Raw genomic sequence first — 141515 nt, 5'->3', positions numbered from 1 at the left:
TGCAAGCCCAACTCAGCTCAGAGGGGTGCAGGACAATGTGGCAGAGGATGTGCCTAAAATATGAGGGTGAACTTTGCATTTCTGGTTTGAGGGGTGCTGTTTCTTCCATATTTTTCATATAGAAAAAATTACATTCTGCATGCAAGCAGCTGTGAGAGCTGGGCAGGCAAGCCCCAGGTTCTTTAAGGGGTTTAAAGAAATATTCTGTGGAGGATATTTCACCTTCCTGGCAGGTGGAAGTCTTCTAACAGAGGTTCACATCTGTCACATTAAGGAGAATAAATATTTGCTAGGAAGAAGGAAGCTTTGAAGACCAGCCTGGTGACCAGGAGCCATTATTTCTCTTCTTATTTATACCTATTAAAGAAAAATTTCCTCCCATGATTGGTCATTTAAGGTCATGAATATTTGAAAAGATCTGTGTTTCATCTCCTTTGGGGGGAAGGGTGGGGGTTTGAGCAGCACAAGAAATTGTTTAAATGCAGGACAAATTAAGCAGAACCAGTCCATGTGCACTTAATCCACATTTCACAGCCCAGAGGTGAATTTTGAGTTGTTTTTTAGACTGGACCATCCCAGACAGCTCAGGGAAGGAGGAGAAAAATATCCTTGCACAGAGCAGCGAGGTGACAGCACTGACAACAGCAGCTCCAGCACACCCAGAGCCTGAGCTTATCTCCCAACTGCTTCCTCCCAGCTTATCAGAGGCTGCACGACCTCCCTGCACTGCCAAACAAGAGCCTGGCTAACAGAAAATATGAGAGTGTTGGTGAGAAAGGCCCCAGAGCTGCTGGAATATCCAGCTCTGTGCAGGATCCATCCTTGTTTCCCATGAGCTGCACAGAGAAGGGTGTGCACACTTCACTGTCCACCTCACCACACACCTCCAGGAGCCTCCTGCTCCAGCCTGGGCTCACAGAATTCCAGAAAATCCTGAGCTGGATCCCACAGGGATCATCAGTGCAGCTCCTGGACCTGCACAGGATTCATCACTTCATCCTCATGCTTCCAAATGAGTGGGGCACTTCCAAAAGAAAGAGCCCAAACCTCACCCTGACACCCCTGAGAGCTCTGTCAGTGAGGGGCTGGGAGCACAAACCCTGTGAGGAACAGCTGAGGGAGCTGGGGGTGCTCAGCCTGGAGAAAAGGAGACTCAGGGGTGCCCCCATCACTCTGCAGCTCCTGAAAGGTGCCTGTGCTCAGCTGGGGCTGGGCTCTGTCTGCAGGAACTGACAGAACCAGAGCACACAGCCTCGAGCTGTGCCAAGGGAAATACAGGTTGGATATCAGGGAAAAAATGTAGTTTGGGTATTAGGAAGTTGGTGAGATCCTATCCTATAGGCAGGACATTAGGAAAAACCTAATTAGCATATTAGGAAAAAATCAGCTCAGCTCAGGATCAGATCTTGGAGAAAATCAAGAAGGGAACAGAAAAAGAATCCCAGAATGGTTTGGGTTGGAAAGGACCTTAAAGCTCCTCCTGTTCTGCCTCCTGCCACCTTCTCACCACCCATCCAGGAACACTTCCAGGAAGCCTCAGCTTCTCTGGGCAATCTGTGCCACAACCTCATCACCAACAAAGGGAAAATTCCTTCCTGACATTTCATCTAAACCTGCCCTCCCTTCAGTTTAAGCCATGTCCTTTCACATGAGTTGATGCTCTAATCCAACAGCACCTAAAACATGAGAAACCCTGTGTGCAAAAGCATCATCAGATGCTCAGGTGCTCCAGAAGTCAATCATCCATCATAAATAACCTTCACAAATCAGGGGAACACAATAACTTCCACCAGCACTTCACTGAGGCCATCACTATTGCTGTGTAGCACTGCTGGATGTCTCTATATGATAATAAAAATAAAAATAAAAATTCAGTGCAAAAGGGCAAGGGCAGCTGCTTTATCTAAAACCTCCAGGACTCTCAGACACCAGAGGTCAGAAGAACAAGAATAACTGATATCATTCCCTGGGCAGGCTGAATGTTTAATCAGCTGTGTGTTAAGCCAGAAATTCTCCAGAACAGTTCCAGGGTTGTCATGGTGGCAATGGGATCTTAAGCTGATACAAGGAACAGTCTGACAATGACTAACCAGGTGGTTGTTAAGGAAATTGCTAATTCTGCTGAGGTTGTTTGCCTATAATCATTCCACCCCCACTTTTCCCCCTTCTCTCCTCTTTCCCCTGATGTTTCTTGTCATTCTTAACTAGTGACACCTCCAGAAGAGGCATCCTTAATTAAAGGCTCCATTCAGCAGGACCCTTTGCCTCGTGTTAACCTCAAAGAACCACCAGCCACGTAATCCCAGCCAAATTCCTGAATTCCTGGTGTTTCACCCCAAACATCACTTCATCCTCGTGCTTCCAAATGAATGAGGCACTTCCCAAACTCAGCCATGGAGACAGAAACATCTCTCTTCACACCTGGATTTGCTCCTGATGTGTGGAGCCCACAAGGACTCCCTCATCCCCAGCATGGCTGCAAAAGGGATGTTTGTGAGTTTGGAGAAGGGTTTGGTTCCTGATTGTAAAGGGAAAATTTGCACTCCAAAGATCATTGGGAGAGAAGTGAATCCAGCCAGAATACTTTTCTCTAGAAGAGATGGAGGAAATTTAATTTTATGTGCCAAAGAGCAATATCAACCCTAAATTTCCTCTTTTTCAGTTTCAACCCATTCACCCTTGTCCTGCCACTCCTGATTCAGACATGCTGAACACAAACAGCAATTGCTGGGATTTGAACTGCTCTGAAAGGCCTGGAAGGTGAGCCCTGGATTTGACAGGGAGCCAGGAAATCTCACAGAATCATGGAATTATTTGGGTTGGAAAGGTCCTTAAAGCTCAGCCCATCCCACCCCTGCCATGGCAGGGACACCTTCCACCATCCCAGGTGCTCCAAGCCCTGTCCAGCCTGGCCTTGGGCACTGCCAGGGATGAGGCAGGCACATCTCTGGAAAACCTTTGGCTCACCCTCCTGTCAGTGAAGAATGTCTTTGGTTTTCAACCCTAAATTTCCTCTCTTTCAGTTTCAACCCATCCCCCTTGTCCTGCCAGTGCTGATTCAGAGATGCTGAACACGGAGCCATCCCCTGGAGCTCTGCTTTGTTCTTGCTCATGTTCCACCTTTACTTTGCCAGGATGAGACTTTGTAAAGATCAGAGATGCCCTGAAGAAGTCAGAGCATGGAGTCATCCTGATGCCTCAGGTTTGAGCTTTTCTATTTTTCAGATTCTGTGCTGCTTTAGTGGGTGGGTCTGGGCTTCACATCAGGGGATGGTGAGCTCTGTGCACAGAGCAGGGAGACAAAACAATTCCTGCTCCAGCTGGGCACCAAGGACAAATGACCCAAATCTCAGCCCAAGAGCACAAACAACGTGGGCTGGAGAGAGAAAAACAAGAAGGATCGGACTGAATGGGCTAATTGGATAATTAACTCCAATATGCAAATGGAGCAGAATTGATAAAAATGAGAGATCCTGAGACCTGTTGTGCATTTTGTGACCATTTTGGTTCACCTTGGGTGCAGCCCTGGCTGGGCTCTTGTGCTGCCCAAGGTGGATCCATTGAGGCCTCTTAATAAATCCTGCTTTATTCTTTAGCTCTGTGTAATCTCTGTTCTAGGTCAGCCTTCACAAGGATGGAATGGTTTGGGTGGGGAGGAACCTTGGAGAACATCTGGCCATGGCAGGGACACCTCCCACTGTCCAGCCTGGCCTTGGGCACTGCCAGGGATCCAGGGGCAGCCACAGCTGCTCTGCAAATTCCATCCCAGCTCCTCCCTACCCTGCCAGGGAACAATTCCTTCCAAATACCCCACAAAAATCTCCCCTTTTCCAGTGGGAGCCATTCCCTGTGTCCTGTCCCTCCAGGCCTTGTCCCCAGTCCTCTCTTGGAGCTCCTTCAGGCCCTACCAGGGACTCTGAGCTCTCCCTGGAGCCTTCTCTTGTCCAGGTGAGCACCCCCAGCTCTGCCATGGAACAATTCTTTCCCAATATTCCACCTAAATGGGATTTTTTTTCCATCTAAATCTCAGTGGGAAGCCATTCCCTGTTTTAGGTCAGCCTTCACAAGGCACCAGCCCTGCCAGGGGATTCAGGGACGTGTCTCAAGCTCCTCAGAGCCTGCATGAGGTACCTGCTGCTGTTTGTCCTCACACACATCCACACATCCTGCACATGAAGCCAAAGAAAAACTACCTCACACAGGAGAAAAAAATAAAAAACTGTGGAACCTGGATGGTGGGAATATGCACCAGTGAGCTCATCAGGGAGGAATAGCTCTACAGTCAATATAATTATTATTTCTGTCAGCTTCTTGCTGAGGATTTCTTTCAGATTTGGGACAAGAAAACAAAGCATTTGATTTTTGTTTGCATATTCTTTACATGAAAGTCATTATTGGTGCAGCATTGTGTGACCTGTTCCTTTCACTGCAATGTTCTGTCATTAACCTCTTGCAAAGTTTCCTCCCACGACACATTTGTACAACTCTGAGACTTCTCTGCCATTTATTAAACTCAGAAAAAGAAATTTCTAATAGAAATCTAACTCAGGAATAAACCAAACTTATGAATTGTCTTTAAATGAGTTTTTAAATGCCTTCATTTGGGATTTCTACAGCTCTTCACTCCTGAGGACATCAGGAAATAGCCATGAAATTGTGGCTGGGTGTTGGGATGGATCTCAGGGAAAGGTTCTGTGATTTTATGACCAGATCAAGGAACCAAAACAGTTTCTAAAGCTCTGTTTGGGAAACTTCTTGCTCCTGTTGCAATTTAAAATACACCTTTTAACTTTATTGCAGGGCAGACACTGCCTAACCCCTGCAGTGACATAAGTGAGCAGGGGAAGAGGACTGTGGGAAGAGGAAAAGTTTCTCATTCACTGGCATGAAATCACATGTCTAGACATAACCACCTATTGTTTTAAGAACTCAGCTGAATTAACAACATCTAAACTTCTCTAGAAATCACCATCTTTCATAAAACATCACCCAAAGCTGAAAGTAAGTTTGTTTTTTTCTCTTTCCCCCCAATCTGTAAATAATTTGTGTATTAACATGTCCTGAAATAATTTCTGAAATACGAACATTGCCATCCCTTATAAAACATCACCAAAAGCTGAAAGTGGGTTTGTTTTTTTCTGCTTTCCCCCCAAATAAAAATAATTTGTGTATTAATATGACCATTAAATAATTTCCTCTCTGTGCTTTGTGTGCTAAGAAAAGGGACTGTAGGAAGTGCCCTGTACAAATGGATTCCTCTTTGCTCAGGGATTACAGGTTTGTGAAGGAAGGTTTTATGAATTTATGGATGATTATTCCATGAACTGCTTGGATTCCTCTGTTTAGAGGTTCACAGTTTGTGCTGAAAGAAGATTTTGTCACCTATTTATGAATTTATGGATAATTATTCCATAAACTGCTTGGATTCTTGTGTTAAGAGGTCCGTGGTTTGTGCTGAAGAAAGGTTTTACCATCTATTTATGAATTTATTGATAGTTAATCCATAAACTGCTTGGATTCCTTCCTCTTTGCTCAGTAGGTAAAGGGGTCCATGGTTTGTGCTGAAGGAAGGTTTTGTCATCTATTTATGAATTTATGGATAATTATTCCATGAACTGCTTGGAGTCCTCTGTTTAGAGGTCCATGGTTTGTGCTGAAGGAAGATTTCATCATCTGTTTATGAATTTATGGATAATTATTCCATAAACTGCTTGGATTCCTCTGTTTAGGGTTCCACAGCTTGTGCTGAAGGAAGGTTTTGTCACCTATTTATCAATTCATGGATAATTATTCCATGAGCATCTTGGATTCTTGTGTTAACGGGTCCAGGGTTTGTGCTGAAGGAAGATTTTGTCACCTATTTATGAATTTATTGATAATTATTCCATGAACTGCTTGGATTCCTGTGTTAAGGGGTCCATAGCTTGTGCTGAAGGAAGGTTTTATCATCTATTTATGAATTTTTGGAGAATTATCCCTAAGCTGCTGGACAGACGAGGAAAGGCCAGCACGTTCCCAGACAATCAGCTGGATTTGTGTGTTTGAACAAAGGAATAAAGACTCGCCAGCCCAAATAAGACAAAACAACGAGTCTGAAAGGGCAGATTGCAGACAGAAACCTCCCCTTTGGGCGTGTCCAATATCGGCACCGCAGGCCTGGATCCAAATGGATCCCAAACCAGGTCCCAATGGATCCCAGCCCAGATCCCAATGGATCCCAGCCCGGATCTTGAGGGATCCCAGACTGGGTCCTGATGGATCCAGGCCAAGATCCTGATGGATGCCAGCCTGGGTCCTGATGGATCCCAGCCCTGATCCCAGTCTGGATCCCAATGGATCCTAACCCCAATCCCAATGGATCCCAGTGCAGACCCTGATGGATCCCAACCCGGGTCCCAATGGATCCTGATGGATCCCAATGGATCCCAGCCTGGACCCTGATGGATCCTAGCCCCAATCCTGATGGATCCCAATGGATCCCAGCCTGGATCCTGATGGATCCCAATGGATCCCAGCCTGGATCCTGATGGATCCCAGCCCCAGTCCCGGTGGATCTTGATGGATCCCAATGGATCCCAGCCTGGATCCTGATGGATCCCAGCCCCAATCCCGATGGATCCTGATGGATCCCAGCCTGGATCCTGATGGATCCCAATGGATTCCCAACTTGGATCCCGATTGATCCCAATGGATTCCCAACCCTGATCCCGATGGATCCCAGCCCTAATCCTGATGGAACCCAGCCCCGATCCCACTGGATCCTAACCCAGCTCCCAATGGATCCCAGCCCTGATCCCAATGAATCCCAGCCCAGATCCCAATAGATCCCAGCCCCAATTCCGATGGATCCCAGCCCTGATCCTGATGGATCCCAACCCCGATCCCGATGGATCCCAACCCCGATCCCGATGGATCCTGATGGATCCCAGCCTGGATCCTGATGGATCCCAGCCCCAGTCCCGATGGATCCCAGCTCAGATCCCAATGAATCCCAGCCCCAATGCCGATGGATCCCAGCCCCGATCCTGATGGATCCCAACCCGGGTCCCAATGGATCCCAACCCCGATCCCGATGGATCCCAACCCCGATCCTGATGGATCCCAACCCCGATCCCGATGGATCCCAACCCCGATCCCGATGGATCCCAGCCTGGAACCCGATGGATCCCAATCCCCGGGGCCGGGCGGGCACGCTGTGCTCCCGCTGGCCCGCACCCAGCCCTGCACAGCTCTGGCATTTGTTCCGAGGGAGGCAGCCGGGGAGGGAGATGTGGGGTTAAAAATAACTCGGCACTTCCAGCAGAGACTGCCGAGAGCGGGCGGGCCCCGCCTGTTGAATCAGCACCGAGCCCGGGCTCCGCTTTTAGCTCGGCTCGAGCGGGGGAAATGGGCTGGGATCCGCCAAAGCCGCTCTGTGTACGGCCCTCCATGGGCAGGGAAAAGATGTTGTGATGAAACGTGGCAGCTGTCGGTGCTCCGAGGTGTTACAAGCACGGGGTTATTTAAAGACAATGAGTGGCGCCGGCTGTTCTGCAGCACTGAAGTTATTTTGGGGCAGAAAGTGGCTTTTAGTGGCAGGGAATACTCTCAGCTGGAGGATTTCCCCCAAAAGGCAGGAGAAATGATGTCATCTCGATAGTTACAGAATTCCAGGATAGTTTGGGATGGAAGGGAGCCTAAATCCCACCTTGCTCCACCCTGTCCCATGGGCAGGGACACCTTCTATAAGCCCAGGGTGCTCCAAGCTCCATCCAGCCTGGCCTTGGCCACGGCCAGGGATGGGTCTGATGGTGTTTACACACACAAAATGACACAGAAAGTGTATTTCTGATGTACCTTCCCATACCTGACACACAATTTAACACCAACTCTCTCTAGACCACACTCAGCCTTAAATCCTGGGATGGGTGACCCCATCCCTCCCTTCCCAGCCCGGCTGCAGGGGCTCAGTGTGGACCCAAGTCCCTTGATGCAGGAGATGCCTCCATTTATGGGCCAAATCTACAAGTTTATATGGCAATCCTACAGATTTATATGGTACTCCTACAAATTTATATGGCAATCCTACAAATTTATATGGTGGTCCTACAAGTCTATATGGCAAACCTACAAATTTATATGGTGGTCCTACAAGTTTATAAGGCAATCCTACAAATTTATACGGTAATCCTACAAGTTTATAAGGCAATCCTACAAATTTATATGGTAATCCTACAAGTTTATAAGGCAATCCTACAAATTTATATGGTAATCCTACAAGTTTATAAGGCAATCCTACAAATTTATATGGTGGTCCTACAAGTTTATAAGGCAATCCTACAAATTTATAAGGTGGTCCTACAAGTTTATAAGGCAATCCTAGAAATTTATATGGTGGTCCTACAAGTTTATAAGGCAATCCTACAAATTTATATGGTGGTCCTACAAGTTTATAAGGCAATCCTACAAATTTATACGGTAATCCTACAAATTTATATGGCAATCCTACAAATTTATAAGGTGGTCCTACAAATTTATATGGCAATCCTACAAATTTATAAGGTGGTCCTACAACTTTATAAGGCAAACCTACAAATTTATATGGTGGTCCTACAAGTTTATAAGGCAATCCTACAAATTTATACAATAATCCTACAAATTTATATGGCAATCCTACAAATTTATAAGGTGGTCCTACAAGTCTATATGGCAATCCTACAAATTTATAAGGTGGTCCTACAAGTTTATAAGGCAATCCTACAAATTTATAAGGTGGTCCTACAAGTTTATAAGGCAATCCTACAAATTTATACAGTAATCCTACAAGTTTATAAGGCAATCCTACAAATTTATATGGTGGTCCTACAAGTTTATAAGGCAATCCTACAAATTTATACAGTAATCCTACAAGTTTATAAGGCAATCCTACAAATTTATATGGTGGTCCTACAAGTTTATAAGGCAATCCTACAAATTTATATGGTGGTCCTACAAGTTTATAAGGCAATCCTACAAATTTATAAGGTGGTCCTACAAGTTTATAAGGCAATCCTACAAATTTATATGGTGGTCCTACAAGTTTATAAGGCAATCCTACAAATTTATACAGTAATCCTACAAGTTTATAAGGCAATCCTACAAATTTATATGGTGGTCCTACAAGTTTATAAGGCAATCCTACAAATTTATATGGTGGTCCTACAAGTTTATAAGGCAATCCTACAAATTTATAAGGTGGTCCTACAAGTTTATAAGGCAATCCTACAAATTTATATGGTGGTCCTACAAGTTTATAAGGCAATCCTACAAATTTATATGGCAATCCTACAAATTTATATGGCGGTCCTACAAGTCTATATGGCAATCCTACAAATTTATATGGTGGTCCTACAAGTTTATAAGGCAAACCTACAAATTTATATGGTGGTCCTACAAATTTATAAGGCGGTCCTACAAGTTTATAAGGCAATCCTACAAATTTTTATGGTAATCCTACAAATTTATATGGCAATCCTACAAAACACTCTTTGAGAGGGCTAAAGGAAAGACCCCAGGGCGCTGCCTGCAGTGTCAGCCCCTCTCCAGGTGCTGCAGATTTCTCACAGGAGCAGAGCTGGCTCTTGGGGGCTTTGCTCCTGAGAGAGGAATTCATGAGATGCAAATGGCTCAGCAGGGAGATGCAAAGCAGGGGCGGCCGTGAGGGACCTGATTCTGCCTTTCCTCTGTGGCACTGGATGCTCCCATCCCCATCCCCACTGGGATCATTCCTGTTCTGCAAGAAGCACGCAGGGACAAAGAAATTCCAGCTGTCAACCCCTTCTGTCTGCACTTCCAGCCTTCAGGCCAAGATCCTGTTGTTACCTGAGAACTCAGATTCTGATTAAAAAGATGAGCAGTTCCAAAGCTCGTGGTTATGGGAACAGCTCTGACAACACCAACTCCAAACAACAAACCCCTGGAGCCTGCCCACAGCTGTGTAACCTCAAGGCAAATGAAACACATCTCACAGAATTCCAATCCATCTCCCCTCCTTTGGGACAGCAACACTGAGAGGTAAAGACACAGCTGGATGTGTTGGGTTTAACAAAAAAAAATTAAAAATGAGATTTTCATGTATCCAACACCTCTGTAGTCCTACAAGGCCCTGCTTTGGGGGTTTGCCTCAGCAGCCACCCAGAAATCAAACTGTTCATCCCAAACTCTCTCAGCAGACACAGTCAGACGTTGATTCAGCCCATTTTGAACGAGGTAACCACGACAGAGCCTCCCAAAATGCCTCTCCTTTTACTAAATGTGCCACTTTAAAATAAAACCTGAGACTGAACTGATCCTGCACTGGCTGAGGCAAACTCAGACTGAAAAGTGAAACAGCAGAGGCGAAGAGGGAAGCCCAGGAGCTTAAGATTGGTATTTAGAGACTGATTTTTTTCTTCTCTCTAAGCCAGGCGTTACTTTCTGTTCTCAAATAATTTGTAAGCAAGATAAACTTGAAAAGTTTGGGCCGAAGCAGATGAAAAAAGCCTCGAGTAAATGATTCCAAAGCTGAGCTCTCAGTTTAATCTACCAGTTAAAGCCTCAGTTTAAGGACATTCCAAATGCAAAAAGGTAAAGTAGATTTAACAATATTTAATAAAATTATTATTAATTCTGCTTTTTAGTTAGTAAGTCTCGCCTCTTTCAACTGCAAAGCCAAAATAAAGTCTCGGAGCGCTATCTAAGCAAAAAGAATGGAAACATTTAATCAGGGAGCGGGAACTCACGCTTGAAACAGGCACGTCCACAAAATCCCACTCTAACAGGAGATGAATCTTGTTTCACAACACACTTTATTCAAAACCAACAGCAGAAACCACATCAAGAACAGACGGCGGATGCTTGCAAACAGCTCTCGCTGCGATTTCCCCTCGTTTCTAAGCCCGGCTCGAGAAAGCGAGCGCCGAGATCTCCCGGCTCTGGCAAACTCCAGGGACGAGCTGGAGTTGAAATCACCTCCCTCCACCCCCAAAGAGGAGGAGGAGGAGCGCAAGGGGGCGACGGGGACAGCGCGGAGAGGGGGACGGGACAGGGGGACAGCATGGAGAGGGGGACAGCGGGAAAAAAGGACAGGGACAGCATGGAGAGAGGGACGGGGACAACATGGAGAGGGGGACAGAAGGAAGAGAAGGACGGGGACAGAAGGAGAGGCACGGGGACAGCATGGAGAGGGGGAGAGAAGGAAGAGAGGCACGGGGACAGCGGGAAGAGAGAGATGGGGACAGAAGGAAGAGAAGGACGGGGAGAGCAGGAAGAGAGAGACGGGGACAGAGGGAAGAGAAGGACCGGAACAGCATGGAGAGAGGGACGGGGACAGCATGGGGAGAGGGACAGAAGGAAGAGAAGGACGGGGAGAGCAGGAAGAGAGGGACTGGAACAGCGGGAAGAGAAGGACGGGGACAGCACGGAGAGGGGGACAGAAGGAAGAGAAGGACTTGGACAGAATGGAGAGAGGGAGAGCACGGGTACAGTGCTGAGCGGTACCGACTACAACCCCATCGGGCCCCCTCCCGACCCTGAGCGGACACTTTGGGGCTCGCGGACCGGCTGGGACCCCCCGGCAGCGCCGCGTCCCCGCCGGGGCCGGGATTGCGGAGTTCCGAGCAGCCCCACGGGGGAACCGGGAGCGCGGAGTTCGGGCAGCCCCGCGGAGCCGGGAGCGGCGGATCGCGGGCCCGCGGCCCCCCCGCCGGCCGGGCGGTGTCGGTTCCCGTGGCCGGGCGGGGCCGCGCTGCGGGCGGTGCCCCGGGGCAGCGGCCCCGGCCCGGGGAGGGGGAGCCCGGGGCGGTTCAGCGGCGCCGCCTCCGCCGCTCCCCCGCTCCCAACTTTCCGAGGGCGGCGCGACCGGCGCCCCCCGCCCCGGCGCGCAGCGGGACCGCGCATCCCGCGCCGGGACAAGCCCGCTCCGCGCCGCCGGCCCCGCGCCGCGCCGGCCCCGCGGAGGACGCGGAGACCGCGCACATCCCTGCACCCCCCCCCCCCCCCCCCCGGCCGCGGTCCCACTTCCAGCCCGTCACGGGGCAGCCCCGCTCACCTGCCGTCGCCGCCGGGTGCCGCGGGCTGCGCTGGGCTCCGGCCGCCGGGGCCGCGCGTTGCCGCCGTTGGCAAGTAACAGTCTCCAGGGCTACGGTCACTATGGCGCCGGGCGCCGGGTCTCGAGGCAACTGTTGCTACCCCGGCCCCGCGCGTCACCGCCCGGCCCCGCCCTGAAGAGGCGTGCCCGGCGTTTCTCCGCTTCCTATTGGTGTAGCGCCTGCCTGTCACGCAAAGAGGCGAGACTCGAGGAGGGAAAACCAATGGCGTGGCGGAGGGGGCGTGGCCGGCCGTTGGCGCGCGGTTTGGCGCCTCGGCGCGGGGCGGGGCCGGGCGCATGACGCGCGCGCGCGCGGACGCGGGGAAGCTGTAAGGGGGGAGAGGGGGCGGGGCCTGCGCGATGATTTCACCTCAATAAATCACCCAAAAAAAAAAGAAAAAAATTTTTAAAAAGTTTCTTTTCCCGCTGTTAAACATTCCAAAGGGGCGGGTTGCCCATAGGGTTGTTGTTGGGTATTTTTTCTCACCAACTCCACGTGACATCAAGCCGTCGTCATGGCGACGGGGCGTGACGTCACCGACAACAACGGGTGGGAGCGGGCGGGGTTTGGGGCGAATTGGGGGAATTTCGGTGAAATGCTGCTGCCCCCCGAATTGGGGGAATATCCGGGAAATGCTGCTCCCTCCGGGGCTCGGGGGGATGCGGGGGGGGGTGCGAGGAGAAGCCTTGGGACAGAAAATCGTCCTGCACGGACAGACGGACAGACGGACAGAGCCCCGCGCCGGGACTGCGGCACCAGGACCTGGAACTGCCGGAAAACTCCAGAGAGAGCCACGGGGGTGCTCCGGGCTGGGGGTGCTCACATGGGGGCTCCAGAGAGAGCTCAAAGCCCCTTGAGGGGCCTAAAGGGGCTCCAAGAGAGGGACTGGGGACAAGGCATGGAGGGACAGGACACAGGGAATGGCTTTAAACTGAAAAAGTGAAATTTAGATGGGAAAAATCCCATTTAGATGGGATATTGGGCAGGAATTTTTCAGTGTCAGGACAGGAGAAGGCTCCAGGGCGAGCCCAGAGCCCCCTGAGGGCCTTGAAGGGGCTCCAGGAGAGGGCCTGGGGACAGGGCACAAAGAATGGCTTCCCCCTGAAATAGTGACATTTAGTTTGGAAAAAATCACGTTTAGATGGCGAAAAATCGTATTTAGATGGGATATGGGACAGGAATTGTTCCCTGGCAGGAGAGGAGAAGGCTCCAGGGACACCTCAGAACTCTTGCAGGGCCCTAAAGGGGCTCCAGGAGAGGGACTGGGGACAAGGCCTGGAGGGACAGGACACAGGGAATGACTTCCACTGAAATTTAGATGGAAAAAAATCCCATTTAGATGGGAACAAAATCCCATTTAGATGAGATATTGGGCAGGAATTATTTCCTCTTGGAGAGGAGAAAGCTTCAGGGCCACCTCAGAACCCCATTGTGGGGCCCAAAGCAGCTCCAGGAGACCTGGAGAGGGACTGGGAACAGGGCCTGGAGGGACAGGACACAGGGAATGGCTCCCACTGAAATTTGGATGGGAAAAAATCCCATTTAGATGGGAAAAAAATCCCATTTAGATGAGATATTGGCCAGGAATTGTTCCCTGGATCCCTGGCAGTGCCCAAGGCCAGGCTGGGTGGTTCCTCACTCCCCACATCCCATCCTGTTTTATTTTGTCACTGAAACCCAGCCCAGGCTCTAAGTCACTCTCATATTTTTTGAATGCAGGTGCTGCCAAGTAAAGCAGCGTTTTTAATAAAGCTTTACGAAATATCTCTGTTTGTGGGGTTTTTTTGGGGTTTTCCCCTACAGTTAAATTCAGCAGAATCCCCAGCACTTGCTCTGAAAAATCCCCATCAGGTATTTCACCATTTCCAGGATTGCTTTCCTGACATGCAATAAAAAAAAAAAAAAGCTTTTATGATGTATTTTTTCTGCAACGTTTTCTGAAAAGTATGTCCCAGCCTCAGCCAAGGAAGTGTGTGGAATTTGTACCCATGGAGACTCCAATAACACAGTCTGCTCCAAACACCACAGGATTATTATTTTTCTTACCTAACCCTTCTGGAAAGGAGTTACTGGAAAAGGAAGTGACTGAGTGAGGCAATTTAAATTTTAGACACTGGTTAGAGAGCAGATTTGGGGTTGCTGTTCCCGCTTTTGGGAGATTACCACCAGAATTACGCTGGAAAAATTCATGGAGTTGTGTGTCTGACCACTGTGGACACACTGAGTGAGCTTTGGAGAAGCTCCTCTGAAAAATAATTTTTATTCTGAGTAAGCTTTGGAGAAGCTCCTGAGAAAAATAATTTTTATTCTATTTTATTATTTTTATTCTATTTTATTATTTTTATTTTATTTTATTTCTATTTTATTTTAAAAATATTTTATTTTTAAAATATTTTATTTTTATTCTGTTTCATACATAATTTTATTCTTAATTGGTTGTAAATGCTTAAGCCATGGATATTTTAAAAGAACAACTTTTAGGTGAGTGACGCATCCAGTAAAAGATAAAATTGATATGGAGTAGTTTTTAAAAATCACCTAGAACAAATAAACATCCACCTGTACTCCTGGAAACTGAGACCAGATTAATAGATTTGCCTTAAACACTCCTGATATGTTTGAAGGTTGTTCTCATTCCTTCCCTCAATCTCTTGTTTTACAAATGAAGAAATGAAGAAATCCTCTGGTTTTTGGGGTTTTTTTTCCTAAAAACCACTCAATAAACAGCTATTTTTTAATCCTGTGGTCACCTTTTCCTGCTTGAGCAGGAATAAATGCATTTGGTTTGGCCACACTGAGTTGCACCACACTGATTTTGAATTATCACTCAAATTTCCCAGGAGCTGAATGAAATTCCTCAGCCCCACGTGTTGTTGCAGCTCTGTTACTTTTATTTTTTTAGGGCACAATTCCCCACTGAACAACAAAAATAAACATAAAACACATTTAGGTGTGCTCCTGTTCTTCCTCCTGAGTGAAACCCAAAGCACAGGTGCCAAAACCATCCTGAAATTCACAGAATCACACTGGGGCTGGAAAAACCCTCTGAGATCTTCAAACCCACCTCAGCATTGCCCCAACCCTGTCCCCAGGTGCCACAGACAATTTTGAACACTTGATAATGCCTGAAATTTTTGATAATGCCTGAAATTTTTGATAATGCTCAGCACAACACCTTTGGGACACCCTGCAGCCCACGGGGGTCAGGCAGAATCACCACAGCATTTTTATTTTTAATTATTTTTCATTTCTTTTCAATTTTCTTGTGCCAAGCTGATCACTGGGATGAATTTTTCTTTGTTTTTTCCAGCCTGTTCATGAGCCAGATCTCACTCCTCTCACACAATACCAGGGGTTGGGGAAGGAGATTAATTTCAAAAAGTTGTAAAGAAAGAGAAGTTTGGTTTTTCTGTTCCTTCTCTTTTCTCCCAGCTTGCTGCAGCTGTCTCTGCTACCCACAGGAGGGCATGTTCCTCAAAGCAAAACTGGAATTCAGCTCAAACCCAAAGGATCTCATTGATTCACTTGATTTCACTAAAGGGAGATTTTAACAGAAAAACAGTTTTCTGTGAAAGCAAATTCCTTGTAAAGGCAGCAGCATCCTTTGAAATATTGTGTTTATCCATGAAAAATGTTGTTGTTTTAGGTGCTGGAAATGAAACCTGAAATGAAACTATTCCTTTAAATTGTTTCCTATGTGAAAAAAAAAAATCCCAGAGGGTTAAAAATAAAAGAAATTTAAAAAATGCTTTTGGGATTTTTGCTTAAATAAAAAATTTTAAATGGGAGAGAATCCCCATTCCAAACAGGGACCAAACAGCACGTGGGAGATTTCTGTGTCAGCTTCCTCCCATGCTTGGAGGTGTTTTCCAACCCTAATGATTCTATATTCCAACCCTAATAATAACCCTAATAATTATTATTCTCTCTGTGCTGTGTTTTGCTGCAGAGTGAGCTCAGTGCAGAGCATTTGGGGGCTGAGCTGGTGCCTCTCTGTGTCCCCTGTCCCACAGCAGTTTCCCCTGCAGGCTGTGAGGATCATCTCATGTGTCATCGTGGATTTCCCCTTTAAAATACCGGCCATAAAATGAAATTTCAATATAATTTCATTCCCAATTTGTGGTGCACATAAACAGGTCCTGCTTTTGCAGGCAGGGAGTCACTCCAGAGCTGCACTTAGGGATTAAATCTCCATTTAATCTCCATCCCACCTATTTCCAAAGAAATACCAATGGTAACTGCAGCTTTTTCCTGCCACACTCCTTGGGCACAGCCCTGGCTGAGCTCCTGCTCCAAGCACACCCCAGGGTTTTGTTTTCTGCACCACAAACTCCACCACAGCAACATCCTGCAGTGCTTTGGGCTGGCCTTGGGAGGAGAAAGCTGTGGAGTGTGGCTGTGCCAAGGAAATTCCAGGCTGGAATTTCCCTGTCCTGCTCTGCCCAGCCTCTCTCCAGAAGGACAGGGAATCCCAGGCTGTTATGGGATCCTTTTCCAGCAGGAAAGGGAATTTCAGGCTGTTATGGGATGTCCCTTCAGCAGGACAGTGAATCCCAGGCTGTTATAGGATCTTTTTCCATCAGGAAAGGGAATTTCGGGCTGTTTTGGGATGTCCCTTCAGCAGGACAGGGAATCCCAGGCTGTTATGGGATATTTTTCCAGCAGGACAGGGAATTCCAGGTTGTTATGGGATCTCTCTGCAACAGGACAACAAATCCCAGGCTGTTATGGGATGTCCCTTCAGCAGGACAGGGAATCCCAGGCTGTTAGGGGATCTTTTTCCAGCAGGACAATGAATTCCAGGCTGTCATGGGATCTTTTTCCAGCAGGACAGGGAATTTCAGGCTGTTATGGGATCTCTCTGCAGCAGGATAATGAATCCCAGGCTGTTATGGGATCTTTTTCCAGCAGGATAATGAATCCCAGGCTGTTTTGGGATGTTCTGTCCTGTCCTGGCAGAGGCCCAGAGCATTTTTTCCCTCAGCCTGGAAGCAAACAGGTGAGTGTTGAAGGTGGCAGAAAGAAGAGAGGATGTTCAGCCCTTCCTGTGCTCTTTTTTCCTGTCTCCCTTGGGTTTCATCCCAACAATCCCTGGCAAAGCTTCCCTGCACAATGTGGGATTTGGGAAAATCACTCTTCCCAACCTCACATCTCCCCCCTAACACATTTTTTAGCCCACCTAAAACCCCAAATGCTCTCTTTCCCCCCACCCTGGAAATTTCCTTTTGTGAGATTTAAAGGACCAAGCATTTATCTGCAGTTTTATCTGTTTGGTTTGGCTGTAGCTGCCTGGGAATTGCACAAAAAACCAATGGATAAAGTCATGGAAAAAAACCAAAAACATAGTGCCTATGGGATTTTTGTGTGCCACTCCCTGCAGCTCCCGAGCCCACAGGAGGAGGATGTGTCCACAACTGGGATGAAATCAAGAGCAGTCAGATTGATATCACTGAATCCATGAGGAATTCTGTGGAATTAAACCCTCAGAGGCTGAACAGGCACTGTGCAGGGTTTAAATGGAATTTCTGCCCAAAGCACAGGTTGGCTGGGGATTGAGACAGAGACAATACAAAAAAACACATTCCATTTTCAGAAGGCTTCTATAGTAAAATCAGGAAGAAATTCTTGGCATCTGATTCCATTGATTCAGAATGCTGAACAATTGCTTTATTAAACTATACTACATTACTTTAATACTATATTATAACTATACTATAGAGATACTGTCACTGTCATATTTTCTGAAAAATCCCTTCACCAGGATTTATTCTCCTTGGAAGCTAAGAAGCCTCAGGGAAAAATAAAAACAATAATTATGTCATTTGCTTCTCCTGTGTTTTGCTGCTTTGGAATGTGATTTGGACATTGTTTATCCAACAGGTGATTGTGTGATTGGTTTCATGTGAATTGTTTTTACTTAATGAGCAATCACCATCAGCTGTGTTGGGACTCTGAGGAGTCAGTCACGAATTAGTATCTAATAATTAGTATCTTATAATATATAAGTATATATTATAAGTATATATATAGTATCTTATAATATATAAGTAATATATAATACTATAATAATTAGTATCTTGATAAGTCTTCTGTAAATATCCTCTCTCTATTCTTTAGTATAGTTTAGTATACAATATAATTAATATAATATAATTAATATAACATAACATAATACATAAAATAATAAATTATCCTTCTAAGAACATGGAGTCAGAGTCTCAATTCCTCCTTTGTGCTGGGGACCCTGAAAATACCACAAGATACTCTAATATACTGTACAAAGAATACTAAAGAAAACTCATCACTGTCTCCAGTCAGTTCTCAGCTTTGACTCAATTGGTCAAGGAATCAAAACAATCTTCAATAGAATGTAATTGGCAAATTATTTTAGGCAAACAATCTTCCTAAGACATTCCACACATATAAAAACAACAGGAGCAGCAAATGGAGATGGGAATTGTTTTCTCTTCTTCTCTCTGTGCTTCTCCAGGAAAAAACCTGAGAGAGAATTATCTCTCTCTTTGTTCAGAGAATGTGAATACCACAGCTTCAAACTTGTTTCTTGTTTTTATTATGGCATGCATGCTTTTATACATTCTTACAAAGGTCATAAGTTTACACTTTACTCATTGATTACAAGAGACAAACAAAGTGTTTATTGGAATAGTTGCAGGTTTCTCTTATTTATCCTTCTTTCTTTCTTGGTTTCTCTGTCAATGACCTTGGTAGGAAAATCTTTCAGGGGCAAACATGGATTCTCTGATCAAAATTCTCTCTGGCTCACAGAAGGGGCTGTAAAACCTCTCATTTCCACAGCTCTCATTTCCCCAGGTGCTGGAGCAGAGTGCCCAGGAGCCCTGAGGGAGTGCTGGGCAGGATCAGAGTGAAGGCCTGGGAGATGTGGTGGGAAGGGGGCACAAAATCAACCAAACTCACGGTGATGGCACCTTCAGCACCTGCATGGCAGCAAGGAAGAGCCCCTGGGGCACCTGGAGAGAGCCTTCCTCACCACACTGGTGCTCCAGAGCCTTTCCCAGCTCCTTTCCCTTCCCTGCACATGCTCCAGCCCCTCGAATCATGAGGGGCTCAAAACATCCCTGGATTTGAGGTGTGACCCCAGGATCTGAGGTGTGACCCCAGCACTGGGGACTGGCACGAGCCACGTCTGCTTCTTGGCCCCCTGGGCACACTGCTGGAAGCTTGGAATGTGAATATTGAGCAAAAAAGGTTTGGTTTGTTGACATGGGGAAGCTCAATATCCTGGTGGCTGTGAGCTTCTTGAAGCTCTGTAACTGTTTCACTCCGGTGAGTTTATGTTTAAAAACCACAGCAAGCGGTGATTAAGTGGCCCTGTGGATTATTAACATTTCAGGCTGAATTGAGGTGCAGAGGTCCTGCATGTCACTCCAGCTCAGTTAACTGTTGGAACCCTGGCTGCTGAGAATTTCAGACTTTCCGTGCTGACCCCCAGGAGAACACTGCATTGACCTGAGGCCGTGGAGAAGCTTCCAAAAGGGAATGACAGAACTGGGATTGTGGGTGTGGAGTTTGAATAGAAGTGTGTGATACCACAGGGTGGGAAACTTAGAGTTGAAGGTTTTAGAATGGGCTTGGGGGGAGCAGCCCATTGCTCCAGCAGCAAGGGGAAAGACAGAATTCCATTTTTACTGGAGATCTGGAGGTGCAATGGGATTTTTTTCTCCATGCACTTCTGTATCCATCCCATTTTAGAGCAAATGGCTTTCCAGCAAATTCTTTTCCAAAACTGGGATTACCTGCAGGCATAGATAGTGTTGCATTTTTGGGTTTAAGTTTAATATTCAGAGGATATAGGCATGGCCTCTGAAGTGAGGTGATATCTAACATCAAACTAAGTAATTATACAGCCAAGAAATCCTAATCCTCTGCTTTTCAGGTTTTATAAATATGTGTTTCACACACTACACTTTGCATATTGCATTAACAGCCTTTGCCTGCTCTGTGTTGTCTCAAAACCCATGAGTGTGCAGTTTTTAATGAGTTTAAAAAAAAAATAAAAAGGAATTTATGCCCATGACAGGCCAGGGTAAACAGCTTTTGTCCTGTTTTATTGATGAGAATTGCAGAAGAGTCATTTAATCATAGAGGCAGATAAAGGTCACTTATCAGCTGCTGTGTCCTGGTGATGAGCCCTTGGCTTTGTTGATTTATGACAGTTGGGAGTTGGATATTAATCTAAAGCATAATTTGGTGGGGATGTTACTGTGTGTGTCTTTTTGTTGTGTTTGGGTGCTTTTGGGCTGTGTTTTTTTGGGTTTTCCAGTATTTGCCACCCCTATTTGCTGTAGACCATTTCACATGACCAGAAAAGATGTTGCAAGTCCTTGATGGGAAAGACACCACGAGCAGTTTAAGCGTGGAAATGACTCAGGTACAAAGAGACTCTTATGTCTGTGGTTTCCAGCCTGTTTCCTCATCACATCCATCTTCTCCTGTCCAGCCTCAAGTGGAAATTGCTGAAATATTTTATTGCCCTCCATGCCCTGTTATCTTCCAAGTCAACGTCCTGAGGTGCAACAGCTTGGGTTGAGTCACTTTGCCACTCTAGAGCTGGAATTTGGGAGTGTGATCAGAGCAGTCCTAGCCCAGAATAGCTCCCAGACCCAGTGCCAGTGATAAAAGTGAGAATTATGTAACCTGTGTTGGGTAATTCAGATGGGCAGACAGGGCTGGCTCTGTTCAGCTGAAGAAGAAATTTCCACTCTCTGTGTCCACAGCTGCACAAAGAGATGATGGTAGGAAAGGAAAGAACAAATGGAGATTTCACTGGGTGATGTTCTGTAGGGCACAGGAAATCTGTGGCTGAGGTAAAGAACAAGCAGCAGCCAGCCCATGTCTCACCAAACCTGTGCACCAGAGTTCCTACCCTCAGTGGTGTGGTTTGACATGCACAAATCTGGAATATCACAGCCCCAGATAAATCTGAATTTATCCTGGGCCTCTGATCCTGATGTTCTTCTTTGTGGGAAATGAATTTGTAGAGAATTTTTAAAGTTTAATAGAAGGTGTGTGTTTGTATGTAAATTTTGAGATAAGAAATGTTAACTTAGAGATGTTAGAGAATAAGACAGGCATTGTTGAGAGAGAAATAGAATTAGAAAATCTGAATTAAAATATAGACATGAATATATATATGATATAGGACGATACATATACATACACACACACACACACACACACACATATATATATATATATACATATATATAGGGTGACTTATAATATCTATATTGTCTCACCCTTCACATAGGAATGAAAATGGAATAAAATTTTTTAAAACACCTCTCAGTTACCCCATCTCTAAGTCAGAAAAGGGCAAAATCCAACACTTCTCTTGTAGGGATAGCTCTGTCCCTGCTGGCATCTCCCCCTGCCTTAGTCATGTGAAATACCTGAAAATGTCAAGATGAGGCAGAAACATGAAAACATAATGGAAATTATTTAAGTTAGAAAAGACCCTTAAAATCACCAAAACCAATAATCTAACACTGCCAGCCCTCACTAAACCTTGTCCATAAGTGTCACATCTCCACATCTTTTAAACCCCTTCAGAAAAATTGACTTTAATCACAGAGATAAAAATCTGTAACTTCCCAGCCCAGCCAGGCCAGCCACTGCTGTAACTCACCCAGGACCATCAGCTGGAGGCTCTTTGTGTGTTCTCACTGCAGATTTCCCAACAGGAACAAAATGTTGGAGGTTTTGGTGCTCCCCTCGAGGTCCAGGCTGTGTTAGCAGCAGAGCTCGAGGCTGCTGAACCTGCAGCCACCTCCTGTCCCCTGATCTTGTGGCACAAGGAGTGACAACCCAGCTCACCTGGGAAAGTGTGACATTGGACTTCTAATTAAGTGATTTTATGTAATAAATTCAGATTCAAACTCATATAAAGTAATAATGAAAGAAGTTCATTTCTGTAATGTCTTATTTAGGTACATGGAGATAATGAAATATTCCAGTCTATTGCCATAGTTTAAGTTTTGCATTGCATGAGGGATACATGACATAGGATTTAATGAGATAGTATTATTTTATTATTTTGCATTATTATTATTATTATTATTTTGCAGCATTTTTTCACCAAAGCAGGAGAAGAAAATAATACAGATAGGCAAGAGACAGAGATAACTGCAACTCTAGGTCTAGACAATAAACTGTCTCCTATTTTATCTCTGCCCTGTTGCACTCCTTACATTTCAATCTACTTTTTCTACACATTTTTATTCCAGTTAACATTACTTTCTGGAGACAAAACCATGTCATATAAATACCACAATACCCCAAATGACCTGGAGGTGACACAGGGACATATCCAGGTGGGTTTGGGATGTCTCCAGACAGGGAGACTCCATTCCCCAACCTCGATGGGCAGCTTGGTCACCCTCAATGTAAAGTTTTTCTTCATGTTGAGGGGTTTGTCTTGTGTTTTAGTTTGTGCCCATCACAAACTAAATTATTATTTATATATTTATATAGAATTTATGGGATCCTTTCAAGCTGCATCAAGGGAAATATAGGTTGGATATTAAGAAGAAAGTTTTTTTACACAAAGGGTGATAAAGTTCTGGAATTATCTGCCCAGGGAGGTGGTGCAGTCCCCATCCCTGGGTGTGTTTAACAAAGCCTGGATGTGGCACTGGGTGCCAGGGTTCAGTTGAGGGGTTGGGGCTGGGTTGGACTCGATGAGCTTGGAGGTCTCTTCCAACCCAGTGATTCTGTGATTCTGTCATTCTGTGAATTCTGTGAATTCTGTGAATTCTGTGAATTCTCTCCCAGTCCTCTCTTCTCTGGGCTAACCAGGCCCAGCTCCCACATTCTCTCCTCGTCACAGAGATGCTCCAGACTCCTCATCCTCTCTGCGGTTTCACTGGATCCTCTCCAGTTGCTCTTTGTCTTTCTTGAACCATGGAGCCAGGACTGGACACTGCTCCAGATGTTCCTCACCAGGACCAAGGGCAGGATCACTCCTGCCCTGCTGGCCACACTCTTCCCAACGCCCCCAGGGTCCCACTGTCCCTCCAGGGCTGTAATTCCCTCCCTGGAGCTTCTCTGCAGAGTTTCTCTCCCCAGCCTCTCCTGCTCCTGGTTCCTTCCCTTTCCTGGAGCTGCTGGGGCCACCCAGCCCCTGTTCCTCAGGAACCAAGAGCCCTGTGGCTCCACAGGGGTTAATCCTGGCAAGCACAGAGCCAGCACAGGAGCTGTTTGAGCAGAGGCCACCCTGGTGCATTTGCTATTCCAAGCTCAGCAGCTCCCTGCTTGTTTATAAAGGGCTGTGCTGTGTTATCAGCAATCAATAACAACTCTGAGCTATCAGCCCCTCTCCTGCCTGGGCCAGGGGTGTCTGGGGATCACCTGTGCCCATCTCTGCTCTTCACCATCAGCCTGGAACCCTTTGAACCAGCAGGGGCTCAGCAAACAGCACAGGATTTACCTCGGGGGTGATGCAACCTCGGTTTGATGGACAAGGACATAAACCCCAGCTCACCCCAGGTAATCTGTTGGCTCAGGGAATGGCCAAAAATAGATCTGGTGACTCCTGCCTCTCGAGTTAACCTTTGGGCTGTGCCCCTGGAGCTCTCCATGCTTCACTGGGAATGACATCCCCCTTGTCAGCACAGCAGGGCCTGGCTGAGGACCAGGGCAGGCTGGGGTATGGGGGTCAGGAATCTGAATTTTACAGATCACACCAGCTTCCAGCTCTGTTCTGTCTTGCTTTTCAAAATAAATTCACCATCTGAGTGAGGATGGAGCCAGGACCTGACTGAGGACCAGGGCAGGCTGGACTATGAGAGTCAGGAATCTGAATTTTACACATCTCACCAAGTTCCAGCTGCTGTTTGTTTTGCTCTCCAGAATAAATTCACCATTTGAGTGAGGATGGAGCCAGGACCTGGCTGGGGACCAGGGCAGGCTGGACTGTGAGGGTCAGGAATCTCAATTTTACAGATCTCACCATCTTCCAGGCTGCTCTATTCAAAATAAATTCACCATCTGAGTGAGAATTGAGCCAGGGTCTGGTTGAGGACCAGGGCAGGCTGGAGAATGAGGGTCAGGAATCTGAATTTCACAGATCTCACCAACTTCCAGGCTGTTGTTCTGTCTTGCTTTTCAAAATAAATTCACCATCTTAGTGAGGATGGAGCCAGGACATGACTGAGGACCAGGGCAGGCTGGACTATGAGAGTCAGGAATCTGAATTTCACAGATCTCACCATCTTCCAGACTATTGTTTTGTCTTGCTCTCCAGAATAAATTCACCATCTGAATAAGAATGGAGCCAGGTCTTGACTGAGGACCAGGGCAGGCTGGAGAATGAGGGTCAGAAATCTGAATTTTACACATCTCACCACCTTCCAGGCTGCTCTGTTCAACATAAATTCATCATCTGAGTGAGAATGAAGCCAGGTCTTGACTGAGGATCAGAGAAGGCTGGAGAATGAGGGTCAGAAATCTGAATTTTACAGATCTCACCAACTTCCAGCTGCTGTTTTGTCTTGCTCTCCAGAATAAATTCACCATCTGAGTGAGGATGGAGCCACCTTGGAGGGGCTACAGGGGAAGGCTCAGAGTGCAGGGAACAGCAGGAACTGGAGATGCTGGGCTGGAGGACAGCTCAGGGCTCCTGAGGCTGCCCTGGCCCTGCTGTCCTGCTCTGCTGGAGCTGTTTTACAGCTGCAATATCCTCCAGCTGCAGCCTGACCTTCTGGCAGGAGCTGCCCCAATTCCATATTCCTTAGGTTTGCTCATCAGCTGTGAACCAAACCCTGCCCTCCCCGGGTGAGTGGGAGGAGGCAGAGAAGAATTCACAGGGAAAAAAACAAAAAAAAAAAACCAAAAAACCCCCAAACAATGGCTTGGAATTCTTGGTCTGCAGCAGGAAAATAGCAGGAATAATTCATTTCACAGCTACAGCTGTTTTCCTAACAGGATAAACAAAATCTTGGCTTTTCTGCAGCTTTATCAGCCAGGAATGACTGAGAACAGTTGCATGGATCCACCTGATCATAACTCTGAAAAATACAGTAATAAATAAATCAATATATAGTGTTGGAGACCAGCTAAAACAAGGAAGAGCCACAGATGGCAGGAGATGGTGAAGCTGCCACCAGATCACAGATTCTGATAAGGAAGGGGGGCCTGGAGATCATGGCCAGAACTTGTGCTGGATGGAAAAAAAAATCTTTTTGGAACACAAACCCTGTGAGGAGCCCCTGAGGGAGCTGGGGGTGCTCAGCCTGGAGAAAAGGAGACTCAGGGGTGCCCCCATCGCTCTCTGCAGCTCCTGAAAGGTGCCTGTGCTCAGCTGGGGCTGGGCTCTGTCTGCAGGAACTGACAGAACCAGAGCACACAGCCTCGAGCTGTGCCAAGGGAAATACAGGTTGGATATTAGGAACTTGGTGAGATCCTCTTCTACAAGTAGGATATTAGGAAAAACCTAATTAAGATATTAGGAAAAAACATATGTTGGATATTAGGGAAAATTCATCATTCTTTCAGTTTTTCATGGAAAGGGTGATAAAGTTCCAATGATTTACAACCTTTTCCAGGAAGAATTTTTTCCTGTTGTCCAACAAAAACCTCCCCTGGTGCAACTTGAGGCCGTTTCCTCTTGTCCTATTGAATCTTGCCCTTAACCTTACCTTATTTTATTTTAACCTTCCTTAACCTTAACCTTACTTTATTTTAGGGGAAAAACAGCTTTCAGAAGGATTCAGATTATTTTGTCAGAATATTTTCAGACTATTTTCATCCTTTCCCTAAAAACGTCTGTTGGGTTGTCCCACACCACCACAGGTGCTCCAGGTGTCCAGCACAGCTCATTCCTGGTGTTGGGAACAGCCCAATCCTGGTGTTGGGAACAGCTCATTCCTGGTGTTGGGTACAGCCCATTGCTGGTGTTGGGAACAGCCCAATCCTGGTGTTGGGAACAGCCCATTGCTGGTGTTGGACACAGCCCATTGCTGGTGTTGGACACAGCCCATTGCTGGTGTTGGGAACAGCCCATTGCTGGTGTTGGGAACAGCCCAATCCTGGTGTTGGGTACAGCCCATTGCTGGTGTTGGGTACAGCCATATCTCGGTGTAGGGCACAGCCCAATGCTGGTGTTGGGCACAGCCGATTACTGGTGTCCAAATCCCGGTGGAACAGCCCATTCCCGGTGTCGGGAAAAGCCCAATCCCGGTGTCAGGAACAGCCCATTCCCGGTGTTGGGAACAGCCCAATCCCGGTGTTGGGAACAGCCCATCCCCCGTGTCCAGCACAGCCCAATCCCGGTGTCAGGAACAGCCCATTCCCGGTGTTGGGAACAGCCCAATCCCGGTGTCGGGCCCAGCCCATCCCCGGTGTCCAGCCCAGTCCCGGTGTCGGGCACAGCCCAGTCCCGGTGTCGGGCACAGCCCATCCCCGGTGTCGAGCCCAGCCCAATCCCGTTGTTGGGAACAGCCCATCCCTGGTGTCCAGCCCAGTCCCGGTGTCGGGCCCAGCCCATCCCCGGTGTCCCGGCACTGCTCCGGGCATCGACCGCGGGTAACCCGCGCCAGGGAGGGGGCGTGGCCTAGCTCTTATTGACAGCCTCCTCCTCCAATCGCGCGGCGATGCGTCTCTCCCTAGCGCCGGTAGGCGTGGCTTCCTCTCTGCCCACACCATATTGCCCAATAGGATGTTTCAAACTGACTGAGTGGGCGGAGCAATCGCTGTTTGGCCACGCCCCCAGCGCGAGGGGTGTTTAAGGCGCCGCCCGGCGGCGCGCGGGAGCCACTGAGGGGCCGCGTGCGCTCCCGCCGGGCCCGCAGGTAACGCGCGGTCCTAAAGCCCGACCCGGCCGGGGCTGAGGGGGGGACGGGGGTCCCGGCTCCGCACAGCCCCCCTGGGTGTCCCCAGCGGCTCCTGCTGTGTGGGAAATGCCCGCGGGATCCCGCACTGTGGGGATCACAGCCCGGCAGGTGCTTCTGGTGGTGTCCCGTTTGTGCGTGGGTGTGTGGGCGGACAGCGAGGGGGGAAATTGTTGGTGGTTTTGGTTAAATGAACGTGTGGTGCGTTGGACTTTCCCCCGGGAGGTGGTGTGAGGAGAAGGGGTGTCCCTTCCCCTGTGCTGTGCGGGAACCCATCGTGAGGGACCGTGAGGGGTCCTGAGAACTTGGGGTTCTCTGAGGTGACCTGAGAGTTTGGGGTGCTCTGAGATGTCCTGAGAGGTGGGCATGCCCTGTGAAGTGACCTGAGAGATCAGAGATGCTCCAAGAGGTGGTCTGAGAGTTTGGGATGCACCATGAGGTGACCTGAGAGGTGGGAATGCTCCATGAGGTGACTCTGGCATGCTCTACGAGGCGATCTGAAAGTCTGGGATGCTCTGAGGTGTCCTGAGAAGTGGGAAATGCTCTATGAAGTGACCTGAGAGGTGGGAATGCTGCAAGAGGTGACTTTGGGATGCTCCGTGAGGTGATCTTAGATTTTGGGGTGCTCCACGAGGTGACCTGAGCGATTCGGGGTACTCTGAGGTGTCCTGAGAGTTTGGGAATTGCTCTATGAGGTGATCTAAAAGTTTGGGATGCTTTGAGAGGTCCTGAGAGTTTGGGATGCTCTGAGATGTCCTGAGAAGTGGGAATGCTCCAAGAGGTGTCTTTGGGATGCTCCACGAGGTGATCTGAAAGTTTGGGGTGCTCTGGGTGACCCCAGTGCTCAGGACACTCCTGTGCTGGCTCCCAGCCCTGCTGTGCTCCCAAGGGACACAATGCCACGTGTGGCAGCCAGCAGGAAAACAGGAACACAGAAAATCCAGAGATTTTATAGCAGTACAGGAACACAAAAAACACAGCCCTGAGCTTTCCTGCTGGGCCTTTCCCTGCTGTGCAGAAATTCAGGAAAGAGGAGCTCGACTGGGTGAATTCACCTGAAAGAAATATCCCTGGAGGAGCAAGGAGCCTGCAGGGAGAATTCTGTGTCTGCCATGGTCAGTGGGCAGATTGGATGAAAGCTTGACAAGAAAGTCTCACAGATATGTGTGCTTAGCAGAAAGATTTTTAAATGCAGAGTCTGATGAAGGAATAGAGATGGAAGCAAGTTTTGATATAGAAGAAAAGAATTGCTGAGCCAGTCTTACTGGATAACCAAGGAGGCAAAGGGTGTGTTAGTTAGAAGGGGTTTTATGACTTAGAGCAAAGAATAAACCTACTTTAAATAAGAAGATGTTTTTACCAAGCAGAAAGCGCAGGCAAACAAGTCAGCCAAGTTGCAAGTAGAAAAAAGGTCTCAGAATTTTCCACTGCAAGAAAACTGAAAAACAACTTCTAGCTTAAACTGTAACTTTTAGTGATAGGAGAACAGTAACATGAATATGGTAATTACAGTAGTTATGATGGGCTATAGATAATAGTTAAGGTATAGATTGGTTCTGCTGTATTAAGATGCTCAGCAAAGTATAGAATGCATTGGTAACCTGAACTAAGGGTCTCCAGGCCTGCCTGCAGCTGGAGCTGACAGCTGTGGGCACAGCTCTGTCACCCACAACCCTGGGCTGCTGTAATGTCTTGGATTTATTAAACTGCATTTTGAAGAGCTGCCTCAAACAAGAAGATGTTTTTACCAAGCAGAAAGACAGCACAGGCAAACAAGTCAGCAAAGTTGCAAGGAGAAGAAGAGGGGGGTGCCTGTCTGCACTGGTGACAGTCACTCATCATCCTAACAGAGGCTGAAATTACTTTTCGTCCTGTTTTCTGCTCTCCGGCATCAGGAGGGCATGGGGCACTGCCCAGCACCTGTGGTCAGTGACAAAACCTTCAGTGCTCAGGAAGTTTTTATCACCGCCTCTCCTAAACACTGAGTTTATCTAAGAGGAAGAAGTGTGAGTCGCTCAGCTTTTGTTTCCTCACTTAGTGACTCTTGAAAGGAACAGAAAGTCCCAGGTTTCGGTTTTGGTGGTGATGTGGCAGCCTGGAGCTGCTCTGGACAGGAGCAGAGCGGATGTGGTGCCTGAACCGGTTAAAAGAGATCCGACACAGGAAACCGAGTGGGGCCGCGCTGGAAAATGTCAAGTGGCTGATAACGCGCTCGGTAATTTGAATTTGAATTGGTGTTGTTGGAGCTCTGTGTGTGTTTTAGGTAAAGATGTGTCCAAAGTTGGAAATGGAAACTCCACTCCTGCCCTCTTCACTGCCACAAGTTTGCACTTTACTTAAACCTTTATTTTGGTTTGTCAGTGAAGTGGTTCCAAAGAAACACCCCATTCCCAGTTCTTCTGGGTCAGGTGCTCCCTCAAAGCAGAAGGCGTTTTTATTTAAACGCTTTAAGGTTTCAGACAGGCGTAATTAAAAGGGAGGTTTCTTCCCGCAGGTTTTTTGTTTGGGAGTGTGTCCTCCGTGCTCCTGAACGCTGTGGTACATCACGGTGTGCTGATTCCTCAGGAAACAATGTGGGGTGGGAATTTGGTATCCAGGAGTTACACCGGGCTCTGCTGAACCGTGGAATGGTTTGGCTCGGAAAGGACCTTAAAGATCATTCCCTCCTAACCCTGGAACTTGTGTGTTTAGCATGGCTGTGTTTGTAACCCAGCATCAGGGAGGGAAGGGCTGAGCAAAGCTAGGGAGAGTCTGAATATATTGGGAAATATTTCTTCTAACCTGAATTTTTTGGATAAAATGCATGTCTGGTTTGGGAAGCTGCACAGATTTCAGCTCAGTGTGAGTGTACCCCGGGTTGGGCACAGTGAGAGCAGAGCTCAGAGTGGGCTCCACTGGAAGAGCTTTTCCCTTTTGGGTGCCTGAAGGTGAGGCAGAAAGCCTTCCATGGAAATGGAACAGAGAGGGATGGAGCACCTCTGCTGTGAGGGAAGGATGAGAGAACTGGGGTCGTTCAAGCTTTGGGTGAACTTACTGTGGCAGGACCTGAAGGGAGCCTGAAAGAAAATGAGAGGGAGAGAGACTGAAAGGGCCGGAGTGCCAGGGCACAGGGAATGGCTTTCACTGCCAGAGGACAAGGCTAGATCAGGTATTAAGAGGGAGTACTTCCCCTGTGAGGGCACTGAGGCCCTGGCACAGGGTGCCCAGAGCAGCTGGGGCTGCCCCTGGATCCCTGGCAGTGCCCAAGGCCAGGCTGGGCAGGGCTGGGAGCAGCCTGGGACAGTGGGAGGTGTCCCTGCCATGGCAGGGGTGGCACTGGATGGGCTTTGAGGTCCCTTCCCACCCAAACCACTCTGGGATGCCACAATTCCCTGACAGCAGGAGTGAGGACACCTCACCCTTTCCCTTGAAACTTCATTGCTGCACTAAGGCACAGTTGGCAAGGGAAACTGTAATTAGTGCAGAGGGCAGAGATTCCCTCAGGGGTGCTCTGAACCCCTCCTTGTGGGATGCTGGGAAGGAAAATGGGAGCAGCATTGTGGAAGGGGTCAGGAGTGATGGCAGCTGCTGCCTTCTGTCCCTCCTGGGCTCCTCTTGGGTTGTCCTTGGGCAAGATAGGCCGTGGGGACAGCTCGGGGGAGTGAGAGAGGCCGCGGGGGGCACTGCAGGTGGCTTTGGGCTGCTCCGGGCCGGGCAGGGGAGCAGCTCCAAGTCGGGGAGTGGAACCAGCTCCAGGCAGGGGAAGCAGTTGCAGGCCGGACATGGGGAGCAGCTCTGTGCTGGGCAGGGGAACCAATTCTGGGCTGGTCAGGGGAGCAGCTCCAGGTCAGGGAGGAGAACCAGCTCCAGGTAGGGGAGCACCTCTGGGCTGGGCAGGGGGGACGAGCTCTGGGCCAGGCAGGGGAACCAGCTCCAGGCTGGAGAATGAGCTCTGGGCCGGGCAGGGGGAACAGCTTTGGGCAGGGGAATGAGCTTTGGGCCGGGGAGGGGGAGCAGCTCTGGGCTGTGCAATGAGCTCCAAGTCGGGCAGGGGAGCAGCTCTGGGCTGGGCAGGAAACAACTCTGACCCGGGCAGGGCATGGGGAACCAGCTCCGGGTAGGGCAGGGGAGCAGCTCCAGGCTGGGGAAAGAGCTCCGGGCCGGGCAGGTGAACCAGCTCCGGGCAGGGGAAGGAGCTCCGGGCTGGGCAGGAAACAACTCTGACCCGGGCAGGGGAACGAGCTCCAGGCAAGGGGAGCAGCTCCAGGTCGGGCAGGGGAACCAGCTCCGAACCGGAGAACGAGCTCCGGGCTGGGGAGAGAACAGCTCCAGGCATGGGAACCAGCTCCGGACGGGACAGAGGCAACAGCTTTGGGCAGGGGAACGAGCTTCGGGCCGGGCAGGGGCAGCAGCTCCGGGCTGGGGAACCAGGTCCGGGCAAGGGAAGGGAACAGCTCTGGGCTGGCGAACGAGCTCGGGGCCGGGCAGGGAGCAGCTCCGGGCAGGTCTGAGTGGCTGCTCCGAGCACGGGGCTGCAGCTCTTCCCCCACTGCCCACGAACCCCTCTGGTGCTCCAGCCCACGGTGGGTGCACGGCAGCGCCTGCCGGTGATCCGTGCGCTCCAGAGCTGGGTTTTTACAGACATGCCCCTCTCTCTGCTCGTGAATTAAACTATTTCTGGCGTGGTGACTCGCAGGCTGTAGCAGAGCGTGGCGTGAGCGGCAACGTGTCCTTGTGCCGATGAGTAAGCGGAAAGGGGGACGTCCCTGAGCCTTCCCCCTCCCGCTAAAGGCAGGAGGCTGCAGCGTGCTCGCTCGCATTTATGACATAAAAAGACTTTTTTTTAATAAAAAGACTTTCCTGTTCCTCGTGGAGGCGAACATGCCCCTCGCATCACACGATTTAAACGCGTCTGTCTAAAGCAGGTACAAAATAGCAGCCTAAAATCCACTTCTTAGAGAGATCAAGGATAATGAGATTCGCCTCCAATCAGCTTGAAATCCCTTGAAACAATTAAAGCTCAGCCTTGGCGACTTACAAGCACCGAAGGCTTTTGATGAGTGTGAACCTTCAATAAAATCAGCGTTTAGGAAAACGATGAAATCCCCCAAGACAAAGTGCTGGGGAAAAAAAAAAAAAAAGGAAAGAAAAAAGAAAAATACAGTTGAAAAAGGTTATTTTGATGGGAACAGGTTAAATGTGAGTTGTCACCCTAGAGGAACCGAAATCCCCGGTGTGCCGGGCGGGTGTGGGGCCAGAGCCTCCTTAAGAGGCGGCGGTGTGGGGTGACGAGCCGCTTCCAATTGCGAGGCAGCAGCACATGACATAAGATGCTCCAGATCTGCCTCCTGGGCGCTAGTTTAAAAATAAAGGATATTACACGTCGGTGAGAGGAGGCTGCGGGACCGGCGATGCGCGGTGAGGCTGCAGGGATCGGGGTTTTGGGACAGCGTTTAGGGCAAAAGAGTGTGGAATTTAAATGGTTTGACTCGTGGTGCTCTAGGGGAGCTGGGGGTGTCTGGTTCTGCCGTGGGGTTTTGCAATGTCCACTGAATTTCCTGTTGTTTGGTGCAAATGCAGCCTCTTTGGGGTTGCCTGGCTCACGTCAGCGGAGCTGCTTTGCTGTGACGTGGGGCTGTATTTTTATTTTTAATTTTCCCAACGTGTTTTCTCTCGCAGGGACAGTGCTGTGTGAGTCAGACGCCAGGATGGCACTTGCAGAACCAGTCTCCTCCGTGGCTTATTGCAGTTCAGCTCTTCAAAGCAGCTGTGAGGTGGCAGGGGAAGATGTGCTGCTCAACTCTTCACCCAGGTTAGTCTAATTTAGGATTTTATTTGGGATTTATTTGCCTATTTAGTATTTTATTTACCCTGTTTATATAGAATTGTATCCTACCATGCTTACTCTGATTAATTAAAATGATTTTGGAAGAGCCCTGCCTCTGCAGGGAACATCATGTGCAGTATCTACACTGATCTCAAACTCCTGCTGGTAAGAGGCTGCTTGGATTTACAGACTAAAGAGCAGATTAGGGTCTGTATCTCACCACAGCATAATGAGATCTAGCTGATCAAAACCTCTTTACCTAAATTTTTTGGGGTTGCATTGAGCTACATGTAAGGAGGAGAAAAAGATGACTTGATTGACTGTAAGGGAAATAGCTGGGGCTTTTCTGCTCATATTACTGGGTCATTTGCATGCTTTGATCATAAAAGCTGGTGGAGAAATGGTGCAGAACTATTGCAACTGAGGATTCATTTGTGCTGAAAAATGTTCTCAGTAATGAGGAGGGAACACGGAGATGGGAACATCTCATAATCCCCTAGGGGGAAATAAAGAAATTATTTACTCAGCCCTGGTTGCTGGCCTGCAGATTAGTTCAGAGGAGCAGTTCTGCTTTACAGCAGGACATGTGATCAGCCATGTCACATCTTCCCTGGGCCTTGAACCTCTTCATATGCCCAAAGCAGTCAGAAATTCAGAATAAATGTAGATTAGAGGGAAGAGATTTCCCCTTACCCTGACATTCACACAGTGCCTGTGCTGGTTGCCTTGTCTCTGGCCTGGTAGAAAGAAAATAAAGATGGGATTTGGTGGGAGCTCTGCCTGGCTGGGGCTGAGGGTTTTGTGTGTGCCCAGAGGAGCTCTCAGCTGTGAGCAGTGTGACTGTGATGGCAAAGTCAGGGCTCCTCTGTGCCCCAGAGCTGCCCCTGCAGTGTTTGGGTTATTGTGATGTCAGGGCCCTCCTGGAAGAGCCTGGGCTGGGTGCTGCAGGTGCTGCTGTTGAGAAGGGAAAACACCGGCCTGGAGGAACAGCAATGAGTGATGGGCTGAGGCCAAGGGCCTGGTAGGGCCAGGCAGGATGGAAACTTTGGGTTTCTGCAAATTCTGAAATTTTACTCAGCTAAAGCTCAGACATCAATGGCCCAGGACAGGGAACAAAGCAGCAGCTGCCTGCTTGGAGGGTGGGATTCCCAAATCTCACTGGCTCTGGCTTCCAGCTCCTGCTCTCAAGTGGGACATGAGCCTTGATTGTCCCTGACCCTCCTCATGAGGGCTGTGACAGTCCAGCTTGGAAAGGGATGGAGTAGGAACAGTTTTGCAAGCAGGCAAGTGGTGCTTCACCAGCTGCTGCAGGGCTGAAAGTGAAAGGACAGCTCAGCTGGGAGGAGTGGCTGGAGCACATGGGCATGAGCCTGTTTCTGTTTCTTCCCAGGCATCTGGTGGGAGCCCTGGTTTTAATAGGAATACCTAAGAACAAGATTTGCTGTTGAATCAATTTCCTGCTCTTTTACAGGAAATCTCTGTGGGTTTCCCCATGGGGTGACTGCAGAGTGTCCCCAGGGCCTCCCCTGTGGCTGACTCACATCTTGCAAACAGGAGATGAGTTCCAGACCCAAGTGTCCCTTCCTGCCCCCCTCCTCCTCCTCCTCCTCCTCCTCCTCCTCCTCCCAGCTGCAGACTCTTTATTCCAGGCACCTGGAGCAGCCTTTAGGAATTAAATTATGGCTGTTTTTAGGATGATGTTTATGCATTCTTCTGCAGCTTGTCTGCAATGAAAGCTGCAATTAGGACAATACTCATGTGTTCAGCACAGGCAGAGCTTGCACACTCAGAGGGAGCTGTTCCATTGCTGGGGCCATGCAGGGCAGTGAATTTATAAAATCACCTGCAGAGCATCAGGGATCACTCTGACATCTGAGTGACATTAAGGGATGGAGCCAGCCTGGCTGTGGCAGGCAGCCCTCAGTGCTCTCATCCAGGGATAATTCCTTTTGCCTTGCAGAACTGCTGAGCCACACAACAGCCAGCCAGGGGAAGATTCCAAGATTGAGGACTATCAGGTGAACTCACTCGGTCCCAAAGGTGAGTGCATGGAAATTTGGGGGCTGTGGGGTGCCTGAAATTACTGTTGCAATGAGAGAGGGATTTGTCAAACCATGACAGTGGAAGAAGCAGCTCAGGTTGCAGGATGGGTTGTGCAGGAGTGTCTGGAGCTCAGATTTTAAAGCACAAGGGTTAAATAGGCAGTGCCAGTGCCTGGTGCTCATCTGCCAGGTACCAGTGTCCAGCTTTCAGTCCTCCTTAAAAGAAAAACCTTATAAATAGCAGAGTAAAACATGCAGGAAACTATCACCTTACCAGTACAAGAGCCTTAGGGCAGCAGAGCAGGTTAGAGGGGATGTAAGTGGGAAATATTTAACAAAATTTGAAAGTCCTCTAGAGGCTTCTGTCTAAAATACTGGGGCTTACATGGCAAAATTGCCACAAAGAAATGGTCAAAAAAGGGGTGTGGGGGGGGTGTAACAACATTTGCTTTCATATGCTTGAGACTTGTTTTTGTATTGCTGTTATGGCAGCAGGAAATTTGTAAATCTAAAATGCTGAACACTTTCCTTTCAAAGCAACCTCCCCCTCTCCTGGCTCCAGCATGTGGACAACACGTCGTGATGGAGAGGTCAAGCTGAGGATGGAAGAGCAGGGCCCTGGCAGCGAGGCCCCAAAGACTGTGCACCAGCTCTTCCAGGAAAGTGTCAACAAATACAGCAACTTGTATGCCCTTTCATCCAAAAAAAATGGCAAGTGGGTAAAGCTGACGTATAAGATGTACTATGATGAGTGCTGGAAAGCAGCCAAAAGCTTTCTGAAGGTAAGAGTTTGTTGAGTTCTCTTTGGTATATTCACAGAGTCCTAAAAACAGCATAGTTTGGGTTGGAGGGATCTTAAAGCTCATCCAGTGCCACCCCTGCCATGGCAGGGACACCTTCCACTGTCCCAGGTGCTCCAAGCCCTGTCCAGCCTGGCCTGGGACACTGCCAGGGATCCAGCTGTGCCAGGGCCTGCCCACCCTCCCAGGGAACAATTCCTGCCCCGTATCTGATATAAATCTTTCTTCTTTTAATTTAAAACTGTCTTCCTACCACTTCCTACCCTCTTCCTACCACTGTGTCAAAACAAAACAAAGTCAAGTTTAATGTTCACTCACTTAAATAGTGCTGGAATGGCTGCATTCAAGTCTGTTTTAAATCTGCAAATTCCCTGAGTGCAGATGAATCTCACAGTGACAGGGAAGTACCTGAACATGCTATGGACACCTATTTAATTTTTTTGACAGTTGCTTCCACATTTAACCAAGTAAAAATAACATGTAAGGAAACATTTCAAGTGAGGTGTTTGAGGTTTATGTTAAACCTGGACACTGTCCCTGCAGAGGCTTGGAAAGTTCATCTTTCTAAGAAAAAAAGGGATCTTAAAAACCAGACTTAAAATGTCCCACGTGGCCCAGCCTTTTGCTGGTGCTGCTGGGATTAGGAGACTTGGAGACAGAAACCAACAATACCTGTTTGTACTGTTGGGATCAAGTCTTACCTCCTCAAGTTAAGGCCAGCCTGGTTTTACTGCTGTGGTGGGATCTCCCACTCTGGGACAAAACCAGAGTCTGGCTGAGGGAGTTAAAAACTGGGACTCCAAGAGCTGGAATTTCATAGCCAAGTGTGACTGCCACTGTCTTGGGACTTCTGCTGCTCACAGTGACCCCAAGCTGTGTTAGAAAATCTCTTTTCCCAGCCTGGCAGTCAAAGAAGGAGTCAGAGCTCTTCAGTTCTCAGTCTGAAGGTTATTTATTGTATCTTATCTATAAAATTTTTTTTCCTGTCCAGCTGAGGTCTGTTCAGCAAGACAGAGGCACTCTGGCCACCCCTGGGGCAGTGTTATCTTTTTATACTAAAAACTATGTGTACAATATTTACCATAACTTCCCAATATCTATCACCTATGCTAGACAGTGAGCTACTCTAAACCAATCTGAGGGTGCCACCATCACAGCAGAAGATGGAGGCCAAGAAGAAGAAGAAGGAGAAAGGCTGGACACACCCAGATCCCTCCATCTTGTCCCCCTGAACCCCCATTCTAAAAACCCCTAAAATCTATTTTTTTTTCACTCTGTGATAAATGCACTATCATTCTGCCTAAACTGTTGTGGATTGCTGATCTTCATCTAAGGTTGGTAATTTGTTCCATGGGCCATAATCAAACCCACAGGTGTCTTGGGCTCTGTGCCAGGGTCTCTGAGCCCCCTGGCAGGATCTTGGCAGTCCGGGACAGCCAGAGGGATGTCCTGAGTTCTGACACCACTGGAGCTTGTTGCTCTGGCCATTATTGATATCTGCCATTCCCAACTTGTCCCAAATGTCCCAGGAGGTGCTGTCTGACTTCACCTCTCACCTCCTCATTCCCAGCCCAAGGCAGGAACTCCCTGGAGTGCAGGTTGATATTCCTGTGAGTGAATTCCTGTTGTTGAGTCTGTCTTTCCAAGGGCAGAGCTCAGCAAATCCCCCTTTTCCTGCCCACTTACAGTAGGACAGAGCTGTGGAACTTTCACTGGTTCCATCCTGGCTCCTGGGGGTGATTCAGTGTAAGAACATGAGCTCTTCCCTCAGTGCTGTGCTCACAACAGAGGTCTCAGATGCTCCCTGAGCTTTGGCCAGAGGAGAAGCAGGATGCTGTAATGCCATCTCTTGTTTGCAGCTGGGGCTGGAGCGTTTCCATGGAGTGGGCATCCTGGGATTCAATTCTGCTGAGTGGTTCATTGCTGACATTGGAGCGATCCTTGCAGGGTAAGGCTCTTGTTTCTTGCCATGCATTTTGCTTTGGCAGGCAGGGAGTGACTGTAGCATTCACATGAGAAGCAGGTTTTGATTAAACCCCAGTAAAACAAACAAACAACACCCCAAATTCAATTGCTTATATTTGGATTTAATGAAGGTAGGTAGAAGCTGAACTATTTAATAATGAATTAATGAGACAAAAATGAAATACTTTTTTTTTAGCCAGCTGCTTCTCTCAAAATAAGATGACCAGTAGGTTAATCCAGAAGCATTTTTTATGTACACAGTGATTAAGGAAATTCCAGAGAATCTCATGTCTGGACTGTGATATCTGCCTTCCACATGAGATATTTTGCTCCCTTGCTCCACTCTTGACATTTCCCATGCCTCAGAACAGAATCTTTCCTCTTGGAATTCAGCTCTCCCCTTTTTGTTGTCATTTTATGAGATATTGTCCTTAAAATTTTTTCTCTGAAATTTGCCAGCAACTCTGCTTGTCCTCTAACTCTGTTTTGCTTTTCTGCTCTGTTTTTTCCCTTTCCCAGGGGATTTGCTGTTGGGATCTACACTACAAACTCTCCTGAGGCCTGTCATTATGTAGCAGAGAACTGCAGTGCCAACGTTATAGTGGTGGAAAACCATAAACAGCTGCAGAAAATCTTAGAAGTAATTATGTTTTTTAAATGGCTGGGGATTACAGCAACCTGTTGACAGATGTGGGAGGGTGAAATGCTGTGGGAGGGGAGTGCTGGGTCTGAGAACAGAGGTGGATTCCTTGCTGTGCTTCCTGCTCCAGCCAGGTGAGCTGTCACTGGCACTGTGTCTCACAAGGGGTTAAGTGGTGCTTTCACTTCTTAAAAACCTTGGGCTTAAAATTGAAGAAGCCAAAATGAACAACTGAGCATCCTCTAGGTTGTCTGGCACCATCCCAGCTCAAATGATGACTGTTTCTAGTGAGGCAAACCCATTCTTTAGGAGCACAGATGGGATTCTCTTGGCTTTGCATAAAGTGGCAAATCTGAGGAGTGTGCTAAGTGAGGTTACAGAGGTCTGAAAGGCACAAGCAGCATTTGCTCCTTCTCACAAATCTCCCTTCTTAACACAGATTGAACACAGACTACCTCATCTGAAGGCCATTGTCCAGTATGGGGAGGAGATCAAAGAGCAGAGACCAAAACTGTACTCGGTGAGTCCTGGGTTTCTTCACAGCTGCTAAGTGCTGGTTGTGTTCAGCTGGTGGCTGCAAGCACCTGTCACCTGCCCTGGGGCCTTGAGCATCTGGTGACATCCCTGTCATGTCATTCCATGGCAGGGCCTTGGAATGAAATTTTAAGGTCCCTTCTAAGCCAAACCAGCCTGGGGTTCTGTGGCTGTGATCCCTTGAGCTGTGTTGGCTTTGGTGGACAGGAGGTGTCTGCTGTTGTGCAACCTGGATAATCCATGTTGTAAGGGACTTTGCCAGACACCTTGAGCCCCACAGTTACTCCAAGGAGTTGCTTCAGAGCTGTAAAGCTGCTGGGGGTGGGTCTGCCTCCTTTCTGCTTCTCCCTGTGTCAGCCAGGAAACACAGGGGTGGCAGTGTGGGTGTACAGCCTCTTCCAGGGGTGTGGACAGGGAGAACATCCTTCTCTTGGTGTGTAGCAAAGAGTTGTTGGGAAGGATGAAAGTTTGACAAGAAAACCTCACAGATATGTGTGCTTAGCAGAAAGATTTTTGGATGTAGAATCTGAAGAAGGAATAGAAATGAAAGCAAGTTTTGATACAGAAGAAAAGAATTGCTGAGCCTCACTGGCTAACCAAGGAGGCAAAGGGTATGTTAGTTAGAAGGGGTTTTTATGGCTTAGAGCAAAGGATAAACCCACCTCAAACGAGAAGATGTTTTTACCAAGCAGAAAGACAGCACAGGCAAACAAGTCAGCAAAGCTGCAAGTAGAAAAAAGGTCTCAGAATTTTCCACTGCGAGAAAACTGAAAACCAACTTCTAGCTTAAACTGTAATGTACTAACTTTTAGTGATTGGAGAATAGTAACATGAATATAGTAATTATAGTAGTTATGATGGGCTATAGATAATAGTTAAGGTATAGATTGGTTGTACTGTATGAAGATGCTCAGTAAAGGAAAGTATATAATGCATTGTAACCAAAAGAAAAAATATCTAATGCATTGTGACCTAAACGAAGGGTCTCCGGGCCTGCCTGCAGCTGGAGCTGACAGCTGTAGGCACAGCTCTGTCACCCACCACCCTGGACTGCTGTAATGTCTCAGATACAATAAACTGCATTTTGGAGAGTGGCCTGGAGTCCCACATCTCTGATTAAGGCTGTTATGGTGGCGCCCAACGTGGGGCACCATCAGTAAGAGCCTGAATGAGGGATGTGGGTCTCCAGGCCTGCCTGCAGCTAGGGCTGATAGATGTGGGCACAGGCTCTGTCACCCACCACCCTGGACTGCTGTAATGTCTTAGATACAATAAACTGCGTTTTGAAGAGCTGCCTGTAGTCCCACATCCCTTATTTAGGCTCTAACAAAGAGATCCATTGTTCCTGTGGGTGATGCCTCACAAAGGGGCTGAGCTGTTGTGTTCCCTGCAGTGGAAGCAGTTCATGGAGCTGGGCAGGGACGTGCCGGACGAGCAGCTCCGCGAGGTCATTGCCACCCAGAAACCCAACCAGTGCTGCACCCTCATCTACACCTCGGGCACCACGGGGCAGCCCAAGGGGGTCATGCTCAGCCACGACAACGTGAGTGCCCAGTGCCACCCCAGGGCTGCTCAGGGAGAGCATCCTGAGCTGGGAGGGACCCCCAGGTGTTGTGTTTGTGGGGTTCCCAGAGGGAGGGAATGATGCATCTGACTCCATGTTCTTAGAAGAATTTTAATTTGTTACATTATTTAATTAATTACCTTATACATCCATATAAATAATAATAAAAAATTAGTAATATAATTTATATAATTTATAGATAATTTTTATATTCATATATCTATTTATAAATAATTTATTTAGGAATAATTTTATTTTATATAGTTATTATTCATAAATGGTCATGTTATTTATATAAATATTTATGGTATTTTTATTAATAATACTATTAATAATAATATTATTATATTGATTTAATTTATTATTTTATGATAGTATATTGTATTAAAGAATGCTATACTAAAGAATACAGAAAGGATACAGACAGAAGCCTAAAAAGATACTAAAGAAAAACTCATGACTCTTAGCTTGGCACTGATTGGCCATTAGGTCAAAACTTAAGCAATTCACATGAAGCCAATGAAACAATCACCTGTTGGTAAGCAATGTCCAAACACATTCCAAAGCAGCAAAACACAGGAGAAGCAAATCAGATAATTATTGTATTCATTTTTCTCTGAGGCTTCTTAGCTTCCCTGGAGAAAATCCTGGGTAAAGAGATTTTTCAGAAAATGTGACAATGACACACAGGGATGATCAGTGCAGCCCCTGTCCCTGCACAGCCACCCCAACAAGCCCATCCTGGGAGCTCCTGCAGCTCTGGCAGCCTTGGCACCATTCCCTGGGCAGCCTGGGCAGTGCCCAGCAGCCTCGGGGGGCAGAACCTTGCCCTGAGCTCCATGCCAAGGCCTGGCACAGCTGCAGCCCTTGCTGGGCTCCTGTCCCTGTGCCAGAGCAGAGCTCAGCCCCTGCCCCTGTGCCTGCCCTGGGGAGGAGCCGCAGCCCCCGGGGAGCCTCCCCTCAGTCTCTGCTGCACCTGAGCAAGCCAAGTGCTGCTGCTGAGATCCCAGGACTCTGTAGCTGAGCTGTGCTGTGTGTGTGTCTGTGCTGTCCCTCTCTGAAGCCCCTCTGGGTTCCTGTTGCAGCTGACGTGGACGGGGACGGTGGCCGCGCGCTTCATCATGCTGAGAGACGCCCGGGAGAAGCAGGAGGAGGTGGTCAGCTACCTGCCCCTGAGCCACATTGCTGCACAAATGTGTGACATTTGGGCTGCCATGACCCTCGGAGTGCAAGTTTACTTTGCCCAACCAGATGCATTGAAGGTAAAAAAAAATAAGATAATAAACTTACACTCATCCACCTGCTTGAGCTGGGGTGGGTGCTGTCGCCGGCCGGGGTGTGTGTGCAAATCACAAATGGGGTGGAGCTGCTGTAGAACGTGCATTGAGCTGTTTTATTTTTCAGCATCAGTCTCATTACATGGTTGTGACAATGGGAAGATGCCAACAGCAGACCAAGAACTTAATGTTGCAACTCACTTTATAAGTTTTTTGACCAATCACACAAAGTAAAAGCACATTGACAGTAGTTCTATCCAACCACTATAAGCCCACGTGCCTTTGGTTAAACAATGCTTGCTTATTTCAATTACAATACCTCCTTGTAAGCCTTCAAACACAATGCACAGAGCTCCATTATTAAGCTTCAAACTTCCTAATATCTTGCTAGATAAACTTTTCTGTAGCTTAGACAGTTATTCTAGACAAGTGTTAATACACAGACCATTGTTCTATTTGTCCTTACTTCTCTACTTTTTAAATAATTTTTCTGCTGATCTATCTCATGGCTGCTGCTTAGCTCTAATCACAGTTCTCCTGCCTCTGAGGCCTGCCTTTTGCAGCTTTCCCAAAACCCTCTGATTTTGTGGATTCCCACAGGTGCTTGAAATAAGGCTGTGTTATCTTGTGGTTCTCTCAGCTTTCCTAACTGGGTTTACTTTGCCCACTGACCAGCTGCCCCTGTTGGTTTGACTGGAGCTTGGCCTTCACCTTTTGACTCAGTGACAAACTGGGAGAAGCTGACCCAGCACTTCACAACTGGGATCTGCTGAGTTCTTACCTAACACCTGATGCCACATCAAGAACTGGTTGAGCAACAGCCTCATGTTTGCTCTGCCCACATTGCACCATGGCCCCAGCTAAACCTGAGTCCTGAGTAAAGGATTCTTGTGTCACTGAAAGCATTGACCCTTGCTCCCTTCACAATTCCCATTGGAATGCCTCAGGGGTTCCCTTCTCTTGGTGGTGCTGCAAAAAACAAACAGTTCCTCAAAATTCATTGCAGACTCCCAAGCTTTTGCTGGTGATCAATACCGACCTGAAGTCTGCAGTGAATCATTTCTAAAAACTGCATTAAATCCTGCTTCTCTCAGGGCAGCTTGGTGGAGACCCTGCGAGAAGTGAGGCCAACTGCTTTTCTGGGAGTTCCTCGTGTCTGGGAGAAAATGGAAGAGAAAATGAAATCTGTGGGCATGAAAGCCTCAGCGATCCGACGGAAAGTGGCAGCGTGGGCCAAGGGAGTGGGGCTGCAGACCAACCTCAAGAAGATGGATGGGTAATTATGAGCTACACCTCAGGGATGCTGATGAGTTTTTAGGAGAACTTTCCTGTCAGATCAGGGATTTTATTCCATCCAGGGGTTATATTCCATATATTCCAGGATTATATCTCATGTGACAGACTGTAGTGGCGTTCACAGGGGTCCCAGAGCGAGGGGAGAGATGGGAATCTTGACTCCATGTTTCAGAAGGCTGATTTACTATTTGATGATATATATTATATTAAAAGAAAATGATGTATTAAAGCTATACTAAAATAATAGAAGAAAAGGATTTCATCAGAAGGCTAGCAAGGAATAGAAAGGAATGGTAATAAAATCCTGTGATTGCTCACAACCTTGACACAGGTGGCTGTCATTGGTCATCAAGTAAAAACAATTCACATGCTGGGTAAACAGTTCTCCAAATCACATTCCAAAGCAGCAAAACAGGGAGAAGCTGAAACTTCTCAGCTTCTCAGGAGAAAAGATCCTAATGAAAGAATTTTTCATAAAATATGTCCATGACATTAGACCAGTGCAACTTGGACTCGAGGGGGAGCAGCAAGGGCTGGAGGGGGAAATAACCCATTATTTTATGGAATGAACTGAAGTGGGATGAAGATAAAAGGATGAGGGGGAGGAGTTCTGTATTTTCTATGAACTGAAGAAGGATGAAGATGAAAGGAGGAAGGGGAGGAGCTGGAAATGTGTCACTTTCCTGGTGCAGGCGCTTGGACGAGCCGGTGAATTTCCGCCTGGCCCGGCAGCTGGTGTACAGGAAGGTGCGCAAGGCCATCGGGCTGGACCGCTGCACCAAGTGCTACACTGGGGCTGCTCCCATCACCAGAGAGACCCTGGAGTTCTTCCTGAGCCTCAACATCCCTGTGATGGAGCTCTATGGCATGAGTGAGAGCTCTGGGCCCCACACCATCTCCCTGCCTCACGCCTTCAAGCTCGGCAGGTGAGCGCCCGCCTGGGAGCAGGGAGGGGGTTCTGCCCCTGGCACCTCCATCTGTCCTGCTGCAGCTCATCCCCACAGCCCTGCTGCCACTGGGGATATGTGAATTTACCTTGGCTGGCTTCTGTGGCAGCTGGGGAAGAAGGAAAAGTTGGTAACTCCAACCTACTCTTCAATGGCAAATGACTGAAGGGTTCAGGGTGTCTTTGAGCAGCTCGTTCAGTCTGCACAGTGAAAGTTTGCTGCCAAGGACATAAATCTGGTGTTGAGAACAATGAGTGCAAACCAGCAGGTGTGTGAGCACTGATCTCTGCTCTAACAACTCTTTTTGCAGCTGTCCTCACATGAGCAGATGCCTTTAAAGCTCTTGTGCTAAAAAGCTGCTGGGCTTTGTTCAAACCCTCCAGCTTGAGAGATGCTGCTGTAACTTCTGCTTGAATTTGGTTGAAAATGAATTAATCCTTGCTCTGTGCTGTGTTTCAGCTGTGGGAAGGTGCTGTCAGGCTGCCACACCCTGATCCATAAACCAGACATGGATGGCATTGGGGAGATCTGCTTCTCAGGCAGGCATGTCTTCATGGGCTACCTGAACATGGAGGACAAAACCAGGGAAGCCATTGATGAGGATGGCTGGCTGCACTCAGGGGACCTGGGCAAGCATGACAAGGATGGATTCCTCTTCATCACAGGCAGAATTAAAGGTGACACATCCCCTGATTTTTGTCTTGGTGTTGTGCAGCACTGTGGAATCAATGAGATGTTGATGAGCCCAACTGTTCCCTCAGCACTGCCAAGGCCACCACTGTGTCCCCATGTCCCCAGCTGTCCCATCTTTTAAATCCCTCCAGGGATGGTGGCTCCACCACTGCCCTGGACAGCCTGTTCCAATGCTGGGAAGAAATTTTTCCCAATATCCAGCTTAACCTGGATATTGAGAAAAATCTAAACCTCCTCTGGTACAGGGGACGCTCTGCTGGTTGTGTGGCTGTGACTTGCACAGAAGAATATTGAAATCCTTCTCATCCTGGAGTTTCCACTGGAATGTGGCTGCAGGGTGGGAGGAGAGGGGCAGCCTCTGGAGCCAGGGTGTGTTTGCAGAGTGAGGGACAATCTTCTGATTTCAATTCTCTGATTTCAGTTCTCTGATTTCAGCACCAGTGCAATTGGTGCTTTGTGGGTTTGTTTTATCAGCAGCTCAAAGTTTCAGGAGCTTTGCAGGGTGACCTCCAAGGAAAGCAGCAGCTTAACACTGTTGTGCAAGTGCCTTGGAGCAATGTGGCTCTTGGGACAGAGTTTGGGCAACCCCAGACAAAGCCAAGGTCACTCAAACCTTCAGCCCCCAAGAGAGAGAGGTGCAGCTCTGAGGAGCAGGAGATGGAGCAGGGGCTCCCCTCTGCTCTGCAGCACACAGGAACCTCCTCTCACTTCAATTTCTGATAATTTGGGTGCCAACTTAGGAGCCTTAGAGGCTCAGGTGTCTGTGCCAAGGGGCTCACCTGCATTGCCAGGCTGCAAACACCCCTGGAGCCCCAGGGCAGCTTTGGCTGGGCTGAGTGTGAGCAGCTGCTGCTCCTCTCTGCTGCAGTCAGGGATCAGCACAGGGGCTGGAAAAACCCTTTAAAATGTTCCACATCCCCACATTTCTGAACATTTTTGGGGATGGTCACCCTGAGACTGTCCCAGTCCTGGTGTGCTGACACAGACTCCCTGTTTGAGCCAAAGGAGCAGTGGAGTTGTTGCAGATTGTGGCAAGGGGGAGAAGCTCCAAGCATTAATCAGGATCTGATTGTTTTCCAGAGCTCATCATCACAGCAGGAGGTGAGAACATTCCTCCTGTTCCAATCGAGGATGCTGTCAAGAATGCTGTTCCCATCATCAGCAATGCCATGCTGGTTGGAGACAAAGCCAAATTCCTTTCCATGCTCCTGACACTAAAGGTAATGGCAGAGAGGATGGGGATCCACCACCTGTGCTGCTGAATCTGAGTAATTCCAGGGAGGAAGGGTTGTTACACATTTTTAGTGTCTTGTGGAGCAGAATTTGCTGCAGCTGAGCTGCCAAGAGCAGCTGAAAGCACAGAACTGTCACTTGCTCAGACCATCAGGCCCTGCTGCTGTTCAGGGCAGCTTTTGCTGCTTTTGTGCCACAGAGGGCAGGGAGAAACAGAAGGAAAAGACCCAAAAGTGAGGCTGGAAAAGGAAACCCTTCTGCTCTCCTCACCTCTTTCAGTCTCTCCCAGAGCAGTGTGGGAGGTAAAAACCTGTCAGGGATTTCTTTGTCACACTCTGGATTTAAACTGCACCAGGACACATCTGTGGTGGCCTGTGCTGACTGTCAGAGTGGGAATTGAGACCAGGGCCAGCAGCCTTGGCCTGGGGCAGGAGATCTGAGCCAGGCCCTGGAGGTGGCCCTGGGAGTGGCCCTGCTGCTCTTGTCATGGCTGAGGGCTGTGTGTGACTCCAAGACTGCTCCTGCACAGTGCAGGGAAGTGAATTGTGCTCCAGAAAAGGTCTGGAAAGCAGAGATTAACTTTGGACAGAGATTAACTTTGGGCAGCACAGGAGGAATTGGGCAGATGTGCTCCTGAGCAGGCACAGACCTGAGGGGTTTATCTGTGTTTGTGCCAAGTTTCCATTGGCAGCCAGGGGTTGGGTGGGAGCTGAGGGGCTGGAGTGGGGCAGGGAAAGGACCCCAAAAGGGACCCCAGGAGCTGTCCCAGGGCTGGAGGCTCCTGGTGCAGAGCCTCAGGTGCTCAGCACTGCTCAGTTCCTGCTGTGCTTGGCCTGCAGTGCGTGGTGGATGCAGACACGGGTGAGCCTGGAGATGACCTCAGTCCAGAAGCTCTGGCATTCTGTCAGAGGCTGGGCAGCAAGGCCACCAAGGTCTCAGAAATCATCAGCAGCAAAGACAAGGCCATCTACACTGCCATCCAGAAAGGGATCTCTGCTGTCAATGAGAAAGCTGTGTCCAATGCTCAGAAAGTCCAGAAGTGGGTCCTGCTGGAGAAGGACTTCTCCCTGTTTGGTGGAGAGCTTGGTGAGTGTCTGGGGTGTGCCCTGTGCTCCTTCCCTGGTACTGAACATCAACACAACCACAGCCCCAAAGCACAGAGCTGCCCTGGCCTTTCCTCACTGTGGCTTTTCCATGTAGCAGTTTGGGGTGGGATGAACTGGGATGAATTTCCACTTCTAGCCCACAGCACCGAGTGCAGCAGCACTTACCTTGTGCTCTGGTGCCTCTCACAGGGTTATGGAGCATCCTGAGGTGGAAGGGACCCTCAGGGATGATCAGCCCAGCCCCTGTCCCTGCACAGCCACCCCAACACCCCCACCCTGAGCACCCCAAGAGCTCCTGCAGCTCTGGCAGCCTTGGCACCATTCCCTGGGGGAATCCCTGGGCTTGGGGCTGGGACCTGTGACTGTGTTCACAGGGGGTCTTGGGTGAGGGAAGAGATGAGGATCTGACTCCGTGTTTCAGAAGGCTTGATTTATTATTTTATGATATATATTACATTAAAATTGTACTAAAAGAATAGAAGAAAGGTTTCATCAGAAGGCTGGCTAAGAATAGAATAGGAAGGAATGATAACAAAGGTTTGTGGCTTGGGCCCTGTGTCCAAGTCAGCTGACTGTGATTGGCCATTAATTAGAAACAACCACATGAGGCCAATCCCAGATGCACCTGTTGCATTCCACAGCTGCAGATAATCATTGTTTACATTTTGTTCCTGAGGCCTCTCAGCTTCTCAGGAGGAAAAATTCCTAAGGAAAAGATTTTTCATGAAAAGATGTCTGTGACAGGGACCATTCCCTCTGGGTGCTGCTTTGGCTCACAGAGGAAGGGAGGGACATTCCATTAAACCCAAGGAGAAGTTCAGAACTTCTCTCAGGTCCCTGTTCCCGTGTTCTGCCTCTCCCTGCAGCCCTGCTGGGTGCTCCCAGTGCTGCCCTCCCCTTTAACCCTTTGCTGGCTCCCCACAGGCCCCACCATGAAGCTGAAGAGGCCGGTGGTGGCTCAGAAATACCAGGACCAGATCGCTCGGTTTTACACGGACACCGAAACCCCCTCGGGGGAGCCCTCGGCCCGGCCATAGAGCCCGCCCCGGAACCGCCCCCAGGACACTCCCAGCTGCCCAGGAGGGATTCCCTGGATGGATCCTGCCGAAATAAAGAAGCTCAGCCTTCAGGCAGCCCCTTTGCTGTCCATGTCCTGCAGTGTGGTGAGCGTGGTCCTGCCCATGTTCTCCTGTGTCTTGTGTTCCTTGCTGAGATATCCCAAATATCTCAGCTTTGTATTTTTTATTTCCATTTTTATAAGGGCGATATGATGTTTACCTGAAATCCACGTGATCTGTTACGTTCTAACCAAAGTTTTCTTTTCCTGAGATGAATGTAAAACAGGAGCTGCAAATCAGGAGCTGCCCTTTTTCTGCTGAGGGAGAAAGGCAGATTTCATTTTCCAGCAGTGTCCTCACTCCCTGCTGCACGTTTCCCTGCATGCTGATGGCATCCTCATCATTTTAAATCTCCTTCCCCACAAACTATTCCTGTCTGAGATGACAAATGCTGTGTGTGACTACACACAGCAGTGGAGGTGGAACCTCACATGAACTGGGCTTGTCTGTGCAATATTTTGAGTTTGTTTTACCTTTTTGAGTTACAATGAAGCCATAAATTGTATTGTTGAAGTTGTATCCATGGCTGGTATTCTAAGAAGTGATTTACTCCAGGGATTATTTATAAGGCTGTGTACAATGTGTGAAATCTGTCTGTATTTTACAATTCAGGAATGTTGTGGTGTCTGTTGTGGGGAGCTGCAGAGTGGAGGCTGAGGGCTGCAGCTGTGCTTGGGGCCAGGGGATGGTGCTGGGAGCTCAGCCAGGTTCTCCTGGGGGTCTGTGATCAACCAGCCCAGAGCTGTGGAGCTGCTCCATGGAGGGCACAGCCTGGCCCAGCTGCAGCCAGGAGCTCCTGGTGCCCAATCCAGCAGGGGAAGGATGGCTGGGAATGGCTCAGGGCACACAGGAACCCTCACTGGGCAGGGAGAGCAGCCCAGCTCTGGCTCCAGTTCCATTTCCCTGGACAGGAGGAGCACTGGGAGGAGCTGGGGCAGTGCTGGGGTCACAGCAGAGTGACAGAATTAAACCCAGAACTCTGCTTTGGGTCAGAGGAATTCCAGTGCCTGAATGCACTACTGGAACTGCAGCTCCCCCTGTGTGCTGGGCTGGCTGCAATTGCTGTGTCCAAGTGAAATAAACTCCTCTGTTTGTGTCTCTGAACTCTGTCTGGTTCCTGGCATGGAGCAGGGGTGGCTTTGCCTCAGGCAGGGAGAGCTGAGCTGTGCCCAGGGCACCAAGGACAGGGACAGTCCCTCAGGGGAAGGGGAGGGACGGTGCCACCCTTTACCTGTGCCAGGGCAATGCCCATGCCAGGCTCTGTCCTGCAGTGGGGACCCTCAAATCCCACAGGAGCTGCCCCAGGCAAACCCTGCTCCAAGGGCAGGGACCCCTCACCTGACCAGACAAAGCTCTGATGGATTAAGGGACACTGGAGTCACCCCATGTTTAAAATAATTCCCTTTTCCTTGGCTTTTCCTGTGCCATGAGGGGTTTTGGGAAAGGCACACTGCCATCCCTGGAGAAACAACACAACTGAAAAACACTTCCAAGTTTTACTTTTCCATCTTACTTTATTTCACTTTTTCTAGAAAATTCCTCCATAGTTCCACAAATTTAACAAAAAGTTTAAAATTCAGGACAAACAATCCTGTAACGTATTACAAACATGAGTTTTTTTGTGGTTTTTTTTTTCTTTTTAATCTTGCAGTTAGTCTTGGCTCAGCTGCATTTCTTCCAGCTGAGTGAAGAACTTTTCTCCCAACACAACTTTTAAAATCCTCAGGTGCTGAGGTATTTAATACCTCGGCTCTAGGCAGAAATACAATTAAAAATTCTCTAGAAGTTGAAGTACTTACATTTTTCTTTAGGAGTGCAAACTCATCTTGTCAGTTTTTGATGGCTATCAAAGGAAAGCAACACCCATTTGGGTCCTTTGAGCACTGATTCACCTGTCCCAGGTGCACCAGGGGAGTCTCAGCAGGGAGGAGCCTCCTGTGAGCAGAGCTGGCTCCAGCACATCCCCAATGGAAAACTGGAGCTGGAGCCACTCTGGGCTCTGCTCGTGGAGAGGCCCCTCCTGGAGGGACGTTTTAACTCTCTCACCATCAAACACGGTCCAAGATGTGACAATGAAACTGTTTCTGGATTGTTGCATCAATGCTTGGCTCGTTCTGATGCTCCCAGGGCACCCCACGATCCCACAGGTGGCAGAGATTGCACTTCCATGGCTGCAGCCTGAGCTCAGCCAGCCTCCCCTCGTGGCACAAACACCAAACTGGGTTTGCTGCCAAGCCAGCCTTCCTCTCCTCTCCTTTTTATTAAACTTTTCTAATGGTAATGTCAGTAATCAAAGCCTCGAGGCTCAACACATGGCAGAGCCAGGGAAAGGCTCCTGACCCTCCTGGAGGATGGAGGAGCCAAATCCTGACCCTGCCTCCAACACGATTCCAGCTCGGGCTGCCAGCACTGGCTGTGCCAGCAGCAGCACCACAAGGAACAGGGAAAAGGAACAGAGGCAAAAGGAACAGAGTCCTGCCCACTTTCCTTGGAAAAACCATTATGGCTACAAGTCAATTTGGGATTCTTTTTTTTGTTTTCTTCCTTTTTTTCAACAACGCAAGCTACTACACATCCTCGAGGACCTGAAGCAATGCCCACAGCAGCACTGCCCCCTCCTTCCTAGAGTACAATAATCCATCCATGCTCTCAAGAGTGACACAAGAACAAACACTTTATCCACAAAAACCTGTACACGGCATGTTCAGAACAGCGTTCAGCCAGCCTAGAGGGAATCTACACAGGGAACTGCAAGGGGACACAAGGTGAGGCCCAAAGTGACCAACCTTGCTTTGCAGCCACCCCTCCTGTGCTCCCCACGCTACCACATACCCCAAAAAACATCAACTCTGTAGAACAACTAAGTACTTGCAAAAACCTTTTAGTAACAAATCAGCATGTGCACACAATGGAGAGGAACTATTGCTGGGGAACAATCCTACCTCGGGTTTTATGGGGGGGGATTATAAACAGTCTAAAAAAATCCATGTGTAAAATACTTCTTATAAAAACCAAACGAAATCCCTATCAATGCTCAGCAGACTGACCAACAAAGTCACTTCCAGGACAGGACGATGCCACGGCAGGCTCAGAAGAGCCTCCTGCAGGTGTGCCAGGGGCAGGGTGGCACCTCCAGTGCCTTGAGGGGCAGCTCTGGAGCTGGGACAGTCTGCAAGTGCTGCCACTGGAGCTGTGGGAGGAGTGGGCAGCACTGAGTGGAGCTGGGGCTCAGCCTGGCCACCCTCAGTGCCACCAGCCCCACGCCAGGGTGCCAGTGTGGGCACAGAGCTGCCATCCCCTGGCACAGCCCCACAGAGACACGGGCTGTGACCAGTGTGGGTGTCCTGCTGCCACCTCCCCCTCTGCTCCCTGGCCTTTCCATCCAGCCCTGGCATCGTCCAGCAAGAAAGAAAAGAGCTGAGATCACTGGCGTGACAGGGTTTGCACCCAGCATGAGCTTGAATTCCATATATATATATATATACACACACATATATATATATATATACACACACACAACACATGAAAGGTGGTACAAGGACAAAATTAATGGGAATCGGGTCAACATGACCCAACTCAAACAAGCTTATCATCATATTGCCACTTCAGTTGATTAGTTGCAACATTTCCATGATAAAGAAAGGGGGAACCCAAAACAAGGGACAGCAAACCTGGAGGGGTGCAGCCCTCCCTGAGCAGAGCAGAGGGGCTCCCACACTGCCTGTGCCCCACTTGGCAAAAGCTTCCACAGCCCTTGGAAAAACCAGCAATTCCTGGGCAAATACTGAATTTAGGGAGCAGGAGTGTAACACAGCTTGGAGGGAGGGCTGGGGTTGCCCACCTGGACAACACTTGGAGGTCAATACTAGTTTAACTAGAAATCCAGGGAGGGGCTGCATTAGTGTTTCTGTTTCTGCCTTTTCCTGCACAGGCAGCGGGGTGGGAGAGGGAGGAGGGAACAAACCCAGCTCCACTTTGTGTTTTACATCAGCATCTCCAAAATCCAAAGATTTCAGCTCTCCCTTGTTTTGGTTTTCCCAAAGTACAGCCACTACTATAGGGGCCACTGTAAGGAGATTCCTCTTTGAGAACACAGAACAAAACCAATCACATGTTTTGGCAAAGTTATCAAACACTGACAAATGGAAAGACGATGGGTGAGCCCCTTCTGGAGCATGGGATGCCTGGAGGTTGCTGTCCAGCTTCCTTACACTACAAATTGTCCACAAGAGTCAAATCTTATTAAGCGCCTTCCCCTGCCAGAGCCATAAAAAAACAACAGAAAAACACACCCTTAAGATCATAAGACCCAACTAGGCCCTTCTTATACATACAGTACATACATATATATAATATATATATATATAAAATATACAGCTTACAGTTTTGGAGTCCTATTACAGTTAAAGCAGACTGAAAGGAGTGGGACTTTGTTTAGGAGCTCAGATCAACAAATAAGACATCTCCAAAGCCCAGCAGGAGACAGCAGGTTCCAGAGGCCTCCTCACTGAGCACAGAGGGTCCTGTCCCACACCAGAGGGTGATCCCAGCTGGGATGGAGCTGGAATGCAGCCCCTCTCCCCTGCAGCAGACCAGCAGGAGCCTCCTGTTGTCCCCAGTGTCCCGGCCAGCTCTGTCAAAGCCGATGTCACCCACAGGGCGCGGGGCAGAGCGGGAGGGCTCCGGTCCCGAGCTCCAGGGGAAGGGAACAGCATCCACGCTTCTTCAGAGCTCAGAGATGCCTGCAAAATGTGCTCTTGAAACACAGTTGCTCCAAGGGAAACCAAAAAGGTCGCGCTGTGCAGCCTAAGTGCAGCACGCCCGCTCTGCTGGGGGCCTGGCCCACAAAGGCAGGGCTGGGCACAGGCTCAGCAAGGCGGGCGCTGGTTTGAAGCCTACAAGAAAAGTGCAGCTGGCTGAGCATTCCTAGAGCATGGCTGTTCTCTAAGGCAGTGCTTCTTCGGGTGAGGCAGGAGGATAAGAAGGCCTAGTTCCATGGGGTGGTTTCCTGGTACCAGTGGAGGGGATGTCTGGGTGAAGAGCAGAGCCAGCTTGCCAGGCCCAGCGTCATGTGGCCACGGCCTCCAGGTAGCTCTGCAGCTTGCGGACGGTCGTCTCATCCAGGGAGAAGAGGTCAAAGTCAAAGGTTGTGTTGGTGACGTTGAAATGCCCGGTTTCCTCAATGAGATTCACGATCTGGACAAGGGGGATGGATGTGAGTACAGCACAGAGGGTACAGAGCCCAGCCAGGCTTTCCCACCCCTTGGAGGGGTTCAAAACAGGAAGGGAATCCTCTTCCCAAAAAAGGAAACCAGCTCCCCCTGCCTGACCAGCTCAGTCTGGACAATGATGTGGGCAGGTTTCCTTTTAATCATAAAATAACAGAATGTCCTGAGCTGGGAGGGATCCCCAGTGCCCAACCCCTGTCCCTGCACAGCCACCCCAACAGCCCCACCCTGAGCAGCCCTGGGAGCTCCTGCAGCTCTGGCAGCCTTGGCACCATTCCCTGGGCAGCCTGGGCAGTGCCCAGCAGCCTCGGGGGGCAGAACCTTGCCCTGAGCTCCATGCCAAGGCCTGGCACAGCTGCAGCCCTTGCTGGGCTCTTGTCCCTGCCCCTCCATCCCCTCCCAGGAGGAAGCTGTCAGTCAGACCAAGCTGTCAGTCAGACCAAGCTGTCAGTCAGACCAGGATATCCCACCTTTGGGATTGCTACCAGCATGGCAGAGGGAAGATGCCCACGCCACACTCCTGTACCACTCCAAACAAAACCATTGCATGCACAGCTGATTTTATTTTTTACTCGGTATTTTTGCTTTCAAAGCAAAGCAGAAGCTGTGTGGAAGGGTCTGGCTGAGCTCCTGGACCCCAGATCCCAGGGACACAGGGACAGCAGGGACAGCAGGGACAGCAGGGACAGCAGGGACACAGGGCCAGGGTCTGTACCTGCTGGAGCACGTTGCGCTCCCGTAGTGCCATGAGCCGCCTGTGGAGCTCCACCAGCTCATCCGTGTAGGCCTGAAACACAAACAGGGACACGTGGAGCTGCCAAAGGGACCTCCCCAGAGAGGATCACAAGAACCTGAGGCCCTTTAAGACATTCCCAACTTTTTTACTGCCTCCTCCTCCTGCTCAAGTACTTCCCTTAAATGCAAGTGCTCTGAAGCCTTTTATTTTTTATTTAATGACACTCACACCTGTAACCAGCTCCAAGAACTGGGCAGAACCTTTAAGAACCTCAGTAAGGTGAAGTTCACCTTGGTGACCCTCAGTGTGAGCTCCTCATCAGTGGGTTCTCCTAATTAACTCCAAATTACCTGAAAACATCAGTGACCAAAACCCAGCAACCTACTGAGCAATCATCTGCATTTAGGTAAGGAAAAATCTTTGGAGTGCACTGTATTTCCAGGTGGTTTTACCTAAACCACAGCAGGAAATGAAGGATTGCTCACAGGCTCAATATGTTGATTGTTCTTAGGTAAGAGTGGTTTGTTTTTTTCTTATTTTTAGGTTTTTTTAGGCAACAGGTCTGTAGCAGCAAAACTGATTTACAGAATCAGTGAATCACAGAATGGACACTGCTCTGCCCTCCCTGGAGGCAAGGAAAGAGGGAATTTCATTGAACAAACAAAGGTTCCAAGTAAACCTGCAAAGCAGAGCATCAAATAATCTTTAATTTAGAAGATCAAAGCCAGATGAAACTGCCTTTTAATGAAGTGCCCCAGCACTGCAGCAGTGACCAGGCCATTGGTTCAGACAAAGGGCAAACAAACACAACAATTTCAGCATTTTGCCTATGAACACCCCCTGGGGCTCCAGCTATTTAATGTACACAATTTCTGCAGTGTCACTCTCCAAAACCTGTCCTTTCAACATCTGCTTTTTGTTAAACTCAAGCTTTTACCCTGCTGAGACAGAACAATGAACAGGCTGGGCTGATTCAGGTGGTTTTGTGCACAGTGAGGCCCAACCATCCTCTGATTAAGCTCAGCTCCTTAATCACAGAATCCTGGGATGGTTTGGGTTGGAGGGACCTCAAATCCCATCCAGTGCCACCCCTGCCATGGCAGGGACACCTCCCACTGTCCCTGAGTGCTCCAAGCCCTGTCCAGCCTGGCCTTGGCACTGCCAGGGATGCAGGGGCAGCCCCACTGCTCTGCCCACCCTCCCAGGGAACAATTCCTGACCAAATCCCATCTAAATTTCATTTTTTCAGTGGAAGCCATTCCCTGTGTCCCATCCCTCCAGGCCCTCATGGAAGATCCCTCTCCACAGGACACACCTTGTCATAGGTTCCCTTCTTCAGGATCTTCTCTGGCTTGTTACAAGACTCTGGGCTTTTCCTTCCAGATGCCTGAGGGGAAAAGAAACCAACAAAATGAGCTCAGGAAACAGAATGAGCTCAGGAAACATGGGGGTGTCACAGCAGAGAGCTGGAAAGGGAGGATCACCTCTCAGCTGAGGACAGGACAGGGAAAATGTGGTGCAAGGAAGAATTTCCAAGGCAGGGCAAACAAACACAACAATTTCAGCATTGGGAGGAGGGAGGCAGGGGTTTCACACCTTGTTGTTTGCTGGGGGCAGCTTCTGCCCAGGAGGTGGCTCCCGGCTGGGCGGGCACGAGTCGGCGCTGTTGTCACTGTCACTGTCACTGAGGCTCAGTCTGAAAAACAACAGCACAGATTGAGCAGCAAACTCAGCACCAGCTGAGCCACACAGAGCTGAGTGAAATTCTCTTCTTTATCACAGATTACTGCTCAGGCTGAGAGAAAGGGATTCTTGCAATCTCCAGTGACCCATTTTCCCCAGGGAGCTTTGGGTGCCACATTACAGCACCAGTTCCACTCTGGCATTCAAAAGTCCCCTAGAACAACTCAGCACCACTTCATTTCAAACAGCAGCTGTTCAGGAATTCCTCCCAGTGTTACAAAGTACCTGCATGAGAGGCTCACTGATACTTCTACAGGCAAAAAATGCATTTAGTGTTGCTGCTGGTGTAATCTCTGAGATTTCCTATTTATTCTCATTCTCCTTTGGCCCTACAGATATGGCAGGTATCCTGTGGTGAACTGGTTATCCCCTAAAGGTCTACAAAAACGCCCTTCAAAGTCCCTCTATTATTGTTTCCTTGATGATGACATGTGCAATAATGGATATTTGGTGTTTGGTAACCACCACCAGCATTTCCAATGTGCAGCTGCTCTCTGGGCCAAGCATTTGGGTTCAAATATTCACTGGGACTCCAGGTTTGGGCAGTAACAGCGTTTCCTGAGGGAAGAAGGTGAAGTTCAACTCTTTCCAGGGTGTGGGGCAGGAAACAGCTGTCACTGAGTGCAGAGAGTGGAGCAGCCAGCACAAAGAGGGCAGAGAGAGCCCTGTGAGCCCCAGAGCAGCACTGCCTGGCCCCACAGATCAAAGGTGCCACACTCCAGCAGAGATCTGAGGGTCACAATGAGGTGACTGTTTGAAGGGGCTCAGTCACTGACACCTGCCAGCCCAGCTCAGCACCTCCCACTGCCTTCTCCTCTCTGTGCTCTGGAGCCAACCCTGCTGTCACCACTGTCACAGACATCTTTCATGGAAAATCCTTTCCTTTGGATTTTTCCTCCTGAAAAGCTGAGGCCTCAGGAACAAAATGTAAACAATGATTATCTGCTGCTGTGGAATGCAACAGGTGCATCTGTGATTGGTCTCATGTGGTTGTTTCTAATTAATGGCCAATCACAGTCAGCTGGCTGGGACTCTCTGTCTGAGACAGAACCTTTTGTTATCATTCTTTCCTATTCTATTCTTAGCTAACCTTCTGATGAAATCCTTTCTTCTATTCTTTTAGTATAGTTTTAATGTAATATAGATCATAAAATAATAAATCAAACCTTCTGAAACATGGAGTCAGAGCCTCATCTCTTCCCTCATCCAAAACTCCTGTGAACACGGTCACACACCAGCTCTGTGCTGAGTGACCCCACACATCTGCCCTTCCTCCCCTCCCACACAGAGCCCTTTGATTCCTCCCTCCACATGCAGAGCAGCCTAAAATGCAGAGGGTAAAAAGCAACCCAAGAGCCCTGCTGTGGATTTGTAACCACCTGGAATCCCTGCTGACAGGGTTTGTTTTGACTGCTGCCTCCTCTCCCGAGGAGCTGTCGTCATCATCCGACTCCTCGGACTGCAGATCCTCCACCATGGAGCGCAGGGGGCCTGGGCACAGGGACAGCAATTCAGCACCAGGGCAGAGCCAGCACAGCTTCAGCACAGCAAAAACCTTCACAGACCCACCCAGCCAAACCTAAACCCAGCCCCAGCACAGCCAAACCCTTCACAGCCCCACCCAGCCAAACCCAGTCCTGACTCCTCGTGAGATGGGACTGGCAAAGGACACCCTGTGCAGGCAGCTAAAGCAGAGCTGACAAACTTTACAGCTCCCTCCCCTCCCAAAGGAGAACAAAAGCACATTTTTCATGCCTGTGGGGTTGATTTAAATGTCACTGGAGACAGGAGCAGCGCAGTATTTGCTGCATTTGGAACATTTACTGTGTTGCCAGTTTCCCTCCCTGGGTTATCAGTGGAAGGATCTGAGAAAGAAGCTGTTACACACTGGCAGAGTGATGAATGGCACATTTATAATTTTTAATAAAACATAGATGAGATTGGAGGAGAACTGTTCTGGTGATTCTACAGATCAGGCAGCAGCAAGACATTTATAAACTGAGGCAGAAACCAAAGCCAAAAGGGAAAGAACCAAATCCAGAGGGATTCCCTACTCATAAATTAGCTGCCAAGAGAAGAAAAATACTTGTTCGTGATGTTATAGCATTATTGCCTTTTCTTGCTGAAGCATCACAACTCCAACACATGGCTGCATGCAAGAAACTGTATTATCATAGTGCTGGAAAAGCACATTTAATTCTCCTGAGCATTTTATGGTTACACAAGGAAGGTTTGAACAAACTCTTCTTGCAACACACCTTGACTGTGGTTCTGAGATGGCTCGAAATCAGAGTCAGAGCTGGAGTCGGAGCTGGAGCTGGAGTTGGAAGGGCTGGACTGGACAGACTTAACCCCCCATAAAAGGGAAACAAAAGAAAAAGAATCTTAATCTTTCTAATCCAGAAAACCAGAGCACAAAGCACTGTGAGGCAGGAGCATCACTCATCACTGAATACAGTTCTTGGGGTTACAGAAAAAAACAAAATGTGAGGTGAATAAAAACATTTATGGAATCTTGCAGGATATAGCTCAGCACTCCTGGGAGCAACATCAAACCCCTTCACACCATGAGGTTCAAACTCCCCAAATGATGATAAACATTTAAATTAAAGCCCTTGCTTTGAAGTGTGACAGATTAGCAGTACAGAACCCAAACCTACCCAAACCCTCTTAAAAATTGTATTTATTGTACCCACCAAGGTTCCCTTGAACCTCAGACTGATCACTGACCATGGAGCAGAGTCAAGGAGTGGTTTGGGTTGGAAAGGATCTTAAAGATGATTTAATCCAAACCATCATCCCAGGGTGGTCCAAACCCTGCCCAGCCTGGCCTTGGGCACTGCCAGGGATAGGGGCAGCCCCAGCTGCTCTGGGAATTCCATCCCAGCCTCTCCTCACCCTCCCAGAGAATAATTCCTGCCCAATATCCCATCCAGCCCTGCCCTCTGGCACTGGGAACCATTCATAATCAGTTTATTTTTCCTGCAGGCTCCTTCAGGCACTGGAATGCCACAAAGAGGTGACCCCAACACTTCTCCAATCAATCCCAGTTCCCCACCCGTTTCCTCACAGACATGGAGATGTCTATCCCAGCTAGCTCACATGACTCCAACATTAATTCTAAATTATTATTATTATTATTATATCCTAAACCCAGTCTCTACACCAGTTTGAGTGATCCACTGGCTCCAACATAACAGAGACCAACTCAACCCTTGTGACCCCAATTTGTGTGTCAGCACTTGGCAGCAACAACAGGAGTATCCTGTGCAGTAAGAGTGAGTGAAGAGTAAATTAATTACTGCTAACAGCAGCATCCAGGAAGGAAATTTGGGCAAGATTGGGAAATTTTAATCATAAAGCCGATACTGGCAGCAATCACCTGCAATATCCTTGAGAACCACCAGAGGGCAGAAGAGGCCACAGCAACTCCCTCTGCCCCCAAGCAGCTCCTAAAATCCCCTAAAATGGGGTTTTTTGGTACTCAGTTTAAAGATTCTAGTTCTAGTTTAAAGATTCTCAAAGTATTGTAATATCTTGTCTTTTTAAAAGTAATTCCCTGGAAATGAGCATTTCAGTTTCACTGTTTCATTCCTAGGGATCCATTTACTACTCCTGATGCTGAAGAATCACACACAGCCACTGATAAATTATTTGACACAGGAAGGGTTAATACCCTAAAAACCTTGAGACAGGCACAAAGAGGCACAATCCCTGCCCTGCTGACACTGTGAACAAAATATTGGCAAGATTTTTATTATTTCACTGTAAGAAGGGGGGAAATGTGTCAAAAATGGTATTACAGCCCTTGGGAAGGGTTCAGGAGCAAAGGAGAATAATTTAACAGTTCCAGTATCAGGTCTATTGGCACATTGAAGCAGATCTGGCTGTTTAGGGAAATTCCAAGATGGAAGTGGAGAGCAGAGAGAACAGAGTGTCCAGAACAGCTCTGGCAGTGCCCAAGGCCAGGCTGGACGGGGCTGGGAGCAGCCTGGGACAGTGGAAGGTGTCCCTGCCATGGCAGGGGTGGCACTGAATTATAGTTAAGGTCCCTTCCCACCCAAACCATGGTGGGATTTTATGAATATTTTCAAGCTAACAGAGCACAGCTCTTGCATCTGACCCACAGCTCCAATCCTACATCCCTCATTCCTGATAATCAGCAAGTCTTCCCTTAAAAATCCCTTAAAATTAACTTAACAGGATCTAAGCAGCAGCTGTTGGAGATAACCAATCTCTCCTTTTGCCATTTAGGCCATCAGCTCTTTGACAGGAGGATGCAGATGGACACACTCAGTGACTGTCACTGGGATGTGACCAAAGCAAAAAGCAATCCTGCCTCCCATCCCTGCCTCCCCTTTTGTCAGCACCGAGGCAGCCAAGCATGAGGCCAGCTCAGGGAACTGCACTTGGTGGGGGAAGGAAAAAAAAAATTTAAAAAACCTCAAAAGAATAAAGGCCAAGGAGCTGAAACAGCAGGAGAAGCTCTGCAGTGTCCCCTCTGAGCAGCCTGCAAAGATGGCAGCTGGGAGGCACCGTGGAGCTGCAGCCCTGAGTGTTGCACAATCCCCTGGCTGCAGCAGCAGAGCTGATTTAAGAGTTTCCAGGCCCTGCTCCACCCCCACTTCAGTGATGTGGCTCCCAGCGGCCCCACACAGCAGGGCCAGCACAAACCCTGGGGCAGAACCAGTGCTGGGGACAGGGACATCCCCCAGGGTGCTCCCCAGAGCCCGGGTGCTGCTGCCAGGGCACTCTGCAGCTGGGCTGGGGCTCAGGTGCCACAGGAACCTCTGCCACCACTCCCTGTCTGCCACACGGAGTGTCCCCAGCACCCTAAACAGGAGCTGGGCCAGCGAGGACACCGGGCAGGAACTGGGACAGGACACTGGGGCAGCAAGGACACACTGGGCCAGGGGACACACACTGGGGCAGGGCAGGGGACACACTTGGGGCAGGGAACACTGGGGCTGGACACACACTGGGGCAGGGCACAATGGGGCAGGGGACACACACTTGGGGCAGGGGGACACACACTTGGGGCAGGGGGACACACACTTGGGGCAGGGGGGGACACACTGGGGCAGGGCACACACTGGGGCAGGGCACACACACCTGGGGCAGGGAACACTTGAGCAGGACACACTGGGCAGACACTGGGGCAGGGGGACACACTTGGGGCAGGGAACACTGGGGCAGGGGACACACACTGGGGCAGGGACACACACGTGGGGCAGTGAGGACACACTTGGGGCAGGGGACACACACGTGGGGCAGGGGACACACTGGGGCAGGACATTGGACAGGGGACACACGTGGGGCAGGACATTGGACAGGGGACACACACGTGGGGCAGGACATTGGACAGGGGACACACTGGGGCAGGACATTGGACAGGGGACACACGTGGGGCAGGACATTGGACAGGGGACACACTGGGGCAGGACAGGCTGCAGCAGATGCTCAGCCCCACTGTCACAGGCTGTGGTTCCAGGGACAGCCTGGCAGCACTGTCAGCTCACACTGCTGGCACCAGAGGGGATGGGGACACCTCAGGGACAGCAAAGGACACTGAGGGATGTGCACAGTCACAGGTTTGCAGGGAGGGCTGGAGGTCTGGGAATGAAATGTGGGGCTTGCTGAGCACTGCTGCACTTTGGTAAAAGGCTCAAAGGAGAGAGGAGCTGCCTCTTCCTAATGCCTAATGTGGAAATTTATCCATCTGGGAAGTGAAGTGATAAAATCCCAGACTGGTTTGGGTGGGAAGGGACCTCAAAGCCCATCCAGTGCCACCCCTGCCATGGCAGGGACACCTCCCACTGTCCCAGGGGGCTCCCAGCCCTGTCCAGCCTGGCCTTGGGCACTGCCAGGGATGGGAATTCTCTGCAGAGTGGAATTAGCACTGCCCAATAAACTCTTCTACTGGGAGTCCAGCAGGAAAAACCCTTCCTGACAAACACATCAGTATTGTTGTATCACAGTGCTGATTAAATCATAATACAAACTGTCCCTAGAAAATTAATCTTAATAAAATAAACCTTTCTTAAAGTGGTCAGGAGGAATCAGTCCCAGAATTCCCATGACATTATCCTGTGAACCCTATTACAAGATATATGGCTCCTTTTTAACAAATATACAAGTGAAAAGTAGCAAGAGTTTGGATTTGCCTGTTCCTTCTTGCATTTTTTTTGCCTTCTTTTGGAAAACACTTTTTAGAAAACAGAGGATGAGGAATGTTCTCAGTTGTAAAAAGGAAAAAAATATTTAGACAGCTTTTAAAAATAGTAGTACAAGAACATAATTTGTTTTATGTTTCACAACACAACTTACTTAGATTTAGTGGCATGTGGTTGCATTTTGAGCTTCAGCATTTTGAGCTTCAGAAAATGGCACATTTCTTACAGGCCACGATAGGAAGAGGGGCTTTATTTACATTTTAATACTGGGTTTTTTCATTACCAAAACTGAGATGATTTCCTTCTTTTCTGAAATATGATCAGAATCTAAAACACTGCCTTTATGAGCAGGCAGAAAGTGTCTCTGTATCTCTTGTAGCTCTGTAGATGTCACTGCAAGGGATCAATGAGGGACCATAACCTTCAACTCTGACTTTTAGGTAACTGCCTGCAGATAAATCTCAAAAAGTTTGTACAGGAGGAATATTTAATACTGACTGGAGTTTCAAAGAAGAATTTTATTTGAGATGTAACCCAGTCTAAGCATTTCCCAATCTGCTGCTCTATCTTCTCTGAGAGATTATTTTTAACATCTTTTCCAGGCAGGGATTTAACATCATCCTTCCACACTGTGGTAAAGAATAAATCCCTACTCACCTCTGACTTGAAAGAAGTTTCATCCTCTGAGTTTGACTCCTCCATCTCCACAGGCTTTTTGATCTCCTTGGCCTCGCTCTCCGATTTTACCTTTTCCACTTTGGCATTCATCTTCTCCTTGGTTTGTTTCTTCTCTGGATATGAGGAAGACGAGGTTCTGGGAGATGTCCCCAGGATATTCTTCACCCCTTTGGAGCTACTCTTTTTTTGTTTTTTGGCACTAGGCTTTGGTGACTCCACGTTGGAGGGCCTCTTGCTGGAAGACTTCAACTCCGGCTGTGGCCCCCCCTTTGGAGAGGTGTTCTCCAGTTTGGTCTCCTTCACGGCCAGTTTTGGTTCCTTGAAAGCAGCTTTTGGAGGTGCCTTCTCCTCCTTAGGCAGTTTGTTCTCAGTTGGTTTTCTGGAGGAGTCCTTCAAAGGCTTGTTCTGTTCTCTCTCAAGGTCTTTGGAGGAGTTTTTGCTCTCAGAGTCTTTCCTGGGCCTCTCCCTGTGCTCCTTGGTTACTTTATGTGGCTTGGATGCTTTGCTACTTTCCTTGTTTGCATCCTAAAATTCAGCAACAGAAACATGCAAGCTGGGTATGAAACTGCAGCTCTGCACAGAATGATAAAACACATCCTCATAAATCACATGGCAATGTTTGTTCTGTGCAGAAATCCACCCCCACATGCCCAGGTAAACATCCACATTTCCCTCAAGCTGCTGCACACACACTGGCAGTGAGCATTTCAACATTTAGTAAGGATGAAACATGTTCTGCTCCTTTCCAGGCTCTGTCAAAGGTCTAGAAACATCTACAGATGTTTAATTCAGGTTTAGCCCAGGTAAATGTCCACATTTCCCTCAAGCTGCTGCACACACACTGGCAGTGAGCATTTCAACATTTAGTAAGGATGAAACATGTTCTGCTCCTTTCCAGGCTCTGTCAAAGGTCTAGAAACATCTACAGATGTTTAATTCAGGTTTAGCCCAGGTAAATGTCCACATTTCCCTCAAGCTGCTGCACACACACTGGCAGTGAGCATTTCAACATTTAGGAAAGGATGAAACATGTTCTGCTCCTTTCCAGGCTCTGTCAAAGGTCTAGAAACATCTACAGATGTTTAATTCAGGTTTAGCCCAGGTAAACACTCACACTTCCCTCAAGCTGCTGCACACAAATTGGCAGTGAGCATTTCAACATTTAGTAAGGATGAAACATGTTCTGCTCCTTTCCAGGCTCTGTCAAAGGTCTAGAAACATCCACAGGTGTTTAATTCAGGTTTAGCCCAGGTAAATGCCCAGATTTCTCTCAAGCTGCTGCACACAAATTGGCAGTGAGCATTTCAACATTTAGGAAAGGATGAAGCATGTTCTGCTCCCTTCCAGGCTATGTCTAGAAACATCCACAGGTGTTTAATTCAGGTTTAGCCCAGGTAAACACTCACACTTCCCTCAAGCTGCTGCACACACACTGGCAGTGAGCATTTCAACATTTAGTAAGAATAAAACATGTTCTGCTCCTTTCCAGGCTCTGTGTAGAAACATCTACAGGTGTTTAATTCAGGTTTAACCTGAATGCAAACACAGATGCAGCTCTCAGAGCACCCTGGAGGAAGGGAAGCAGGAGAATGTTGTCTCTTTAGCAACTGGCAATTTTCACCAGAGCTCATCTCAGAGCCCTTTATTTCTCTGCTGTGCTTTCAGTGCTTAATTCCTGACCAAAATTAAATCAGCCACTAACAGGTAAGTCATCTTCACTCTGTTTCATAACATCAGAAGGCATAACTGAAGTGCCAGAGTGTTTAGAGCCCTGAAGAACATGGCTATCAGAATTGAATTACACTGGGAAATGAATTGTTGTTAATACCTGTGACTGTTCAGGCTGACACAGCGCATGTAATCTGCTCTAAAACACATTGCTTGGGGATTGCTTCCCCATGTAGGATTATACAAAAATAACTTCAGTATATAAGGGAAAAAAAAAAAAAAACTTGAGGTTCTGTGGAAGTGTCAGGCCCTGGCTGCTGCTGGACACAAACATCCAGCAGGAAAAGCATCCCTTGGAGCAAGTGAAGCAGGTTTGATGTTCTCTCAGCACTGCCCTGAGGAAGAGGAAGGGCTGACTTCCCAAGGGGTGCAGGGCATGGCAGGCAGTGAGAGAGCCCCAGAACCCATCCTCAGCATCAGGGACACAACCAGAACCATCACAGAGGATTTCATCTGCCTTTAAGGACGACACAATCCACCAAAAATTCCCAGTCTGGCACATTTAATTTTCTTTTCAAAACTTCCCTGGAGAGAAGTCTATCAGATCATAAAAAAAACCCTCCTAGAGGCTGGGAAGTTCCAGACCATTAAGTACTGAACTGCAGAGTACAAGGAGGTTCAGAATTAGCAGCAGCCAGGAACAGCTGCTGAACAAGCTCTCAGCAGCCTGGCCTGAAAGACTCCCTCACCTCAGGCTGACCCAAACATGTGCTGCACTGACCTTTGACCCATGGGAGGGTTTGGTCTTCTTGGGATCAGAGAAGGCAGAGAGAGGTATCGTGGGCAGCATTGGATAATCAGGACTTGGCCTTGAAACAGTCTCTGCTCCTTCTGGCATCACCATTACCTGGGAATAAAGAGGAGGGAAATTATGTCTGCACAAAATCTCATGGACTATTAACTATTAACACATGATTATGTTGAGCCACTTGCTCAATTAACACACTATTATTCATCTTTTCAATGTTTTTTTCCTCGCCTGCTTAAAGGCCATAAAAAGGTATTGTCTATGGAATGCTCAGTTTCAAGGCAACTCCTCAAATACAGAATATTAAACTCACAAAACTGAAAGGCAGCAATGCAATATCGAGTGTCTTTCCCAAAGGGAATGCCAATATTCTGAGCACAGGCAGGCAATAAAGCTCTGGACAAGAACTCTGTGTTCTGCTGCAAATGCTCTTCCCCTGAAAAAGGCAAGGGAGATAAATCTGGAAGGAATGAGCAAGATTTCCTTGGTTTAGGAAAAGCTGAATTTGCTGTTTCAGGGGGAAAAGGAAAAAAACAGGGCTTGGGTCTCTCCCTTCACAAAATCTTAACACCAAGCACTGAGCTCCATGGAACAATTCCTTTCTTACCTTCCCTGCATTATCAGGAGAATTCTGTGAAAAATTGCCACCAGAGAAAAGGCATCAAAAGTGATTAACAGCTGAAACACCTCAGTACACAAGGACTAAAACACCATACTGTGAAAATCCTAGAGAGCAGGTGATGTTCCAGCCATCCTAGGGCTGAAATGAGCACCTTCCTCTCTCTGCCCAGTACAGGAAAGCACTGGCACACAGTGAACATGAATTATGGAGTGCTCAGGATTGGAAAGGGCCTTAAAGCTCATCCTATTCCACCCCTGCCATGGGCAGGGACACCTTCCACTATCCCAGGCTGCTCCAAGCTCTGTTCAACCTGGCCTTGATATCCTCTGGCTTATTAAAAACTTTTTGCACTTCGTGGTTTGGACTGATTTGCCCAGATCTTACATTTATTTGAGGATCATCCTTTAGTCTATCCCTGCTCAATATCTTCCCAGATGGAAAGGTTCAGTTCCTGTAGCAACCCATACTCAACTAGACCTTTGAGAGAATATCTACTTCCCTCCCCAAGCTGTTTTCACTCTATATTATCCAATTTTTCAATAATTTTTTTTATTATCTAAGCCACAAGTAGCTGGTGCCAGGTTTAGAGGTCATTTATTGACCAGGAAGCACTAACTATTAAGTTAAAAAAATAATAATAAAGAATGGTTTGAAAGCCTCTCTCTTTCCTCGAGCTTTTCTGTACTGACCCAGCTCCTGGCACCAGGCAACATCCACAGCAGATCCCACTTTCCAGAGGGGTTTTCTGCTTTGATATTAATGCTCACATTTAAATTGACAAAAGAAGTGTCACCAACCACACACCAACAAAGGATTTGTTCTGCTGCAAGTGCTGCAGTTCTATAACCACCAGTCAAAACTGGCTGGGTCATCTTTTAAATGAATGTAGAAAACTGCTTGAAGCCTGCTGGCCTTAAAGAAACCTCAGAACAAAACAAGCCCACTCCTTTCAGGATCCCAAACTGGGCACTTACCCCTCCAGCCCTGATGAGTTTGCGCCTGAATTCCTTGGTGGGGTTGTTGAAAGTCAGTTTCTCACAACGAAGGTGGTTCACAGGTGGGTTCCCCTCCAGATTCAGGAACAGGTCATATGTGAAACAAACCTTTTTGGGCTCCTCCTAAAAACAAGAAAGGCTTTGGGAAACTGGAAGAAGCTTGGCAAGCACACTAAGCCTGGGGATGCAAACAGTCACTCCTGAAAATCCCAAATAAACCACCGAGTGTTGCATTCATGGAGTTTTTCACCATGAGATCAGAGAGCTGGAAATTAAACTATTTGTGCTTGAGGTTAACATTGTTCATCAGGAAGTCAGGCATGAGGCTTCTCACTGCAAAAGCAATGCATGGGCACAGATTTTTGACTGAAAATTGTCTGCTTAAAGCTGTTCAAGTTTGCCCAGAAAAGCAGATTCACAAGCTTTATGCACTACTGTTTTCACCAAAATTCAGATCCTATCTCCTTTGGGAAGCAACTCTAAGTATCAACATTAAGAAAAGCATAATCCTTTTTGAGAGAAGGAACAACTTCTGAACTCCCAGCATCTCTGCAGGCACCGAGAAAAGATTAAAGGCAATGGGAAAAGGATGGCTTGGTTTGGAAAATCCTTTTCAATATGCATATTGCAGGGGCTGAATGGGAAGATATGCCAGGCTTTTGAACTTTCCAAGGGCACTTTCACCCAAGCAATCCAGAGTTTGTGTGAGTGCTGGGGGGATCATCTGCGCCTCACTGCCTCTGTTCCACCCGCTGCGTTTGCAGCACAGAATGGAAGAAATCCCTCTCTTTTTGCCCTAAAATTCCTCTTCTTGTGTATTACAAAAATATGGACAGAACACTGCCTGGGTGTTTCTTGCAGTTTGATTTCCAAGCTGGAAATTCAATGTGCAGGAGAGGCTGTGCTGGGAAGCCCAGTGAGGCCAGCAGTGCCCTGCACATTTCCATCCATGCACCCCACGTGCCTCATTCCCTGTGCAGCACTGAGCAGCTGCACAGCAGTGTTTTCCAGAATTCCCTCCCAGCAGCTCCATTTCCTGCTGCAGTGGCATTGTTGGATGGGAACAGGCACTGCAGGCTCCCAGCCTCAGCCATTAGGTTTGCTGAAAATAGGTTGAAAGAGCTTCAGACCACCCCAGTTCCTCCTGTTGGTGCAGAAGCCATTGCTTGGACAAACTACACCTCTAACAATGCAAAGGGTGGTAGCTACACCTGGTTTACATCAAAATCAGTACCCTGAGCTTATCTAGGAGGTGAGCTTTTGGATCCTCACCCTCAAACAGCAGCAGGGTTTGGTCACAGAGGAAATTCAAGGGTGTAACTACCACCCTTTGCACCTCTAACAATGCAAAGGGTGGTAGCTACACCTGGTTTACATCAAAATCAGTACCCTGAGCTTATCTAGGAGGTCAGCTTTTGGATCCTCACCCTCAAACAAGAGCAGACATTCAATGTGCAGGAGAGGCTGTGCTGGGAAGCCCAGTGAGGCCAGCAGTGCCCTGCACATTTCCATCCATGCACCCCACGTGCCTCATTCCCTGTGCAGCACTGAGCAGCTGCACAGCAGTGTTTTCCAGAATTCCCTCCCAGCAGCTCCATTTCCTGCTGCAGTGGCATTGTTGGATGGGAACAGGCACTGCATTAGGTTTGCTGAAAATAGGTTGAAACAGCTTCAGACCACCCCAGTTCCTGCTGTTTGCTGCAGGGGCCATTCCTTGGACAAACTACACCTCTAACAATGCAAAGGGTGGTAGCTACACCTGGTTTACGTCAAAATCAGTACTACAAGCTTATCTAGGAGGTGAGCTTTTGGATCCTCACCCTCAAACAGCAGCAGGGTTTGGTCACAGAGGACAGTCTCATATTAACATGCTGCCAACACCAGGTATTCAGACCTTCTTTTGGGAAAGTCCTGAGGAATCCACACACTCCTGAAAGGAGTTTACTAAAACAGATACATGTGAGGAAGAATAAAAATCCTTGCAAAACACCCTGCCCTGTCATTTGCCTGTTTTCCATGCCTGTTCTTATTAACTGAATCATTAGCGAGCTCTGCGTGTGTGCTTGCTGCAGTTCAAACAGCAGCTGCACAGGGTCCCTCAAAGCCTAATAAACCGAAATGAAGGATGAATAGAAATCCAAATGTGGCCTAATAATGGCTTCTAAATGCTTTCCCTGCTTTACAACAGAGTAAATAATCTTGGCTCCATCAGCAATCGCAGGCTTTGGTCAGGAGATGTTTTGCCATGCCATTACCAGCTCTGCTTTGTCATTTGCCCATTTGCTTTCCAAGCAGGAGGGAGGCAGCAGATCCCTTTTCCTCTCACCTTGGTATCCCATTTTTTGGTGCTTTTTTCACCAAAAATTGAATTGAATTTTTTGTAGAATTAAGGCATTTTTTTAATGTGATATCCTCCAGCTCAGAGATCACAACTGCCCTGGGAATGAGCCCCAGCAGAGTGCCCTGATCATTAAAATCTCCTTTGTATCCCCCAGGCCATAAGGAGCCCCCCACCCCTCCCTCAGTGAATAGCTGAGATTACAGCACTCCTACAAGAACCACCACAAAACTCTCAAAGCAAAAAGCTGCAAATAAACATTCTTTCCTTTACTGCCCTCACTGCCCAGCTAATGATTACAGCTCAGGCCACTCCAAAGCTTAATCCATCCGGTCCTCCCTAAAAGGTTCTTCCCTCCAAACAACCATCAAGGGGAAGAAGGGGGGGAGAAACCCAAGGAAAATCTCTCTCAATTGACCCAGACCTAGCCATCCTCTAACTTGAAATAAAAAGGCTGAGTCCACAGTGCCACACTTCAAAGCCTTTCTCAATAACATGTTGGGATCCACACATCCTGCTGCAACTCACAGGAGGTTCTTTCTCACCCTACAAACAATCCTACACACCCTTCATGTGCTCCTGCTTCAGCAGCAACTACACAAACAAGCCAAGCTTTGCTCTTAGAGAATTTAATCTTCTGATTTTCAGATGTCAAACAAACAGAAAAACTGACAAGGGAAGAGACTTTGCTGCTCCCAAGACCATAAGCTTTTCTAAAGGGCCTGACATCCAAGAAAAGCTTTTAAAAGGGTGGTCCACAGCTATTTCTAACAATTCACATTTCTAGATTTAAATCCAGTGGCTCATTTGGCCATGAAATAGTTAAGCTGGTGCAGGGATGTCTCAGCAAGGCACCTCAGAACCTCACTTTGCATCTGCCCCTTAAATCCCAGGATGCCAGAGAAGTAAACTCCAAGTGAGCAGCACAAAGCCAGAGCTTTTATTTGCAGCTGCTGTAAACTTCCCTTCATCCAGTGAATCCCCCAATTCCACCTCCAATCTCCTGAGCTGGGTACATTAGGTTTTATTTTTACTGCTTCCTGTCTGCACCGCCTGCCACTGAGCTGTTATGAGCTCTGAAGCTGCTTTATTTTTCCTTTGAGTTCTGAAGTAATGGGTTAAAGTTCTTTTGGCACTTTTCTTAAGAGAAGGAATTTTTGAAAGTCTTTTGTTAAAATTTCCTTGTCTTGTTTTTAAGGCAGGGTGTGCCCTTTTGCCACTTCACACAAATCAAAAGAATTTCACTGGTAGCGTGCGCATAAAGCTCATAAATCACTTTTAGAAAGCCATAAAACAAAATTATCTACAAAAATCTAGCACACCAAGGAAGCAGGCTCATGGTTATTCAATAACTATAACATCTAACACCACTTCCCTTTTGCCATGGATCCAGCCTGACAGAGGCATTTATCCAGAACTGCAGAAATGAAAACCCTCACAGGCTGGTCCAACCTGTCTGACTGGTCCTGGAGCAGCTTCCACACAGGGCATTGGAAAGGGAATAGCCCAATATTCAGATTTTGAAATAATCAGCCTTATGTTCCACTCAGGAACCCATGAATCAATGTTATCTTTTGGAAAATTCTCCAGGGTTAAGCATTTAGGACTTTCCTCCATTAGCCTTTCATTACTTTGCTTGAAAATCAGATTTTTCTAATCTATATTTTATTATATATATGTATGTAATAAGTACAATAATTATTTGAGTATAAATAATATAGATTAGTGTAAATACATCTCTTTATCTGTTCACTACTCCAAGACAAGCACTTAACAATCTGCTAACTCTTACAAATACATGATATGAAGCTGGCATGGCTGATAAAGCTGCTGTCTTTGCAAACACAGCCTTGCCACACACTGCAAAAAAAAAAAAAAAAAAAAAAAAAAAAAAAAAAAAAAAAAAAGTATGATATAGAAATATACCTATAAATATAAAATATATAAATATACATACACATAAAAATATATACAAATATATGTATATATACACACATATATATGTATATACACACACACATATATACACATATATATACACACACATATACATATATATATATACACATATATATACATATATATATATATATATATATATATATATATATATATATGAAAATTAATTTTTTTCAGCATCTGGAGGTACCAATGGATGTGCCACCCTGAATGGCTACTCAAACACACACAGCCCAGGGTTTGACCCTGCTCAGATAAAAGAATGGGTAAATTGATAATCCATCGTCATTTCTGATAGAAAAAGATAAAAGAAAGATTCCCTGGACAACAGCAGCAGGACAAAAGGAACTGCTGCAGGTTTGGGAAGGAAGATGGTACAGGACAGACCTAAAATGTTTCCCTCAAAGGGAAGACAAAAGGATAAGTTTCACTCCTCCCCCAACTTTCAGCAACACTGAGTAAACTCCAACAGGCTACAGCTACTCATCCTCTCCTCAAACCTGGGCACATCCTGCCCAAAATGGCAATTTCAGTAAAATCCAATGTCTCCTGCAAACACAGGCTCTTCACCTTCCTCAGGAGTAGTTCCCTGGCCAACCCTTGCCCCAGCCTCCCCCAGGAGTATTTCCCAGGCCAATCCCCTCCTGATGGCACAATCCTGACACCAGTTGTAGCTGCTCCTGTTTCACCTCCCCTGCCATATGTGCAGCCCACCTACAACGTCTCCACTGAGTTCCTACTCTGATACACAAATAATTCTCCCCTTTTCCAATATTTCTCTCTGTTTGTTTTCTACATCACCTCTACAAAGGTTGCAGAAGGGATAAAATATGCTTATTTTTCTTTTGAACCTCAGTGGAAAAAATCAAACGAATTTTTCTGCTTTCTTTGCTTATCTCCTTCTCACTAATAGGAAAAGCCCAAGTTCCATGTATCCATTATGTAAATCCTGCAAAGCTTTTATCTCTAGCACTAAAATTAGGAGGTAGCATCTTTAAAGAGACTTTAATACACCATCTTATCCATGTTGCATTAATATCATCTGCCTTATATCAGAATAACATGAAAATCTACTAGACCTTTAGCTTTGTGAGGAGGATTGATCTAATTTGATTAGGATGCAAAAAATGTCACAGGGAATGAATACCAAAGCCAGACCTGTATTACAACGTGTACCACTAGAAAAGATTTATTTGGAGACAACAATGAAAAAAAAAAGCCTCCAGACTGTTGAAATTGAGGGGGAGAGGGAAGGGGAAGAGCAGGAGAAAAACAGCAAGGCATTTGTTGTAGCGGGTTTGTATCGATTCGAGCAGCAGAAGCCACTCACAGCAGCCCTCGTTACAGGAACACAAAGGATTTCAAAACAAAAATAGCACACGAACATTTCCAGTCCAAATCATCTGCTGTCATTAGCCAAGTCGACTTCCAAAAGCTTTATCAATCAACCTGCTGAGCCCCTGCCATTTGTTTTTCAGGATCAGTTACAGCAGCAAAGGCTCTGCCAGTGTTAAAGGAGAGCACGAGTGCTGTGGCTGCTCAGAGCCCCCGGCTGCCCAGGCTCGCTGCAATATTCACAATTTATATTCTGCAATTCAAATAGCAGAGCTGAGAAAGGACTGCTCATGGAGGAGCTGGATTGCAGCACAAGGACAAACACAGGCCAGCAATGTGCACAGAGGATAAGAACAGCCTCTTACACCTTTTTCACACTCTCCTGACACTTCCCCACCCGACAAAAAGGCACCGAGTCTGCTGCTCCAAACACACACAATGATAACAAAAAGAGAGTCCTCCAACACAAAGAGTCAATGGGCAATTTTATGCCAAGCTGGTTAAAAAATCCCTGATGAAGTTAATTAAAACAGTTCTTAGGAAAGCTGCTCCTTCCCAGAGCACAGGTTGGTATTTCTTTAGCCAAAGCAAAGAGCACAGGGGCTCTGACAGCCAGCATTTGTCATCCCAGCAACAAATCAGAACAAGGAAAGGAAAGGGATAAGAAAGGAGCTTAAATTGTGGAAAAAAAACCCATTTCAGCCAACCATGGCAAAGATCAATCTCCACAGCCTGGCTCACTCCCTCTTTAAATCCTTTCTCTTCTCACCTTCACAAAGCTAAACATGCATCAATAAACAAATCCCAAAGCCTCTGCAAGTCTGGTTTCAGCTGAGGACACACACCAACAAAAATGTCTCAGATTGTGAGGAACATATGGCCTCAAGCCCCACCCAGTCACCTCCAAAGAGCCTTTTCACCCCAATCCCAGACCAATCCATACCAGCTACTTGCAGAGAATTACTCAAGGATGAGTCCCAAATGCTGTAATCAATTCACAATATCTGCTGCACTCACACCAGCTGATCCCCACCAGTGGCAACAGGTTACAGAGATCAAAGTGAGAAAAAGGTCTTGAAGTAATGAAGACTTTATTTGGTGTTTTAACACCTTCTTTAATTCAGGAGAACACAGGCTGTATCCTAAACCTTTGCCATTCCTCCTCCTCCCCTTTCCCTATCTTTTTAATTTTTACTATATCCCAGTCTTTGCAGAAATATTTACCTCTTACATTTCCTTCAACTCCACTTACAGAAAATGATCAGAGCTCTTAAAATTCCCAGATGGCATCATCACTGGGCAGAGGAGCCCAACTGAATATCCTGAGCTGGAAAGGACCCTCAGGGATGATCAGTGCAGCCCCATCCCTGCAGAGCCACCCCAACACCCCCACCCTGAGCAGCCCTGGGAGCTCCTTGGCACCATTCCCTGGGCAGCCTGGGCAGTGCCCAGCAGCCTCAGGGGGCAGAACCTTGCCCTGAGCTCCATGCCAAGCCCTGGCACAGCTCCAGCTGCTCCTGAGGTCCTGTCCCTGCTCACCCCCTCAGCTGAACTCCCTGCAATCCTTAGTTCATGGCTGAATCTGAAAACACATCTTTGTTCCATCTTCCAGAACATCACTGGAACATTTTTCCACCTTTTCCCTCAATCACCCCTTGGCCCAATTAAATAATGAGAGGTGCTGCCTGAAACTCCTTAATTAGCAATTTGTTAATCAGCTTAAAAATGGAAAAGAACTTCTCCAGAAAAACATGCAGCTAAAATAACGGCAAAAATGAGTGTTTTGAAGATCTGTAGATTTGAAAAACAAGTCTGCAACTCAACCTGTTCTCCTATTTATTTGTCATGTTTCTGAAGACCAAAATGTCAGAAACAAAGAGCCTTCTCCTAAATTAACAGCTCCTTCCATTGTTTCCAGGGAGAACAGAGCCCACCTATTTCCCTTATTTATAAAAGCCACCTCTCTGCTCAGAGCTGGGGAACAAGTCTGCAGTCACGTGTGTGGAGAAACAATGAGGAGTGATGACCCCAGTGGGTGTGAAAGCAAGTTCTAGGCAGAAAAGCTGCCAGCTCCACACTCCATGAGGAACACAGGAATATGAGGGACAGAGGGAAAAAGAAAACACAGGAATGCAGATGACAGTCACACCTCTGAAAAGCCACAGGAAATGAGGGAGATCTGAGATTCGTGAAAGAAACCATTGGAGAGCTGCAGGGAAAAGGGAAGAGTGGGGAATGGCTGAGTGAAAATAAAAGGGAAGTGTAGAACTAAAACACAGTTCACCCTCTCGGGCATTAGAGGTTCCACTTTTAAGGAATCAGCCTGGGGAAGTTCACATTTTTGGTCAGGAGGGTAAAGGATCTTGAACCTGACTTAAGCCAACATTTAGTGCAGATGAAGAATTTTCTGCTTCCCATCTAAAACCTCAGAAAAGCCACCAGAAGTAGAATTACTTCAAGCTTTTGAGGTGTTTTTGTTGCACTCCAGTGTTTGCCAAAAAAGCTGCTTTTATCAACAACATTCACCCCCCCAGCCCCTGCCTGCCATTCTTATTCTTCTTCTTCTTTTGGTTTACCCTGCCCACCCAAAAAACAACTTGTGGGCAAAACACTCCCAGGTTTAGGAGGTCACTGTGTCTTCTGTGGCTCATTCCAATTTTGTGGATTATTCCTCCAAGCCATAAAGTGGGGTCAGAGCAATGTGGCAGGCCAAGAACCCAAAATGCTGATTATTCACAGTGACACTGCCAGGAGAGCACCCTGGGCTGGAGTGGGACAGAAGGGAAGAGCAGACAGATGTTTGTGGGAGGGACAGGGAAAGGAATATGGGAAATAAATAGATTGAGGCTGTTCCATGTGGTCTGCTGTCAACACACCTGGGCTAAGGGCTCTGAGGGGGTGGGAGAGCACAGATTCCAGGGATGTGGCTCAACATTCTTGGTTTAGTTTACCTCAGTTCCCTCTTAGGGATCATAAGCAAAACATTAGTTTTTATTTTATGATTTAAGCAGTAATCAAACCCAGAAACATCCATTATTCATGTTTAACAAAACAATTTAACTGCAACTGAGGTAATATGAACACAAGTGCCCAATTCCCTGTTTTCATAACCTACAGCACGTGACCTCTGTGGTAGACTTAAAGCAAGCAATAAATCCAAATTTTAACTTTCATATACTTGCTGGCAATGCATCTTAAGACTTAAAATATTTAGTGTTTTCTTTCTGGAAGAGCACTGAGTAAGAACAAGGATATCTTTAAGACAGCTCTAAATACTTGTGCTACACATGCAAATGTTTGTCTTGGGCCTCTGCAGATTTCATACCTATACAGTTAAATTTAACAAGCTTGCAAATTCAAAAGCAGATTTTTTAATATATTGAGAATCAACACAGTGTTTACAAATATTTATAGCATCAGTGTCTTATATTTATTTACTTCCATATGTACATAAAATATTTTAAATTGCTTTAATATCCTCCATGCTAAAGAAGCTACAAATGGCACAATCTCTGCTCAGAATCTCCAGGACCATCCTCTGTCCTGGCATCACCTTTTTATCCAATTCCATTTCTGCCAAAAGCTTTCTTTTGAAGTCTGGCAGGAGCTTCCAACTCCCAGTTAAATTCTATTTATTAGACTAATAAAAAACACACACATAAAACAGTCACATAATTTAGAGTCTTTCTGTCAGGCAGTTTTAGGCTCTGGCACAGCTCAAAACAATTAGAAGACCAGAAATCAGATTCTACCTTGTTTTTGAAGTGCACTTCAATGGGCATAATGAAGCCAGCGTAGCCAGACTCCTCCACCTTGTAGGGGGGCTCCTTGCACACTGAAAGAGAACAAATAAATGTGAGCTTGGAATTCAGCACAACTTTATTTGAGGCAAAAAGGAGCTGCAAGAGGAGAGCTGGGCCTCTGACAGCTCAGGGCACAGTTAAAACATTGACCTTTGTGGAAAAACCCACACAGAATAAGATGGTGGCCACAGGCTTAGTTAAGAACATGAAATCTGTTCTTGGCTCCTCCCATGGAACGGAAACATAAAACACTGCAGGCCTGAGTCTCAGTGAGCTCCTTCCCCTCCTGTGCACCCAGATACAATTACAGCTCTGGGCAGGCCCACAACAATGCTAACTGCCAGCTCCAAGTGCCTGGCAAGGAAAGGCCAAGACCCAAAAAGTGGAACAGCACAGAAAGGTAAACTTTACTTTGATGCCCATATTTCAGAATCAAAACACTGCCACACACAAGCAGGGGATTATTTTTTCCTTGAAACACTCCCCAGTGCTCACAGTTGGGTAAGAGCCACGCTCCAGGTGAACAAACCTGAAGGGCAGGTGAGCACTGCTATTTATTTCACACACAAGGAAACACGAGGAGGAAGGTGAACCAGTTTGCTGTTAAGGTCAGAGCTGCTTAGTGCAGAAACAGCAATTAGAAAAGTTAATTGCTTTTCAGAAATTAATCTGCATGTCCCTGCCTCAGTTCCCCCTGTTCCGCTATCTGCTGTGGGTTCATGTTCCTGAATTTTCCTCTTATCCATTCCAGGATATCCAATTTGGAGGATTTCAGGATCATTTTTTGGCCATGAAGTAGCAGCACACAGCAGCTGCCAGGAGAAACATGAGACCCACACAGATATTCTCCCTTCTCAGGAACTGGATGCACTTGCATATAATTTATGCACTACAATATATGTAAATAAAGTCAATTAGGTAATTAGAGGAATTCAGTGCAAATCTTTTGAGTTTCTCTTAAGAATTCCAAGTAATTAATATGATTAGGAAACAGTACATCAAACCTAAAAGCACACAAATTATTTGCCTTTAATGTAGCTGTATTATCCCCTCCCAGCTCTAAGCACTTCTACCATCATTAAGGTGCTGGAAAGCAGCACTCCAAACACAACTGAGAAAAAAGGGCATCCCTAAAAATAACAAAAACCTCTAGACTTGCTTTAACTTGAATTTCATACAAGAACCCTGTCATTTAGAGGGAAAAATCCCAAAGCAAAGAGCAGTGCCAATGTGGCAGCAGGAATCCTAAGCCTGTGTGCCAAGCAGCCTTTGTTCCTCTGCCACTCTGTTCTGACAAATTCCAAGGGCTCCAAGAGCAATCTGCCAGCAGCACGAGCCCACCTTCAGCACCAGGAGCTGCTCCAAGAGGGCACCATCTGAAAAAACCCTTCAGAAACATTCAGGACTAGGAGAGGAACTTGAGCTACAACCCAGACATGCCTTGCTCAAAGGCACACTGGAATTAGGAGCAAGCTAAAGGAAGTGTAGGAAATTCAGGGACTGGGAGAAAATACCCCTGGAAAGGGAGATGATACAGCAAATGACTGAGCAAAGGCCATGGTTTATACTGCCAGAGGGCAGGGATGGATGGGATATTGGGCAGGAATTGTTCCCTGGGAGGGTGGGCAGGCCCTGGCACAGGTGCCCAGAGCAGCTGGGGCTGCCCCTGGATCCCTGGCAGTGCCCAAGCCCAGGCTGGGACAGTGGAAGGTGTCCCTGCCATGGCAGGGCTGGCACTGGATGATCTTCATAAGTCTCTTCCAATCCAATCCAATCCAATCCACTCCATTATTCTATGTGCTATCCCAACACAGTTATTTGTAATAAATGAATTACACTACAGGACAAGAAGTGTAACCCACAGGTTGTATTTTCATTCTATAAATCAGCTTTCAGCTCAGTCCTGCACCTGCTTGTCGCACATCAGTTTGAACAGAGCAGTTTGAAGGAGATTTTATCAACACAGAGCAGAGTCACACTCTGTGAATGCTGAGCACCTCTCAGCTCCTTTCTTTGTGGAGTCCCACAAATCCCCAATGTCACAGCCTGTCCCAAGGCACCCTGAGTGTCCTGCTCCTGAAGCACTATTGTCAGAAATGCACATTACAACAATTCTCAGGGGTAGCTTGTCTTTCTTAAAGCACTAATGCTGCAGCTCCAGTTACACAATCCTACACAGGAGGAACTGCACTGCCCCTGAGAAGGGCAATTCCTGCTCCTCCACCTCAACCTCATGAGCTCTTGCTGCCCCATGCCAAGAATAAGGTTCATTTTGCTACAGAGACAGAAAACAAAGTCAGAAAATAACACTCCAACCCAACCACAATGACTGCACTGGGCTTGCAGGTACAGCAAAGACACCATCACCCCACGGCAGCATTGATTTCTGCTGGGTTAAGGCCACCTGAACTGGCATCTGAGACTAGAAATTGCAAGAATCTGCAAAACTCTCCATACCCAGTACACATCTGAGCCCAGAGCATCTCTCATGTGCTTCCAGCTTTTCCTGGTGAATTTTAACAAATCAAACCCATCTTTCCCATTGTGTAACATGAATTATCTTCTGCTGTCACTTGTGTCTTGAGAACCTGCACATACTAATGCTTAAATAAGAGGAGAAAGCAGCTCACCTCCTGCCCTTTCAGCAGAAGAAAGGTCAGGGAGAATGGGACCTTTCTCAAGCACAGTGGGGAAAGGTTCAAGCTGGACTGCACGCAATGGATATTTCTCTCCTTTTGAAGGAGATATTTCACAGAAAAGTGCCAGTTGAACACAACCTCGACTTGGCAGAATGCTCTTTCACAGAAATAAAGCAAGCCCAGCCCTGTAGTGAAACCCTCAGGTTTAGCCACAGCCCCGTGGAGAATCTGAATGCTGACACAGCAGCAGAGAAGCTTCCTGACTCCAGGGACATCCGCCCTATAACCTATCCCTATAGCCATGTAAGGCAACATCTTGTTAACCCTACTATTGGTCACTTATGGTCCTTCTAACCTTTTGCCATTGGTCAGGATTGAATCTAGGCCAAGGGTATAAAAGTAGCATACTGTACCCCTACTAACTCAGAAGAAGAGCTGAGACCCTTCATGGACCCCTCCAATAAAGCCATACTCGTGGAACAGCCGGCGTCCTCTCCTTCTCCTCTCTCTACCGTCTGCTGGAGCCTCAAGCCAAGGGCAAGCTACCTAGCAAGCAAAGCTGAAATCATAAGAGCTGCCTGATCACTAAGAGCCGAATATCTCCCTACTTGCTAGGGGCTGACCCGCGGCCTTGGTGTGATCGAGCTGGCCTCTGGCACTCAGTCCCCTTGGGGGCTGAGCTCTGGAGCTGCAATAGCTCGCCCTAAGATAAGACCAATTAAGGCTCATTTACAGCCCCTCTGACCTCGCTTGGGTTTTGGGAAGCTCTCGTGCAGCCGGAAGACGACGCGCTCCACGAAGTGCTGGATGTCGCACTGCTCCGGGCCCCGCACGAACACCATCCAGTCATGGGTGAAACCTTCTGTGGTCGGCTTCTTGCGCAGCTGGGCCCGGTGCCCCAGCTCCAGCTTCACCTGCACCGTGCACTGTGAGGGGACAGAGAACACAAAACCATCAGCAGAGAACCCAAAACCATCAGCTCCAGCTTCACCTGCACCGTGCACTGCGGGGGACAGAGAAACAAAACCATCAGCAGACAACAACACAAAACCATCAGCAGAGACAACCCAAAACCATCAGCAGAGACAACCCAAAACCATCAGCAGACAACAACCCAAAACCATCAGCAGACAACAACCCAAAACCATCAGCAGACAACAACCCAAAACCATCCTAAAGGCACCACACCCCCCAAGGAACACAACACCCCCCATGTGGGATCAACCTCAGGCTGCTATGGACGGCAAAGCTGCCACAAAAATAACTCCCAGCACCATTTCATACCTATTTTCTTCCTAATATTAACATTGCAGAGAAAGCAGCTCTAAAAGAAGGATTGGTTTCTCTGCCTCGCTTATCAGTGAAATTGTCAGCAAAGTCCTAATTGAGGAATCTTTATTTCTAGAAAGTGTCAGAGACAGAACTTGATGTTCACAGCTTACAGAATTCACAGCACTGACAGAAAACTCATCTTGAAACAGGAAAAATCAGATTTTGAATTGGTGGTTTATGATATTCTCTAGAATATATCACTCACCAGAAGAAAATTATGTTTCCTGTATGGTTCTAAATATATTTTATTATCTCACTTTCAAAGACCAAGTTAACATATCTGCCTGTACAATGTCCAACACTAAACTGACCTAATTCTGATTTGCACTCCTGAATCCTACTCTGACCACTGAGTAACAGAGAAGGTGTATTCCACATCAGGCTCAAAGCACAAAAATCCCATTAAGTGCCTTAAAAACCAAATTAAATTAATGGTGAAAATCCACATAGTATTGCAGACTTCACAGCCAGCAGAAAGGAAATGAATTAAACAGATGTAACAGAGAAAAGGCAAATGGGATTCAGACAACAAAATAAATCAAGGCAATCAGAGCCACGTTTGTAGACAGAGAAAAACACTCAAGGTACCCAACTGTTGTGCAGATTTGTTACACAAACCAGAGCAGCAGCAGTGATTCCAACTAAATCTACTAAAATCCAGCTACAGCACAAGGAGGCTCATAGAAAAAGAGGCTGGTTTTAGTCCCTACCCCATTCTTCACTTCAGGCTTGAAAATAAGTGTCTTGCTCTTCCTAGCAAGTCCCAATTACCATTGGGAGAGGCAGCATTATTTGTCATTACCTATATTACATGTTGACCTGGAGCCAAACCAAGGGCATGTTAGACAATGAACAGGGAAAGAGAAAGCTTCCTGAGCTCCAGACAATGTTTAGGGAAAGTACCATCCTTATTTTCTCTCTGACAAACTGCAGCAAGGAGTGTGAGCACAATTAATGCTCACTTTGTATCTCCAAGCCGAGGTTTTTTCCCAGAGCATGGTGAATACTTGCTGGAAAAGCACAAGTGACTCCATCTCAGCCTTCTTGTCTTTGTAAAAAGCTCTCACAGGAGGTCTGCAGAGCACCAGGCATCAAAGCCTGACCTCCCAAATTGCAGTCCAGTTCCAATTTCAACCATAAGCCTTAACACACTCTTTCAGGCAGCTTAAATCTTCACAGCAAAATACCTCCAGCCACCCAACACATCAATCCTAAGGCTCGGGGACAAACTCATCTCGTTAATTCCTTCACCATTATTGCTGCAGCATTTCTTTGGGATACCTTCCTCTGCAAGTTCTCTTGGCAGGCCATTTTTTCCTGTTCTTAAGGCTTATCTACAGCAGCTCCACCTCGTTCCTGCGCTAAGAACCGAGCCTAGGGCCGGCTGCTCTTTCATGTCGCATTAAGGGCTGAGAAGAAAGGCAAGGTGTGCTTCCCTCCAACGCTGCAAAAGCATTGTGGAGCCGGCCTGCCGAAATCCTCAGCTCACATCGGAGCGTGCCTGCAGGCCGGCTTTATCTGGGATGCTTCCCACAGCGCTCACATCCCCTGAGCCAGCCCGTGCCGCAGCCTCACGTTATCGATTCCGTAATTACCCTTTAAATCCTGCTACTGTTGCCAGTTACTACCCCTCTCCTGAGAAGTGCAAATGACTGTCAGGCTACAAAATCTGCCTTTCCGAGTTGAAACGGCTGAGAAATTGGAGCTGAGAACCAGATGGGGCTGTGTGGAAGAGACCGAAATTAAACATAAAAGAGAACTGTTTAACTGAGAGTGAAAGTTGTACTTGCTGCACTCCTCACACCCTGCTCCAATTAACAATCGCTGTGAATTAAGCCAGAAGTTGAAACACATTTGAAAATAAGATCTCCCAACATAACCAGCATCCAAAGTTGCTCCGCTGAAAATGGAGGGTTTTTTTTCCTTTTTTTTTTCCAAGCGTGTCTCTCAACAAAGGGAAATCAGGATCCTATTCAAACAATTTGTAATAATACAAAGGAGCCGGCTTTCAACTTCTCAATAAACATTCTGAAGGCTGCTCTGGTTTTTGTTTGATGTGCTAATTGCCTGAAAGCCATCAGCAGCTCCCATTCCAGTCCTGCGGGTGTAATCCGGGATAGCGGGGCCGGTTCCGAACCTCAGCCCGGTACCTGTTACCCTCACCCCGCACACAAAAGGTTCCGCATCCCCACATCCCCATCACCTCAGGTAAACTTCCCGCACGCATCCTGGAACCCCCCTGGCCCGCAGGGACTCTCCGGGTGGCATTAACCCTTCCCGGTGGCATTAACCCTTCCCGGCAATAATCCCAGGCTGGAATTTGCGGGAAATGCTGCTCGCACCCCCCCCCCCCCCCCCCCGCCGAGGGCGAGGCTGCAGCGGCCGCACACGGAGGGGAGAGGCTGAAACGCCCCCAGAATGGTGTGGGGAGTGTCCCCCCATCAATGGGATTAGGACCCCCAAAATATGGGGTGGGAAGGAGGAGTCCCCATCAAATGACGGGTGTGATGTGCCCCCCTAAATGGGATTGGGGAGAAGGTGTGTCCCCCAAATGGGGCATGGGGAAGAGGTGTGTCCCCCCAAATGGGATTGAGGAGATGATGTACCCCCCCAAAATGGGAAGTGTGGAGGAGGTGTGTCCTCCAAATGGGGCGTGGAGAGGAGGTGTGCCCCCCCAAATGGGATTGGGGGGATGATGTACCCCCCCAAAATGGGGAGTGTGGAGGAGGTGTGTCCTCCAAATGGGACTAGGGAAGGGGTGTGACCCCCAAATGCTGGGTGGGAAGGAGGAGTACCCATCAAATGAAGGGTGTGATGTGTGCCCCCTCAAATGGGATTGGGGAGAGGATGAACACCCCACCAAATGGGATTGGGGAAATGATGTACCCCCCGAAATGGGGGGTGTGGAGGAGGTGTGTCCCCCAAATGGGGTGTGGGGAGAAGGTGTGTCCCCCCAAAATGGGACTGGGGAGGGGGTGTGACCCCCAAATGCGGGGTGGGAAGGAGGAGTCCCCATCAAATGATGTGCCCCCCTAAATGGGATTGGGGAGATAATGTACCCCTCCCAAATGGGGCGTGGAGAGGAGGTGTGCCCCCCCCCAAAAATGGGATTGGGAAGGAGGTGTGCCTATGCAAAAGGTGCGGGAAGGAAGAGCTGTGCCCCCCAAATGGGATTAAGGAGACGTGCCCCCCCAAAAAGGGAGAAGGTGTGCACGCTTCCCAAATGGGGGGTGGGAAGGAGATGTGACCCCCCCTCCCCCGCAAAATGGATTGAGGGGATCTGCAGCCCCCCAAAAGGGTGTGGAAAGGAGACGTGCCCCCTAAATGGGGGTTGTAAGGAGGAGGTGTGCCCCCACAAAGGGGTGCGAGGAGGACGTGTGCTGCCCAAAGGGGATTAGAGAGGAGATGTGCCCCCGCAACAGGGTGTGGGTAGGAGGAGGTGTGCCCCCCAAATGTGACTGACGAGGAGATGTAACCCCCAAAAGCGACTAGGGAGGAGGTGTGCCCCCCCAAAGAGAATGGGGAGAAGGTGTCCCCTTTAAAGGGTGTGGGGAGGACACGTACCCCCCCAATATGAGGGGCTGGGAGGAGATGGGCCCCCCAAAGATGGTGTAAGGAGCAGATACACCCCCCCAAAGGGGGGCGATGCCACCCAGCCCCCCCTTCCCGAGGACAGGGGCGCCCCCCCCATTCAGGGCCCATTCCCGGGGGTCCCTCCCCTACGTGCCCCCCCTCTCTGAGGGGGGGGGGGCGGCACCGCCCCACCCCTCTGGCAGCGCGCCGCGGCCGCTCCCCTCACCTGATTGTCCATGGCTGGGCACAGCAGCGCCGCGGGCCCCGCTCGCTCGCTCCCGCCGCCGCGGCGGTTTCGCTGCCCGGTCGACGGGGCGGGGGGGGAGAGAGAATCTCTTCCCCCGCACAGTCCACGAGCGAAGCCGCTCTGTCCGTCCCCCCCACCCCCCTCCCCACCTCCTCGGCCGCCGCCTGCTCGGTCGCGGCCCCTCACGGCCCCGCCGCCCGCCTCATTGTGTGTCACTCACAGGCAGCGCCAGCCCCGCGCCCGCCCCGCGGAACCGGAAACCGCCTCAGCGCCACAGCGGCCCCCGCGCGCCGCCAATGCCCGCGCGCCGCACGCCGCGGGGCGCGGCCCCGCCCTCCTACCCATTATGGACAAGTGTATCCACCAATGAGCGGCGGGCGGGCTGCGGAGTGGGCGGGTCCGTGGGCGGGGTCAGCGCAGTGGATCAGGCGGGGGGCGGGAGCGGGGTCTGCCCCCCCCCCCCTCCCAGCCCCGTGTGGGGCGATGTGGCGGCGGCTCCGCTCTGGCCGCCGTCCCGGTGCTGTCCCCGCTTCTGTTCCCCCCGGTGTTCCCCTTAGTGCACAGCCAACACAGGGAGCAAGCGTGTGGGCCTCGCCGTGCGCTCCCGGCCGCGCCATCCCGCCCCTTCTCCTCCCATACCGCCCTCGGTCCACGTTTCCCCCGGCGGTGTGTGAATTCCCGACACGAATGAGGTGGGAACAAGGGAGAACGAGGGAAGCCGCAGGTCCCGATAGCCCAGGATGGCCGGGCAGGGCTCGCCTTGTTCTCCGCAGCCTCGCTCCTTCCTGCGCCTTTTTTCCTCTCCTTGTCTCCCTCACGTTCCCCCGTCTCATTTTTCCTCTCGTTGTCTTTCATTTTCCCTCAGTGCTCCCCTTTTCCTCCTGCCTGTCTCTCGTTTCCCCTCAGTTTCTCTCGTTTGCTCTTGTTCTCCCCCCTTTTCCCTCACTCCTTTATTCTCCCTTGTTCTCCTTCATTTTTCCTTTGCTCTCTCTTGCTTCAATTGCCCACATTCTCATTTTTACATTTATTTCCTTTTCCTCTCAGTCTCCCTCATTTCTCCCACCAATCTCCCACATTTTCTTTCAGTTTCCATTTTACCCTTGGTGTTCCTCCTTTTTCTTTCTGTTTTGCACCTTTCCCTCTTTTTTCCTTGGTCTCCCTCATTTTCTTTCAGTTTCTCTCATTCCCCTCTTTATCTCCCCTTTTCTCCTTAGTCTCCCTCATGTCCCCCTCAGTTTCTATTTTCCCTGCAGTATCCCATGTTTTCTCTCATTTCCTCCCTCAATCTCATTTTCTTTCAGCTTCTCTCCTTTCCCCCCACCCTCTCTCATTTTTCCCTCACTTTTTCTCATTTTCCCCCTCATTTTCTTTCAATCTCCCACATTTCCTCTTAAGTTTCCATTTTCCCCTTGTCTCACACATCTTCCCCTCAAGTTTCCCTCCATTTATCTCCTTTTCCCTTTGGTCTTCCTCATTTTTTTCCCCCTCAGTCTCCCAGATTTTCCTCCTTAATCTTCCTCATATCTCCCCTCTGTCTCACACATTTCCTCTCAGTTTCCATTTTCCTCTCACCCTCATTGCCCTCATCCTTTCCTCTCAGTCCCCTTCATTTTGCCCCTCAGTTTCCTCTTTTCCCCTCACTCTCACTCCTTTCCCCCTCAGTTTCTCTCTTTTTCCCCCCTCACTCTCCCTGATTTTCCCCTCAATTTCTCTCCATTTTCCCCTCACTCCCCCTCATTTTCCCCTGAGTTTATTTTCTCATTTTCCCCTCAGTTTCTCTCCTTTTCCCCCTCAGTTTCTCTCTTTTCCCCCCTCATTTTCCCCTCAGTTTCTCTCCTTTTTCCTCTCACTCTTGCTCATTTTCCCCTCAGTTTCTCTTTTTTCCCCTCATTTTCCCCTCAATTTCTCTCATTTTCTCCCCTGACTCTCCCTCAATTTTTCTCTTTTTTCCCCCTCTGTTTCTCTCCTTTTTCCCCTCACTCTCCCTCATGTTCCCCTCAGTTTCTCTCCTTTTCCCCCACACTCTTGCTCATTTTCCCCTCAGTTTCTTTTTTTTCCCCCTCATTTTCCCCTCAGTTTCTTTCTTTTTTACCCTCACTCTCCCTCATTTTCCCCTCAATTTCTCTCTTTTTCCCCCTCATTTTCCCCTCAGTTTCTCTCCTTTTCCCCCCCTCACTCTCCCTCATTTTCCCCTTGGTTTCTCTCCTTTTTCCTCTCATTTTCCCCTCACTTTCTCTCTTTTTCCCCCTCAGTTTCCCCGCAGTTTCTTTCTTTTTTCCCCTCACTCTCCCTCATTTTCCCCTCAATTTCTCTCTTTCCCCCCCTCATTTTCCCCTCATTTTCCCCTTGGTTTCTCTCCTTTTCCCTCTCATTTTCCCCTCACTTTCTCTCTTTTTCCCCCCTCATTTTCCCCTCAGTTTCTTTCTTTTTTCCCCTCACTCTCCCTCATTTTCCCCTCAATTTCTCTCTTTTCCCCCCTCATTTTCCCCTTGGTTTCTCTCCTTTTTCCTCTCATTTTCCCCTCACTTTCTCTCTTTTACCCCTCAGTTTCCCCGCAGTTTCTTTCTTTTTTCCCCTCACTCTCCCTCATTTTCCCCGCAGTTTCTTTCTTTTTTCCCCTCACTCTCCCTCATTTTCCCCTCACTTTCTCTCCTTTCCCCCCCACCATTTTGCCCTCATTATTCCCCTCATTCTCCCACATTTCCTCTCAGCTCCCATTTCCCCTTCACTTCCCTCACTTCTCCCCTTTGTCCCTCATTCCCCTGCCGTTCCCTTCCCCTTCCCGCCTTCCTTCCCCCTCTCCCCCCTCTTTCTCCCTCCCGGGGCGAGTTTCATCCTTTTTTTTTTTTTTTTTTCCTTTTTTAAGAATTTTAAGTGACAACTTACACCTCTCAATTTTACCAGCCCTAAAACAACTCCGCGAAATCTTTACAAACGCAATTGGTGACCGTTTCCGAGCGAACTCTCTCAGAATTTTTCCCCGTGCAGCTTTCCTGTTTGAAATAGTTTGTTGATCTCTGCGAGGCAGCAGCAAACCCCCCGTGTTAAGCCAATAACTCTGTGTGCCGCTGCCTCATCGCCACAGGCAAGGATTAATCGGTTCCCAAATCGTTCTAAAGAGCCACTTTACCTCATCAACCTGATAGAGGGATATTAGCCAAGCAAAACGCTTCACCGCTTCAGTTAACAACAACAACAACAAAAAAGAGCCTGATTTGGGTTCCTTTAAGTGCTCTGGTTTTAATTTTCCATGTTTCTGTCTGATGCAGTCCCAAGAGACATCTCCTTGGACAGTCCCTTTTCTTCTCCACTGAGAAAGGGCCTCATTCTCTGGGAGTTCTCATTGATATCTTTAATTGTGGACATTATTCCCATGCACGTGACTCTCGGGTGTAAATCTTTTTATTTTCTACCTCCCCGTCTTGGCTATTCACTCCCAGCCTCATCACAGTGCTTGGTGGTTACGTGCTCCCAGGGCTGAATATTTCCTGGGAATGTCTTCATCTTTCCCAAGTTTGCTCTTGTTCTGCTGAATTTCCACCTTGTGCAATGAATTTCCACCTTGTGCAAGAGAAGATGTTCAGACATACCAGACCCTGAGCTTTTTTTTTAAAAATTCCCCATTTCTTCCTCTGAAATGTTGTTAGAATTTGCTTTTTGTTTTCATTTCCTTCAATGGCAATTTCCCCATGCTTTCATTTTTGCCCAGCCTGATGTTAATGGTTGTTTTTGTGCTTTCCCAGTGCAGGACACAGCTTCTGGTTTGGACATGGGTCACTCCTCCAGCTTTCAGGGCCAGGATCTGAGCAAGAACTTGGACACTTCCAAGATGGGGAAAACACATAGCCAGGTGCCGCAACTTCTCTGGCAGCCAATAATTGGGCATTAAACCACATTTTTCCTGAAAAATTTGGGATGTCCCATTTGGGGTAAGCACTCTCTTTTGCTCCAAGCACTCTCTGCTGGGACAAGCAGTTGGAGCTGGGCTTTGCTGATCACTTCCAGCTCATCCCACTTCTGGTTTGGAATGGGTCACTGCTTCAGCTTTCAGGATCTGAGCAAGAACTTGAACACTTCCAAGATGGGGAAAACACATAGCCAGGTGTCTCAGCTTCTCTGGCAGCCCAATAATTGGGCATTAAACCACATTTTTAGTGAACAATTTGGGGTGTCCTGTTTGGGGTAAGCACCACCTGGTGCTCCAAGCATTCTCTGCAGTTGGGACAAGCAGTTGGAGCTGGGCTTTGCTGATCCTGTGGATCCCTTCCAGCTCACCCCACTTCTGGTTTGGACACAGGTCACTCCTCCAGCTTTCAGGATCTCAGCAAGAAGTTGGACACTTCCAAGATGGGAAACCCACAGCCAGGTGCCTCAACTTCTCTGGCAGCCAATAATTGGGCATTAAACCACATTTTACTGAACAATTTGGGATGTCCCATTTGGGGTAAGCACTCTCTTTTGCCCCAAGCACTCTCTGCTGGGACAAGCAGTTGGAGCTGGGCTTTGCTGATCACTTCCAGCTCATCCCACTTCTGGTTTGGACACAGGTCACTCCTCCAGCTTTCAGGGCCAGGATCTGAGCAAGAACTTGGGCACTTCCAAGGTGGGAAACCCACAGCCAGGTGTCTCAGCTTCTCTGGCCACTCAATAATTGGGCATTAAACAACATTTTTAGTTTACAATTTGGGGTGTCCCATTTGGGGTAAGCACCACCTGGTGCTCCAAGCACTCTCTGCTGGGACAAGCAGTTGGAGCAGGACTTTGCTGATCCTGTGGATCCCTTCCAGCTCAGGATATTTGATGAAGTGGCGTGGATGGGTTAATTTAAAATGTGCTGGGGTGGCTCTTTACATTCAACTGCAAAAACACTCAAGGAGAGAAATTCCTAGAACCAGCCTTTGCTCTGCTAGCAGTTCCCAGCCTGAACTGTTTCCAGCACAACCACTGATCAAACCCACCCCGATTTTCTTTTCAAGCTCCCCTCAAAAAGAAAAAAAAACAAAAAAATCACAGCCAAGGGTAGAAAATTTGCCAGGCTCTTTGGGAGTTTTGGGGATGCCAGAGCCAGCAGCCATCCAGGCTTCTCCAAACTCCTCATTTTGCAGGGAGATCTCGAGCTAACGAGCTGTCAGCCGAGTGCCTTCGCACCCGAGGCAGCCGTGGGCTGAGCTCCTGCTTCTTTATACCTATTCCAGCAACTTCTGGGCTTTGCAATCAGCGTCTGCAAATCCAATTAGCGTTTTTCTTTGTGGCACTGGATGCTGGCAGAGATCCGCTGTGCTGCTGCCATCTACAGTAGGGCCAGTGCCAATGGATAAGAAACATTCCTTATTTGCATATTCAAATATGCAAATGAGACACGACCGCTCTCCTTCATTTTTGTTTGGGGGTGTTTTTTTTTCCTATTTTATTTTTCTTTCCAGAGTCTTGCCTCAAAGATCCTTGTCTCAGACTGAAAGGTGTGTGTTTAATCTGGCTTGGCCCATGGTAGGGGGACCATGCCAAGGGCTGGTTCTGTCCCGTGAGAGTTGGGGATGATGGAAAATAAAGTGGAAAAAAGACTTTGCACTGCACTCATCCCTGCCTCGGCCAGGGATGGGAAAGATTTCAGGGGTGTTTTCCCAGGTTCCAGCCCTGGGAAAGGACAACACGTTCTTTCTCTCTCCTGCTTGTGCACTCTCAGATATTTGAACGTGGCTGTTCCTGGAGTGTGAGCAAAGGAGGCAGCAACTGAATTGCTGAGATCAGGTGAGTCCTGGTGGGTAAAGTCCTGACAGAGCAGCCCACACTCAGGTGTCCCCACAGCCACCAGACTGGCAGAGCTCACCCTGTTCATGGGATGATGTGAGCAGCAGATGATCTTTCTCCCTCATGCCTGTGCACACTGGGATGCTTGAACGTGGCTGTTCCTGAGAAGTGTGAGCAAAGGAGGCAGCAACTGGGGCACTGAGATCAGGTGAGTCCTGGTGGGTAAAGTCCTGATAGAGCAGCCCAAGTGTCCCCACAGCCACCAGACTGACAGATCCCACCCCAGTTCTTGGGATGATGTGAGCAGCAGATGATCTTTCTCCCTCCTGCCTGTGCACACAGGGATGCTTGAACGTGGTTTTTCCTGGGGAATGTGAGCAAAGGAGGCAGCAACTGGGGCACTGAGATCAGGTGAGTCCTGGTGGGTAAAGTCCTGACAGAGCAGCCCACATTCAGATGTCCCCACAGCCACCAGACTGGCAGAGCCCACCCTGCTCTTGGGATGAAACAAAACTGTCCCTCAAGGCAGCTCCTCCCTCCCCTGGCTCCCTTTCTCTGCAGGAACACACTGACCCCTCACACACAGCCCCCACCCTCCCCAGCAGCCCCTCCAGACCATCCTCATGCAGCCCAAAATGCCTGAATTGCTCATTTTCCAGCAAAAATTCATTCCTGTGAGTTTAGCATCGCTGTGAGGTGGGCTGTACATCAGCCATACATCGACTGCAAGTCCCTGTCATGGTTTCATATGTCTGTGCTTGTGGCTTGCCCTTCCTGTCTCTGGAGGAACAAGTTTGTTTCAGTGTTTTTCATCATTCATTATTATTTTCTCATTACTAATTTAGTTGCAGCCTTCCCTGCTTCCACTCTTGCACTAAAACCACGACTTCTGTGGTCAGACTGGGCTCTGAGTGGCTTGGACACCAGCCAGGGAACAAGCAAGGCTGATTCCAGCATGGAAAGAACCAGGCAGTGCAGGAAAATTATCATCTTGTAATAGCTCAAAAGGATTTAAAGATTAGGACACAAACCTCTCGTTTGAGCAGGGTTTCTGTGAGAAAATTCACTCTCCCACTTTGTGCAATGTGCTTGAGTGGAAAGATCCTCCGGTTCTGGGTGTCAGTGACTTCTCTGACAGCTGCAAAATGATTATGGTGGCCTTCACCCACTTCTGCAAAGCCAAGTGCTCTGTGGTGCTCCCAGGATGAACAAAGCTGCAGCTGAAACCCAGAATTGGTGATATTTAAGTAAGAAGGGGCAGAGATCTTTCTCCTGGTGTGGACCAAAGCTTTGCCAACCCCAGCATCACCTCCTTGTGTGCTGCCTGTGAAAATGTCCTGACCCTGAAGCTGAGGGAGGATTTGGTTCCTCTGGGGGGACCTGGGTGCTGCTCTGGTCTGTGTCTGGCACAGGGTCACCTCAGGGTGACAGGAGAAGCTGTGAGTGAGGGCTGCAGCCACGCTGGCTCCTGGTTTGTTAATCAACACTGGGATCCCTGCAGGGAATCCTGTTTCAATCAGCTGTGAACCCCAGCAGTGTTTATTCTTCTGAGAAATGATTTTCTTGTGCCTGGTGTCTGCTTTCCCCTTCTGCAGTTCACACTCCACACTGCAGCGTTCACAGAACATATTTAACACTGGTGGAGTGTAGCAAAAGCCCAGATTGTTAATAATCAAAAACTCTGATTGCCAAAAAGATACTCCTAGCAACTACTAGCTGCATCTGGGAAAAATTACAGACAGCTTGGAAATTCTTTAGCTCCTTATTAATGAAGGACTTTGTAAAAAAACCCAACCCACACTGTAATACAGTTTAGCTTAACTAAGTTCTTTTGTGCCTGAGGAAAATCTAAATTATAGCATGCTATAGCTACTGAAAAACGCAGAAGGATTTAAATGTACAATAACCCCCTGAACCAGAAGGAAGAGGGAAAATTTTCTTAGTAAGTGGGAACACAATGAGAATTTATTTTATTCTTTCTGGGTATTTAGTGCTGGTGAAAAGAGCCAGATGAATAGTCCCAAACACATCACGTCCCTTGCAGATGCAACATGGGCAGCACAAACTGGAACTGCTCCACTAACGTGACCCAGTTCTGAATGAGCAGCACCAGATTGCTGGGGGAGAAAGGAGCCTGTCACCATTCAGCCCCTGACCCCTCTGCTCCAGGCTCCTAATGAAGGGGCCTCATTAACACCAAAGGTGAGCTTGGCATTATAATGGGCTGCTGAAGTGACACCCATCAATCCTGTCCCGCTGGCTATTGAGGTGAGGCCGCCTTCTGTGGGAGCCCAGAACATCCAGGAGGACAAAGACCTTGCCAGGGGGCTCAGAGACCCTGGCACAGAGCCCAGAACACCTGTGGGTTTGATTGTTTCCAACCTTCTGTGAAGATCAGCAAGCCACAACAGGTTAGGTATAATAACAGTGAAGTTACCATGGGGTGGAAAAGTAGATTTTAGGGGTTTTGCTATGGGGGTTCAGGAGGCAAGATGGAGGAATCTGGGCGTGTGCAGCCTCTCTTCTTCTTCTTGGCCTCTATCTTCTGCTGCGATGTTGGCACAAGTTGGGAATGGCAGATATCAGTAATGGCCAGAGCAACAAGCTCCAGTGGTGTCAGAATTCAGGACATCTCTCTGGCTGTCCTGGACTGCCCAGACCCCTGCCAGGGGGCTCAGAGACCCTGGCACAGAGCCCAAGACACCTGTGGGTTTGATTATGACCCATGGAGCAAATTACCAACTTTATATGAAGATCAGCAAGCCACGACAGTTTAGGTAGAATAATAGTGAAGTTATCACGGGGTAAAAAAATAGATTTTTGGGGTTTTTAGAATGGGGATTCAGGGGGCAAGATGGAGGGAACTGGGCATGTCCAGCCTTTCTCCTTCTTCTTCTTCTTGGCCTCCATCTTCTGCTGCGATGTTGGCACAAGTTGGGAATGGTAAATATCAACAATGGCTGGAGCAACAAGCTCCAGTGGTGTCAGAATTCAGGACATCTCTCTGGCTGTCCCGGACTGCCAAGATCCCTGCCAGGGGGCTCAGAGACCCTGGCACAGAGCCCAAAACACCTGTGGGTTTGATTATGACCTGTGGAAAAAATGACCAACCTTATATGAAGATCAGCAAGCCACAACAGTTTAAGTAGAATGAAAAAGGGGTGAAAAAAGAGATTTTTGGGGTTTTTAGAATGGGGATTCAGGGGGCAAGATGGAGGGAACTGGGCATGTCCAGCCTTTCTCCTTCTTCTTCTTCTTGGCCTCCATCTTTTGCTGTGATGTTGGCACTTTTAGATTGGTTTAGAGTAGAAGCTCACTGTCTAACACAGGTGAGAGGTATTGGGAAGTAATTGTAAACGTTGTACACGTAGTTTTTAGTATGAAGACATAACACTGCCCTGGGGGCAGGCAGAGTGCCTGGACTGTCTTGCTGAGCAGGATAGGAGAAAGAATTTTATAGATAAGATACAATAAACAACCATGAGACCAAGAAATGAAGACTCTGACTCCTTCTTCAGGCGCTGGGCTGGGAAAAGAGACTTTCTAACTTTTCTTGGGGTCACTGTGAGCAGCTAGAGATCCTGACAGGGATTTCCTCTGGTGCTCTGCACACAGGGGTCAGCTTTGGCCAAGTGATGTAACAGCCTGGCCAGACCTGCCACAGGGAGAATTTTACCAGCTGGATTTGCCCCAGGCTGAACACAAACTGCTGGCACGAGGATGGGCCCAGGCACCTCATGTGGCCACTGGAGCAAACACATTTTGGGACAATGGCAGAGAGGGAGATTCACTGCTGAAATCCATGTCTGCTCTGCACAGGGCTGCCAAAGGCTTTGAGAGGTGCCCATGTGCTGAGAGAGAGAGGCCACCTTGTGACCGGGGACTGTCACCTTCAGCAGGGTAAACTTCAGGCTACTGAAAAATACCAGATGAGGGGGAAAAAATAGCTTGAAAAGTAGTACATGACAGAAGGAGATCAGTGGAGAAGTCTGACCAGCACCAAAGTCTAACCAGACCAAAGTCTAGCCCTGTTCTGAGCTGTGTTCTGGGTTGAAGAGCCCAATAGTGAGTAGGGATTGGCTGTGGCTGTCCCGTCCCTGGAAGTGTCCAAATCCAGGTTGGGTGGGGTTTGGAGATACCTGGAATGGTGGAAAGTGTCCCTGCCCATGGAGGGGTGGCCTGGATGGGCTTTAAAGTCCCTTCCAACCCAAACCATTCCATGATTCTACAAATGCACTGAGACAGGAGCTCTCCAAGGCCCTCCCAGTGCTGGGAGCTTCCTAGGGCTCTAAGGTGGCAGCCCAGTGGCTGCATCCTCATGCTTGCCCTGCTTCTGAGCATCCTGAGCTCTTCTCACCTTGTGTGGAGCCTTCTCCTCTTGGCACTGCTGTTTCTGCCATTTCCAACCCCAGGAATTCAGCCTGGGGCCTTTGAGAGCCACTGCTGTTTTCCAAGGGCAGTGGATCCCCAGCCTGGTGCTGTGTGATGCTCTCTGCACTCAGAGCACATTGTGAGACAAAACCAGAGCTCCTGGAGCTGCTTTTCCAGAACCTTTAAAATTCCAAACCTCAGCCTGGAGAAAATGAGGCTCAGGAGGGACCTTTTGGTAATCCACAGCTCCCTGACAGCAGAGTGCAGCCATGTAGGGAGCAAGAAACAGGACAAAATCCAGCCTCAGGTTGGTCCAGGGGAGATTTAGGTTGGATATTGTGAAAATTTCCTCACAGAAAGGGTTGTAAAGCATTGGAATGGGCTGCCCAGGGCAGTGGTGGAATCACCATTACTCAAGTGTTCAAAAACCTTTGGATGTGGCCCCTGGGGACATGGTTTGAGTGGTGGTGCTGAGTTAGTGGCTGGGCTCAATGATCTGAACCACTGGGATTGAATGAAATTATTAAGAATTTCTGATTTTTTTTTTTTTTTTGTGGATTCTGGGTCAGCTGCTCCCATAATAGATTCCACTAAACTGTTTTTTTTTTCTGGAATGGTGCAAAAAGAGTTTTCACCTGTCTGCACAGCAACTGCAGGACATGGTTTAAGTGGTGGTGGCACTTAGTGGCTGGGCTCAATGATCTGAACCACTGGGATTGAATGAAATTATTAAGAATTTCTGAATTTTTTTGGTGGATTCTGGGTCAGCTGCTCCCATAATAGATTCCACTAAACTGGTTTTTTTTCTGGAATGGTGCAAAAAGAGTTTTCACCTGTCTGCACAGCAACTGCAGGACATGGTTTAAGTGGTGGTGGCACTTAGTGGCTGGGCTCAATGATCTGAACCACTGGGATTGAATGAAATTATTAAGAATTTCTGAATTTTTTTTTGTGGATTCTGGGTCAGCTGCTCCCATAATAGATTCCACTAAACTGTTTTTTTCTGGAATGGTGCAAAAAGAGCTTTCACAGCAACTGCAGGACATGGTTTAGGAGGTGGTGGCGCTGGGTTAGTGACTGGACTCAATGATCTGAACCATTGGGATTGATTCTGGGATTGAACAAAATTATTAAGAAATTTTTTTTTTTTTTTTGTGGACTCTGGGTCAGCTGCTCCCATAATAGATTCCACTAAACTGTTTTTTTCTGGAATGGTGTCAAAAGAGCTTTCACCTGTCTGCACAGCAACTGCAGGAGGGGTTGCCACATATGCAAATGCATGCAAATGCCCCCTGCTCTACCTGGCTCAGGTGCTGTGCCAGCTCAGATAGTGCCCCACGCTGCAGTGGGGGCTATGCCAACGTGCTGTGACTCAGGGCATTTGGCTGGCACTGCCATGCTGAAATTCAGCCCACTGAAACTGCAGCTTTATCAGTGCCATCGCTACCTGTGAGAGACAGGAGTGCCCCTGATTGCAGCAAAGCCATTTTTTAGCAGCGTGGCACATCTCAAACACCCTGGAGCTGGATTTTGTTGCACAAAAGCACGGCCAGTGCAGTTTCAAGGGAGTCAGGCTGGAATATAAAGTGACAAACACATGTGACAAACACTGTTTTGACCAACACAGGGAGGATTCAGAGCTGTCACTGTGGAAGCAAAGCTGTAACAAATTCTTTCCCTTTGTTACTCAGCCATCAAATAAACAGGTAAATCCCTCCCATGAGTGAATCCACTTCACTATAAAGTTATAAACCATCAATATTTAAGCTGGATAAAGGATACAATCCATTTGGGCCCATTTCACACAGTTTTGGAAGGGCAACCCGTGCAGGTGCAGGCTGCTTGGTTTGGGTGCCTGGGCATTTTTATAGGCCAGGAGATCTATTTTAAATCCCTGTGAAATGTGTCACAAAACATCTGACATATGTGGGAAACATATTCCTGCACAGTCTGAGCAGGGTGTGAGGTCGCTGGGGAACAGCTTGAAAACAGCAATCATTTGCATATGGATATAAAGTTATTTATTTGGTGACACCATCCCAGGGGAAGAGGGGCACGGCCCAGCTCTCTGCAGGTCACAGGCAATGTCAGGGGCGTTGAACTTGTGAGGAGCAAAATTATGAGGGCAAATCCAAATGGCTGAAGGGTTTGTGCCTGGAAATTTTTATTTGATCCTCGTAAAAATGTTTTGTGGTGGGTAAGAGGCAGAAAGAGGACAATAATGGTATTTTTCACCCTTTGCTCTGTGATATTTTAAGCATTAAGATTCATAGAATCACAGAATGTCCCAAATTGGAAAAGACCCACAATGATCATGAGTCCAGCTCCTGATTCTGCACATCCCACCCTGTGCATCCCTGAGAGGGTTTGGCTTGGAAGGTACCTTAATGATCATCTGATTCCAAATCTTAATTGGAATTAATTTATATCTTTGTCTGCTTGTGAGGATGGTAAATGTTATTTAATGTTAATGGGCAAATCGTGAAGCCTGATAGGATGATTCATGATGAACAACACATGCAACTTGTTGCCATTTTTGCTCTGTTTCACAGATTTGGGGTTGATTTCACTTGTCAGTGCTCTGGTGGATGGTAATACTTGGCAATATTAGGATAGCAAACAGCAAAATCTCACATATATTAATTCCTGCGTTTTCACACGACAGATATTCATTGATTAATTTTTAAATTGGTCCCAGAAAGCACTTAGTGAGATATTGAAATTTGCACTTTATTGGCATTACATGGCACTATTCCTTGCTCCAGCTCAGCAAAATATATTCTTAAGTGTAAGTGCCATTGATATCAATGGAATTATTCATATTCTTAAAATTAAACATATGCTTAAACTTTTCAGGAAGCTGAGACAGCTGGTCTCTTGTTGAAGGCCTATCTAAATAAATGCAGCATCTACAGCAGATTGTGAAATTTATAACCCCATGCACAACTTAATGTTGAATTTCTCAGCATTTCAGGTAAATCTTTACCTTTTGTTAAATATTTGTGCCAAAGAAGCAAAGTGGGACATTTCAGGACAGTCCAGTTTTATGTTTGAACACATCTGTGAAGAACCTCTGCAGGAATAGGGAGAGAAACAGCTGAATGTTCATAGAAAGTGAACCAAAAAAATAAAAAAGTGGAGGCTGGCCCTAATTGAAACCACGTTTTGAGCTGTAATGGGAAGGCACAGAAAAATTAATCCTGCCATTTTAGGTATTTTGATAGCAGCCATTAGTGGAGAGTTGGAGTTATTCAAACCACTTTGCCAGACAGAAGGGAGCTGCTTGTTTTTCTTCTGCCAGCAGCAGTGAGAATGTCTTCCCCAGTGGAACCAAACCACAGGGGTTTATAGAAACAGCTGAAGAGATTATTTGATCTTTTGATTAAAACCTCATTTTTGGGTCAGCTGGTTTATTTTCCCAGGTAATGGCTGTGCTTCTCCTTGCCCACATCTCTGTGATCCCTGGTCAGACCCAGCCCTGGCTGGGGGTGCAGATCAGACAGAAGAAGAAAAAAGAAAAAGAAGAAAATGCAAAAAGAAAAAAATGACAGAGCATTCCCTGGAATATAGTGAAAATATTCCCTGATATAGTGACATATTCCCTGATAGCTTCCACCTGCCCAGAACAGCCACCAATATCTATGAAATCCTGGCATTTATGGTTCATTTTGTCTCCTAAGAAAAGTGGACAGCAAGGATGTAGGGAAAACAATGAGGAACAATAAAGAGGAGTGTGTGAAGTGGGAGGGACAGGACTGCCAGACCCCAAGCTGGAAATCCTGTGTCAAGCCTCCAAAGTTACACTGAGTTGAAAGGACAAGACTTTTAAAAGTAAAAATTCTTGGAGCTTATCTCTTTCCTTCCTGGGTTTCTCAGCCCTTTGTGTTCATGGTTTCAAACTTTTGGCTGCAGCCGTGGGAGATTAAAACTGAACATAAACCCAGTGTTGGTTTCACCTGACTCTAAGTCAGTCCTGAAGATTGCCAGGCTGGCACTAAAATCCCAGGACTTTGTGACATCCACTCCCTGTTTCAAAACTACCCTGTCCTTTCTCTCTGAGACACTTTACAAATAAAGATCTTTTCCAAAAGGCATAAGCGACACTCCAGTGAAGCAATTTCTTTCCCTGGCACTGCTAAGAGCAGGGACTGAGTTATTATTAATTACTTTTGCATTATTTATGCAGGTCCTTGAATGTGCAATATCTTTTACAGATAAATCACCCTGCCTTGAAAAGTTTCCAGTCTGCCAGCCAAATCCCGGGAATCTGAAACAGCAGCAGGCAACTGGTGCAGCAGAACAGGTAAATGTTAATCCTTGATGCTGCAGGACTGGTGCCTTATCAACGTTTTTCTTTCAATTGTTTTGCGATTGCACCAAACAGACTCAACTGATGCTGTTGTTTCCCAACCTCTTTAATCTGGCATCAGCTGACAGGAGCAGCCTCCATCCTCTTCCTCACGCCCACTCCTTCTCTTGCCTCTCTTTTTTTTTTGTGCTGGGGTGGAGAACCAAAGCAGGGACGTGGCAGAATTAAGGAAAGGTTTCTTTCAGGCCAGTCCCAGCCTGTGTCGCTGGGCATGGGTGTCTCTGTCCCTCTGGGAGCCTCTCAGGAACCCCAGCCAGCCCCAACTCTGCAGAAAATGGGGAGACACTGTCCCGTGCCCCGAGGGTGCTGAGGGCACCTGGGCTGGTGCCTTTGCAGCAGAACAGACACCAGAGACATGGGTAGATGATGAAGGGCAGACTCTCAGCAGGAGTTAATCCAAGGTTTTATTCTAGGAGTCCCAAAGGAGCCCCTACAGCTCAGGGGGCTCCTGCTGAGAGAGAGCCCCGAAGATGTGCCAAGGTTACACTTAAAGGGAGGTGGAAACATAAATTAGATAACATTTACTGACCAATGAGATAAATTAAGGTATGGATACTGGGAAATGGACATTTAGGTCAGCCTATGGAGAAACACTTGAGGGGCTGACCCCTGGTCTCTGGGTAATCACTCGATGTCCTGACCAAAAGTTCTGGATGGAGGGGATGGGATGCTGAGTGAGTGACACAGAGCCAGGGTGGGGATGTGGGGGTGATCTCAGCAAAGGAAAGGGATTACACAGGTAAAGAGAGGGGGGTACACTCTGGGATAAACCATTTGGGAAAAATACGGGGATACAAACCAAAACTACTTCAAAGTATTACAAAGTATAAAAACACACTACAACACACGGGGCTTTGCAGGTCCTCCTGTCCTGGGCTCAGCTGGTGTCACCCCCGTCACACCCACATGGCCCAGGGAGCCCTCACAGCTCCCCAGGGTGTCAAGAAGGGCCCACTGCAGCCTCGAGGAGTTCCCCACTCACTGTTTGGCCATCCCTTCATCCCCTGCCAGCTTTAGGGCTGTTTGTCAGCTCTGCCCCACAGATGCAGCCGTGGCTCCCTGGCAGGAAGGACAGAGCATCCCCAGCAGCTTTGGGGCATTTTGGAGGGGCAAACCCAGCCTCAGATAACCCTGTGCAGATGCCCAGACCACCGTCACAGGCTGCTCTTGGGGCTGCTTTGCTTTCTCAGGCTGCAGCCCTGCTCGGAGCAGGAGGCCCAGCCTCGGGCACTGCCGCCCTTTTAAAGCTGCTTTGTGGGTTTCTTTTCTTTTCTCTCTCTCTTTTTTTTTTTTTTCTTCCCTTCCCGCAGGTTCCCAGGGCTGGCGATTCAGCTTCTGGCCTCATCCAGAAATCCCCGAGGGTTTCAGATCCCCACGAGGCCTCTCAATGTCTTGATCTGCTTGAATAGGCATTTTTAACGCGGCCCCGGCTGTCATCGGGGCCTGTTACAGTCACTCAACTGCAGCAACATTGTTCTCCCGGCAGACACCTCCCTTATTTCCATACTGCACGGGGGATTTGGCCGCTGGGGCCGAGCATCCCACCGGGGCTGGCTGGCTGGAGGTGGCCAATTAGCCCTGCTTGCCCCCAGCCCAGCACTGCATCCCCCAGCCCTGCATCCCCCCTGTCCAGCCCTTCATCCCCCAGCCCTTCATCCCACAGCCACAGCCCTTCATCCCACAGCCCTTCATACTCCCAGCCCTTCACCCCACAGCCACAGCCCTTCATCCCACAGCCCTTCACAGCCCAGGTCTGCATCCCCCAGCCCTTCATCCCCCAGCCCTGTATCCCCAGCCCTTTATCCCCCAATCCTTCATCCCCAGCCCTTCATGCCCCAGCCCTTCATTCCCCCAGCCCAGCCCTTCATCCCCCCGCTCTTCATCACCCCAGCCCTGCATCTCCCCTGTCCAGCCCTTCATCCCCCCAGCCCTTCATTCCCCAGCCCTTCATCCCCCAGTCCTTCATCCCCTTCATCCCCAGCCCTTTATCCCCCCCAGCCCAGCCCTTCATCTCCCCCAGCCCTTCATCCTCCAGCCCTTCATCCCCCCAACCCCTTCATTCCCCCAGCCCTTCATAGCCCAGCCCTTCATCCCCCAGCCCTTCATCCCTCAGCCCCAGCCCTTCATCTCACAGCCCTTCACAACCCAGCCCTTCATCCCCCAGCTCTTCATCCCCCCATCCCTTCATCTCCTTCATCCCCCAGTCCTTCATCCCCCATCCCTTCACCCCCTTCATCCCCCAGCCCTTCATTCCCCCAACCCTTCATCCCCCTGGCCCTTCATCCCCTTCATTCCCCAACCCTTCATCCCCCAGCTCTTCATCCCCTTCATCCCCCCAGCCCTTTATCCCCCCCAGCCCAGCCCTTCATCCTCCAGCCCTTCATCCCCCAGCCCTTCATTCCCCCAACTCTTCATCCCCATCCCTCCATCCCCTTCATCCCCATCCCTTCATCCCCCATCCGCGGGGCTGCTGGTTCCCGTCCATCCCCGCGGCTCCTGCCGGAGGTGAGGGTGACCCCCTTTTCCTGTGCCAGGGGCTCCCTGGCAACGCCGCCTTTTCTTTGGCAGCGGCTCCTCCACCCCCTGGCGGGGCCGGGGGCTGTGAAAGCCCCGCTGCACTTTTGAACTTGCTGCCGGCGCGTTCGGGGCCAGCGGCGGCGGGGCCGGGCCCAGCGGGGACCCGGTGCAATTGCCCAGAAGTTATTAATAGGCTGGGGAAGAATGTGAGGATGGGCCGGGGAAAGGGTGAGGGTGAGGAGTGGGGGGGAGAGAGAGGCAGGGAGGGTCAGCGAAAGGGAGACGGGGTGATGAGCGGAGAGAAGGGAGTGATGGCATGCAGGGGAGACAAAGAGAAAAAGGGATGGGATGGGCACAGGATGGGCACACAGGGGCATGCACAGGCTGGAGATGGCAGCTCCCAGTGCCCTGCACCTTGTGCAGGTGTCTTAGGGGTGGCCCTACTGCAGGAGAGGTGTCTGACTATCGCTGGCCAGGGGCTGTGTACAAATCACAAACAGGACGGTGTCCCAGACATCTTTGCGTTAAAAATCTTTCCTTAGGATTTTTCTTCCTGAGAAGTGAGAGGCTTCAGGAACAAAATGTAAACAATGATTATCTGCTGCTATGGAATGCAACAGGTGCATCTGTGATTGGTCTCATCTGCTTGTTTGTAATTAATGGCCAATCACAGTGAGCTGGCTCCGACAGAGAGCTGAGCCACAAACCTTTGTTATCATTCTTTCTTTTCTATTCTTAGCTTAGCTAGCCTTCTGAGATGAAACCTTTTCTTCTATTCTTTTAGTATAGTTTTAATGTAATATATATCATAAAACAATAAATCAAGCCTTCTGTAACATGGAGTCAGATCCTCATCTCTTCCCTCATCCGCAGACCCCTGTGAACACAGGATGGGGCTGCTGTGGAATGTGCCTTGAGCTGTTTTATTTTTCAGCTTCAGTCTCATTACGTGGTTATAACAACGAGAAGATGCCACCAGCTCACATCTTAGGCAGCAGATGCCTGTAGCAGCTTTCCCAAAACCCTCTGATTTTGTGGATTCCCACATCTAACCCCAGAGAACAGAGGGACCAGGCCTGGGAGTCCAGTCCATGGCAAGGCATTTCTCTCGCAGGAAGAAATATCGCTCGGGGTTCATGAGCCAAATTTGCCATCTAGTGGCCCTGGGGACCATTGCAGAGGGACATTGCAGAAGGCACTGCCCGTCACTTTCTCCCCAGAGATAAAATCCAGAGTGATTCTGCTGCTGCTTTACTCGCCGGGGCCCAGAAATGGTCCCTGGGGTGACATTCCCTTGGTGCGGCTGCGTCTCAGGGAGCCACCCTCAGCCATGGGGCACCCTCCTGTTCCCCAAACCTTGCTGCTCACAGTGCCAAGCTGAGCCTTGTGCTGGGTCTGGGTGCTGGCCCCACCTGCAGGGACTGTCCCTGGGCAGCACCAAGGCCTGGCACAGCTGCAGCCCTTGCTGGGCTCCTGTCCCTGCGCCAGAGCAGAGCTCAGCCCCTGCCCCTGTGCCTGCCCTGGGGAGGAGCTGCAGCCCCCGAGGAGCCTCCCCTCAGTCTCCTGGGCTGCAGCTGAACGAGCCAAGTGCCCTCAGCTGCTCCTCAGCCCTTCCCCAGCTCCGTGTCCCTCCTCTGGGCACTCTCCAACAGCTCTGGATCCTTCTGATCTCGTGGTGCCCAGAGTGCCCCCAGCACTGGAGCTGAGGCTGCCCCAGGGCAGAGCAGAGTGGGACAATCCCTCCCTGGGCCTGGTGCCCCCAGCACAGGGTGGCCCTTGGGGCTGCCAGGACCCAGCAGTGACTCAGATCCAACTTGCACTGACCAGGACCCCCAGGGCCCTTTCTGCAGTGCTCTGAGATGAGCCAGATCTGCTGAGATGCCTGGAACAGTTGCTGTGCACATCCCAAGGGATGCTCCTGCCTTACAAGAGCTCAGCTTGGGCACCTTGGTCTGGTTCTCTGCATGTCTGCTGATTTCCAGGGCATCTGGGTCCTGTTTGGCTTTGGGATTGCTGCTGAATTGTTTTTTTTCCTCAGCCCCTTCCCCAGCTCTGTGTCCCTCCTCTGGGCACTCTCCAACAGCTTTGGATCCTTCTGATCTCGTGGTGCCCAAAGTGCCCCCAGCACTGGAGCTGAGGCTGCCCCAGGGCAGAGCAGAGTGGGACAATCCCAATCCCTTCCTTCAGCCAGCTTTGACCATCCTGGCTCCTTGCCTTCCAGAAAGCAGAGGAGTCTCCAAGTTACCTTTGAGGCCTTTGGAGACTCAGAGCTGGGGAGGAACATGGGGGTTTGAGGAAAGGGAAGAACCTGGGGCAGGGCACCCCAGGGCCTGGGCCAGCAGAGCCTCTTTTGGGCCCTCACCCAGGATTTCTCTTTATGAACAGCTGTCCCTGGGTCAGAGAGAGCTTTGGCCGTCCTGTCTGTGGTTGTGACTGGCAGACAAGAGGATGTGGTGCAGTCAGAGGGGAAAACAAAGGCATCAGTATAAGTCAATGTCCACAGCTTTAATGCACAGCTGTCCTGAGTAAAACCACATACATCAATAAATAGAGGTAATAATAATAATTAGAGCAGCCCCAACAAACCCAGCTGTCACCAGTTTGGCTTCAGTGTTGTGCGCTGTGCCCTTGTCAGCGAGGGGTGCTGGTGCTGCACTAACACAGAGGACACAGAAGCAGCACCGTGTCCCTCCCCACTCATGGGGATCTGCTGGAGGAAACCTCCAGCTCCCTGAACACCAATCTGGGCAGAGCCTCCTGAGGCACCCGTGGGCTCCCACCTTGCTTCATGCCCAGCATCACGAGGCCTCAGCTGCTCCCTGCCCCTTGCACTGCCTGAGGGGCAGGAGGAGCACAAGCGAGTGTGAGCATCACACACAGCCCGTGCCCAGGGAGGCCTGAGGGCACCCCAGAGCTCTAGCACTGCTTGTGGGGCTCCTCCAGGGTGACATAGGGCACCACAACAGGCCACGAGTCGCTGGGCCAGTATTCCAGCTTGGGCTTGAACGAGGGCATCTCGTAGCTGACGTCGAAGTAGATGACCAGAGGGCAGCAGTACAGCAGCGACAGGGCTATCAGCACGTGCCTGCCAAGGAAACCAAAACTGTGGGTTGGACAGAGGGTCGTGGCATGGTCACCCTGAGGCTGCAGCCCCCAAAGGTCCCAGCAGGGCTGCAGGGAGTGTGGGTCCTGCAGGGTTTGTGCCTAAAGGGAGATCCTGGCAGACTCTGAGAGCTGGGCTGGGGTGGCAGAGGGGACTCATTCCAAAAATTCCCTGTTTCCTGACTTGTCTGTCCCAACCATCCCTGTGCTTTGTGGGGATGGATCTGAGTGTGCAGCACTTGCCTACAGGGAGATCCTGGCAGAGTTCTGTGAGGGATGGCGCTGGGATCAATTCCTGGTGCAGCGGGGCTGGGGTGGCAGAGGGGACTCATCCCAACCATTCCCCATTTCCTGGCTGCATTGTCTGCAGGGAGTGTGTGTCCTGCAGGGTTTGTGCCTAAAGGGAGATCCTGGCAGAGCTCTGTGAGCTGGGATCAATTCCTGGTGCAGCGGGGACTCATCCCAACCATTCCTCATTTCTTGGTGCAGTGGGGCTGTTGTGGCATAAGGGACTCATTCCAACCATTCCCCATTTCCTGGCTTGTCTGTCCCAGCCATCCCAGTGCTGCTTTGTGGGGATGGATCTGAGTGTGCAGCACTTGCAGGCACTGAAATGTCAGGTCCAAACAAAGCTCTGCCTTTCAGTTTGGCTGCTGAAAGAACCTCTAGAACGTTGTACTTCACACAGCAGCCTGGGAGCAGCCACAGCCCTTTGAGAGCCCACCTGGAGGGACTTCTGGAACCATTTCACTTGCACAACTGTGCTTGGGTGGTATGAAGGAGGAGAGGGACATTAAACAGTGAATCCTTGGGCTGACTGAGGAGAAACAGCAATAATGACAGGAAAGGGGGACAGGGTGGGGAAATAATTTTTCTATTCCTCTGCTGTGGGCCTTTCAGGGCTGGGGTTCCTGGATTCCTTACCAGAAGCTGTGGAAGTAGGGGAAGTTGATGGCCTGCCAGAGCCAGCAGAGCCAGCGGTCACTGATCCAGCTGGTGATGGCCAGGGCCCACCACATCACCATGACCGCGGCCATGCGGTGAACACGCTTGTCATTGCACCTGCAGGACACAGAGAGGGACAGGGAGCACTGAAATCATGTTGGGAGGAAAGGGAGCTGTAAACAGGGCTGGTTCCTGCCTGCACATGCAGCAGGGCAAACCCCAGCAAGCTCCTTCTGGAGAGTAACCCACAGGAGCTGGGGAAGTGCGGCTCTGGGGAGAGGATTTCTGACTTTCTGGGGGTGAGGATGATGCTGGGAGATGTCAAAGCACTCCTGTCTTTCTCTCCAGACCCTGGTGGGTTCTTCCAAATGCCCCACAAAAGGGAAGGAGCTGCAGAGATGGCAGCCAACAGGGAGAATCACAGACTCATAGAACTGTAAATATTAGAAAATAGCTCTAAGAGCATCATGTCCAGCTCTTAACCCAGCACCACCAGCATGTTCAGCACAAAACCCTGTTCTCAAATGCCACTTCCACAGGGCATTTCTGAAAACTTCACAGGGCATTTTTGAAAACTTCCAGGGATGTTTTCCAAAATGCCCTGTGTTTGAAAATTTCCAGGGTTGATGACTCCACCACTGTCCCATGGGTTTTTGAAGCTTTCCAGGGATGATGATTCCACCACTGTCCCATGGGTTTTTGAAAACTCCCAAGGGGGAGAAATCATGGACTCATAGAACTATAAATATTAAAAAAATACCTCTAAGATCATCATGGCCAGCTCTTAAACCAGCACCACCACCACATTCAGCACAAACCCTGTTCTCAAATGCCACATCCACAGGGCACTTTTGGAAACTTCCAGGGATGTTTTCAAAAATGCCCTGTGTTTGAAACCTTCCAGGGGTGATGATTCCACCACTGTCCCATGGGTTTTTGGAACCTTCCAGAGATAATAATTGCACCACTGTCCCATGGGTTGTCCCCATTCTGCCACCTGTGCCAGGTGCCCTTCCTGTACCCCACTGCCTGCCTGCTCCCTCCCAAGCACACGTGGCTGGTGAAGACTTGGTCTCAATTCCCTGTTGAGGACAGAATCACTGCCCAGCAGGAGCACAGCTGGAGCTGCAGGTACCCCCTGAGCCCACTCCTTACTTCTTGAGCTCCTTCCAGGTCAGGTAGAGCAGGTGGAAGGCGATGCAGTTGAGGGCGTAGGCGTTGAGGGTGGGCTTGACAAAGGACATCAGGGTGCTGATCACGGTGGTGATACCAGTCAGCCAGAAGAAATGTCTCCTGAGGGGAATGGGGACAGAGTGTCAGTGCAGGGGAGAGTAAGGATGGGAAAGGTCCTGAGAGGGGCAAAGCTTCCCCAGCACCTCCCTTCTGTCTGCGTGTGGCTGATGTCAGTGTTTTTGGGGTCCTGCAGGGAGGGTGAGGTAGCAGCCCCCGGTGAGCGTTTGACAGACCCAGGGGCTGCTCCTGCACTTTCCTGGGGTGCCAGGGGTGAGGCACAGGGATGAGGCACAGGCAGGGAGCTCTGCACAGGGAAAGGCTGTGCAAACACCGATCTGGGCTCCCTGAGCAACAATAGGGCTCAGAGGGGCCTTTCACATGCAAATCCCTTCCCAAGTCCCTCTCTCTCCCCCAGCTGTGTCTCCTCGGTGAACTCCTGGTGACCTCCTGTTCGCCATGGGAAGATTGGAGCAGGTCTGTGCAAGGAGCTGGGCTGGCTCAGGGGGCTCCAGCCAGGAGGGAGCATCCTCTGAGCAAAGCCCTGCTGGGCTCCCGTTCCTGCTGGTGTCACACACATCCTTTATGGAAAATCCTTTCCTTTGGATTTTTCCTCCTGAGAAGCTGAGAGGCCTCAGGAACAAAATGTAAACAATGATTATCTGCTGCTGTGGAATGCAACAGGTGCATCTGGGATTGGTCTCATGTGGTTGTTGCTAATTAATGGCCAATCACAGTCAGCTGGCTCAGACTCTCTGTCCAAGCTACAAACCTTCGTTATCATTCTTTCCTATTCTATTCTTAGCTGGCCTTCTGATGAAATCCTTTCTTCTATTCTTTTAGTATAGTTTATATAATGTATGTAATATATATGTATTATATATGTATGTATTTTATGTATATACATACATATATAATACTTATATATTACATACATGTAATATATATAATAATATATGATAATGTAATATATATCATAAAATGTAATATATAATTAGATAATAAATGTAATATATATAATAAAATAATAAATTTATTGTTTTATTACATATATATATATATATATAAATGTAATATATAATCATAAAATAATAAATCTGCCTTCTGAAACATGGAGTCAGGTCCTCATCTCTTCCCTCATCCTCAGACCCCTGTGAACACCGTCACATGCTGGTCCATGCCCTCCCAGTGGCCCCATCCTTTCTGCTGGGCTCCTCCTTGAAATGAGGGCTGTGACCACCTTGTCCTATGGGAAACCTCCTCAGCCTTGAGGGAAATCTCTCTGTGGATGACAGAGGATGCTGGAACAGATTCACAGCACGAGTAATTGAATGTTAATGTTCAGGAACGTTTCATTTCCTAATTAATTTTGAAATTCTCCATGCAAAGTTTTTCTCTGCAGTGACACAAACACAGACAGCTCCAGCTGAGAGGAGAATTTTGACTTTTCCTCTGTCAGGATCTGATCCTAAAGCCCTTCAGTGACCTCAGGGCTGACGCCTTGCAGGGGAACTGGGGGATCTGTGGGTCACTACACCCCAGTGTCAGTGTCCCATCCCTCCCTCAGAGCCTGACCATGTCCCTCTGGTCATACCTGGTCTTGATGCACTTGGGGAAGTAAGCCTGAGGGTACCAGAAGGAATAAGCCACAGCCAGCGTCCAGAGGATGGAGAGCTCATCCAGCAGCTGTCCCACGTAGCTCAGGGTCATGTGGAAGTACATGGAGAAGAGACCTGCAAGGAGCAAGGGCACCTTGAGATGACAAAGCTCCATCCTACCACCAGCACTAGGAGGTTCTTGGGGGCTGTTCCTGAAGACCCACCATTCCTGAAGACCCACCATTCCCGAAGATCCACCATTCCTGAAGATCCACCATTCCTCAAGACCCACCATTCCTCAAGATTCCTCAAGATCCTCAAGACCCACCATTCCTGAAGACCCACCATTCCTGAAGTTCCACCATTCCTCAAGACCCACCATTCCTCAAAATCCATTCCTGAAGACCCACCATTCCTCAAGATCCACCATTCCTGAATATCCACCATTCCTGAGGACCCACCATTCCTCAGGGTCCATTCCTCAAGACCCCCCATTCCTGAAGACCCACCATTCCTCAAGACCCATCATTCCTCAAGATTCCTCAAAATTTTTAAGACCCACCGTTCCTCAAGATCCATTCCTGAAGACCCACCATTGCCAAAGATCCACCATTCCTCAAGACCCACCATTCCTGAAGAGCAGGGTGTGGATTTTGCTGTTCAAGGGGGGCCAGACTGAGTCAGCCCAGTCACACCATGTGGATCACAGGGCTGGAAGCTGCACATCCCCAGCTGGCAGCAACCATGGGCTGCAGGCTTCAAACACACCTGCCTGCTTGGTTGCCCACCCGAGTTTTCCCTGTGCTTTGGCCACTGAGACCCTCCAAATGTCTCATGTTGGGTATTCTGGCAACCTGTCTGAGTTTTATCTGTGCTTTGGCCACTGAGAGCCTCCAAAGGTCTCATGTTGGGTAGTCTGGCATCCTGTCTGAGTTTTATCTGTGCTTTGGCCACTGAGAGCCTCCAAAGGTCTCATGTTGGGTAGTTTGGCATCCTGTCTGAGTTTTCTTTGTGCTTTGGCCACTGAGACCTTCCAAAGATCTCATGTTGGGTAGTCTGGCAACCTGTCTGAGTTTTCCCTCTGCTTTGGCCATTGGGACCCTCCAAAAGTCTCATGTTGGGTTTTCTGGCAACCTGTCTGAGTTTTCCCTCTGCTTTGGCCACTGAGACCTTGCACAGACCTCATGTTGGGTAGTTTGGTGACTTGTCTGTTTTTCCCACAGTGCTGGAACCTACCTACGAGGATGAGCAGCCCTGAGACAAAGTAGAGGGGCACAGCCCTCTTCTGGCAGTACTGCCTGTTCAGGTACAGCAGCGCAGGGGACAGCAGAAAGAAGCTCACATTGCTGATCTGAAAAACAAGAGACACACTCAGCTCCTCTGTGACCGTGTTCACAGGGGGTTTATGTTGAAGGAAGAGATGAGGACCTGACTCCATATCTCAGAAGGGCTGATTTATTATTTTATCATATATATTACATTGAAAGTATACAAAAAGAATAGAAGAAAAGGTTTCACCAGAAAGCTAGCTAAGAATAGAATGGAAAAGAATGATAACAAAGGTTTGTGTCTCAGACTCTCTGTTTGAGCCAGCTCATTGTGATTGGCCATTAATTATAAGCATCCAAGATGGCCCAATCACAGATGCACCTGTTGCATTCCACAGCAGCAGATAATCAATGTTTATCTTTTGTTCCTGAGGCCTCTCAGCTTCTCAGGAGGAAAAATCCTAAGGAAAGGATTTTTTATAAAAGATGTCTGTGACACTCTTGGGCAAGCCCCGTCCCACCCCGTGGCTCAGCATCTCCTGATCTCCAGCAGGAAACAGGGGTTGTTCTTGGCACAGGGAGAGGGCAGAGGTGTTTCTCCAGAAGCCAGGCTGGAACTGGAAGGGCAGCTCTTGCTGTGGCAGCCAGCAGTGGCTGCAGACACCTCTGCCCTCCCTCTGAGCTGCTGTGTCCCTTTTGGGTGATGCTGGTTTATCTTCAGCTGCCTGGTATCTCCAACAACTCCTCAGTTTGCATCCATCTCCCTCTCATGCCAACCCAGACCCTCCAGGAGCTGCCTGGATGGCTCCTGACCATTCCAGCCACCCTGTGAGGGGTTGGGAGGGTGTGAGGAGCTCGGCCAGCACAGCAAGGCACGGTCAGCAAAACATCCTGACCTGGGAGTGGGCGTGGTGGGGAGCAGCAGGATGAGCAGGACAGCAGGAGGTGGGGACAGGCAGCACTGAGGTGACATCCTGTGGTGTCAGGTGTGAAGCCACCTGGCCTGGGGAGGAGAGGTGTTCTGGACACTGCTAATTACATGAGGTCATCAACCTCCTCTAAACACACCTAGCAAATGAACACAGAGGAATTGTTCTGCTCTGGCTTCCAACTCTGCAAAATTCCTGCTTTGACTGACTTTGATTAGTCTGGGGAGGAGGGGATGGTGCTGAGGAGAGGATGGTGCTGGCGAAGATTAGATGGTGCTGGGGAAGAGGGGATGGTGCTGGTGAGGAGGAGATGGTGCTGGGGAAGAGGGGATGAAGCTGGGGAGGAAGGGATGGTGCTGGGGAGGAGGAGATGGTGCTGAAGAAGAGAGTGCTGAGCAAGATGGGATGGTGCTGGGGAGCAGGGGTGGGTGCTGAGAAAGAGGGAATGGTGCTGAGGAAAAGGAGATGGTGCTGAGGAGGAAAGAATGTTGCTGGAGAGGAGAAGATGGTGCTGAGGAGGAAGGGATGGTGCTGAGGAAGAGGAGAGGGTGCTGGGGAAGAGGGGATGGTGCTGAGGAAGAGGAAATGGTGCTGGGGAGGAGAGGATGGTGCTGGGGAGGAGGAGATGGTGCTGGGGAAGATGGGATGGTGCTGGAGAGGAGGAGATGGAGCTGAGGAACAGGAGATGGTGCTGGGATAGAGGGAACGGTCCTGAGGAAAAGAGGATGGTGCTGGGGAGGATAGGGTGGTTCTGGGGCTCATTCTCTTGCTGGACTGCCTGAAGGTGCCAGTGCTTTGCGGAGAGGACATGCCACATTTAATGGCCAAAATGTGGGAGCTGGGGAGGAGCAGTGAGTGCCCAAAGCCCGGACCTGTCTGCTGGGCCAGGCCTGCTCCACCCTGCAGCACAGGGCAGGGAAATCTGAGCTAATTTAATTTATCTCTGTGGGTTCCTACCTTGCCTTTTCCACCCGACTTTGCAAGCTCGGGGAAGGGATATCAGTGGGAAGCACGGCCTCCCCAGTGAAAACGGTTGTTGCTTATGAAAGGTTGGGATTGTGGTGCTGCATTTACCTGCCAGACAGCTCTCAGGGGCTCTGGAGCCATCTGCTGAAATGCCATTTGGCAAAGCACCAGCGTGACTTTTATCTCAGCCTCACAATCCTTCTCCTTTCATCTTCCAGCTCCGCGCTGACCCAGACCCCACCCCTGGAATTTGGCATCCACAGCTGGATTCTCCCCCCTCAGCAGCACCAGGTAAACTGCAAAATCATCCCAGGGATCCCCTGGGACCCCAGTTTATGCTAACAGGGCTGCAAATCACCGGGATGTTGTCATTTCTCTGGAACACGCCCTCTCCTATTCCAGAGGGAAACACAATTCATGCCTAATGCGAGGTCTCTATTCCCTTAAACACCGCAGATTCATCTTGATTTTCACTAAGGCTTCCACGAGACAAGTTGATGCTCCCATTAGCGGCAGCTCTCGGGGCTGAATGGATTTGTTTTGGATTTGTTTTCCACAGGTGCTTAGAGCCAAATCCCGGCCAATTCCCATTCCAGCCGCGAAATGAGAAGCGCTGCTCCCACTTGCACCCCCGAGGTCAAATTGTTCAGAAACGACCGAGAAATCAAACAACAGCCGCGCTTCAAACATTTCTTTTCCCTTGAATTGATTAAGGAGGCTTTTGGGAAGGCAAGGAGAGGGAAAACGCTTTGAGGGAAAGGCAGGAGAGTGCAAGTGCCAGCACGAATTTCAGTGAGGAAACTGAAGAGAGAGGAGAGCCCCGCATCCCCGAGCACCGGGCATTGCAACAGCGCCATTAATTACATGATAGCTGCGTTATCACTTCATTAACTCGGGACGAGATGTGCAAGATCAGATAGCAGAAGGGAGGGAGAACCGGGGGAACCGTGCCAATAGGGTCAGGGAGATAAACGGGATTCCGAGTTTGGGGAACAGCTCCCACCCCCGTGGGGAACACGAGGAGGTTTTCATCACTCTGGTTTGTAAATGCTGACTTTCTGTCTTCCCTCTGGGATGTGGCAAGCTCTGTCTCAGATGTGGTTGGGAGTTTTGCTCCCAGGACAGACACTGGAAATTTTTGTGGAGTTTCTGCTCAGGCTGGGACCCCCTAACACAGCTTCTATTTCAGCCTCTGCTCCCTCTGCCCGAGGAGATAAGGGAGATAAGGGAGTGGTTTGGTGTGATAGGACATGTGAGAGCCCCCCTGGCTGAGCTCCCACTCCCCAATAAATGTGAATTATTGCTCCAGCTGCCTCAGCTGAGCCCAACTATTAGCTTCTTCTCCTAGGAGAGTGTCAGAACTCAGTGCATCCCTCTGGGTGTCCAGAGTTGCCCAGAACCCCGTCGGGGGGCTCGGAGACCCTGGCACGCAGCCCAGAGCACCTGGGGATTTGATTTTGCCCCCTGGAGCAAGCTACCAGCTTTGTATGAGGACCTGAAAGTCACAGAAGTTTAAATAGTATAATAATAAAACTATCACAGGGTGAAAATGTAGATTTTAGGATTTTTGGTATGGGGGTTATGGGGACAAGATGGAGGAACTTGGGCATGTCCAGCCTTTCTTCTTCTTCTTCTTGTTCTCCATTTTCTGCAGTGATGTTGGCACTTTGGGGTTGGTTTGGAGTAGAAGTGCACTGTCTAACACAGGTGATGGGTATTGGGAATTAAGTGTAAATATGTTATAGGTAGTTTGTAGTATAAAAGGACAACACAGAGTGTGCCTGTGGCTTCCCTGGTGAACAGAAAGAAAATTTTACAGATAAGAATTAATAAACAACCTCAAGACCGAAAACTGAAGAGCTCTGACTCGTTCTTCAGCCACGTGGGCTGAAACAGAGACACCCTGCACATCTCGGGGCAGCAATTAACAACTAAGCTCAGGAGAGGAGAGGAGAGAAGCTGGGATCAGCAACACAGCTGAAATCCTGGAGCATGAACAGGATCATTGGGAAGAGCCCAAATTCTGCAGCTCCAGCCTGAGACAGAGGGACAGAACCTTCACCTGTGACAGGTGAGATCAGCCTCTGATGGGGATTGAGGCAGGAGGGGCTGGTTTAGGCACAGCAGCAGGGGCTGCTCCTCACTCACAGAATGCACAGAATCCATAGAATCACAGAATTCACAGAATTTACAGACTTTACAGAATTCACAGAATTCACAGAATGGACAGAATCCATAGAATTCACAGAATTTACAGAATTCACAGAATGCACAGAATTTAAAGAACTCACAGAATCACAGAAATTACAGAATTCACAGAATGGATGCTCCAGCCAGGCACTTTCTGCAGTGGAAGGAGATTCCTGGCAGGGAAGGATTCAAGGGTTCATTCAGGGAAGGACTCCAGCCTGAGACAGAGGGACAGAACCTGCACCTGTGACAGGTGAGATCAGCCTCTGATGGGGATTGAGGCAGGAGCTGCTGGTTTGAGCCAGAAGACAATAAATGTCTGGGTCACTGAGTCACTGTAAATGGAGCTCTGCTGCTGAACTGCATCCAGCCATGAGCCACCATGTGTTATTAGCTACCTCAAGGTGCTGTTTACATTCTTTTCTCATACCCCTGGTGCTTGTTTCCAATAAAAAGCATCCGAGGCAAGCAGGCCTGAGAGAGTGTGGCTGGCACAGAGCAATCCCCAGCAGCACATTTGGCACAGAGCAGCTCTGCTCCAGCCCCAGGCAGGGCTGGGAGGAAGACATTGAAGAGGAAGCTCTGTGAGCAAACCCTGCTGATTTAGTGAGGCTTGGCTGGGTTCCCAGCTGGCCTAAAACTCCAGAAAAAATGAGGTAAATATTGGTATAATTAATTCAGGGCAGTAACAATTGCAGCAACCTGAATGTGGGGAACAAATGAAGGGGGAGAAGAAGGGAAGATGCAGGCTGGGAGGATCACAGGATGGTGTACTGTCACAGACATCTTTTATGGAAAATCCTTTATTTGGGATTTTTTTCCTCCTGAGAAGCTGAGAGGCCTCAGGAACAAAATGTAAACAATGATTATCTGTTGCTGTGGAATGCAACAGGTGCATCTGTGATTGGTCTCATGTTGGTTGTTTCTAATTAATGGCCAATCACAGTCACCTGGCTCGGACAGAGAGTCTGAGCCACAAACCTTTGTTATCATTCTTTCTTTTTTTTCTATTCTTAGCCAGCCTTCTGATGAAACCCTTTCTTCTATTCTTTTAGTATAGTTTTAAAGTAATATATATAATAAAATAATAAATCAAGCCTTCTGAAACATGGAGTCAGGTCCTCATCTCTTCCCTCATCCCCAGACCCCTGTGAACGCCGTCACAGTGCCCTGAGCCCCAGATTTCTATAATCCTTTCTATAATCTAGATTTCTATGATTCTTTAGGGCACATCACAAGGAGCCTGATTCTGGGGGAGATCCCAGAGCAGGAATGGGGGTCCCTGTGCTGCTGCTGCAGGGTTGAAACCCAGGCAGTGCCAGGCAAGGATGGGACCCGGGCAGTGCCAAACAGGCTGAAGGAGGGTCCCAGGCAGCACCAACCAAGGACGGGATGTAGGCAGTGCCAACCAGGCTGTGCTGGGTGAAAGAGGGACCCATTCGGTGCCAGCCAAGGATGGGATGTAGGCAGTGCCAAACAGGTTGTGCTGGGTGAAGAAGTGTCCCCGGCAGTGCCAAACAGGCTGAAGGAGGGAGCCAGGCAGTGACAAACAGGCCATGCTGCTCAGGAATGGTGCCAGGCAGTGCCAGCCAGACTGTTCTGGCTGAAGGAGGGTCCCAGGCAGTGCCAAACAGGCTGAGGAAGGCACCCAAGCAGTGCCAGCCAAGGATGGGACTCAAGCAGTGCCAAAGAGGCTGTGCTGGGTGAAGGAGGGATCCAGAGAATGCCAAACAGGCTGAAGGAGGGAGCCAGGCAGTGCCAGCCAAGGATGGGACTCAAGCAGTGCCAAAGAGGCTGTGCTGGGTGAAGGAGGGATCCAGAGAATGCCAAACAGGCTGAAGGAGGGAGCCAGGCAGTGCCAGCCAAGGATGGGACTCAAGCAGTGCCAAACAGGCTGTGCTGGGTGAAGGAGGGAGCCAGGCAGTGCCAGCCAAGGATGGCATGTAGGCAGTGCCAAATAGATTGTGCTGGTTGAAAGAGTGACCCAGGCAGTGCCAGCCAGGCTGTGCTGGGTGAAGAAGAGTCCCAGAAAGTGCCAAACAGGCTGCAGGAGGGTCCCGGGCAGTGCCAGCCAGGCTATTCTGGGTGAAGGAGGGACCCAGGCAGTGCCAGCCAAGGATGGCATGTAAGCAGTGCCAAACAGGTTGTGCTGGGTGAAAGAGGGACCCATTCAGTGCCAGCCAGGCTGAAGAAGGGAGCCAGACAGTGCCAGCCAGGGATGGGTCCCAGGCAGTGCCAAACAGGTTGTTCTGGGTGAAGGAGAGACCCATTCAGTGCCAGCCAGGCTGTGCTGCTCAGGAAGGGCTGATGCCCATCTCAGTGATGTTCCTGCCCAATTTTGGTGACAAGGCCTGGCCCTGAGCACAGCACAGCCTTAGGGCTGTTGTCAATGCTCAGATAAGGGCAGATTTCAGGAGGGTTTGCTGCTCTGCCACCCCTTGTGTGGGCAGGGGTCACCAGCCAGCCCGAGGCTGCCATGGCAGGGTTGGATTCCTCAGGAATCACATCCTAACACAAAATTGTTTCCCTCCCTTCCTGCACTGGCACTCTGCTGATCTCCTGAGCCTGGCAGAAAGTTCAGCAGTGCAGGGACCATAGAAAGCTCTTTCTGTGCTGTGGAAGAGGTGTCCAGTGTCACACAGAGGAGAAAAGGGCAAATCCAACTGCTGGGGAAAAATCCTGCAGGGTTTGCTTGTCCATATCCCTCCCTATGTTATACAAATACAGACATTGCCCTCTTGCAACATACAATTATATGGATCCTGCCTGGGAATTCAGCATTGAGAGATCCAAATTTTCTTCTTAATTATATGTCAATATTTGCCTTGGTATTGAAATCAGACCTATTTCTGTTGGCTCTGTTGGGCTACTTCATCACACAAACATCACTAAACTTTTTTTTTATCAGGTTGGAAGCTAAATTCATTCGATCTTCACTTTTTTTTTACCTGCTCCTTCACCGATGCTCTTGCATCTCTGAGTTGCAAAATTTCAAGTTCTCTCTCTCCCTCGTTATCACTTTCCTTTTTATGCATTGGAGAGCTTTTCCTCACTGTGCCTGAGCCCCACACAGTGAGAATTCATCCCAGTGGTGTGGAATGGAAACCTGGGAGGTGGCTGTGGCTCCTCCGGGACTGGGAACCTGGGTGAGATGTTCAGAATTTAGAAACCTGTGCCACAGAATGAGCCAGGCTGCTGAGAGTTAATGTTTTATGGGAATTACAGGGCCTACAAGCATTAGTCATGCATCTGGCTACACCAGCTGGTGTCCAGCAGAGGAGTCAGGCACTGAAGTGCTTTTGAAGAGATCCTGAGGTAGCTGTTGGTGTGATAAGAGCTCTGAGCTACTTTATAAGCCTGGTGTCAGTGGTATCTCAGCTCCTGCTTAAAAAATGCTGCTTTATGTCTCAAACTAGGATATGAGGCAAATTTACCTCCTGGAAGGAAGGAATTCACACCAAACCCAAACCCTTCACTTTCAGGCAATCAGCCCCTCTGCAGTGTTAGCAGCCACTCAAACCCAGAGGCTTTGGGCACTTCCAGCTGCATTTAGAATGGTTTGGTTTGGGAGGGACCTTAAAGATCATCTCCTTCCACCCCTTGCCATGGGCAGGCATATGTTCCACTCACACAGCTTGCTCCAAGCCCTGAAATGCTGATGGGAGTGTTGAGTGATTTCTGCATCTCCTTGCTCATTTCCCTGCTCTGCACTGAGGTAGCTGTTGGTGTGATAAGAGCTCTGAGCTACTTTATAAGCCTGGTGTCAGTGGTATCTCAGCTCCTGCTTAAAAAATGCTGCTTTATGTCTCAAACTAGGATATGAGGCAAATTTACCTCCCGGAAGGAAGGAATTCACACCAAAACCAAACCCTTCACTTTCAGGCTTTGTGCTCTTGCTGGCAATCAGCCCCTCTGCAGTGTTAGCAGCCACTCAAACCCAGACACTTTGGGCACTTCCAGCTGAATTTACAATGGTTTGAACTGGAAAGGATGTTAAAGATCATCCCCTTCCACCCCTTGCCATGGGCAGGGATATGTTCCACTCACACAGGTCACTCCAAGCCCTGAAATCTGAGATGCTGATGGGAGTGTTGAGTGATTTCTGCATCTCCTTGCTCATTTCCCTGCTCTGCAGCTCTGAGCCCATGCAGCAGCAAACAGCACAAAACACCCATCTGACTGCCACAGGGAAGCAGGGTTTGCTCTGGACAGGCAGATCTTTGTTTTCTGAGTGCCCCAAAGAGCAGTGAGCACACACAGCCCCCTCCTCTGAGACGCTGGAGCCTGCAGGACTCGGGTTGGGCAATTATTGTCATTACAGGTAATTTATTAAAAACAGGAAATGCTTTAAAAAAAAAAAAAAAAAAAAAGAGGAAGAGCCATTTCCATGAGAACAAGATCTTCTAGTATTAGGCAGCAATTGCCAAAAGCTGTAAACAAGGCCTGTGGAAGGCTGTAAATCCACATGCCTCAGACCCCTGGCAGCCTTTAATTGCTGTGAGGGAGCAGGACATGCTTGGAAAGGCTGCTTATCTCCAGCCCTGCGCAGGCTGATACGGATGCTCCAGCCAAAGCACTGGCACTGGAGGCAGCCCGGGTGATAAAGGATCACAGGAGGTGAAACTGGCTCATGCTCTGAGCCCAGTTCCGTGTTCCCAGCGCGCCTGACACGGTTCATGGCAGTGCTGCCTCTCGTTTTGCCACTCCTGAGCGTTTAGCTGGGATATGTGAGCCCTGTGTGGGGCTTAGCCCGGCTGGCAGCGGAGCTGCAGGACTGGTATAACAGGATCTCACAGATCTGGGCTGTCAGGGAGCCCTGCCAGAGCTTTCTCACTGGGAATCAACCCCACACACACACACACACACACAAAACACAGAAATACCCCTGAACCCAGCACGTTTTGGGGAACAACCATTGCAAACAGCAAAAATCACCTGATTTACCTAAAGCTCAGAAAACGCTCCCCACACCAGCACCCTCCAGCACCAGGAAGCTCAAAGGAGCGAGGAGGAGGACAGAAAGCAGGGATGTGCCATGCTGTGGGGGTCCCAAAAGCAGCTCCTGGGTGCCTGGAGCCCCAATGTCCCCGAGGCACTCACGGTGTTGTAGTACTCAGCGATCACCGCCGAGCGCACGAAGTTGCTCTCACACCAATCCACCTCGGCACTCTGGTAGGAGAAAATGCTCGGCATCCTCAGCACCCTGGGGGAAAGGAGAGCAGCAGGTCAGTGCTGGGCACGGGGGAGCTCAGGGCTGCGCACACAAAGGGGACCCTGCTCCTCACACGTGTGGCACCAGCACAGCGCCTTACCCAGCCACCAAGGGCTCATCATTCCCAGCACACATCCTACTGCTCAACTGTTCCTCTCTCCCCTCGATTTGCAGGAGCTGCAAACTGCCCCAGAAAATGCTCTTGGGCTCTGAGGATGGTCACCAATCCATGGCATTAACATCTCTCATCAGGCGCCGCTGCTGCCACAGGACTCGTCCCCATTTCAGCCAAGCGCTGGTCACCTCATCTTCTCCCTTCTCCTCACTTTCTTTGTGACTCAGACCTTCGTGCCAGGAAGGCTTCCCTGTGCTCTGAGAGTTACCTCTGGGGAGTGGACAGCCCTGCAGAGGCTGGTGCTCATTGGCTCTGTTCTCCACTGTCATTCCTCAGCATCTTCCCAAGGGCTGGAACTCTGCTCGAGGGAGCTCAGGCCTGGAGCAGCAGCACAGAGCCCGGGCATTGCTGCAGTGCTGGGGCACTGGGAGCACTGGGAGCACTGGGAGGTGCCTCTTTGCTCTCAATTGGGGTGCACTCCCAGGCAAAGTCCACCACTGGTTTAACGTGAGAGGGGTTGGAGTTTGACACCTCCGGCAGGTTCTCAACTGCCAGACCCAGCCTCTGGCAGCACTGCAGCTTCAAAATGGGATTCCAAACAAACAAAATCTAACCTTCTGCCTGTTTTATTCCCCCATGTCACCCCGTTATTTTAAGATTTTCTAAGCCTTCTGATGTTAACATTCTTGTAGCGAACTTTCTCACACACTTTCTGTAAATAGCTCATTGTTTTGCACTCCTTTATAGAAGAAGAGAAAGTTGATGGACTGTTAGTTTGACCAGTGCCATTGGAGAGGTGGCACTGTCACCCTCCAATCCACTGTCACTTATAAAAAAACTATAAATGTTAAAATAAAAAAATAAACTTCCATTTTCCTTCACCTTAAGAACAGCAGTGTGCGCTTGTGGTTTTTCGTGTCATAGTGACACCCCCATGTTAAAAACTTTCCTGTCCTCATTGTTAAATTAAATTCATTAATTTAAAAAAGCAGTTCTGATCTTATTTTATCAGAAGTTTCCTATTTGCTATATAGTTTTTTTCAGATCCTTTAGAGATGTTTTTGAAGACAGCTGCCAACCTTAGAGGCATCTGGAAGCACCACCAAACCCATGGTGTCTGGATTTTTGGTACAAAACAGAGACAGGGATTCCCTGGAGCTGAGTAGTTGAGTCCCTGGATGCTATGTGAGACTAACCCAGCCAGCTGTGCTGCTCCAGCCCTGCAGAGTGAGCAGCTTTGGGGTGACACCAGGCAGGTGACACTGCCTCAGTGCCATCTCTGAGCTCCTGAGAGACACTGCCGGCAAAGAGCTTTTCTTTGAAAACATTTTCAGCTCTAGTGCAGGGAAGGGAAGTTTGTCTCAAACCCTCTCATCAGTTGATGATGTTCTTGAGGAGAAAATCCCCGTTTGCAGTGGAATGAGCTGAGCCTCCGCCGTGTCCAGCAGTGCCCTGGGTGTGCAGCAGGGTGAGGCTCCCTCAGCTGCCTCTGCCTCCCTTCCCAAGCAGTTCAAAGGGAGGGAACACAGGAGTGCAGCACAAACGAGCTCTGCTGCAGCTCCTGCTCCGACCAGCCCGACCGACCCGAGGGTGAGCTGCTCTCCAACCACGGCCTCTCCTCACTCCAGGCTGGCTGAGATCACAGCAGCCAAAGAGGTGCCAGGCAGGAGGGTTTGAGGGCTGAATCTTCACCCTCCTGGGTTTCCATGTGCTCCTTCACACCCCAGGGACTCCTCATCCCTCATTGCTTCTACAGCGATGCAAGGTGAAAAACAATCAGAGCCAGGATGGGAAATCCCAGCTCATGGATGAAGAGATGTCAGTGGAGAGATGGTGGAGGGATGGAGAAGGAGAAGGAGAGGGAGAAGGAGAGGGAGAAGGAGAAGGAGAGGGAGAAGGAGAAGGAGAAGGAGAAGGAGAAGGAGAAGGAGAAGGAGAAAAGAAGAAGGAGAAGGAGAAGGAGAAGGAGAAGAAGAAGAAGAAGAAGAAGAAGAAGAAGAAGAAGAAGAAGAAGAAGAAGAAGAACAAGAACAAGAACAAGAACAAGAACAAGAACAAGAACAACAAGAACAAGAACAAGCAGCAGAAAAATGGAAGCAGTGATGGAGTGCCCAGCACTGGCTGCTGGTGTCTCCTCCCAGCCTGCCTTACCTGTGATCCCTGGATGGACCAGCACTGCTTCCACACGCTCCGGGAGCTCCAAGGTTTCCAGCAAAGCTGGAGCAGCAACCTGCCCTGCCTCTCTAGCTCCGGAGGAATGCCCACGGTGTGAGCTCACCACCAGCAGCCGCCAGAAAATCCCCTCTGTCGGTCCCTAGGAAAAGAGCTGGGATGGGACAGGAGTCATGTGCACCCTCCAGGCAAAGCTGGGTCCCCACAGGAAACATTTTGGCTGGAGGAGTTTATATCCGTGCCCCCAGATGGGCAGGGGCAGGGAGGCAGGGCAGGCAAGCGTGAGCTGGAAGGGTTGGAGGAGCAGGGGTGGAAATGCAGCCTGAAATCATCGCAGTGCCCCCGGGCAGGCTCCCTGCGCAGGCGCCGCACCCAAACCTGGCCCTGCTTCTCCCAGGGGAGGGAACATCCACACAGCATCCAACAGCATCCAACAGCATCCACACAAACTCCCCTGCACCAGCAGCAAACCCAGTGCAAAGGTTTTCACCAGAAAATGTTGAGCAAGGCGATGCTGCCTCTTTAAATTCAAGCCCCTTTTCCGCTTTTCTCCCAAATGCTGTTTTATTATTATTATTATTATCAAAAAGAATGTTGTTATCAGATCTCACTCCTTCTAGCAGGTTTATTTTGTTGTTTAGTTAAAGAACTATCCGAACAGGACACCTTTGGGTGACTGCTTTGCAAATATTTTCCTCCTGGAACCTCATTCAGGCGTTCAAGAAATTTGGCAGCAATTAAACTTTTCCCCCCCAAAACAACATTTTTTCTCCCTCCGTGTAGAGTTGAGAGAAATATGTTGTTTTCTTAAACCCGAAACTTATTATTTGGTTACTGTTTCCTGGTGGAGACAACACAGGCAGGGTGAGACCAAGTTCTAAGGTTCCTGTTCCGGTCCTTGTCCCTGTGTTTTCTGAAGAGTAGGGATCAAGCCTTTGCCATGGGGAGAAGCTCTTTGGGAATTTCAGCCATTTATTTTGCTTCTCCTGTGAAAAAGAGCATCCCTGGGCTGTGCCAGGGCTTACAAAAGCCTCACAAATCCACCTGGCTTTGGAAATGAGGGTAATTAGCATGGTGTTGCACCATGGTGGAGCCTCCGTTACCTGTCACCAAGTCCAGGATTAGTGTCCTTCTAGGACAAGCTTGGAGCAGAGGATCCGAGGGGATCCCACAGAGCTGCTCCCACCCCTGGATGGTGAAGGATTTGAGATGGATTTGCTTTTTATTCCCTTGGACTCTGCAGGCTGGACACTGAGCTCCCAGGCTGACAGGAGCTCCCCAGTTCCTCAGGGAATCTTGTCGCAGACATCTTTTATGGAAAATCCTTTCTTTAGGATTTTTCCTCCTGAGAAGCTGAGAGGTTTCAGGAATAAAATGTAAACAATGGTTATCTGCTGCTGTGGAATGCAACAGGTGGAACTGGGATTGGTCTCATGTGGTTGTTTCTAATTAATGGCCAATCACAGTCAGCTGGCTCAGACTCTCTGTCTGAGACACAAACCTTTGTTATCATTCTTTCTTTTTCTATTCTTAGCTAGCCTTCTGATAAAATCCTTTTTTCTATTATTTTAGTATAGTTTTAAAGTAATATATATCATAAAATAATAAATCAAGCCTTCTGAAACATGGAGTCAGATCCTCATCTCTTCCCTCAACCTGAGACCCCTGTGAACACTGTCACAGAATCTCAGTGAGAAACAAGAAGTGACTTGCTCATCCCACTTGGAAGAGAGGCAGAGATGGATTTGGGATGAAGATCCCACACAGGTCTGTGTGAACATCTTTGAAAAGAATGAGATTTCCCACCCCAAAACCTCTTGGGGTGAGCGAAGTGTCCAAGCATCCCTGCTACATCCTGTGCCAGCAGTGGGTGAATAACTGGGGAGGGTGTCACAGCTCTGCACCTCCCCTGATTCATCAATAACTGGGTCATAAAGGGAGCTTGGCTTCCTGCTGAGTCCTCACTCCACACTCCTGCTGATGTTTACATCCTCTGCCTGTGGTCAGCAGGGCCTGGGGTGCTGAGGATGCTGAGGATGCTGAGGATGCTGAGGGTGATGAGGGTGATGAGGATGATGAGGGTGGGCTGGGGACAGGAGGGTGCCCAGGGAGCACAGGGTGAAACTTCTGGGTCTTGTGAGAGTAACACAGAGACCCCACAGTGCTGGCTCTGCTGAGGCCCCACCTCAAATCCTGAGAGCAGATTTGGGCTCCTCATGACAAGAAGGACCTGGAGCATGTCCAGGGCAGAGAATGGAGCTGGGGAAGGGTCTGGAGCCCCAGGAGAGGCTGAGGGAGCTGGGAAGGGGCTCAGCCTGGAGAAAAGGAGGCTCAGGGGTGACCTTGTGGCTCTGCACAGCTCCTGCCAGGAGGGGACAGCCCAGGGGTCAGGCTCTGCTCTCTGGTAACAATCAACAAGCCAAGAGCAAACAGCCTCAAGTTGCTCCAGGGGAGATTTAGATTGGAAATCAGAGGCTTTTCCTTCACAGAAAGATTGTAAAGCATTGTCATGGGCTGCCCAGGGCAGTGGTGGAGTCACCACCATCCCAGTTCTGCTGCTGCTGCTGCCAAGAACTGGGAAAAGGGGACACTTTGGGAAAATCCAGTTGCTTAACTCGAGTCTGGTCATACCTGCTCTGTCCTGTGGCACTTTGGGTCAAGATTTACACCCAAACTGCTGCTGAGGAGGGATTTCTTTAAGAGATACCACTGACAGGCACTGTGGTTCAGGGCCACGTGTGTTTATTTATTGCTGTGGGCAGAGGGGCAGCAGCAGCAGGGCAGGGAGGATGAGGTGGGAGTGCTGGCATCCCACATTGCCACTCAGCACAGTGAGTCACAGCCCTGGGGTGCATGGAGAAAAAATGACTCTGCTCCATCCTCAGAGGGCGAGCCAGGAAGGGAATTCAGGAATTCTGGATCATTTCTGCCCTGCTACAGCACTCTGTCCATGCCCAGGAAGCCTCCATGCCACTGCCATCTTTCTTAGCTTTTAATATTCAAATCCGGAGCTGCAATTTCCTGCTTCCAGGTATAAAACCACAGGCAGGTGAGCTGGGAGCTTTGCTAATGCTGAACAGTCAGATAATCCCTCTCCTTCCTGGCTCCAAAGGGCAGCAATCTGTCCTCTGCCTGTGTAATATTCTATGTTTTGTGGTAATATTCTACAGCAACAAGGTTCTATTTAAGTAGGTGCTGGTTGGAAAGGAAAAACACAACAAAAACCAGCTTGGAAGCTGTTTCACAAATTGTGGTCAGGAAGAAATAACAAGAGCAGCAGGAGAGGTGCTGATGCTGGATGTGCCAAATGGGAGCATTTGCCTCTGTTGCTGCCTCAGAGCCCCTCAGTGTCAGAACTCAGCACATCCCTCTGGGTGTCCAGAGTTGCCAAGAACCCCACTGGGGGGCTCAGAGACCCTGGAATGCTGACCAGAGCACCTGGGGATTCGATTTTGACCCCTGGAACAAATTACCAGCTTTGTATGAGGACCTGAAAGTCACACAGGTTTGAATGGTGTAATAACAAAATGATCACAGGGTGAAAATGTAGATTTTAGGATTTTTGGTATGGGGGTTATGGGGACAAGATGGAGGAACTTGGGCATGTCCAGCCTTTCTCCTTCTTCTTGTTCTCCATTTTCTGCAGTGCTGTTGGCACTTTGGGATTGGTTTAGAGTAGAAGCTCACTGTCTAACAGGTGATAGGTATTGGGAATGAAGTGTAAATATGTTATTTGTATATTTGTATATGTAGTTTGTGGTATAAAAGGACAACACAGAGAGTGCCTGTGGCTGCCCTGCTGAGCAGACCTCGGCTGGGCAGAAAGAAAATGATCACAGGGTGAAAATGTAGATTTTAGGATTTTTGGTATGGGGGTTATGGGGACAAGATGGGGGAACTTGGGCGTGTCCAGCCTTTCTCCTTCTTCTTGTTCTCCATTTTCTGCAGTGATGTTGGCACTTCGGGATTGGTTTAGAGTAGAAATGCCCTGTCTAACATAGGTGATAGGTATTGGGAATTAAGTGTAAATATGTTATAGGTAGTTTGTAGTATAAAAGGACAACACAGAGAGTGCCTGTGGCTGCCCTGGTGAACAGAAAGAAAATTTTACAGATAAGAATGAATAAACAACCTCAAGACCAAAAAGTGAAGAGTCCCGACTCGTTCTTCAGCTGCGCGGGCTGAAGCAAAGACATCCTGCACATCTTGAAGCAGTAAATATCAACAGCAACCCGAGACCTCAGGAGCAATATCCCCACTCCTTTCCCTTCTGCAGAGCTGCAAATCTCTCTGTGTTTCCTCAGCAGGCTCCAGGCAACCAAAATCCAGCAGCAGCAGCAGAAAGAGCAGCAAAGGCAGGAGCACCCCACGCCAGGTGTGGCTTTGGAGCCTCCAGTGCCTGAAACACCTGCTGGCTGCAGCACCTTGTGCAATTCAGCCTCCACAAGCCTTGTCAGGCCCCACAGGGCTGGTCCCAGGGTCTCGGCAATGAGAGACTCCCCAGCAATCCCTCAGCACTGAGCAATGTCCCTGAGCAATCCTGCACTGCAGCCCAGGAGGCTTTGTCAACCCGAGCACCCCGGGCTTGTTTTGAAATCCTGGCAGGTTCCAAAGCAAATGCCATAATTGCTGATGGTGGCAGTGAGAACAGCAGTGATTAAAGGACATTCTCCCAGTGCTGTCATCTGTCACATGTGAGGTGTGAGGAGAGGCTGGGGCTTGTGTAACTCCCGTGTTGTCTGACAACATGCTATATATCACAAGAGCTTTATGAAGTTCTAACTCGCTTCAAGTGAAATTTAATAATTTCATAACTTTTCAGGGAAACACATGGTTCATCCTTGATCAAATGCATGTATTTTGTAGCCCGTTGGAGAGTGATGGTTATCAGCAATTTAACATTTAGCTATCCCCCTTAATCCTGCACTGAATGACAAATTGACCACTGGGAGCTGCTGGGTCTACAGGGGCTGAGCAGAGACCAGCCCCACTCTCCTCTTCTTGGAGAATAAAATCTCTAAATCAGGAGATTTCATCAAGAATCACCTTCTTCTGGCCATGCACAGCCCTGCCCCACTCTGGAGATGAAAATATCTAAATCAGAAGATTTAATCAAGAATCACCTTGTTCTTGGCCATGCACAGCACAGCCCCACTCTCCTCTTCTTCAGGAATAAAATATCTAAATCAGGAGATTCCATCAAGAATAACCTTACTCTTGGCCATGCACAGCCCTACCCCACTCTCCTCTTTTATTCTCTTCTCTTCTTGGAGATTAAAATCTCTAAATCAGGAGATTTCATCAAGAATCACCTTCTTCTTGGCCATGCACAGCCCTGGCCCACTCTGGAGAATAAAATATTTAAATCAGGAGATTTAATCAAGAATCACCTTATTCTTGGCCATGCACAGCACAGCCCCACTCTCCTCTTCTTCAGGAATAAAATATCTAAATCAGGAGATTCCATCAAGAATAACCTTACTCTTGGCCATGCACAGCCCTACCCCACTCTCCTCTTTTATTCTCTTCTCTTCTTGGAGATTAAAATCTCTAAATCAGGAGATTTCATCAAGAATCACCTTCTTCTTGGCCATGCACAGCCCTGGCCCACTCTGGAGAATAAAATATTTAAATCAGGAGATTTAATCAAGAATCACCTTATTCTTGGCCATGCACAGCACAGCCCCACTCTCCTCTTCTTCAGGAATAAAATATCTAAATCAGGAGATTCCATCAAGAATAACCTTACTCTTGGCCATGCACAGCCCTACCCCACTCTCCTCTTTTATTCTCTTCTCTTCTTGGAGATTAAAATCTCTAAATCAGGAGATTTCATCAAGAATCACCTTCTTCTGGCCATGCACAGCCCTGCCCCATTCTCCTCTTCCTGGAGAATAAAATAATCTAAATCAGGAGATTTAATCAAGAATCACCTTATTCTTGGCCATGCATAGCACAACCTGGGTTTTCTCAGCCCCAGGGCTGCCTGGAGTCCCACAAGGTTTTGGATTTAGCAGCCACAGAGTTTTGGAGGGAAAAATTTTAGCAGCCACAGATTTTGGAGTCCTGGAAGGTTTTGGGTTTAGCTTGCCCATGGCTGCTCTCATTACAGTGTTAAAAACCAGGATATTAGAACAAACTCTGTGAATTAGGGGCAAGTGTAGCTCTGACTGAGCGGTGCTGAGGGAGGCTCCTCTCACCAAACCTAACTCCTGCAGTCAGCAACTTTATTTCATAAAATCCTCAAATAGTTTGGGTTGGAGGCACCTTGCAGCCCATCTCATCCCCGTGGGCAGGGACGCCTTCCATCACCCCAGGCTGATCCAGGCCTTGAGCCCTTCCAGGATAGGACATTTTCTGGAATGTTAACTCTGAAGAGATGTGAAAAATGGAAAGGGATGCAGACATGTCGGAATTCAGAGTTGCCAAGAACCCCACTGGGGGGCTCAGAGACCCTGGCATGCTGACCAGAGCACCTGGGGATTTGATTTTGACCCCTGGAGAAAATTACCAGCTTTGTATGAGGACCTGAAAGTCACACAGGTTTGAATGGTGTGATAATAAAATGATCACAGGGTGAAAATGTAGATTTTAGGATTTTTGGTATGGGGGTTATGGGGACAAGATGGAGGAATCTGGGCATGTCCAGCCTTTCTCCTTCTTCTTGTTCTCCATTTTCTGCAGTGATGGTGGCACTTTGGGATTGGTTTAGAGTAGAACTGCACTGTCTAACACAGGTGATAGGTATTGGGAATTAAGTGTAAATATGTTATAGGTAGTTTGTAGTAGAAAAGGACAACACAGAGAGTGCCTGTGGCTGCCCTGGTGAACAGAAAGTAAAATTTTATAGATAAGAATTAATAAACAACCTCAAGACCGAAAAGTGAAGAGTCCAGACTCGTTCTTCAGTTGCACGGGCTGAAACAGAGAAATCCTGCACATCTCAGCGCTGCCATTAACAGCCAAAAACCCCAGAGAAAGTTCCTTTTAGCTGGGGCTGAGGCTGCAGCTCCCCATCCCAGCTGGCAGCAGCTCAGAGCAGGAGCTGTGCTGTCCCACGCTGCAATCCCAGAGTGGTGCAAAGCTTTGGCAGGAGACCCCGGTGCTTTGTGCAAGCCCTGGGAGAGATTTGATAGCAGAGACTCAACAAGCAGCCCTGGGAACCTGAGACTCCTTCAGGCAGGGCTGTGCCCGAGCTCTCAAGGAGGAGCCCCCAGCCCCTCTGTGCTCTCTGGGCACAGAGCAGGAGCTGCTGCTTCAGGAAGGGGAATTAGGGCCTGAGGAGGTTCCTAAGAAGGCAGACACAGGTTTGCCTCCTGCCCCATCTTCTGGTGGTCAGTGGTTTAATATTTCCTTAGCTGGAGGTCCTGGGCCATCCTGTAACCTGTCAGGACAGGCCAGTCCTGCCCAGGCTTATCTGGGCTTTTTAAAGATTATTTTTGTGGTCATATTTTATAGCAAAAATGTTCTATTTAAGTAGGTGCTGGCTGGAGAAGCACCTCCTCTTAGAATCCCAGAATTGTTTGGGTTGGAAATGACTCTAAAAATCTTCCAGTTCCATCCTCCTGTCATTGCAGGGACACCTTCCACTGTCCCAGGCTGCTCCAGGCCCTGTCCAACCTGGCCTTGGGCACTTCCAGAGATCCAGGGACAGCCACAACCCTTCTACCCTGTGCAACTTGTGCCAGGGCCTCATCACCCTCACAGGGAAGGATTTTTCTTTAAATATGAGGCATCACTCCAGGGACAGTGGGAATCACCAAACAGGAATCACAGAATCCCTGGGCTTGGAAAAGCCCCCTAAGGCCATCAAGTCCAACCTTCAACCCAGCACTGGCAAGGCCACTGGCAAACCTTGTCTCCAAGTGCCACCTCCACAGATTTTTTGAATCTCCACAGGTCTGTTGAACCTCCACAGGTTTTTTGAACACTTTCAGCCACAGCAATTCCACCACTTCCCAGGACAACCTGTTCCAGTGCCTGGACACCCTTTCCACAAAGGAACTCTTCCTAATACCCAATTTAAACTTCTCCTGGTACAATTTGATGGGCTACCAGGTGTCTGATGGGCCAAACTCTGTGGAGAAGATGTTTGGGAGCACTCCTTTTGCTGAACATCCACCCTGGCCCTGCAGAAATATTTCCTTCCTCTATTTAATAACTTCCCGATTCTTCACTACCTTGTTACTCTTTTAATTGCTGCCTCTCCCTGAAGGAACTAAAATCCATCTCCAGCTAATAAAACCAACTAAACCTTGTCCCCAAGTGCCACCTCCACAGATTTTTTGAACCTCCACAGGTTTTTTGAACACTTTTAGCCACAACAACTCCACCACTTGCCAGGACAACCTATTCCAGTGCCTGGACACCCTTTCCATGAAGGAACTCTTCCTAATACCCAATTTGAACTTCCCCTGGTACAATTTGGTGTCTGATGGACCAAACTCTATGGAGAAGATGTTTGGGAGCGCTCCTTTTGCTGAACATCCACCCTGCCCCTGCAGAAATGTTTCCTTCCTCCATTTAATAACTTCCCGATTCTTCACTACTTTGTTACGCTTTTAATTGCTGCCTTTCCCTGCAGGAACTAAAACCCATCTCCAGCTAATAAAACAAACTAAACCTTGTCCCCAAGTGCCACCTCCACACGTTTTTTGAACCTCCACAGGTTTTTAGAACACTTTCAGCTATGGTGACTGCACCACTTCCAGGACAACCTGTTCCGGTGCCTGGACACCATTTCCATGAAGGAACTTTTCCTAATACCCAATTTGAACCTCCCCTGGTACAATTTGATGGGCCACCAGGTGTCTGATGGGCCAAACTCTGTGGAGAACATCCTTTCCCTGAACATCCACCCTGGCCCTGCAGAAATATTTCCTTCCTCCATTTAATAACTTCCCTATTCTTCACTACTTTGTTACGCTTTTAATTCCTGCCTCTCCCTGCAGGAACTAAAACCCATCTCCAGCTAATAAAACCAACTAATCCCAAGAGTTTGAGTCTTCAGGCAACTCCTAGGTGAAGCTGAAGGGCTCAAAATAACCCCTGGCTGCTGCAACTCCCTTGACTCCCTGCTTGCATCAGGATGGAGTTTGGCACCACAACAGCTCCAGGGTGTGAAATCAGCCCTGACGAGGATCTGGAGGGTTGCAGGGGGGATGTGGGAGACTTCAGGAGGTGCAGGAGGGAGCCTGGAGCTGTTTCCCAAGCCCAGCTGGACCCTGAGCAGCTCCTGCCTGCCAGGAATTCTCCCACACCTGGGAGGGACGGAGGGCGAGAGCCTTGCACAAGGCTGGTGACAGAGGAGGAGGAGGCTGCCCTGGCCTCCAGGCTGAGCCCGTGCCTATCTCCCCTGTTGCTGAGACTGGGAAACTGGAATGGGAACTGGGAGAGGGAGGCATCCCACCCACAGTGTGCCTCTCCCTGTGCTGCTCTTTCCCAGAGACAGAGGTTTCCCAAATCTCATTTTCATGGCCTGAGCTCTCAGTGCAGGCAGAGGGAGCAGAGCACAGCAGCCCCCTCAAGCTCTGGGACCATGGAGGGGATGAGGAGTTCCAGCTTGCCCAGGGATGTAATGTTCTTCCTGCAAAAAAGCAGGATATTAGGGCAAACTCTGTGAATTAGGGGCAGTGCTGTGGGAGTGTCTTGGTTTGGAAAGCCAGGTGTCTGCTAAGGAAGGCAGGAGCCTCCCCTGAAATGGAGAATGTAAACCCTCCCCACCCCTCTGAATTGCTATAAGTTTTAAATTAAGGGGCTCTCAGGCAAAAAAAAATATGGGAGCAGGAAATAACAGTTCTTTAATAGGGAAGAAAAAAAAATAAAAGGATAAAATAAACAATGCAGTACACTAGAACAACACTGACAGAGTCAGAACCCAACCTGACACCCTGTGGGTCAGGCTGTTGGCAGCAGTCCCATTGGAATTGTGGCTGCAGCTCTCCTGCAGTGTCAGGGCTGGTTCTGCTGGAGCAAGGATCCTGTAGAAAGGTGCAGTCTCTTCCTCTGAAGATCCAGTGGAAGAAGAGGCAGCTGCTGTTCCTCTGGGGAATCCAGTGCAGAAGCCGTGCTGGTGTTCCAGAATCTCCAGATTATATCCAGGCAGGAATGCTTGGCTCCTCCCTCTGGGCTCACATCTCCCAATGGGATGCTGTAGTTCTTATCAGCCATGCAGGGACATTCAATAGCTGTTATCAGCAGATGTCCCCTCCCCAGGGAGGAGTGATTGTGGTCACTCAGAGAGAGAGATAAGGCAAACTGCCCACTTGACGAAGATAATCTGCCATACAGATGGCAATTGGAAACATCTTGCCTTGCAATCTTCAACAGGGAGCAAACACAGAAATTCTCCAGACAAGAGCAAGCCCAGGCCAGAAAAGGGCAGGACCTCAGGGTTCAGCTGTCCATGGCCATGCTGAGCAGAAATGCCCTGAGCAGGCTGAGATGCAGCTGGAGCGCAGCCCAGGTGGCAGGAAAGTGGTGCAGGACAGGACAGGGTGATGTGAGTGCTGCTGCAAACCCCATTTGAGAACTGCAAACCCCAAAGTGGGGACATTTGAGGATCCTACACAGAAATCCTCCTGCCTGTTCGCTTGAATGTGCCATAATCCTGGACTGAGGTGCTCTTTGGTGCTCCTGGGGTCCCTGGAAATGCCATCCCATCCCTAATCAAGGCTGCACCTTGGGACCTGAGGCACCTGGAGTCCATTTCCCACCTGTGCAAGCTCCTCAGGACAGGAATTTCTCTGTGTTGGTTCCTTTACAGGGTATCCCCTCTGCAGGAATTGCTACTGTGGCTGTTCCTGGAGTTACTGCTGGGTCTGATTGAGCTGGGGGACATTACAAAATCAGTAATTAATTATTAACTAATTGTTGCAAGTTCTGCAAATGTCCTGGAAGGTTCTGTGGGAACAGGAGGTTTCTCTGTGTTGGTTCCTTTACAGGGGATTCAGAGCCCCTCAGCAGGAATTGCCACTGTGGTTGTTTCCTGGAGTTACTGCTGGGTCTGGCTGAGCTGAGGGACATTATAAAATCAGTAATTATTTATTAACTAATTGGTGCAAGTTTTGCAAACGGCCTGGGAGGTGCTGGGGGCAGCTGGAGGTGACAACTCTGTGTGCAGGTGAGGTGGGGACAGTGCCCTGTCAGTGCCCCTGGGCTGGCACTGCTGAGGTCCTGGGGACAATTTGGGCTCCTCATGACAAGGAGGACACTGAGGAGCTGGAGAGTGTCCAGGGAAGGGTGTGGAGCACCAGGAGAGATTGAGGGAACTGGGAAGGGGCTCAGCCTGGAGCAAAGGAGGCTCAGGGGGGACCTTGTGGCTCTGCACAGCTCCTGACAGGAGGAGACAGCCCAGGGAACAGGAACAGGAGAGGGAACGGCCTCAGGCTGGGTCAGGGGATGTTTAGGTTGGAAATTGGGACAATCCCTTCCCAGGAAGGGTGGGCAGGCACTGGCACAGCTGCCAGGGCAGTGCTGGAATCCCCAAGCCTGAAGGTGCTCAAAAGCAGGGTGGAGAGGAGAATTGGGGTGCTGGGAAAGGGGGATTGAGGTGCATGGGGAAAAGGGGATCTGGGGATGGTTGCACTTGGGGACAGGGCTGGGTGGTGACCGTGGTGGTGCTGGGTTAATGGTTGGACTCTGCAGCTCCTGTCTGGGGACTCTGGTGCCGCCCAAACCCTTGGGGCACCTCTGCCTCATACCAAGTCACAAAAAGGCACCTGAAGGTCCCACACTGGCAGTCCCCAACTGTCCCCACCTGTCCTCACCTGTCCCATCTGTCCCACCTGTCCTCACCTGTCCCACTTATTCCACCTGTCCCCACCTGTCCCCACCTGTCCCAGGTGTGTCTGCAGGACCCCTCCATGCCTCAGATGTGGCCAGTGCTGGATGCCACCTTTGGGGAGGCTGGCGCTGCTGGGGGGTTTGGGGGTGCTGAGGGGCTTTAGACGGATTTTAAGGGGTCCTGATGGAGTTTTGGGGTGTCCTGATGGGATTTTGGGCGGTCCTAGGGGTGTTTTTAGTGTCCCTTGTGTGGGGAGCAGCCGTTATCCCAGAGCAGGGCACCGTGCCCGGGGTGCCCGGGGTGCCCAGCTGCGGTCATACCCCTCCCGCACCCCAATTCCCCCGGGATCCCCGAACCCTCCGGGACTCCCGGGACTCCCCCAGGGCCCGGGGCCCCCCCATGGCCGGGCTGGTGCTGCCCCCTGCGGGTGGCGGGGCCGCGGTGCAGGCGGAGAGCGGGAAACGGGATTGGGGTACGGGGATTGGGATATGGGGTACGGGGATTGGGATATGGGAAAGGGATTGGGGTACGGGAATTGGGATATGGGAAAGGGATTGGGGTACGGGGATTGGGATATGGGAAAGGGAATGGGGTACGGGAATTGATGTACAGGGAAAGGGATTGGGGTACGGGAATTGGTGTACAGGGAAAGGGATTGGGGTACGGGGATTGGGATATGGGAAAGGGATTGGGGTACGGGAATTGGGATATGGGAAAGGGATTGGGGTACGGAAATTGATGTACAGGGAAAGGGATTGGGGTACGGGGATTGGGATATGGGAAAGGGATTGGGATATGGGAAAGGGATTGGGGTACGGGGATTGGGATATGGGAAAGGGATTGGGGTACGGGGATTGGGATATGGGAAAGGGATTGGGGTATGGGGATTGGGATATGGGAAAGAGATTGGGATATGGGAAAGGGATTGGGGTACGGGAATTGATGTACAGGGAAAGGGATTGGGGTACGGGAATTGGGATATGGGAAAGGGATTGGGGTACGGGGATTGGTGTACAGGGAAACGGATTGGGGTACGGGGATTGGGATATGGGAAAGGGATTGGGATATGGGAAAGGGATTGGGGTATGGGAATTGGGATATGGGAAAGGGATTGGGGTACGGGGATTGGTGTACAGGGAAAGGGATTGGGGTACGGGGATTGGGATATGGGAAAGGGATTGGGGTATGGGGATTGGGATATGGGAAAGGGATTGGGGTACGGGGATTGGGGTACGGGAAAGGGGATTGAGGTAAGGTAAAAGGGATTGGGGTATGGGAATTGGTGTACAGGGAAAGGGATTGGGGTACAGGGATTGGGGTACGGGAAAGGGGATTGAGGTAAGGTAAAAGGGATTGGGGTATGGGAATTGGGATATGGGAAAGGGATTGGGGTATGGGGAAAGGGATTGGGGTACGGGGATTGGGATATGGGAAAGGGATTGGGGTATGGGGATTGGGATATGGGAAAGGGATTGGGGTACGGGGATTGGGGTACGGGAAAGGGGATTGAGGTAAGGTAAAAGGGATTGGGGTATGGGAATTGGTGTACAGGGAAAGGGATTGGGGTACAGGGATTGGGGTACGGGAAAGGGGATTGAGGTAAGGTAAAAGGGATTGGGGTATGGGAATTGGGATATGGGAAAGGGATTGGGGTATGGGGAAAGGGATTGGGGTACGGGAAAGGGGGTTGGAGTATGGGAAAGGGGATTGGGGTGCAGGGAAAAGGGATTGGGGCACAGGAACTGGGGTACAGGAAAAGAGATAAGGGTACGGGAAAATGGGATTGGGGTGCAAGGAAAGGGATGGCGGTATGGGGATTGGGGTATGGGAAAGGGATTGGGGTAGGGGAAATGGGATTGGGGTACAGGGCAATCCAGGTACAGAACAATCCCTGCCATGGCAGGGACACCTTCCACTGTCCCAGGCTGCTCCCAGCCCTGTCCAGCCTGGCCTTGGGCACTGCCAGGGATCCAGGGGCAGCCACAGCTGCTCTGGGCACCCTGTGCCAGGGCCTGCCCACCCTGCCAGGGAATTCCTGATTCCAAATATCCCACCCAGCCCTGCCCTCTGGCAGTGGGAGCCATTCCCTGTGTCCTGTCTCTCCAGGCCTTGTCCCCAGTCCCTCTGCAGCTCTCTTGGAGCCCCTTCAGGCCCCAAAAGGGGCTCTGAGCTGTCCCTGGAGCCTTCTCTTGTCCAGGTGAGCACTCCCAGCTCTCCTGGAGGACACAGGACACCTGGGGGATCCTTGTGGCTGCTTTTAGGACAGGAGAGCTGTGCTGGGCAGCTCCTTGTGGCACAGCCAGGGCTCCCCAGGGACTCTGAGGGCACACCGGGCCAGGAGTGAAGCAGTTAAACTCTGTTTAAAACACAGCCCGCTGATGTTGTGTTGTATAACAGACAGATAATACCTTGTTTTTTCCCAGCATCTGTGCTCCAGCTTGCCTGAAAAGCTGCAGACCTGAATTTCAGCCCCTGTCAGCAGTTCCAGTCCAGCCTGGCAGCGCTGTCACTGCAGTAAATTACCGGCTTGGGTTAATCTGCCCAAGCACAGAGAACCGAGATCCTGCAAATGCATCTCCCAGACATCCCCTGCGAACTAGGGCTTTAAAATCCATTTGGGGGTGTGGGATTGACAGGGGGTAGGATGGTCAGAATAGGCATGAGAGATCTCTGAAGCCAAGGCGTGGAACTTGTGGTTTATTGCAAAGGGCCTGGGAGCTCCAGCCACAGCTCAGAGCAGGCCCCAAAGAGGGAGAGAGAGGTAAAGAGAGTGGTAAAGAGAGAATGAGAGAGTAAAAGAGAGGATCAGAGGGTGAGGTTCCCGTTACAATACAATAAATCTTCTTCTGGTCTTGGAATTTGGGGTTTATTGCAAAGGGCCTGGGTGCAGGGCCCTGCTGGGAGCGGCAGCCACAGCTCAGAGCAGGCCTGAGAGGAGAGAGAGGCAAAGAGAGAGAAGGCAAGAGAGTGGTAAAGAGATGAGAGAGTGAGGAAGAGTAAAGAGGGTAAAGAGAGAGTAAAAGAGGACGAGGTTCCTGTTACAATACAATAAATCTTCTTCTGGTCTTGGAATTTGGGGTTTATTGCAAAGGGCCTGGGTGCAGGGCCCTGCTGGGAGCTGCAGCCACAGCTCAGAGCAGGGCTGAGAGGAGAGAGGGGGAGAGAGGTGAGAGGGTGAGAGAGTAAAAACATAAGAGCATAGAAAAGTAAGAGAGTGAGGTTCCCATTAGAATACAATAAATCTTTTGTGTTGAATATTCTGATTCTCACTAACCAATCTAGTACAATATACAAACCCTATACCATTTCCATACAGCCTATAGGAATCATACATTACCATACTGTGCTACATTTTAAACCCTAAAAACTCCTCTTTGGGCCCTTCTGCCAAGCTGTAGGGTCTGCTCTGACCCTTGGAACTGTCTGCTACCAGAGGGTGTTGTTCCATCAAAAGGGGATCACCTTCAGCCAGCCACGCCATTGTTTTCCTGTTTTCACTAACTGAGGGATCTCAAAGCTTGCTTTCATTTCAATCTCGTTTTTAGTTTCTATATTCTCAAAATCTTTTGCTAGGCAATCATATTTAGGAGGCTTTCCTGTTTCATCTTCCCCAACACGGGGGAAGCAGAGCCGGGGTTTTGTTGGAAGGCAAAGAGAAAAGCTCAGCTCTTGGCCCAGGGGAGGGCAGATAAAGCCACCCCAGCCCGGGGAGGGGGGGACAGGCCATTGTTCGCTACAAAGGACAGGAAACGAGCCTCAAAGGGGACGTGAAAGAGCCTTCAAACAAATGCAGATCAGCGAGCGGGGATGGCTCCGAGCATCTCCCGGCAGCGCTGCTGCGGGGCTCGGGGCGGGGAGCGGGGAGCCCTCGGGTGCTGGAGCTGCCTTTGCCCCAGGATGGAGCTCAAAAGGGGCCTGGGGTCACCCGAGCCACCCATTGTGGCCGGGCTCTATGGTTGTAGAGTCAATCAAGGTTGTAGAATCGTCACATCAGTGAATGGTTTGGGTTGGAAGGGATCTTAAAGTGCCACCCCTGCCACGGCAAAGTCGCCTTCCACTGTCCCAGGCTGCTCCAAGCCCTGGCCTTGGCCTCATGGTTAGACTCGATGGTCTTAAAGCTCCTTTCCAACCTAAAAAATTCCATGATTCCACCCCCATTCCCTTTCAAATCCCTTCATTCCCATGGGGTGTGATTGAGCCGGGCAGGACACTCAGAGCTTGTCCTAACCTCAGCCTTGGGCTGCTCTCCTGATCTTCCAGTGCCCCCAAAACTCATCTCATCCTCCATCCATCCATCTCCCAAAACTCATCTCACCATCCATCCATCCATCCATCCATCCATCCATCCATCCATCCATCCCCAAAATGCATCCCATTCTTCATCCACCCCAAAACTCACCCTATCCTCCATCCATCCCCAAAATTCATCCCCTCGTCCATCCATCCATCCATCCATCCATCCATCCATCCATCCATCCACCCCAAAACTCATCCCCTTCTCCATCCATCCATCCCCAAAATTCATCCCCTTGTCCGTCCATCTATCCTTCCATCCGTCCATCCATCCATCCATCCATCCATCCATCCATCCATCCATCCATCCATCCATCCATCCATCCATCCCCTCTGCCCAGCTCCCCCCAGCCCCATATCTGGGTGGGTTTGGGGTCTCTTTAGGGCCCTCCAAGGATGGGGAGTTGCTGTGGTGCCTCTCTCCGGCTGGAGAACCCGAGCTGTGCTCAGCCAGAGGAGCCACAGAGGTGCCAAAAACGCGTTAAAGGCGATTTTTCTCCCCTTTCAGAGCAGATAGCCCTTATCAGCTCTGACAAAGCCTGGGTTTGGTCCCTCTGGAGCTGAGTCCCCGTGCTGAATGTTCTGCTCCTCCCAGTGACAGCAGCCTGGTGGCCCACAAAGCCATTTCCTGCCATACAAGACAGCCTGGTGGCCCTGTGCCAGAGGGGACAATGAGGGACACTGGGGTCTGGCCTGGGAGCCCTCGTGTTCCTGTTTACTTGCTTGTGGATCAGAGAGATTTCCCTGGCTCCTCTCTCAGGGATTTGGGGTGCAGTGCCCAAATCCTGCAGGAATGTGGGGTCCCTGGCACTTGTGGCTCTGTGTCACCTTCCCCAGCCCTGCAGGGGGGTCCCACCAGCTCTGTCACCCCCTGGAGGGACAGCAGGGCCCAAGGCACCTCCTGGGCCATGGCAGTGACAGCCCTGCTGTCCCTGTGTCCCTGTGAGACCAGCAGCGTTCCAGGGGGGCCAGCAGGGCGCTGAGTGGCTCTGTCACACCAGGGAAGGGACAAACAGGGAGGGAGGTCCCACTGTTATCTCGTCCTTCCTGCAGCCAGAGCCCGACACACACCCTGCCCTTATCAGCACAGCCCGCGGGCAGGGAGGGGCTGGGACAGCGACAGCAACAGGGACAGGGGGACAGGAACGTGGCTTTGGGGATGGGAGAGTGGCACTGGGGATGGGAAGGTGGCACTGGGGACAGGAAAGTGGCACTGGAGACATCAAAGTGACATTGAGGATAGAGACATGGCCCTGGGGATGGGGATGTGGCACTGGGGAGGGGAACAGGGCACTGCAGATGGGAACATGGCACTGGGGATGGGAAAGTGGCAATGGGGACAAAAAGGTGGCACTGGGGTCAGGAACATGGCCCTGGGGATGGGAAAGTGGCACTAGGACGGGAATGCAGCACTGGGGATGGGAATGCAGCACTGGAGGCAGCAAAGTGGCAATGGGGGACAGGAATGTGGCACTGGGACAAGAACATGGCAGTGGGAATGGGAAAGTGGCACTGGGGAAGGGAATGTGGCACTGGGGACAAGAACGTGGCCCTAGGAATGGGAACGTGGCACTGGGGACAGGGACATGACACTGGGAACAGAAAAGTGAACTGGGGATGGGAAAATGGCCCTGGGGGTGGGAATGTGGCACTGGAGACACCAAAGCGGCACTGAGGACAGAAACATGGCCCTGGGGACGGAAATGTGGTACTGGGGTTGGGAAAGTGGCACTGGGGACAACAAAGTGGCACTGGGGATAGGGAAGTGGCACTGGGAACAGAAAAGTGACACTGGGGATGGGAAAGTGGCACTGAGGGCAGGAATGTGGCCCTAGGAATGGAAATGTGGCAGTGGGGACAGGAAAATGGCACAGGTGATGGGAAGGTGGCACTGGGGATGGGAATGTGGCATTGGGAACAGGAAATGGAATCAGAGAATTGCTGAGGCTGGAAAAGCCCTCTGGGATCGAGTCCAACCACGACCCCACAGTGCCAAGGCCACCACTAACCCACGTCCCCAAGTGCCACATCTGTGCATGGTGTGACCACTCCAGGGATCGTGACCCCAGCCCTGCCCTGGGCAGCTGATCCCCCTTCCTGTGAGGGAATTTCTCCTGATCTCCACTCCAAACCTCCCCTGGGTCAGCTTGAGGCCTTTCCTCCTGTCCTGTGCCTTGGACTCAGGAGAAGAACCCAACCCTACCTGGGTCACCCTCAGGAAGTTGCCAGAGGCACCTGGGGGTGGGAGCAGGGGCTGGAGAAGGGACTGTGGTGCCTGGGGATGGGAACAGCCCCTGGGGACTGGGAAACACTGCCTGGAGTTGGGAATGTGGCTCTGGAGACTGCAGCAGCACGCCTAGGGATGGGAATGTGGTGCTTGAGGAAGGGAACACAGCTCTGGAGATGGAAAAATGGTACCTGGGCACAGGAAAGTGTCTCTAGAGATGGGACCGTAGCTCTGGAGATGAGACCATGGTATCTGCAGATGGAACCATGGTATTTGGGAATGGGAATGTGGCTCTGGAGATGGAAAAATGGTGTCTGGAGATGGGACCATGGTATCTGGGAATGGGAACAGGGCTCTGGAGAAGGAATCCTGCTTCTTGAGGAGGGGAACATGGCTCTGGAGATGGAGCCATGGTATCTGGGAATGGGAAAGTGTCTCTGGAGAAGGAACCATGGCTCTGGAGATGAGACCATGGTGTCTGGAGATGGGAACATGGCTCTGGAGATGGGACCATGGCTCTGGAGATGAGACCATGGTATCTGGAGATGGGAACATTGCTCTGGAGATGGGACCACGGTATCTGGGAATGGGAACATGGCTCTGCAGAAGGAACCCTGGTTCTTGAGGATGGGAACGTGGCTCTGGAGATGGAAACATGGTATCTGGGAATGGGAATGTGGCTCTGGAGAAGGAACTGTGGTGCTTGAGAATGGGAATACAGCGCTGGAGACTGGAACACATTGCCTGCCAGCGGTAACATGGAGCTTGAGGATGGGAATGTGGCTCTGAAGATGGGACCATGGTTCTGGAGATGGAAAAGTGGCTCTGGAGAAGGAATCCTGGTTCTTGAGGATGGAACATGGTGCTGGGAGACTGGAGCACATTGTCTGGGATTGGAAATGTGGTTCTGGAGATAGGAACATGGCTTTGGAGATGGAAAAATGGCTCTGGAGAAGGTATCCTCTTTCTTGAGGATGGAACATGGTGTTGGAGACCGGAACACATTGCCTGAGGATGTGAATGTAGCTCCGGAGACTGGAACACGCTGCTGAAGCCTGGCACACAGTACCTGAGGATCGGAATGTGCCATGCAGCTGGCAGCAGTGCCTGGTGACACAAACGTGCCCGCAGAACACGGTGCCGCCGGTGGGCAGGGCCCAGTGAGCCGCGGGGGCCGGGACCGTGCGGAGCCGGGACTCGAACCCGGGTCCTTGGGGGCTGTGTGTAACTGTGCGTGTGTAAGTGCGGAGCGCTGCCGGCAGGGGGCGCTGCCGCGGGGCCGCGCGGCGCGCGCGCCTTTGTTGCCGTTGGCGCCTCTTCCTGCGCCGGGCGGCGGCGGCGCGCGCGGGCGGGGGCGGGAGCGCGAGCGCGGCGGGGCCGGGAACGGCGGCGGCACCGGGAGCGGCGGCACCGGGAGCGCAAGCGCGGCTCGGGCTCGGGCGGAGCGGAGCGGCGCGGCGGGAGCATGGAGATGGAGAGGCGCTTGACGCTGGAGCTGCGCAACAAGAAGCCGAGCGAGGTGCGGCGGGGGAGCGCGGGGCGGCACGTGCTGCGGGCGGGATGAGGGGTGGCGGCGGCGGGCGGGGGGAGGTTTGGCTGATGGCGGAGCGGCCCGCGGGGGTCCCGCACGGCGGGGACCGGGCGGGTTTGGCGGGGTGGGCACGGGGCGGTTGTGGCGGGAGCGCTCCCGCCCGGCCCGCAGCCCCGGCATGGCGGCGCGCACGTGCGCGGCGGGGCCCGCCCGCACCGGGGCCGCGCTGAGGCGGCGGTGGCGGCGGTGGGGCCCGGTCTGGCCCGTGGAGGGGCAGCGGGGAGCAGCGGGGCGGGCAGCGGGCCGGGCCGGGCCGGGTCAGGTCCCGCCGCGCCGCAGCCAGCGGGCCCGGGGAACGGGGCGGCCCCGCGCGGCCATGGCGGCTCGGCCATGTTAGCGGGGCCCCGCCGGGCCCGGAGCGGCTCCCGCGGGCTCCTCCAACCGAGAAGGGCTCGGGGGCTGCGGGGATGGACCTTTGGGTGCCGCCGGGGCCGCCCGTTCACCTCCGCTGGCGGCCGCGGGGCCGGGCCCAGCGCTCCTCACCCGCCCCGGGGCCGCCTCAGCCCCGGGTCCTCTTCTCCGGCCGCCCCTTCCCGGATCTTCCCCTTTCCCCCGGTCTCCCCTGATCTCTCTTTTCTCTCGGTCTCCCCCCTCACTTTTCCCTGGATCTCCCCGCTCTCTTTTCCCCGGATCTCCATGATCCCTTTTCCCCGGATCTCCCTTTTCCCCGGATCTCCCTTTTCCCCGGATCTCCCTTTTCCCCGGATCTCCCCTCTCCCTTTTCCTTGGATGTCCCCGTTCCCCTTTCCCTGGATCTCTCTTTTTCCTGGATCTCTTTCCCCCGTATTTGCCTTTCTCCCAGATCTCCCCGTTCCCCTTTCCCCTGAATCTCCCCTTTCTCCTGCATCTCCCCGTTCCCTATTCCCTGGTTCTCCCCGTTCCCCTTTCCGTGGATCTCCCCTTTTCGCCGGCTCTCTCCCCTGGATCTCCCTGTTCCCTTTCCCCGAATCTCCCCGCTCTCTTTTCCCTGGATCTCCCTGTTCCCCTTTTCCGTGGATCTCCCTGTTCCCTGGATCTCCCCTTCTCCCCAGATCTC

At 49.5% G+C, this 141515-nt stretch overlaps 4 protein-coding genes across 7 annotated transcripts in view; 2 read left to right on the top strand and 2 right to left on the bottom strand.

Moving 5' to 3' along the window:
* The first annotated feature begins 26894 nt into the window (after nt 1-26894).
* ACSBG2 (acyl-CoA synthetase bubblegum family member 2) lies at nt 26895-49078 on the top strand. 2 transcript variants are annotated; one of them, XM_058821239.1, is made up of 15 exons: nt 26895-26914; nt 32612-32744; nt 34720-34799; nt 35339-35583; nt 37461-37549; nt 38086-38206; nt 38646-38726; nt 40134-40283; nt 41390-41566; nt 42676-42857; nt 43570-43803; nt 44284-44501; nt 45598-45737; nt 46590-46836; nt 47781-49078. In XM_058821239.1, the coding sequence occupies exons 2-15, from the start codon at nt 32641-32643 to the stop codon at nt 47891-47893; spliced, it is 2181 nt and encodes a 726-aa protein (XP_058677222.1). In that variant the 5' UTR covers nt 26895-26914; nt 32612-32640; the 3' UTR covers nt 47894-49078. The 2 variants fall into 2 exon arrangements, with proteins under 2 accessions (XP_058677222.1, XP_058677221.1); XM_058821238.1 differs by lacking the exon at nt 26895-26914 and adding an exon at nt 32329-32350.
* Nucleotides 49079-49488: 410 nt separating this feature from the next.
* MLLT1 (MLLT1 super elongation complex subunit) lies at nt 49489-83976 on the bottom strand. 2 transcript variants are annotated; one of them, XM_058821244.1, is made up of 12 exons: nt 83831-83976; nt 79445-79625; nt 76010-76092; nt 66605-66748; nt 64982-65107; nt 62512-63057; nt 57940-58027; nt 57061-57172; nt 55535-55634; nt 55254-55325; nt 53918-53989; nt 49489-53170 (listed from the first exon to the last, which is right to left on the bottom strand). In XM_058821244.1, exons 1-12 carry the CDS (start codon nt 83840-83842, stop codon nt 53042-53044), a joined length of 1665 nt encoding a protein of 554 aa, XP_058677227.1. In that variant the 5' UTR covers nt 83843-83976; the 3' UTR covers nt 49489-53041. The 2 variants fall into 2 exon arrangements, with proteins under 2 accessions (XP_058677227.1, XP_058677226.1); XM_058821243.1 differs by lacking the exon at nt 83831-83976 and adding an exon at nt 81313-81467.
* A 19364-nt stretch (nt 83977-103340) lies between these two features.
* ACER1 (alkaline ceramidase 1) lies at nt 103341-120749 on the bottom strand. The gene is made up of 7 exons (XM_058821251.1): nt 120563-120749; nt 118185-118287; nt 108968-109082; nt 107728-107866; nt 106059-106196; nt 104883-105020; nt 103341-103941 (listed from the first exon to the last, which is right to left on the bottom strand). Exons 2-7 carry the CDS (start codon nt 118275-118277, stop codon nt 103773-103775), a joined length of 792 nt encoding a protein of 263 aa, XP_058677234.1. The 5' UTR covers nt 118278-118287; nt 120563-120749; the 3' UTR covers nt 103341-103772.
* A 19514-nt stretch (nt 120750-140263) lies between these two features.
* Nucleotides 140264-141515, top strand: part of LOC131569045 (acidic leucine-rich nuclear phosphoprotein 32 family member B) — a 7593-nt gene continuing 6341 nt past the window's right edge. For both annotated transcript variants that reach the window (XM_058821250.1, XM_058821249.1), the window contains exon 1: nt 140264-140407. In XM_058821250.1, the coding sequence (XP_058677233.1) occupies nt 140354-140407 (54 nt within the window). In that variant the 5' untranslated portion in view covers nt 140264-140353. The remainder of the gene's footprint in view (nt 140408-141515) is intronic.

This window comes from Ammospiza caudacuta, chromosome 28, assembly GCF_027887145.1.
Source record: "Ammospiza caudacuta isolate bAmmCau1 chromosome 28, bAmmCau1.pri, whole genome shotgun sequence".
In the NCBI taxonomy this organism is placed as follows: domain Eukaryota; kingdom Metazoa; phylum Chordata; class Aves; order Passeriformes; family Passerellidae; genus Ammospiza; species Ammospiza caudacuta.
This window is presented reverse-complemented; position numbering and strand designations above follow the sequence as displayed.

Bases quoted from the DNA above. Each gene is read 5' to 3' on its own strand.
- ACSBG2 (XM_058821238.1), top strand. The intron at 32,745-34,719 runs GTTAGTCTAATT...TTTGCCTTGCAG, and splicing joins CTGCTCAACTCTTCACCCAG to AACTGCTGAGCCACACAACA. The intron at 46,837-47,780 runs GTGAGTGTCTGG...GGCTCCCCACAG, and splicing joins CCTGTTTGGTGGAGAGCTTG to GCCCCACCATGAAGCTGAAG.
- MLLT1 (XM_058821243.1), bottom strand. From the start codon at position 81,342: ATGGCCTGCCAAGAGAACTTGCAGAGGAAG. The intron at 76,093-79,444 runs GTCAGAGGGGCT...GTTCTCTTTCAG, and splicing joins CTTCCCAAAACCCAAGCGAG to TGTGCAAGGAGCCCCCCTAC. The intron at 58,028-62,511 runs GTGAGTAGGGAT...TGGGGGGTTAAG, and splicing joins AAACTTCTTTCAAGTCAGAG to TCTGTCCAGTCCAGCCCTTC.
- ACER1 (XM_058821251.1), bottom strand. From the start codon at position 118,277: ATGCCGAGCATTTTCTCCTACCAGAGTGCCGAGGTGGATTGGTGTGAG. The intron at 109,083-118,184 runs GTGAGTGCCTCG...CTTGTTTTTCAG, and splicing joins TCGCTGAGTACTACAACACC to ATCAGCAATGTGAGCTTCTT. The intron at 107,867-108,967 runs GTAGGTTCCAGC...TGCTCCTTGCAG, and splicing joins AGGGCTGCTCATCCTCGTAG to GTCTCTTCTCCATGTACTTC.